General features: G+C 44.2%; 2 protein-coding genes across 6 annotated transcripts; both read left to right on the top strand.

Moving 5' to 3' along the window:
- Positions 1 to 6,044: 6,044 nt before the first annotated feature.
- PLSCR5 (phospholipid scramblase family member 5) lies at positions 6,045 to 40,285 on the top strand. 2 transcript variants are annotated; one of them, XM_038745660.1, is made up of 9 exons: positions 6,045 to 6,479; positions 6,756 to 6,807; positions 16,768 to 16,931; positions 26,053 to 26,095; positions 26,841 to 27,061; positions 30,635 to 30,796; positions 33,176 to 33,337; positions 39,401 to 39,483; positions 39,575 to 40,285. In XM_038745660.1, the coding sequence occupies exons 2-8, from the start codon at positions 6,795 to 6,797 to the stop codon at positions 39,437 to 39,439; spliced, it is 804 nt and encodes a 267-aa protein (XP_038601588.1). In that variant the 5' UTR covers positions 6,045 to 6,479; positions 6,756 to 6,794; the 3' UTR covers positions 39,440 to 39,483; positions 39,575 to 40,285. The 2 variants fall into 2 exon arrangements, with proteins under 2 accessions (XP_038601588.1, XP_038601579.1); XM_038745651.1 differs by lacking the exons at positions 39,401 to 39,483; positions 39,575 to 40,285 and having other exon boundaries at positions 33,176 to 33,877.
- A 30,662-nt stretch (positions 40,286 to 70,947) lies between these two features.
- Positions 70,948 to 140,163, top strand: PLSCR1 (phospholipid scramblase 1). 4 transcript variants are annotated; one of them, XM_038743401.1, is made up of 10 exons: positions 94,779 to 94,829; positions 108,632 to 108,727; positions 120,226 to 120,253; positions 124,640 to 124,720; positions 126,353 to 126,537; positions 129,666 to 129,708; positions 130,634 to 130,854; positions 132,287 to 132,448; positions 134,740 to 134,901; positions 139,673 to 140,163. In XM_038743401.1, the coding sequence occupies exons 3-10, from the start codon at positions 120,241 to 120,243 to the stop codon at positions 139,709 to 139,711; spliced, it is 906 nt and encodes a 301-aa protein (XP_038599329.1). In that variant the 5' UTR covers positions 94,779 to 94,829; positions 108,632 to 108,727; positions 120,226 to 120,240; the 3' UTR covers positions 139,712 to 140,163. The 4 variants fall into 4 exon arrangements, with proteins under 4 accessions (XP_038599336.1, XP_038599321.1, XP_038599329.1 ...); XM_038743408.1 differs by lacking the exons at positions 94,779 to 94,829; positions 108,632 to 108,727 and adding an exon at positions 70,948 to 70,997; XM_038743393.1 differs by lacking the exon at positions 108,632 to 108,727 and having other exon boundaries at positions 94,746 to 94,829.
- Positions 140,164 to 144,179: the final 4,016 nt, after the last annotated feature.

The following is a 144,179-nucleotide window of genomic DNA, read 5'->3' as shown; positions in this document are numbered from 1 at the left end:
AAGTACAAGTCAGCAACATATAGAGACGGTCCCTACCCAACAATGGGCTCACAGTCAGCAAGACAGAGAAAGACAACACAAAATGTGTAGACAGATGTCAAAATCGTTGGAACAAGTAGAATTAAAGCTATATGTACATCATTAACAAAGTAAATAGAATAGAAAATATGTACAAGTAAAATAAATAGAGTAATAAATCTGTACAAATATATACAAGTGCTGTGGGGAGGGGAAGGAGGTAGGGTGGGGGGATGGGAAGGGGGAGAGGAAAAAGGGGGTTCAGCCTGGGAAGGCCTCCTGGAGGAGGTGAGCTCTCGGTAGGGCTTTGAAGGGAGGAAGACAGCTAGTTTGGCGGATGTGTGGAGGGAGGGCATTCCAGGCCAGGAGAAGGATGTGGGCCAGGGGTCGATGGTGGGACAGGCGAGAACGAGGTACAGTGAGGAGGTTAGCGGCAGAGGAATGAAGGGTGCGGGCTGGGCTGTAGAAAGAGAGAAGGGAGGTGAGGTAGGAGGGGGCGAGGTGATGGACAGCCTTGAAGCCGAGAGTGAGGAGTTTTTGCTTGATTCATCGGTTGACAAGCACCCACTGGAGATTTTTGAGGAGGGGAGTAACATGCCCTGTTACTGCACAAAGATGATCCGGGCAGCAGAGTGAAGTATAGACTGAAGTGGGGAGAGACAGGAGGATGGGAGATCAGAGAGGAGGCTGAAGCAGTAATCCAGTCGGGATAGGATGAGAGATTGAACCAGCAAGGTAGCGGTTTGGATGGAGATGAAAGGGCAGATATTGGCGATGTTGTGGAGGTGAGACTAGCAGGTTTTGGTGATGGATTGGATGTGCAGAGTGAATGAGAGAGCGGAGTTGAGGATGACACCAAGGTTGCGAGCTTGTGAGACGGGAGGATGGTAGTGCCGTCCACAGTGACAGGAAAGTCAGGGAGAGGGCAGGGTTTGGGAGGGAAGATCAGGAGTTCAGTCTTGAACATATTGAGTTTTAGATGGCGGGCAGACATCCAGATGGAGATGCCCTGAAGGTAGGAAGAGATACGAGCCTGGAGGGAGGGAGAGAGAGCAGGGGCAGAGACGTAGATTTGGGTGTCATCAGCGTAGAGATGATAGTTGAAGCCACGGGAGTGAATTAGTTCACCTCCTTTCTCAAAGTGAACTTGTGTGTTTCAGGATGCAGCTTCACCAGAAAACTATGAATTGACTTGTTGCCAGTATTGGCTTTGCCCCCTACAGCTTGGGCTCACCCCTGAAGATGTCCTCTAGACTGTAAGCTCACTGTGGCCTGAGAACGTGTCCATTATATTGTTGTGCTGTACTCTCCCAAGAGCTTAGTAATAGTAATAATAATCATAATTACATTTATTAAGCACTTTACTATGTACAAATCACCGTTCTAAGTGCCAGGGAGGTTACAAGGTGATCAGGTTGTGCCACGGGAGGCTCACAGTTTTAATCCCCATTTTTAATAATAATAATAATGTTGGTATTTGTTAAGCACTTACTATGTGCAAAGCATTGTTCTAAGTGGTGGGGTAGATACAAGGGAATCAGGTTGTCCCACGTGGGGCTCACAGTCTTCATCCCCATTTTATAGATGAGGGAACTGAGGCCCAGAGAAGTTAAGTGACTTGCCCAAAGTCACACAGCTGACAACTGGCAGAGCTGGGATTGGAACCCATGACCTCTGACTCCAAAGCCCGGGTTCTTTCCACTGAGCCACACTGCTTCTCCAGTACTCTGGAGTAGTACACTAGTACAGTACTCTGCACATGGTAAGCACTCAATAAATATGATTGACTCTATATTATTTTTAAATACCACTATATCATCGACATATTAATGATAATAAAATAGTGGTATTTAAGTGCTTTTATTAAATCCAAAGCTCACGATTTACCTGCATTTATAAGCACTTGGGGGAGGTACAAGATACTCAGCTAAGATACAGTCCCTATCCCAGATGCGGCTTCCAGTCTAAGTAGGAGGGAGAACAGGTATTGAATCCCCCATTTTCTTTTTTTTTTCAAATGAGGAAATCGAGGCACAGAGAAGTTAAATGACTTGCCCAAGGTCAACCAGCAGGCAAGTGGCAGAGATAGAGTCTTGCCAGGGTTCATTTTAGACTGTGAGCCCACTGTTGGGTAGGGACTGTCTCTATATGTTGCCACCTTGTACTTCCCAAGCGCTTAGTACAGTGCTCTGCACACAGTAAGCGCTCAATAAATATGATTGATGATGATACCCAAGAGGAATCCATTCAATCAAATCTCTCTCCCCATTTTTTCTCCTCATTCTTTTCCCACTCCAACCCAGACTGCATACTCCCTCATCCCCCTCTCCATCCCCCTCATCTTACCTCCTTCCCTTCCCCACAGCACCTGTATATATGTATATATGTTTGTACATATTTATTACTCTATTTATGTATTTTACTTGTACATATCTATTTTATTTATTTTATTTTGTTAGTATGTTTGGCTTTGTTCTCTGTCTCCCCCTTTTAGACTGTGAGCCCACTGTTGGGTAGGGACTGCCTCTATATGTTGCCAACTTGTACTTCCCAAGCGCTTAGTACAGTGCTCTGCACACAGTAAGTGCTGAATAAATACGATTGATTGATTGATTGATACTTCACTCTGCTAACACCATTGTACATATGGTGCCTCGCTGGGGGCTGGCCCTACTGTTATGCCAGTTGGACTCATGTCCGGGACAGTGGGCCCTCAAAGTCCGACTCTTCTTGGAGAGGAGCTTCTCAGGGAGTTGCCACTGCAAGGGCCAGCAACAGGAGCTTAGGAGCAGTCACATGGTCCAGACATTGACACATTGGCCCCTGTGCTCTGCTCACCTTTATTAATAATACTAATAATAATAACACTGATAACAATACCTGTGGTATTTATTAAGTGCTTACTATGTGCCAGGCACTGTACTAAATGCTGGGGTGGATACAAAATAATGGGGCTGAATACAATCCCTGTCCCATGTGGGCCTCACAGTCTCAATCCCCATTTTACAGATAAGGTAACTGAAACACAGAGAAGTAAAGTGACTTCCCCAGGGTCCCACAGCAGACGAGTGATGGAACAGGATTAGAACCCAGGACCTTCTTTTCCCAGGCCCGAGCTGTATCCACTATGTAATGCCCCTTCTCCATGAAAGCTTCAGTCAATGGAGAATGCTAAGCAGATACCTGAGGTTCTAAACATTTCCACCAATTAATAGATGAGACATTTCAGAAACCGCCCCCCTCCCATCTTCCCTGCCTGAGGGGGTAGTAGTAATATCAATAGCATATGCAGACCACTGTACTAAAAGCTAGGCAAGAATACATAGATGGGTACTGAGGACCCTTGGTCCTCAAGGGTCAGAAACCAGCCTACCATTGATTACTACATAGACTATGAATGCAATGCTATGAACTGCGTTTGTAATTTAATTTTTAATTTTCTGGTATTTTTTAGGCACTTACTATGCTTCTATAGAGAAACAGTGTGGCTCAGTGGAAAGAGTTCAGGCTTTGGAGTCAGAGGTCAAAGGTTCAAATCCCAGCTCCACCAATTGTCAGCTGTGTGACTTTGGGCAAGTCACTTCTCTGTGCCTCAGTTACCTCATCTGTAAAATGGGGATTAAGACTGTGAGCCCCCCGTGGAACAACCTGATCATCTTGTAACCTCCCCAGTGCTTAGAACAGTGCATTGCACATGATAAGCGCTTAATAAATGCCATTATTATTATTATTATGTGACAGGAACTGAACTAGAGACTGAGGTAGATACAAGCTAGTCAAGTTGGACACAATCCATGTCCCATTTAGAGAAGCAGCATGGCTCAATGGAAGGAGCATGGGCTTTGGAGTCAGAGGTCATGGGTTCAAATCCCGGCTCCACCAGTTGTCAGCTGTGTGACTTTGGGCAAGTCACTTAACTTCTCTGGGCCTCAGTGACCTCAACTGTAAAATGAGGATAAAGACTGTGAGCCCCCCGTGGGACAACCTGATCACCTTGTAACCTCCCCAGCACTTAGAACATTGCTTTGCACATAGTAAGTGCTTAATAAATGCTGCTATTATGATGATGATGATGATGATGATGATGATGATGATGTGGGGCTTACAGTCCTTTCCCTATTTTACAGATGAGGTAACTGAGGCCTAGAGATGTTGAATGACTTGCCCAAGGTCACACAGGAGACAAATGACAGAGTCAGAATTAGAACCCAGGTCCTTCTGACTCCGAGGCCCATGCTCTACCCATCAGGCCATCCTGCTTCTCTCTCCTTTTTTAAGCTATTTACTTTTGCAATTTTATTTGACTAGATTCATTTATTTTTGAAATGAAAAGTTTATTACCAGTTTAGGGGCAGGTCTGTTAGAGAAACTTTTCTTCCCCTAGAGAGACCACTGGGGCCGTGGTGGTTTGCCCCATCTTGGTCTGCAGAAGAGTTTGACCAAGAGCATCACAGAGGGTGCAGGCTGTTCTCCGGGAACGCAGGCCAGCAGAGAATTGGGCTTTGAGGTACAAAAATCCTTAGTTACAGTGGGTCATTTCCAGATACTCACATTTTTAACCACCCCGTGAGACAGAGTCTAGGGACTGGGTGTGTGTCCTGGGCACGAGAAGCAGTGTGCCAAGTGGGTAGAGTATGGGCCTGGGAGAAGGAGGACCTGGGTTCTAATCATTCATTCAATCATATTTATTGAGCATTACCTGTGTGCAGAGCACTGTACTATGTGCTTCGAAAGTACAATTCAGCAAATTGAGACGGAACCTCCTTCATCATAGACAAACATAGACAACGTGTTCTTCCTCAACACATAGAACACCAAAGAGATGCCAGCAGATTCAAAAGATTTTTTAAGAAGGAAAGGAAGGGAACTGATAGTGGAAACTAAGTATCTCACTGCTTCCCGCTGCTCTCAAGTTTCTAGCTAGAATCGTTCTGGACAGATTATTGAAGAATTAGTCCACTAAATACTATCTGAATAGCAACATGGCTTCAGATCAAAATCCGGCACTTCAGGAATGATGTGTGTACTATGACACACAAGGAAATAGCAGGGGGAGCAATACCAAAACCTCAAAACTGTTTTCGTGATGTTCACAAAATAATTTGACATGATCCACCAACTTGAGCTCTGGATACTGTTAAAAAAAATGGTGCTGTTCTATCCGCTTGTCTGCTTCGTGACTTTGGTCAAGTCACTTCGCTTCTCTATGCCTCAGTTACCTTATCTCCAAAATGGGGATTAAGACTGTGAGCACTGTATGGGACAGGGAAAGTGTCCAACCCAATTATTCATTCAATCGTATTTATTGAGCACTTATTTTTGTACTGAGCACTGTATTAAGCACTTGGAAAGTACAATTTGCCAACAGAGAAAATCCCTACCCAACAACAGACTCACAGTCTAGAAACAGGCTCAAAGTCTCTACTCCAGTGCTTACTACAGTGCCTGGCAAGTAGTAAGTGCTTAACTAGTATCACCATTATTATTATCATCTTATCTACAACAGTGCTTAGCCCAGGACTTAGCATCTATCATTTACTTACTATAATACTACAATACAATACAACTTACTACAATATTGAGAATCTGTTCCCTGTGAGGTTGGGATCTTCTCTCAGTTTTATTCTTGAGGGGGAAAGGAGTGACAGATTGCAAAATCCCAAGGAATTCAGTTTAAATTTAGACTATCTGGATAGGTCAAGATATAGGAAACTTCCTATATAGGTGCTTTCAGCCTTTACATTAAAAGAAACAAAAACCTTCAGCCAACTCTTGTTCAATCACTAATTTTCCTTTTAATGTTTTAAAGCTTCATTTTTCAGGAGATGTTTTTACTCTTTCATATCTACCATGCTGGCTTCAAAATCCTTTTTTTCTGACAATAGCAGCTTGAGCAAAACACTGATAAAGTGCAAAGTCAATTTCTTTCTGAATCCAATTTTGCTGTAACTGCAGCGAGTCCCACACTGCAGCAGTTGTGAATTTTGCCTGCTGGTCCTGGAAATGCAGAGGATATCATCTCCATGGTGACTTAGCCACTAACCTAGAAATGTGAGCTGGCTAGTCCTGGCCAGTGTCCTCTCCTCTCCGTGTGTGACACGGTTAATAATTAGCCTTCCATTTTGATTGGCAGGGACCTTAGTCTGAAGGACAATATGCATTTTAAGCAAGCCACACGTTGAATAAGGCACTAAGTAGCCAAAGCCATTTTACGATATGTCCCTCGATGTAGCAATAACATCCTCGGTTCTGGCAGAGGGAGGCTAGAAAGAAAGCAAGGGAAATGCACTGTTCAATTTATAACTTCAAGAAATGCTGCTTCAGCACTGGCAATCGCATCCTCTGTTTCAGTACGCCGTCCTGAGGGAGCTATCCGGAAACCGCAGAAATTACGGACATAGCACGTTTCTGATCTTGGAATGGAGCTGTGAAAGCCAAGATCTCCCTGAGGGGCAGTTGAGGTGAGTTGGAGTCTCTGCCGTAAGTACTGTGGACTCTTCCCTCGTCTTGTTTACATTAGCTATGAACGATTCCCTAGCCACAGAGTCACTGTGCAGCGGAGTATCGTTTATCTCCTCTGGTAGCCTCATCTCCCCCTGTTGCCCATCCTCAAAGCACAGTGTACCTAACAGGAGCGAAACACTGGCATTGAGGCAGATATTTGTAAGCTAACATGAGGTAGGCAGAAACCTTCTGAAGTTGATACATGCTGTGTTTTTTCTCCTCGCTGCGACTAGAAAGCAGGCTGCCTTTGAAGAGGTGACACAGACATCTTCATGGCTTCTCCAGGTAAGGATCTGTGGAGCCTGCCAATGACTTCTCTTTAAATTCCGAATTTTGAAAACTGAAGCGTCATAAAATAAACATAGAACTACTGGGAAACAAGGCTCTTTGATCTGCTTTCATCCAGAATTGGTTTTGCCTTTTGAATGTTTTTGAAAATTTCAGATTCTCCAGAGGCCGCAGCATAAAAAATCTTATCTAATAAAATGCAAATGTTCGTAACGAACGTAGAGATAAAGGTTTCATGCTGTTAGAAGCAGACACTTTATAAAAGTATGTTTCTAAGAAATGCCACTTAATGACATTTAGGATGACAGTGTTTGAAATGACGTGCAGAGAAAGGTCAGGAAGAAATGCCAGGGTTGCAGGAATGTGTATCCAGTCCTTCCAGGTGTTGGATAAAAGATAAAAGGTAATTTTCAGTGCCTTCCAGCGTATGAGAAAAATTGTTTCTTCTTTGGTTTTGTGTTTCATGGTCCTTTGAGCAACCAGTTAGAAGTGAATTGATCATCTTTAAAACTGAGGTAGCTCATGCCATGAATTAATAACAAGTACATTTTCATTTCCTAAACAGGTAAATGCCTTCCAAGGTATGTTGTGAATAGTTTTTCACATTAATTTTAGGATACATTTTCTGGATGTGGGCAGACCAAAGAGGTCTATGCAATTTTCATTTTGTCAGTTGTTAATATTTCTTAACTATATTTTGTGGTATTTGTTAATCAATCATATTTATTGAGTGCTTACTGTGTGCAGAGCACTGTACTAAGCGCTTGGGAAGGACAAGTTGGCAACATATAGAGATGGTCCCTACTCAACAGTGGGCTCACAGTCTAGAAGGATTTGTTAAGCATTTACATTGTGCCAGGCACTAAGTGCTGAGATAGAGAAGCAGCGTGGCTCAGTGGAAAGAGTATGGGCTTTGGAGTCAGAGGTCATGGGTTCAAATCCCAGCTCTGCCACTTGTCAGCTGTGTGACTTTGGGCAAGTCACTTAACTTCTCTGGGCCTCAGTTACCTCATCTGTAAAATGGGGATTAGGACTATGAGCCCCCTGTGGGACAACCTTATCACCTTGTAACCTTCCCAGTTCTTAGAACAGTGCTTTGCACATAATAAGCACTCAATAAATTCCATTATTATTATTATTGTTATACAAGCTAATCTGGTTGGACACAGTCCCTACCCTACAATGGGCTCACAATCTGAATCCCCACTGTATAGATGAGGGAAATGAGGCACAGAGAAGTGAAGTGATTTGCCCGAGGTCACACAACAGACAAGTTGCGGACCCGGGATTAGACTCCATGACCTTCTCACTCCCAGGCCCATGCTCTATCCACTATACCATGCTGCTTTTCAGAGTTAGGGGAGGCAAGGTATATTCCTCAATCTGGGAATCTATTTCTAGCCTAGACCCAGCCCTTAAGTGCCTCAGTGACTGAATTAAGTCACTTTACCTCTCTGAGGATTCTAATTCCTGCCTCTATCTACCACACAGAGTTATTATTTAGTTAAAACGAAAGAAGCAATGTGAAAATGAAAGCACTCTCCATACTGAAAATATTAGTATAGGCCCTGAAACACTGTGGAGATAATAATAATAATAATAGTAATAATAATAATGGCATTTATTAAGCGCTTACTATGTGCAAAGCACTGTTCTAAGCACTGGGGAGGTTACAAGATGATCAGGTTGTCCCACGGGGGGCTCACAGTCTTCATCCCCATTTTACAGATGAGGTAACTGAGGCCCAGAGAAGTTAAGCAGTGTGGCTCAGTGGAAAGAGCGCGGGCTTGGGAGTCAGAGGTCATGGGTTCGAATCCCACCTCCCCCACATGTCTGCTGTGTGACCTTGGGCAAGTCACTTCACTTCTCTGTGCCTCAGTTCCCTCATCTGTAAAATGGGGATGAAGACTGTGAGCCCCCCGTGGGACAACCTGATCACCTTGTGTTCCCCCCAGTGCTTAGAACAGTGCTTTGCACATAGTAAGCGCTTAACAAATACCAACATTCTTCTTCTTCTTAAGTGACTTGCCCAAAGTCACACAGCTGACAACTGGCGGAGCCGGGATTTAAACCCATGACCTCTGACTCCAAAGCCCATGCTCTTTCCACTGAGACACACTGCTTCTTTAAGTATTTAGGTGTTTCCTGATGATGTAACAATAACAACAACAAGAATAGTATTTGTTAAGCATTTGCTATGTGCCAAGCACTGTACTATGTGCTAGAGTAGATACAAGATAACTAGGTATTGAATTCATGTTTCCCAGATGAGGAAACTGAGGCATGGTGGTTAGGTGATTTTCCTAAGGTCACATAGCAGGCAAGGGGCAGAGCTGGGATTGGAACCAATCAATAAATCAATCAATTCTATTTATCGTGCATAACTGTGTGCATAGCGCTGTACTAAGCACCTGGAAGAGTACAATGCAACAGAAGTGGTAGACATGTTTCCTGCCCACATGGAGCTTGCAGTCTAGAGCAAAGTCCTCTGGCTACCACTAGACCATGCTCCAGCATATTTTTGCAAGTACCACGTTGTACTAGTGCTCATAATTCCTATTGAAGTTGTAAGATTTCAATAATTTTCTATTCCACAGAGATAAGAACTGTTCTATTCAATCATATTTATTTATAAATACCATTGATTGATATTTATTGAGCACTTACTGTGTGCAGAGCACTGCACTAAGAGCTTGGGGGAGTACAATATTGGTGCAGCTGGTAGACACATTCTCTGCCCACATGGAGCTTATAGTCTAGAGGACAGTATTCAATGCGATCTTGCAGTATTTCAACATGAAGAGTTAGATAATTAAGTTGAAGTAGGCCAATCATTTATTCTAGACATAACAGCTACTTTTATGGAGCCCATTTTAAAAGATCTCCCTTGCTGATTTTCTTTTTTTCTAAATGTCCCTGCTTGGGCCCATAAACAATAAAGCAAAAGGAGCATTTCCTTTATCAAATCATTTTCAAACACTTATAGGTTTCGAATGTCTCATGTTACTAGTGGGGAAAGACCAAACAAAATTGAAAGGAAGGCACAAAATGGGAATCAAGTCCCTTATCATGAATATTTTACCCATTTATGATTCAGTTTTTTTTTATCTTACATCAGGAAGAAAAAAAAAAAGTAAAAAGTGATGAGGTCCTTTGCTTTGCTTTTCAAATTGACAATATAATCTGGTCCAAAACGCCTTCATCAGTTCTTGAAACCAGAGTTAAAACTATAGTCATAGCCTCTAAAGGAAAATGCTGCAGAGGGTATAAAATATTTATAAATTAGTTATACATTTTTAAAAGAGCAGATAGAAATTCAAAGTCAGGTGGAAATTCAAAGGAGCTTCCTCTTCTGGTGGTCCTAGTCTCTGAAGGAGCTTGTGACTGGAAAAGAAAGATTAAGATTAAAATAAGAAGACTCTCACCCCTCAAAAACAATGTGGTTAAAATGCTGTTAAGGATTTGATTCAGGGCTGCAAACTCAGAGGAAAAGTCCCATTCAGAAACCGACACTTGTTCTGTGAACACTCTGAAATGCTGTAGCACTTCAGTCTGATAAAATCTGGGGAAACCTCTCCTATTCTAAAATAGAGGGCAGTTCAAGATGATCTTCCCTAGTGCCTCCAGAGTTTTGGTGTTGGAGGTAGAGGTGCGATGATTGTTGTATTAGCCTTTAGGGGCAATAAATAATTTTCTTTCCAGACAGACGTCAAACAGAAAGGAATGACAAGATAATAATATTAATGATGGCATTTGATAAGTGCTTACCATGTGCCAGGCACTGTACTAAATGCTGGGGTAGTTACCAGAAAATCTGGCTGAACACAGTCCCTGTCCCACGTGGGCTTCACAGTTTCAATCTCCATTTTACAGATGAGGGAACTGAAGCCCCCGAGAAGTAAAGTGACTTGCCCAAGGTGACATAACAGATAAGTGGCAGAGACGGGATAAGATAGACTGCTAATGCAAATGGTGGAGAGCTTGCTTTTTGAGATGACAAATTTAATAGCTATAACTTTCTTGTAGAGAGATTTTAAACTTTCTGTACTGATTTAACTTTTCTTACATTTCCCTTGGACATACTTGTTAGTGAGTCAAGAGCAGTCCTAGAAATACTTTCCTCTCACACATACATGATGCCCCTTTTATCTGGCCTTATACCCCCATATCACACAGGTAAGATCATTCAGTCATCTGGTATTATCGCAGACTGTCAGATTTTCAGCTGTTCTGAAAATAGAGAAATAGGGTGGCTTAGTAAAAGAGCACGACCCTGGGAGTCAGAGGACCTGGGTTTTAATCCTGGCCCTGCCGCTTGTCTGCTGTGTGACCTTAGGCAAATCACTTAACTTCGCTGTGTCTCAGTTCCCTCAGCTGAAAAATGGGGATTCAATGCCAGTTCTCCTTCCTAGACTGTGACCCTCCAGTGGGACCTGATTATCTTGCATGTACCCTAATGCTTTAGCAGAATGCTTAATACAGAGGAAGCACCAACAAATAATAATAATAATGGTATTTGTTAAGTGCTTACTATGTGCAAAGCACTGTTCTAAGCGCTGAGGGGATCAGGTTGTCCCATGTGGGGTTTACAATCTTAATCTCCATTTTACAGATGAGGTAACTGAGGCACAGAGAAGTTAAGTGACTTGTCCAAAGTCACACAGCTGATTAGTGGCAGAGCCGGGTTTAAAACCCATGATCTCTGACTCCCAAGACCGTGCTCTTTCCACTGACCCATGCTGCTTTTCTACCAGACAGGAATACCACTCCTGTCATTATTCTACAAAATGAATACAACCCTGAATGCTTTTATGTTGTTTTTATTTTAAGCACCCACTCTTCAGTATTCTAGACTGTAAGCTTGTTGTGGGCAGTGAGCATGTCAACCAACTATGTTATATCACTGTAAGCACTCAATAAGTACGATTGATTGATTGAATTCCTTACAGTGTCCATAGTCACAGAAGCCTGAGAGAAAAGTGCGAAAGTTCTGGGAGATGTGGAGGGGTGGTCGCAGCGGGCCTCCCAGAAACACACTGTAGGTTTGGGTGTGTCTACTTCTGCAAAATGACACTTACGATGTTCCCGTCCCAGCCTCAAACATGAGACATTGCCTGCTGTGGGCAGGTATTTTCTCTATTGCTGAATGTACTTTCCAAGTGCTTAGTACAGTGCTTTGCACACAGTAAACACTCAATAAATATGACTGAATGAATGAACATTGTATGCCTCTCCCTGTCTGGTATTCCTGAGAGCCATCAGTGGTGCCACCCTCCCTGGGATGACGAGACTGACCTGGGTTGCCCTCAACCAGCAGAAACTGATACAGCCCTGGGTATCTTAGGCACTTCACATACAGGATATCAGCACAAACCAGTACAGTCAGAAGTCCCCTCTACCTAGCCCTGGGAAACCTCTTTCATTCAATAGTATTTATTGAGCACTTACTGTGCGCAGAGCACTGTACTGAACGCTTGGGAAGTACAAGTTGGCAACATATAGAGACAGTCCCTACCAAACAGCAGGCTCACAGTCTAGAAGGGGGAGACAGACAACAAAATAAAACATACTAACAAAATAAAATAAATAGAATAGTAAATATGTATAAGGACATCTGAGTAGGAATGTCCTGAAGGCAGGAGGAAAGGTGTGACTGCAGAGAAGGGGCGAGGTCAAGGCTGGGTGGTAGATTTGGGAATCATTCATGTAGAGTTGGTAGTTAAAGCCATGGGAGAGAATGAGCTCTCCAAGGGAGCGGGTGTAGAGGGAGAATAGAAGGGGACCAAGAACTGAACCTTGAGGCACACCCAGAGTTAGTCTGTGGGATGCAGAGGAGGAACCCACAAAAGAGATGCAGTATTGTGTAGTAGATAGAGCACGGGCCTGGGAATCAGAAGGTCATGGGTTCCAATCCTGGCTCTGCCATTTGTCCGCTGTGTGATCTCGGGCAAGTCACTTCACTTCTCTGGGCCCCAGCTACCTCATCTGCAAAATGGGATGGAGACCATGAGCCCCACGTGGGACAGGGACTGTGTCCAACCTGATCTGCTCGTATCCACCCCAGCACCCAGTACTGTGCCCGGCATATAGTTAAGTGCTTAACAAATACCATTATTATTATTATTGTTATTATTATTATTAAGAGACCGAACAGGAGCAGTCAGAGAGACAGGAGAGGACAGTGTCAGCAAAGCCAAGATGGGATAATGTTTCCAGAAGCGGGTGAACCACAATGTTGAAGGCAGCTGAGAGGATGAGGATTAGCAGGGAGTGTAGGTCACTGGCTTTGGAAAGGAGAGCACCGATGCCGGTTGAGAGGGCAGTTTTGGGGGGTCAAGGGGGTCAAAACCAGATTGGAGGAGGTCAAGGAGAGAATCGGAGAAAAGCAGGAAGTGGATGTATGCACCTCACTCTAGGAGTTTTGAGAGGAACAATAGGAGGGAGATGAGGTGATAACTGGAGCGAGCTATGGGGTCAAGGGAGGATTCTTTTTAGGATGGGGACATGAGCACTTTGAAAGCAGTGGGGAAGAAGCTATTGGAAAGTGAACAGTTGAAGAATGGCGGTCAGGGAGGTGAGACGGGAGGGGCAATGGATATTCAAATACCTATTTTACCATGCGTGGTCAGTTGTGGAAGGGTTCTGGGCCACTTTGTACCCCCCTAGCGCTTAGAACAGTGCTTTGCACATAGTAAGCGCTTAACAAATGTCATCATTATTATTATAATAGTTCAATGTCCTGGAACTGTATTGTTTGCACTCTCCCAAGAGCTCTGCACTCAGTACAGTGTTCTGCACACAGTAACCGGCCTTGAAGTCAGAAGGACCTGGGTTCTAATCCTAGCTCTGCCACTTATCATCTGTGTACTTTAGGCAAGCCACTTAACTTCTCTGTGTCTCAGTTACCTCATCTGCAAAGAGGGGATTAAAACTGTGAGCCCCATGTGGGACATGGATTGGATCTAACCTGATTAACTTGTATCTACCCCGGTACAGTGTCTAGCACATAATAAGCACTTAAATACCATTAAAAGAAACACTGATCGATTGATTGGGACTAAACCACTCCAACCCCTTTTCTTGATAACTAGGGTGGGCTCCGAGTGTCCTCACAGACATTGGATATGAAGATGATGCTCACTGTGGGCAGGGAATGTGTCTGCTAACTCAGTTGTACTGTACTCTCCCAAATTCTTAGTACAGTACTCTGCACATAGTAAGTGCTCAATAAATAATATTGATGATAATGATTGATGACATGCATCAGCCAAGTGCAGGGTGGAACATAATGCCCTCGTTCTTACTCGCCATCTTTTAGAAGTATGTTTGTGACCTCCCCGCAATCCAACAGAGTTGGAGGAATAGATATCCCTACCTCCTCCAAAGCCTTTAAGGTCTTCCCACCCGGGTCCCTCTGAAAATCACAGTGGCAGAATCTATGGTGGAGGGCAGTTGGGAGCTGAGAACAACGTTATCAAGTTATCGGTGTTCTATCTGTACCAGCTTGGGGAAAAAAAATCACCTGAAATCCAGACAGTCCAACTTTCAACTGGACTGGTAACCATACCACAAGCACTCAGGAAATACTCACACACACAGACCCACACACACAAACATGCTGTAACGAGTTTGCTGGAGAGGCTGAAGTTTGAAGGATCCACTTATGCTCTTGTACATATTTTCATAGGCTCCAAGAGCTTGAAAATCAAAACCAAGTGAAATTTTTCCTCACGGAAATTGTCAATTTGTGCTTGAGAAAAACTTTGGGAGTCCCTTGGGATAAATCAGTCTGAATAGTATTAATGTGCAAAAGTAGTCTTACTGGAAACTGGGAATTACTTTTTCTTCAATTTAGACTAATCCCTCAGAATGAGGGGAGGGCTATTTGTGGGGAAGAAAGGAGATAAAGCCTGGGCAGGAGCCATCAGCAAGCAGCCAAGAACTCCAAAGGATATGTTCCCACAAAGCAGTTTACAGTTGTTATGGGAATTAAACTAACATTTGGTGATTTGTGGCCAGCTGGAAAAAACATGGGCTTGGAAGTCAGAAAGACTTGGGTTCTCATCCCAGCTCTGCCACTTTCCTGAGGCACAACCTTGGGCAAGTCACTTAACTTCTCTGTGCCTTGGTTCCTCTACCGTAAAAAGGGGATTCAATACCTGTTCTCCTTCCTACTTAGACTGTGAGCCTCATGTGAGAGAGAGATTGTGTCTCCCCGAATTATCCTTGTGGATAGAGCACTGGCCTGGGAGTGAGAAGGACATTCATTCATTCATTCAATCATATTTATTAAGCGCTTACTGTGTGCAGAGCACTGTACTAAGCACTTGGGAAGTACGAGTTGGCAACATACAGAAACAGTCCCTACCCAACACCGGGCTCACAGACATAGGATCTTATCCTGACCCTGCCACGTGTCTGGTATGTGACCTTGGGCAAGTCATTTCACTTCTCTGTGCCTCAGTTTCTTCATCTGTAAAATGGGGATTGAGACTGTGAGTCCCATGTGGGACAGGGCCTGACTCCAGTAGAATTAGCATGCATTTACCACAGCAATTAGAGCAGTGCTTGACATACAGTAAGCACTTAACAACTACCATCATTATTATTATTCCATCTACCCTAGTGCGTTGTACAGTGTTTGGCATAGACTATGCACTAACAAATGCCTCAATTATAATTATGATTTGTTGGGACCTACTAATGTCAGCAATCACAGTCTTTACCCAATGCCAGAACAAGGGGTATCTTGAGCTGACATGGACAGGAACACCCTGTTTGATATCTCCTCCATGGGCACAAGCAGGGCTCTGGCTTCCTGAAATTCTCTCTTCCCCTCCTGAGGAGAAACCACATGTCTATTCCATTTCCTGCCACCTTCTGACTATTTATGCAATTAGGGGCAGAGATCCAAAATTTACCAAACCACCATCATACCTCAATATGTTGCTGACTTGTGCTTCCCAAGTGCTTAGTATAGTTCTCTGCACACAGTAAGCACTCAATAAATATAATTGAATGAATGATTGAATTAATGAATATGAACCAATAATTTCAACCCTTGGCCTGGGCCCTTCCAAACCAGGAAAAAAAACCAGTTAATTAAGATTCTTCCATTTCCCACTGATCCTGCTTTCTGTGGCACAGATTCCCACAAAATTTATATGTACATCTCTGCAATTTTGTGAGCCCGCTGTTGGGTAGGGACTGTCTCTATGTGTTGCCGACTTGTACTTCTCAAGCGCTTAGTACAGTGCTCTGCACACAGTAAGTGCTCAATAAATACGATTGATTGATTGATTGATATTAATGTCTATTATTAATGTCTATCTTCCCCTCTAGACTGTAAGCTCACTGTAGGCAGGGAATGTTTATTTATTGTTATATTATACTCTCCCAAACACTTAGTACAGTGCTCTGCACATAGTAAGTGCTCACTTGTCTGCTCTGTGACCTTGGGCAAGTCACTTAGCTTCTCTGTGCTTCAGTGACCTCATCTGTAAAATGGGGATTGAGACTGAGCGCCCCATGTGGGACAGGGACTGTGTCCAATCCAGTATGCTTGTATCCACCCCAAAGCTTAGAACAGTGCCTGGCACGTAGTAAGCCCTTACCAAATATCATCATCATAAAAATTATTACTATTATTAATAATAAATACAATTGAATGAATCATGAAGAGAAAGGGCAAAAGGCAGACAGAAAAATTGGAAGAAGAAATGCAGCGGCCCAGGACAAGAAGAATTGAGGGTGGGTAGACTGTAAGGTCATTGTGCACAGCGAACCTGTCCACCAACACTGGTGTATTGTACTGTCCCAAGCATATAATACAGCGTTCTGCACACAGTAAGCATTCAAAAACTAATGATCAATCTACCCCAGAGTCCTAGACAACAGAGAAAAGCTGGTCTGGATGTCTCAACTGTGAAGTCATGTTCAATTTCAATTTTTCTGTAGATTCTCACAATCAGATAGGCCAGGGGTCAGCTGGTTTTCTGCCTGGCTCTACAGACCCTGAACGAAGTCATCCCGCTGCAACATCCAGTTCCCAACAACAAGTACCACGGCCTCCTCCTCTGCCACCTGCCAGCCTCCCTCCTGGATTAGAACACTTAAGTCAGGTAATAATCCTTATAATAATAATAATTATGGTATTTTTAAGATCTTACTACATGCCATTCATTCATTCAGTTGTATTTATTGAGTGTTTACTGTGTGCAGAACACTGTATTAAGCACTTGGAAAGTACAATTCAGCAATAGAGACAATCCCTGCCCAGACCAGGTTTACAATCTAGGAGATGACAGACATTAGAACAAGTAAACAGGAATCAATATAAATAAATAGAATTATAGATGTGTACATATACACACAAGGGCTGTGAGGCGGTGAGAGGGGGGTAGATCAAGGGGAGTGAGTTGGGGTGACATGGAGGGGAGAGGGAGTTGAGAAAAGGGAGGCTTAGTCTGGGAAGGCCTCTTGGAGGAGGTGAGCCTTCAGTAGGGCTTTGAAGGGGGGAAGTGTGATTGCTTGGTGAATTTGAGGAGGGAGGTTGTTTCAGGCCAGAGGAAGATCGTGGGCCGGGGTCGACGGCGGGACAGGCGAGAACGAGGCACAGTGAGGTTAGCCACCAGAGGAGCGGAGTGTACGGGCTGGGAAGTAGAAGGAGAGAAGGGAGGTGAGGTAAGAAGGGGCAGGATGATGGAGAGCTTTCAAACCAAGTACTGTACTAAGCATTAGAATAGAGATTAGCTAATCAGGTCAGAAACAGTCCCTTTCCCATATTGGGCTCACAGTGTAAGTGGGAGGAAGTACAGGTATTTAATCCCCATTTTATAGATGAGGAAACTGAGGCACAAGGAAGTTAAGTGATTTGCCCAAGGTCACCCAGCAGGTAAGTAGCAGAGCCATGATCAAAACCCAGGTCCCCTGACTCTCAGGCCTGTGCTCTTTCCAAATCAGTTAATATGACTGATTTATTGATTTAGAAAGAGCACAGTGGAAAGCGCACCGACCTTGGGAGTCAGAGGACTTTGGTATTGATTGAAATACAATTGATTGATTTCCGCTAGGCTGTGCTGTTGCTGGGTTTCTCTTTCTAAAGTTTTCTTGATGGATCTTTTGTCTAATTTCTTTTTTGTGGGAGTAAATGTTAGTAATGTTAGGGCATTAAAAGGAAATTGAAATGATTTGGGGCACTTAAGATATATTTTAAAAGCTTAAGTATACTAAATACTTTAGGTACCTGATGGTTGTGAAAGTAAAATTTATCTAGGAATGTGTTCACATTTTATTTCTCTGATGAGAGGTGATCGTTGCAGAGAAAATTCTGAGTTGCATTTTCCATTCCACCAAAATAATCCTGGAAAAATCCCTAACTGCAAACTTATTTTCCACTTGGTTAACAATTTCTCTCCTTTTTTATGCTTCAGCTAAATTTGAATGCTATATTATAATGATACATTAATTATAATGATAATGAAACGCTATCATTTAACACCGGATTGTAAATTCCTTGTGAGCAGGGTCCAGAGATCATGTCCACCAATTATTCTGCAGTTTCCCAAGGGTACTCTGACCATGGCAAGCTCTCAATAAATACCACTGATGGATTCCCCTGTAAACTGCAAGCTCCCTATGGACAGGGGTCATTTCTAACCAACTCTGTTGTACTGTACTTTGCTAAGCACTTAATACAATGCTCTGCACTCAGTAAGTGCTCAAAAATACCATTGATTGTGCTTAGAAAGTAACAACATCAACTCTTCACTTTTCAACCAATCTAATTTCATTTTTTTGTTTTGGTTTACACCTCGTCCCCCTCTCCATCCCCCCATCTTACCTCCCTCCCTTCCCCACAGCACCTGTATATATGTATATGTTTGTACATATTTTTTTTACTCTATTTATTTATTTAATTTATTTGTACATATCTATTGTATTTATTTTATTTTGTTAGTATCTTTGGTTTTGTTCTCTGTCTCCCCCTTTTAGACTGTGAGCCCACTGTTGGGTAGGGACTGTCTCTATATGTTGCCAATTTGTACTTCCCAAGCGCTTAGTACAGTGCTCTGCACATAGTAAGCGCTCAATAAATACGATTGATGATGATGATGATGATGATGTATGCAAATAAAATACTGAGTATCCTGAATTAATGCTTTATAGTGACAACTAGCAGCTTCAAAATCCAATACAATTATATAGACTATTTCTCACAGATAAGGCGGTATTCTATCCCTGGTGGTCCATTAGGCTTTTGGAAAGTGGTATTGGCTAAATCTATCCATTAAGAAGCCCTTTGGTGCTTTTTTTTTAAAAAAAAAAACAACTTACCATGCATCAAGCACCGTTCTAAACACTGAGTAGATCCAGTAGATAGTAGTAATCAGGTCAAATATGGCCCCTGTCCCACATGGGACTCACAGTCTAAGAAAGAGGGGGAAACAGAATTGTATCCCCATTTCACAGTTGAGGAAACTGAGGCATAGGGAAAGTAAGTGGCTTGCCCAAGGTCACACAGCAGACAAGTGGTGGAGCTGGGACTAGAACCCAGGTCCTCTGGCTCCCAAGCCTTGATTCACCAGGCCAGAGTGTTTCCCTTCTCTTTCATTTATTCATTCAGTCATATTTACTGAGCACTCACTGTGGGTACAGTACCGTACTAAGCACTTGATAAAGTACAATACAAATAAATACAATACAAACAGACACATTCTCTGCCCAAAAAAGAGCTTATATCTAGAGATTCCAGCTCCACTTGGGGTGATCAATCTGAGCTACTTATTGAAGGTTTGCTGTGTGCAGGACATTGTACCAAGTGTTTGGGAGAGTAGAATATAACAGAGTTGGTGGGCACTTTCCTTGCCCACAAGGACTTTACAGTATAGAAGGTATGCCAAAGGATGGAGCTGGTAGAGAAGCCATTACAGTAGTGACAGCAAAAACAGCCACTTCTACTGCTGCTCTGCTTCTTGTTGCTCTTCCTGAAGAGAATGCTCAGGAGCCCAGCAAGAAACAGTAGTTTTGAGAAACTGATTCTGCTGCTGCCATCACAAAGAGCTTCTCAGAGTCGAAACCTCTCTAGGCTATAAGCTCTTTCTGGGCTGGAAATGTGTCCGTTAACTCTGTTGTATTCTTCCAAGCCCCTAGTACAGTACACTACACACAGTAAGTACCATTTTAAATAGTAGTGATAATAGTAGTAGTGGTTGTAAAAGTATTTCTTAAGCACCTTATCTGTGAAGAGCAACGTGCTAAGTGCCGGGGAAAAGTACATGAGTGAGAATTAGACATGGTTCCTCTCCCATGAGGGAGTCAAAACCTAACACTGAAAGAAGGAGTTGGGGGATTGACAGACACAAGGAACAATGAAACAATCAAAACACCCACACTTGAAAGGACTCTATCACCTTGCCCACTCCTACCCCACCTTACCACTCTCCTACTGACACCCAGCCCAAGCACTTCACTCCTCTAATGCTAACCTTCTCACTATACCTCGATCTCATCTATCTCGCTGCCGAGCTCTCGCCCATGTCCTGTCTCTGGCATGGAATGACCTCCCTCTGAATATCCGACAATCACTCTCCTCTCCTTCAAAACCTTACTGAAGGCATGTCTTCTCCAAGAGGCCTTCCCTAACTCAACCCTCCTTTCCTCTTCTCCCACTCCTTTCTGAATCACCCTGAGTTGCTCCTTTTATTCATCCCCCCATCCCCACAAATTTTATGTACATATCTGTAATTTTATTTACATTAATATCTGCCGCCTCCCCTAGCTATAAGCTCACCGTGTGTACAATATATTGTTACATTTTAGTGTCCCTAACAGTACAGTGTTCTGCACACAGTAATAATAATAATAATAATTTGTTAAGTGCTTACTATGCGCCAGGCACTGTACTAAGTACAGGGGTGGATACAAGCTAATCGGGTTGGACACAGTCCCTGTCCCACATGGGTCTCACAGTCTTAATCCCCATTTTACAGATGAGGTAACAGGCACAGAGAAGTTAAGTGACTTGCTGTAGGCCACACAGCAGACACGTGGAGGAGTCAGGATTAGAACCCAGGTCCTTCAGACTCCCAACCCCATGCTCTATCCACTACGCCAGATTGACTGACTGACACAGAGAGCTGAAAAGACAAGGACAATGATACAAGAGAGATTCATCATATTTATTGAGTGCTTACTGTATTCAAAGCACTGTACTGTGAGCCAATTGTTGGGTAGGGATTGTGTCTATCTGTTGCCAAATTTCACCCCTCACATCCAAGCCGTCACCAAAACCTGCCGGTCTCAGCTCCGCAACATTGCCAAGATCCGCCCTTTCCTCTCCATCCAAACCGCTACCCTGCTCATTCAAGCTCTCATCCTATCCCGTCTGGACTACTGCACTAGCCTTCTCTCTGATCTCCATCCTCGTGTCTCTCTCCACTTCAATCCATACTTCATGCTGCTGCCCGGATTATCTTTGTCCAGAAACGCTCTGGGCATATCACTCCCCTCCTCAAAAATCTCCAGTGGCTACCAATCAATCTGCGCATCAGGCAGAAACTCCTCACCCTGGGCTTCAAGGCTGTCCATCACCTCACCCCCTCCTACCTCACCTCCCTTCTCTCCTTCTCCAGCCCAGCCCGCACCCTCCACTCCTCCGCCGCTAATCTCCTCACCGTACCTCGTTCTCACCTGTCCCGCCATCGACCCCCGGCCCACCTCATCCCCCGGGCCTGGAATGCCCTCCCTCTGCCCATCTGCCAAGCTAGCTCTCTTCCTCCCTTCAAGGCCCTACTGAGAGCTCACCTCCTCCAGGAGGCCTTCCCAGACTGAGCCCCTTCCTTCCTCTCCCCCTCGTCCCCCTCTCCATCCCACCATCTTACCTCCTTCCCTTCCCCACAGCACCTGTATATATGTATATATGTTTGTACATATTTATTACTCTATTTATTTATTTATTTATTTATTTTACTTGTACATTTCTATCCTATTTATTTTATTTTGTTGGTATGTTTGGTTCTGTTCTCTGTCTCCCCCTTTTAGACTGTGAGCCCACTGTTGGGTAGGGACTGTCTCTATGTGTTGCCAATCTGTACTTCCCAAGCGCTTAGTACAGTGCTCTGCACATAGTAAGCTCTCAATAAATACAATTGATTGATTGATTGATTGATTGTACTTTCCAAGTGCTTAATACAGTGCTCTGCACACAGTAAGCGCTTAATACAATTGAATGAATGAATATATGTACTAACTGCTTGGGAGAGTACACTACAACAATAAACAACATATTCCCTGTCCACCACGAGCTTACAGTCTAGAGGGGTAGACAGAAAATATGACTAAATAAATTACAGCTATGTACACAAGTGCTATGGGGCTGAGAGATAGTGCATAGTGGCTACAGGAGAACACTACACTGAAACTGTAACCTTCTGATATCCTTAATGGCCATCTGTTGCAGATTCATTCATTCAATAATATTTATTGAGTGCTTACTGTGTGCAGAGCGCTGTACTAAGTGCTTGGGAAGTACAATCAATCAATCAATCAATCGTATTTATTGAGCGCTTACTGTGTGCAGAGCACCGTACTAAGCGCTTGGGAAGTACAAGTTGGCAACATATAGAGACAGTCCCTGCTCAACAGTGGGCTCACAGTCTAAAAGGGGGAGACAGAGAACAAAGCCAAACATACTAACAAAATAAAATAAAGATATGTACAAGTAAAATAAATAAATCAATAGACTAATAAATATGAACAAACATATATACAGGTGCTGTGGGGAAGAGAAGGAGGTAAGATGGGGGGATGGAGAGGGGGAGAGGAAGGAAGGGGCTCAGTCTGGGAAGGCCTCCTGGAGGAGGAGAGCTCTCAGTAGGGCCTTGAAGGGAGGAAGAGAGCTAGCTTGGCGGATGGGCAGAGGGAGGCCATTCCAGGCCCAAAGGTGATTCTATCAGAATCACCTTTGGCCACAGGACCCTAAAAGGATCTCACTGGGCATGCCAACATCAGTAATAATAACAAATTTGTTAAGGTCTGTGCACAGTAAGGGTAAGTGCTCAATAAATACAATTGAATTGAATTAAACATTTACTACATGCCAGACATTGTCCTAAGAGCTAGGGTGGATACAAGCAAATCGGTTTGGATATACGCCCTGTCCCACGTGGGGCTCACAGTCTCAATCCCAATTTTTCAGATGAGGTAACTGAGGCCCAGAGAAGTGAAGTAACTTACCCAAGATCACACAGCAGATATATGGTGGAGGCAGGATTAGAACGCATGACCTTCTGACTCCCAGATACACGCTTTCTTCACTAGGTCAGGCTGCTGCCTAACTTTGATCTGTGAACCTTTCCCATTCACAAACACAGCTCCTTGTTTCTGCTGCTGGAGGCAGCCCCTTCCTCGGTTGCTCTCTTTAGGTCATGGGTTTGAATCCTGACTCCGCAACTTATCAGCTGTGTGACTTTGGGCAAGTCACTTCACTTCTCTGTGTTTCAGTTCCCTCATCTGTAAAATGGGGGTGAAGTCTGTGAGCCCCACGTGGGGCAACCTGATTACCTTGTATCTACCCCAGCGTTTAGAACAGTGCTTGGCACATAGGAAGCACTTAACAAATGCCAACATTTATTATTGAGAAGCAGCATGGCTCAGTGGGAAAAACCAGGGCTTTGGAGTCAGCGGTCATGTGTTCAAATCCCAGCTCTGCCAATTGTCAGCTGTGTGACTTTGGACAAGTCACTTAACTTCTCTGTGCCTCTGTTACCTCATCTGTAAAATGGGGATTAAGACTGTGAACCCCCTGTGGGACAACCTGATCACCCCAGTGCTTAGAACAGTGCTTTGCACATAGTAAGCGCTTAATAAAAGCCATTATTATTATTATTTAGAATCCCCATCCTACAGGTCAGTGAAAGCAGCTGCTGATGCAGCCACCTCCTGCATCCTTAAATAATAATGTTGATATTTGTTAAGTGCTTACTATGTGCCAAGCACTGTTCTAAGCGCTGGGGTAGATACGACGTGATCATGTTGTCCCACATGGGCTCACAGCCTTCATCCCCGTTTTACAGATGAGGGAACTGGGGCCCAGAGAAGTTAAGTGACTCACCCAAAGTCACACAGCTGACAAGCGGCGGAGCCGGGATTTGAACCCATGACCTCTGACTCCAAAGCCCGGGCTCTTTCCACAGAGCCACGCTGCTTCTCTAAAGTCATGTGATGTCCTGAAATGGCAGAACCAACCTTTCCCACTCCACCTCCCATCATGTTATTGATTAGCTCATCTTGTCCTAATATTTAGCCATCAGCACTATGCTGGCTGCAATTTTCAGCCTGTTTGGCATTCTTTCAGACCATACAGTCTTTCACATCTATCAAAATCAAGCCTTAGTTCATTTCCTTAATTCGCAAATAATTTCTGTTCTGCCCAATAGGATTTGAGCTACGGGAAGCATATGTTCCTAAGAAAATGTTTATACCTGCAGAATCCTTATTCAGAATGCTTCTGGCAGAGAAGTGTTCTTCTGAGACCACCGAACACACTGAGATATGTAAAAGTACTGGGGAAGCTAGCCCACCCACCTTCCATCTGCAAAGTGGATGAGCTGTAATAGCTGACGAGTGTAGATTAACTCCTGCAAGCTGTTTAAGGATGTTGTCAGACAAAGTTTTGCCAAATGTAAGAGTGATAAACCAATGCCAGAGGGCCAAGGCTCGATGATCACAGACGGACATTACATTGTCTTCATTCCATCCATTAATGATGGCACCATATGTGCCAGATGCTGGGTAATAAACCCAATTTTTGCAGGGGGTTGGTGGGGAGAACAAAATCCAACTAGATGAAACCTCCTAAGAGATAGAGATAAATTCAATGAGCTCAATCCTAATATTAAATAAAGTGTTCAAATACAGTCCTGCTGCTTGGAAATGAAATAATAGCTTTCCCAGAGAAGATCAATCAATTGTATTTAGTAATAATAATAGTAATGATTGAGAAGCAGTGTGGCTCAGTAGAAAGTATACGGGCTTTGGAGTCAGAGGTCATGGGTTCAAATCCTGTCTCCACCACTTTGCTGTGTGATTTTGGGCAAGTCACTTAACTTCTCAGTTACCTCATCTGTAAAATGGGGATTGAGACTGTAGCCCCCTGCGGGACAACCAGATCAACTTGTAGCCTCCCCAGTGCTTAGAACAGTGCTTTGCACATAGTAAGCACCTAATAAATGTCACCATTATTATAATGCTACTTAAGTGCTACTATGTGCAAACACTGCTCTAAGGTAATCAGGTTGTCCCATGTGGGGCTCACAGTCATAATCCCCGTTTTACAGATGAGGTAACTGAAGCACAGAGAAATTAAGTGGCTTGCCCAAGATCCACAGCTGACAGGTGACGGAGCTGGGATTAGAACCCACATCCTCTGACTCCCAAGCCTAAACTCTCTCCACTTTACTGTGTGCAGAGAACTGAACTAAGCACTTGGGAGAGTACAGTATAGCAATATAGCAGACACACCCCCTGCACACAACGAGTTTATAGTCTACCCTCCAGAAATCGGTGATATTTATTGAGCACTTCATCATCATCATCATCAATCGTATTTATTGAGCGCTTACTATGTGCAGAGCACTGTACTAAGCGCTTGGGAAGTACAAATTGGCAACATATAGAGACAGTCCCTACCCAACAGTGGGCTCACAGTCTAAAAGGGGGAGACAGAGAACAAAACCAAACATACTAACAAAATAAAATAAATAGAATAGATATGTACAAATAAATTAAATAAATAAATAAACAGATAAATAAATAAATAAATTAATTAATTAATTAATATGTGCAGGGCACTAAACTAAGCACTTGAGAGTGTATAATAAAACAGAATTGGCAGATATGTTCCCTGCCCATAACAAGTTTACAGTATATAGGGATAGACAGAGGGAGAGAAAGCTTTTATGAAACAACATTTCCCTGCTTTGCTTTTTGAAAGGATTCATTTAATATGTATTCTAGTCATCGTAATTTTAGCAATCATATTTTTAGTATCCATTCATACAATTCTCTGCCTTCTTGTAGGTCCTAAATAAAACATTTTCCCCTTTCATTAATCTTTAGTAGGGAGTCAGTAGCACATACAAATTTCATAATCTCTGCGGAAAATAGTGCTATTCCTAAATATATCCTATCATTTCATCAGCATGACAGCTTGAACACATAATTTCTTATCATTTCCAACAGCTAGACCTGATCATTATACACCAGCAAGTGGAGCTCCTTGAAAGTAAGTACCCACCACGCTTCCTAACGTTTTAGAGATGGACACTGCTTAATTAGAAAACCACTCATTTGTTAATGGTGGGTAAGAGAAAAGTGGTTTATTTAGCTGTGAAGAAAACCGAAGCTTAGCAAACTTCCTGATTTTGGTGAAAGCTATGGTGGTTTGGAATAGCCCAGCATGTGTTCATTCCTTTTGTGATAGGAGCAAATTATTACTTCATAAGACTCCTAGGAAAGGGTATATTGGCAGTCTGCGGATCAGCCGGATGCGTTAATTCTAAAAGCAAAATTCGGGCCTTGGCCATTTTCCAGTGCCCACTTTTCAGGGGAAGTCAATAAACAATTAAACTGATTGGATACTGTCAAGCAACATGTAAAGGAGTCTAATAATTATGATATTTGTTAAGCCCTTACTATGTGCCAAGCACTGTTCTATGCACTGGGGTAGATAAAAAGTAATCTGGCTGGGCACAGTCCCTGTCCCACATGGGGCTCACAGTCTCAATACCAATTTGACAAATGAGGTAGATGAAGCACAGAGGAGTTAAGTGAGTTGCCCAAGGTCACACAGCAGACAAGGGGCAGAGTCAGGATTAGAATCCATGTCCTCTGACATTCAAACCTGTGCTCTTGCCAATAGGTCTCATTTCCCTAAAGTTATCAACTCCCTTAGCCGAAAGCAAGCCTGACAGTGAGTGGGCAGAGGCGGAAAGTCTGAGCAAATGACAACATTGTTTTTCCTCCGTTAGTGATACTAGGCACTGAAACCTCCAACAAATACGAGATCAAAAACGGCCTAGGACAGAGAGTTTACTTTGCAGTGGAGGAAAGCCTCTGTTTTAACCGCACCTTCTGTGCCCCACTGCGGTCCTGCACCTTAAGAATCGTCGACAACACCGGCCGTGAGGTGATTGCGGTCCATCGACCGTTACGATGCATCAGCTGTTGGTGTCCTTGCTACTTACAAGAGGTTAGTCTGGTTTGCAGTGTTCCAGGAAGAGAATGTGGACTTGTCTATGCTGAGCTCCATTGATTTATAGCTTCCTGTGGATTTGTGCAATGGCACTGGAGGGGTGGCGGGTTTCTTATGACTTGAATCAAAGGTGGGTGGATGGACCTCTTTAAATTTTCTGGGGCCCCATTCTCGGAAGCAGAGTGGCTTTGTGGATAAAGCAGGGCTTGGGAGCCAGAGTATCAGCGTTCTAATCTCAGCTGTGCCATATGTCTGCTCTGCGATCTTGGGCAAGTCACTTTACTTCTCTGTTCCTCAGTTACTTCATTTGTAAAATTGGAATTAAAATTTGATTACCATGTGGGACATGGACTGTTTCCAACCTGATTAGTTTGGATCTACCCCAGCGTTTAGTACAGTGCCTGGCACATAGGAACTGCTTAACAAATACCACATGCACACACACACATGCACAAAACAACTAATTTCCAAAGAATCTACTGGAAAATGGGGTGCTGTTGTGTAGTAAATATAGTCTTTACCCTCAGGGGATTGGAGGGAAATGATATCGTTTGGCTTTCATTTAAGGATGGTTTCAGGATGACATTTTCCAATGAGTTAGCAGCATCTATACTTCAAGTAATTTCTTTTCCAAATGACAGTCTAGATTTTCCCCAAGTGGAGTTGGCTACACTTGTTTGAACAAGCCCATATTTTAAAATAATTAGTGCATAAATACTGTTAGGTTTGCTGTAGCCCATGATCCTCTAGTTTCTACACAAGTTTTGTTTGGCAGTGTAGTATGGGAAAATTTCACCTGAGTTAATTTGAGTGGTATTCATTGAACATTTACTGAGTGTACAATACTGTACTAAATGCTTAGGAAAGTATAACATCATACTGTTGGCAGACACAATCTTTGTCCTCGAGGACCTCATATCTAATGAGGGAGACAGCCTTTAAAATAGATTATAGATAGGGGAAGTAGTAAGTAGAGCATGACAATGTGGTCTAGTGGATAGAGCATAGACCTGAGAGTCAAAAGGACCAGGTTTTAAATCCCTGCTCTGTGATCCAGGGCAAGTAACTTCACTTCTCTATGCTTCAGTTACCTCATCTGTAAAATGGGAATTAAGCCCGTAAGCCCCATGCAGCAACCCCATTTGTTTGTATCCACCCCAGTGCCTGGAACATGGTAACCACTTAAATACTATGATCATAATTATTATGCAAACATCAGTGCTGTGGTGAAGGGTGGGGTTTACTTAAGTACTCAGAGGGTAGGGCACAAGTGAGGGAAAATAGGTTGGGGAGGTGAGTGGTTAGTCAAGGATCATCATCATCAATCGTATTTATTGAGCCTTACTTATGTGCTTCAGTTCCTTCAGCTGTAAAATGGGGATTACAACTGTGAACGCCATGTGGCACATGGACTGAGTCCGACCTGATTACTTTGTATCTTTCCCAGCATTTAGAATAGTACATGGCACTTAGTAAGGGCTTAACAATTGAAAAGGTGCTCAAAAATCCCATTGAGCGGAATAGGAGCTAGGAAAAAGGAGTGAGGTTGGCAGTTCCTAGTAGGACACCAGGCTTCCTGCCCACACTGGAGTCCAAGTCACCCACCCTGAGAAACCCAGTTTTAGGGCAATAATAATAATATTAATGGTGGTACTTCTTAAGAAGTATGTGCCAGGCACTATACTAAGTGCTGGGGTATGTAAAAGATCATCAGATTGGACACAGTCTATGTCCCACATGGGACTCACAGTCTTACTCCCCATTTTACAGATGAGGTAACTGAGGACCAGAGAAATGAATCAACTTGCCCAAAGTCACACAACAGACAAGTGGCAGAGCCTGGATTAGAATCAATCAATCAATCGTATTTATTGAGCGCTTACTGTGTGCAGAGCACTGTACTAAGCGCTTGGGAAGTACAAGTTGGCAACATATAGAGACAGTCCCTACCCAACAGTGGGCTCACAGTCTAAAAGGGGGAGACAGGGAACAAAACCAAACATACTAACAAAATAAAATAAATAGAATAGATAAGTACAAGCAAAATAAATAAATAGAGTAATAAATATGTACAAACATACATACAGGTGCTGTGGGGAAGGGAAGGAAGTAAGATTGGGGGGACGGAGAGGGGGACGAGGGGGAGAGAAAGGAAGGGGCTCAGTCTGGGAAGGCCTCCTGGAGGAGGTGAGCTCTCAGTAGGGCCTTGAAGGAAGGAAGAGAGCTAGCTTGGCGGATGGGCAGAGGGAGGGCATTCCAGGCCAGGGGGATGACGTGGGCCGGGGGTCGACGGCGGGACAGGCGAGAACGAGGTACAGTGAGGAGATTAGCAGCAGAGGAGTGGAGGGTGCAGGCTGGGCTGTAGAAGGAGAGAAGGGAGGTGAGGTAGGAGGGGGCGAGGTGATGGCCAGCCTTGAAGCCCAGGGTGAGGAGTTTCTGCCTGATGCACAGATTGATTGGTAGCCACTGGAGATTTTTGAGGAGGGGAGTAACATGCCCAGAGCGTTTCTGGACAAAGACAATCCGGGCAGCAGCATGAACTATGGATTGAAGTGGGGAGAGACACGAGGATGGGAGATCAGAGAGAAGGCTGATGCAGTAGTCCAGACGGGATAGGATGAGAGCTTGAATGAGCAGGGTAGCAGTTTGGATGGAGAGGAAAGGGTGGATCTTGGCAATGTTGCAGAGCTGAGACCGGCAGGTTTTGGTGACGGCTTGGATATGAGGGGTGAATGAGAGAGCGGAGTCGAGGATGACACCAAGTTTGTCGGCTTGTGAGATGGGAAGGATGGTAGTGCCATCAACAGAGCTGCGAAAGTCAGGGAGAGGGCAAGGTTTGGGAAGGAAGACAAGGAGTTCAGTCTTGGACATGTTGAGTTTTAGGTGGCGGGCAGACATCCAGATGGAGATGTCCTGAAGGCAGGAGGAGATGCAAGCCTGGAGAGAGGGGGAGAGAGCAGGGGCAGAGATGTAGATCTGGGTGTCATCAGCATAGAGATGATAGTTGAAGCCATGGGAGCGAATGAGGTCACCAAGGGAGTGCGTGTAGATTGAGAACAGAAGGGGACCAAGCACTGAACCTTGGGGAACCCCCACAGTAAGGGGATGGGAGGGATGGGTTGGAATTAGAACCCATGAACTTCTGACTCCTGGGCCCAAGCTCTAGCCACTACACCATGCTGCTTCATGAGAATGTTTGGGATGAACTGATTATCTCATTGTTGATTTACAAAATATTCAGGATAGAGAGGCACTCTCTTGTTTTGCCTTTCCTTTCTCCAGGCACGTTCAACTCTAGAGATCAAGGTCGAGAGTTCAAAGCTTCACCGAGTCTGTTTCCCAACTATAATAATAATGTTGGTATTTGTTAAACACTTACTATGTGCCAAGCACTGTTCTAAGCACTGACCCATGGCTTGGCTTCATTCAAATTTCAAAGAGTGGGTTAAGATTCAGTAGAGATCAAAAATGATTTCCACAGGAATATAATGCATAGAGTTGAAATTTCCACGCTAGTACAAAAAGCACGATGTTATTAGAGACCACTGTTTTCTCTGCTTTTTTTAACAGTTAGAAATCCAAGCCCCTCCAGGGATTGTAGTGGGATATGTTGTTCAGAAGTGGGACCCTTTTCTGCCTAAATTCACAATTCAAAATGAGAATAAAGAAGAAGTCCTAAAAATTGTTGGCCCTTATGCAACATGTGGATTTTTTGGCGATGTGGACTTTGAGGTATGTTTACCAAGAGAAGAGCATTTTCAGTGAACTCATGATCCCCTTCTGACTCTCGCCCACAAATACTCATGCTCCAGTGTTCTATAGGCTGAAGCAGTGTGGCGTGATGGTAAGAGCACAGGGCTGAGAGTCAGAGAAACTGGTTTCTAATCCTGGCTTTACCACTTGCCTGTTGTGTTACTTTGATCCACTCACCTAACTTTTTTGTGCCTCAGCTTCTTCATCTATATAAAAGGGGATTAAAATGAAGAGGCAATATCCCTTCCTTAAACCACTAGCCCCATGTGGGATAGACACTGTGTCCATTGTGATTATCTTAATTCTACCCTAGAGTGTACAACAGTGCTTGGGATATATAAACACTTAATAAATTATATAACTATTAATCAATTAAGCAATGTTTTTGTTGAGCACTTACTATATTTAGAGCACCGTACTAAGCTCTTGGGAAAGCACATTACGACAAGGTTAGCAAACACATTCCTGCCCACAAGGAGCTCTCAGTCTAGAGCCTACAGTCTATAATCACATTACCCAATGAAAAGCCACTATGGTGTTCTGGGAATGACTCAACATTTAGATGCACAATATTTTCTGGCTCTAATTTATGGATCTAGAGAAGGAACTCTCCCAAAGGAGTACACAGGGAATTGCAATTCAAGGCATCCAATTTCAGAACTTCCTAAGTACCCGTGAGACCTTATCCAGTTTATTGTTAAGCATATTAGTCTTATAATTGGTCACTTTTTGAGCTGCCAGAGTTTAACAAAGCTCTTGAATGGCTGTCTCGAGGATGTTTGATTATGCCCGTAGTTGGCTGAGTTGGAAGAGTTTCTCAGAGGATGTAAGCAAGTTCTAACACCTGACCGGATGCACCTTTGCTTTACCATCCAGGTACAGTGAGTTGGTTGCTTGGGAGGAGTGAAGTGGGTGAGCAGGTGGTAAATCGAAGTGAGAGTAGGTTTGGGGGAGTCAGTCGATCATATTGTTACTGAATTGTACTTTCCAAGCTTAGTACAGCGCTCTGCATACTAAGTACTCAATAAATTCATTCATTCATTCAATTGTATTTATTGAATGCTTACTGTGTGCAGGGCACTGTACTAAGCACTTGGGAAGTACAAGTTGGCAACATATAGAGATGGTCCCTACCCAACAACAGGCTCACAGTCTAGAAGGGGGAGACAGACAACAAAACATGTGGGCGGGTGTCAAGTCATCAGAATAAATAGAAGTAAAGCTAGATGAACATCATTAACAAAATATAACAGAATGAATATTTGAGCACTTAGTGTGCAGAGCACTGTACTAAGTGCTTGGGAGAATACAATATAGCAATATAAACAGACACACTTCCTGCCATCAATGAGTTTGCAGTCTAGAGGGGAGAGAACTGATTAAGGACCTTAAAATCAGTGGTTTTATAAACGGTCTTGGTGATTTTGACTAACCCTGACCTATTTCTTGGTGGCTATGTGGACAAATATCCACTTATTGTTTATGTCAACTATTTGGGTTGGGGGTTCTTAATTCCAAAAGGGTTGCTGTTGTGTAAAACTGAGTTTGAATTTCTAGACTGTGAGCCCACTGTTGGGTAGGGACCATCTCTATATGTTGCCAACTTGTACTTCTCAAGCGCTTAGTACAGTGCTCTGCACACAGTAAGTGCTCAATAAATATGATTGATTGATTTGAATTAGCATAAACCTGGCACAATAGATGATGATGGCATTTGTTAAGCACTTACTATGTGCCAAACACTGTTCTAAGCGCTGGGTAGTTTGCTTCATTTCTGTCCACCACTCATCTGGGTTGTAAGCCTTTCACAGAAAAGTGCAGTGATTCCTTATGCAGTTAAAAATTAAATTTGGGCTGGGCGGGGCCAGTGTGTGCCAATCCAACCTCAACTCAGGCTCCCTGAATCCCTTTCAGAGATGTTTGGAGTGTGGATTTATTTGGTAATGAAGTTAGGTTATTTTTTTAAAAAGATTTTAAGTGTAAAGGGGAGCTTCTCATAAAGGCGATTATCGAATGGTCAAAATCATGTGCATTCCTCATGATGATGGTGGTGAAATACAAGGCAGAGCCTTCCTGACACTTTCTTGGAAAGTTCATGTGACCTTATAAAGGCACCAGGCAGTATACTCAACAGGCATATATTCACATAATACAGCCTCCTCAAAGCCCTTTGGGATCAATTACTTGGATAGTCCAGATGGATGGACTTTTTAACCTGAAACACTGGTTATTCCATCATGAATCTTTGAGACTCAGGCACGTGAATGATTTGGGAGAACAGATTCAGGCAATTTTAAAACACTCTAATTTCATTCTTACCTTTGATTTTAATATTTTCTTTTTCGTTTCTGTATCTAGGTGAAAACTATTAATGAAAAGTTGACAATTGGGAAGATTTCCAAGTACTGGTCGGGGTTTGTCAATGGTGTCTTTACAAACACAGACAACTTTGGAATTCATGTGCCAGCAGATCTAGATGTGAAAATAAAAGCGACAATGATTGGTGCCTGTTTCCTCATAGTAAGTTGCCCAAGAGAGAAAACAAATAACGTGATAAACAGAACTTATATCAAAAAGGATAAATTTAATTTTCCAATCTTCAAGGCATGGCTCATGTTAAAGCCCAACAAACCTAACCAGTTGCCTGCAACTGGTTAAAACTGGTTAAAACTGGTCAATACTAGTTAAAACCAGTTACTAAAGTAAAACTTTCCCCTTTCCCACCTCTAGGTGAAAATAATCAGATATTGTCAGTTTTCTCCTAGACTGTGTTGGAGATTTATGGAACATTCTTCCAACTGCACTCATCTGTCTGCATAGAATGGGATACAATGTTGAAAGAAATGTTTGTGCACAAATACACTGCACTGGTCAGGGCAGAAGTGTTAGAACATGGGCTTTGCTATGTGTGAGGCTCGTTGAGAACATAATCCCTGTATTTTAGGAGAAATGAGAGTAATTTAAAATTCAAGTTGAAAACACACATCATAAATACTTGTTCTTTATGTTTGTTCTGTATGTTTAATGAAGATCATTAAACACCTGAAATGGAATTACTCATCTTCTCTACTCAACCCATTCTTTCTCCTAACTTTCCCATTTTAGTTGATAATCCCACCATCCTTCCTGCGATAGACACTCACTACTTCAGTTACCCTGGACACATCACCGTCACTGTCGATTGTCACATTCAATATACTGCCACATCATTCTACCAGTTTTTCCAGTGTAATATCTCCTGGATTAGCCCTTTTCTCTCCACCCAAGCAGCTTCACCTTGTCTTGTTTTTGCCAACTTGTACTTCCCAAGCACTTAGTACAATGCTCTGCACACAGTAAGTGCCCAATAAATACAACTGAATGAATGAATGTCTAAGAATTGCTAGACTATTGTATCCTTGCTGGTCTTCATGCCTCCAACCTCTCCCCACTCCAATTATTACTGCATTCGTGGCACAGATTGTCTTTGACATCAACCAACCCCTTCTCCTTGAAATATTATCCAACCTCAGCTTCACTGAAACTGCCCTCTCCTGGTTTTCCTATCTCTCTGGCAGCCCATTCTCAGTCTTTTTCATAGAGTGCTCCCCTGCTTCTCACCCCCTAATTGTGTATGTCCCTCAAGGTTCAGTTCTGGGTCCCCTTCCATTCTCCAGCTACACCTACTCCTTTGAAGAACTCATTTGCTCCTATGGCTTCAACTACCACCTCTAAATGGATGATTCCCAAGTCTCCATCTCCAGGCCTGATCTCTCTCCCTCACTGCAGTCTCACATTTCCTCCTGCCTTCAAGACACCATGTCCTGCCATTACTTCAAACTTACCATTTCCAAAATGGAATCAATGATCTTTCCACCTAAACCCTGTCCTCCCCCTGACTTTCCCAAAACTATAGACAGAACCAACATCCTTCCCATCACACAAGCCCATAACCTTGGTGTTGTCCTTGAATCCTCTCTCATTCAACCCACATATTGAATTGCCATATCCTTGCAATTCACAACATTACTAAAATCCACTTTCTTCCCCATCCAAACAGCTACCATGTTAATCCAAGCACTTCTATCCCACCTTGATTACTCTATCAACCTTTTTGCTGACCTCCCAGCCTCCTGCCTCTCCCCACTCCAGTCCACACTTCACCCTGCTGCCCAGATCATTTTTGTACAAAAACGTTCATTCTGTATTTACCCACTCTTCAAGAGCCTCCAGTCATTGCTCATCTACCTTCACATCAAACAAAACTCCTCATCATGGCTTTAAAGCACTCAATAACCTTGAGCCCTCCTACCTCACCACTCTCTGGCAACAACCCAGCCTGCACACTGCTCTCCTCTAATGCTAACCTACTCACTGTACTTCTATCTCATCTAGCCCACCACCAACCTCTCCTTTACATCTGCCTCTAGCCTGAAACACCCTTCCTCTTCATATCCAACAGTTCATTTACTCTCCCCATCTTCAAAGCCTTACTGAAGGCATATCTACTCCAACAGGCATTCCCTGAGTAAACCTTCATTTCCTTTTCTCCCACTCTTTTGCATCACCCTTACTCCCTTTTTGTACAGTTTCCCCCATCCTTTCACCACTTACGTATATATGCAATTTATTTATTTAATGTCTCTCTCCTTCTCTAGATTGTAAGCTCACTGTGGGCGGGGAAGGTGTCTGTTATATGGTACTATCTCAAGCACTTACTGCACTGCTCTGCACACAGTTAAGTGCTCAAATATCATGGATTAATCAATTCTTAGAGTATAAATTGTACACAACTCACCATTCTTCTAAGCGCCCCCTGGATCCCTGCACGCAATAATAACTCCTCACACTCAGCTTCAAGCTCTCACCAAATTTGCCTCATCTTACATTGCTACTCTTCAGTTTGCTTTCTTCACTCCTCTCAAGTTTCCAATTCATTCATTCACTCGTGTTTATGGAGCACTTACTGTGTGCAGAGGACTGTACTAAGCGATTGGAAAGTTCAATTCGGAAACAGAGACAATCCCTACTTAACAACAGGCTCACAGTCTAGAAATTGTACCTTACTCTTGCTTTTCCCACCTCCTTCCCCTCGCCCATACCATTTCCCTGCGCATCAGGCAGAAATTCTGCGCATCAGGCAGAAACTCCGCACCCTCGGCTTCAAGGCTCTCCATCACCTCGCCCCCTCCTACCTCACCTCCCTTCTCTCCTTCTACAGCCCACCCCACACCCTCCGCTCCTCTACTGCTAATCTCCTCACCGTGCCTCGCTAATCTCCTCACCGTGCCTCATTCTTGCCTGTCCCGCCATCGACCCCCGGCTCACATCATCCCCCGGGCCTGGAATGCCCTCCCTCTGCACATCCGCCAAGCTAGCTCTCTTCCTCCCTTCAAGGCCCTACTGAGAGCTCACCTCCTCCAGGAGGCCTTCCCAGACTGAGCCCCTTCCTTCCTCTCCCCCTCGTCCCCCTCTCCATCCCCCATCTTACCTTCTTCCCTTCCCCACAGCACCTGTATATATGTTTGTACATATTTATTACTCTATTTATTTTACTTGTACATATCTATTCTATTTATTTTATTTTGTTAGTATGTTTGGTTTTGTTCTCTGTCTCCTCTTTTTAGACTGAGCCCACTGTTGGGTAGGGACTGTCTCTATATGTTGCCAACTTGTACTTCCCAAGTGCTTAGTACAGCGCTCTGCACACAGTAAGCGCTCAATAAATATGATTGATTGATTGATTCCCTGGTCTGGAATTCCCTCTCTATGCAAATCTGACAGACACTTCCAGAAGGACTCCCCAATAAGTTTACAGACCCCAAATTGTATTAACCCACCAGCCATCTTCTGCATTTTTCCACTCATTTATACTCTTCTTGAGAATGTTTACATGTAACTCCAATTTATAGTCCATTACCCTTCCCTAGATTATTATGTCTGTCTCCCCTATTAGAGTGCATGATCCTTGTGGTCCCAGAATGTGCTGCTTGTTTTGTGCTTCCCAGTGCTTAGCACGAGTGGTGTTCTGTATGTATATAAGACTGATAAACCAGCTTATTTCCCAGATGTTACAAATAATAATAATAATAATAATGAGACTCCTTCTGGTCCCTTACCAACTGGTGTGAGCCGTGAATTCTTAAATAAGCTGCTCAGGCACTAGGGTGTTGCCAGAAGCTGCTGCTGCTGCTGTCTGTGCCTATGACTGAGAGATCAACGCTGGCTGTCCACTAAGGCATGCTGCTTCTCTACCAGTAGATAGAGCTCAGGCCTGGGAGTCAGAAGGACCTGGGTTCTAATCCTGACTCCACCATTTGTCTGCCGTGTGACCTTGGGCAGGTCACTTCACTTCTATTTACTTCAGTTCCCTCATCTTTATAATGGGGATTAAGACTGTGAGCCCCACATAGGACAGGGACTGTGTTCAACCCAATTTGCTTGTATCCACCCCCAGCTCTTGGTACAGTACCTGGCATATAGTAAGTGCTAAACAAATACCAAATTATCATTATTATTATCATCATTTCTGGTATTAGGTAACCAGTGAGAAGCACTGTGCCTAGTGGAAAGAGTACAGGCCTGGGAATCAGAGGACCTGGATTGTAATCCCACTCTTACACTTACCTGCTGTATGACCTTGGGAAAGTCACACCACTTCTCTATGCCTCAGTTCCCTCATGTGCCAAATAGGGATTTAGTACCTCTTCTCCCTCCTACTCAGACTATGAGCCCCAATATGGGACCTGATTATTTTTTATCTACCCCAGCACTTGGAACAAAGCAAGCAGGAGAAGCAGTGTGGCTTAGTGGAAAGAGCCCAGGCTTGGGACTCAGAGGTCGTGGGTTCTAATCCCCGCTCTGCCACTTGTCAGCTGTGTGATCTTGGGCAAGTCACTTCACTTCTCTGTGCCTCAGTTCCCTCATCTAGAAAATGGGGCTGAAGACAGTAAGCCCTTCGTGGGACAACCTGATCACCTTGTATCCTCCCCAGTACTTAGAACAGTGCTTTGCACATAGTAAGCGCTTAATAAATGCCATTATTATTATTATTATATCACAATTGTTATTATCATCATTATTACTGTTTTTATTATTTGACAAGTTCCAGACTGGGAGCGTTTCATATCCTGGATCTTTTCAGTCCTTGATCTTTCTCAGCATTCCTGTCCCAGTGCCATGAGACACAGAGTGAGGGAAAAAAAAGTCAGTCAATCTATGACATTTATTGAGCCCCTATTAAGAGATAAGCACTGTACTAAGCATATGGGAGAGAGCAACAGTAGGAAAGCACACGTTTCCAGCTCTTAAAATTTTTACAAGGCAATGGGAGAGCCAGCAAAAATAATTTACAAATAATGATGAATGAGGAAGGTAGAAAGATGGCAATTAACCATTATGCATTTAACAGGGAAGTGAAAGCATTTAGCAAGGAGTAATACTACTACTATGAGGAATAATGATAATTTTAGTATTCCTTAAGGGCTTACTTTGAGCCAAATACTGTACTAAGGACTGGAGTAGATATAAATTAATCCAGTCAGTCACAGTCCCTGTCCAACATGAGGCTCAAATCCCCAAGTTACAGATGAGGAAACAGGCACAGAACAACAAACAGTAAGGTGACTTGACCAATTCACACATCAATGAAGTAGGTGTATCAGGATTGGAACACTGGTCCCCTGAGTCAAAGACTCATGTTCTTTCCACTAGGCCACAGGCAAGAGAAAATCTTCTAAGTGAATGGGAAACCTGTCACTCTTCTTGTTTAGAAGGATCCTCTCCCCTGCCTTCCATGCAGTCCTCATCTTGATATTCTGTGTCTCAGCATTTAAATGCCCTGCTCTGGTTATCAGTCCTCAGTTGTAGAACTGCAGTGACAAAAGGTGTAATCTGAATGTTGAAATAAACAAAATGAAGATACTCTGTTTGCTACATGTATTTCCATCTTTGATAGGGGAAGTTAGGCCTGGAAGAAGCAGATAGGATGTGGTGGTCAAGTCTAGCCAGACACCTCAAACAGTCTTCAACTGATTGATCTATATAATGTGCTACCAAATACCCAGCTGGTTTCATAGAGAGTAATTCCCATTCACATTCCACATCTCCAAACAGAAATGGCTATTGTCACATATTCACAGGAATATTCACATATTCCTATCCATTGGCTTACAATTTCACTTGTCCTTTTTCTAAATCAGACATGTGATAGCCTCACGTTGTGTGACTCAACAGACCTTTTACCTTAATGTGAATCATTGGTGAGACACTGGAGCATATAAAATGAGGAACAATGCAAAAGTATGACGCTTGTGAATGATTTGTGATTAGAGGGGGCAGAGAGAGAAAAAGAAAATATTTAAAAGCCCTCCTAAAATCCCCTACAGAAATCCAGGTCTCAGATATTTTCAATCTGTAGACTATACTTATAATTCTCATGATTTGTAAAGGGTTCTCATTTCATCATAGCAACCTTTCCTTCATTCCCAGTATCACCGAGCAGTATCATTACCTTACGTAGTCAAAGTTTACCAGTCAGTCTTTTTTATCTAAACTCTAGCCTGTTTGTATCTTCCCAACTATTCACAGTTTATTTATTTATAGGATTTGATGTATTTTGAACACTCCCTGGCAGGACTCTAACAAGGAAGCTGATGGAAGCAATTAAATATTCAGGACAAATTTGGGTAAGAAGGAACTTCAAATCATCTTTTCTTTTCAAAAACCAGCCACCTGGGGCACTCCCTAATTTTTTTTTCCCCCTCCACTTTCCTCCAGGAATCCCCCAGGCTCTGGATTTCTGGTATGAATGGCCTGAAGAGTTTCATCATAGAATTATTAAAATATAACCTAATGGAGCCATTTATTCAGTCATGTGGGTATGTGCGGGCACTAAACATCCAGTTTCTAGGCTGAAGCCTAGTTGGCTTTGCACACTGCCTTGCTTTTTTTTCTTTTGTCTTCCCTTCTTTTCACAGTTGAAGAGACCAGAAAGGGCAAATGGCTTGCTGCATCACATGGAAATGCATTATAACAAGACAACACGGAGGCTTTTACAATATTGGGACTAATTACTAATCCAAACTTCTGGGCTTTTTATTGATTTTCCAGGAGATTTTTCTCCTTGTTTTGCAGCACCTTTGGTTGCAAGATACTTGGAGCAGGGCAGGAACTATCCATGCATACCAATGCTTAACTCCAGAGTATTTCCACACATCACCACTTAATAATGATATTAATAATAATAATCATTAATGATTAATGATTAATGATATTAATAATAATAATCATTAAGCACTTACTATGTATCAGGCACTGTTCTAAGCCCTGGAGGCACCTACAGGCAATATGCACTAACACGTACTTCCAGATGTAATGAGACACAATTGTGATCTTTGTTGTTTTTTTGGTTTGCTTTTCACCCACTGTTCACCAAAAAATAAATAGTGTTATTTGTTAAGCACCTACTGCGTGCACAGTACTGTACTATGCACTTGGGAGAGTACAGTTCAACAGAATTGGCAGACACATTCCCTGTCCACAAGGAATTTACAATTTAGAGGTACTGTAGAGGAAAGTCCCTCCACCAACTCACCATTTCTCTGAATATCTTACTTAGTGATGGTTTACTAAATGGGTAAGGTTGCAGTAATGTCTGCTGTTATTGAGGTCTCAGAGTTAATCTGTCCTGTAAACATGCTCTGCCCTATTTGCCTTACCAGCCATCACTCAATGAATGTTGCTGGGATAGAGTCTGAGCAAGGGAGTGTGGATGGTTCAAAATAAGCCATCACCATGTCTGGAAAAAACAGCTCCAGGACATGTCCTGCTGGGAGTAGGACCTATGTTTTCCTTCTTAACTATTCATCTTTGAACAATGCTCATCTGAATGGCAAGACCTCAGAAAAGGTGCTCTACAGTATTTTCATTTACAAAATGTGCAAGGGATTCTCTCTCAAAGACATTCACAGTCACAGATGCAGTCTCGCTGTCAGCAACACCATTTTCAGATAAAAGAACAACTCTATTATTGTGTCATTTCAAAAAAAAAAGTTACAAGACTCCTCTGTCTTTTCCCCAAGATTCATTCCTTCAATCACATTTATTGAGCATTTACTGTGTGCAGAGCACTGTAGGGGCCAGCTAACTGCCCGAGAAAGTTAATTGACTGATCTGGGCAGCAATTTCTCTAATTTTTCATTTAGAAAAACAAAAAGGTTTGTTTAGGAAATCTCTGATGCAAGGCCAGCTATAGTAGCAAGTGTTCCTCTACTATTTCTAGGTAACTGTGACCTTATTGCTTTTTTTCCAATCAGTGAACTGATGATATTTTATAAGTGCTTTTTGGGTACAGAGCACTGTACTAAACACTTGGGAGAGTACAGTCCAGAGTCGAGAAATGTTTTCCCTTCCCACAAGGAGCTTCATTAAATAAATTATCTATATGTACATGTCCTTTTTGATTTGGATATTTGAAGATCATTTAAAAAAGGATTTATCTCATTTTATTTTATGTTTTAGCCCCAAGTGAATTTATCCATTCACCATAGGACTTTTCCTCACCACTGAAAGTATAAAAGTGATTAGTTTCAGCTACATAAATGTCAAGTCTATTTTTGCCCAGTTCCATAAATATTCTCTAAAAAGCAGTGCTAATTTTTGAAGCAAACAAGTAGAAATAAAATAAAGAAAATGACAAAAGATTTACAGATAAACAGGGGAATCCAATTACAAAAGCATCTTAAAACTTCACAGATTTTATCAGCCCACTAAAATGTGGGTTTTTTGAATAGCCAAGAGGAGAGATTTAGCAATTACGTCCAAAATGCGTTTCTCTATATGACTCACTTTTCCCATCCAACTGTTTGGCTCTTGAAGAAGTTATCAATACCTGTGCTCCATTTTCATCAAAACGTTTGCTTTACCTTTTTGAGTAGTCTTCCAAAAATATGAAATTCATATCACAAACTTGGAAAAAAAGTTTGGTCTTGCCCAAGGATTCTAAGCCTTAAACTGATGGAGAAAACTTTCTTTTTAGCTCAGCCAGGTCTATTTGATCTAGAAATATAAATGGTCTCCTTTACCACTAGCTCATCTGGCTTCCCTCAGCCTTCCAAGTCTAAATTTTGTATTTAATGTTTGGGAAGAATACAGCCAAAACAAGGAATAGCTTCTTTGCCTTTCAGAAGTAGGGCCAATGTCAGAACTTAATCGAGGTAATAGTAACTAAGGCACTTATTAAGCTCTTCCTCTGTGCCAAAGCATTATGCTAAATAAATATAAGACAAACCAACTAAAAAGAAATTCACTTCCCTCGGCACATAAGACAGAAAACTGAACTCCCTCACACAGGCCATCCTAATCAGCCTAAGTAGTAGGTACTTAGTTATTTGCTCCACCTGGAACACAGCCAATCACAGGGAAGGACTGGGCTAATTAACTGCAGGTAAGAAGCCCCTCTGTCAATTTAATTATAATTGAGGCTGAGTGAGCATTAGGTTAGGATGTTGGAGAAGTTGTTTCCATGTTGGGGTCCAGAGATGAGGATCTCTGGGGAGTGAAAGCAAAGCAATCATGTGAATCAGCAGTTGTTTTGCCTTAGGACCCAAAAAATCTTGCAGGAAGAATCCGGAGGGGGTGAAATTGAATCCTGGGATGCTCTGAGAGGGGCTGAGAGGAGTGGACTGAACTCCTTTCAGGTAGGGAGAAAAAGGCTGGTGGGGGGAGGGACTGGTCAAGTTAGCCCTTATCTTTGTTATCATATTTGCAAGCCGTTTACTATATGCCACATTTGTTCTGGGCACAAAGTACATGCAGTGTAATACTAATTCAGCCCCCGTTCCACAAGGGGCTCACAGTCTAAATAGCAAAGAGGACAGGGAGAGGTTTGAGGAATGTATGTTAGATTAAAAAGCATAGGTGATTTGGATTTAACTTAGTTATCTGTATTTGTAAATTTTTCTATTAAAAAACAGAGCTCTAACTCCCGAGTTTAGATTTGGTCTCTGGCTTGGTGGTTTCAAGTTGTCAGAGAGAGGTATTTTCACAGAAACCAGGGAAAAGAGAGGAAAATATGACTTATTTGTGCCTCCTGCAGCCAGCCTTAGGAGATAGGATAGTTTCCTGGGCCTCAGACAATCTTTTTACTCAGGGTATTGACCTGAGACTCAAAACATAATAGTAGCAGCCTCGGTGGTTGCTCTTTTGGGGGTGTTCCATGAGGAGGTCTCTAATTCTTTCCTGCTTTAGGAAGAGATTATGTTGGGGGTTCTAAGACCCTGCAAACTGGCCCCCAAGCTCTACAGTAGGGGCCTCCATGGGGGTGCATTTGCATAAAAGGTTTTTGTTTGGGTTACAAATGTGTCTAGGCATCCTAACCAATCTATCAATCTCTTCCCTGTGATTTAACATCTGCCAGTCATATGCAATCAAAACAATCAATGATATTGAGTGTCTACTATGTTCAGATCACTCTACTGTTTAGGAGAATACAATAGAATTAGCAGATGTGTTCTGGCCCATAACAAGCTTACACTCCACAGGGGGAAACAGACATTAATAGTACAGTGCCTGGCACACAGTAAGTGCTTAACAAATGCCACAATTATTAAATCATTTATCATATATATTTAAATGGTGAAGATGGTGGCATTTATTAAGCACTTACTATGTGCAGAGCACTGTTCTAAACGCTGGGGAGGACACAAGGTGATCAGGTTGTCCTACAGGGAGCTTACAGTATTAATCCCCATTTTACAGATGAGGTAATTGAGGCACAGAGAAGTTGTGACTTGCCCAAAGTCACACAGCTGACAAGGGGCAGAACCTGAATTTGAACCCATGACCTCTGACTCCAAAACCTGTGCTCTTTCCACCGAGCCACGCTTGTTCTCAAAGATATGTACATAAGTGATGCGGGGTTGGGGGTGGGTTAAACATCAAATGCCCAAAGGTCACAGATCCAAATGCATAGATGATGCAGAGCAGGCTGGGGAAAAGAGGGCTTTAATTGAGGAAGGCCTCTTGGAGGAGATGTGACCTTAATAATGCTTTGAAAATGGGGTAGTGTTTTGAAGTTGGGGGACTGGTGCCCGCAAATGTCCATACAGCCATGATAGAGACTCGGGTATTGTCCTGGTGCAGATAGGGTGGGTACTGGTGCCACTGAGCCTCAAGGAATGGACCAGCCTAAAGCAGGGTCACTCTGGCTGGTCAGGGGGTCAGCCGGCCTTCCCCCACAAAGCCAGGCAGTGGCCGCTGCGCTCCCCAGCCTGGACCACTGCTGGCCCCAGGGACCATATGACTCAGGAGGGAACCTCACCTCTCCAGGGCCTGAGCTTCCCCACAGACGTGTTTGGGAAAAGAAAAGTCAAACCAGGATTTAGTTTAAATCAGTTTTTTTAAGTAGAAAACAAACACTCGATTTGTTGTGGAACTCTCCAATGATCACTTAAAAGATTAAAAGGATCTCAGGCCCCCAAAATCCCCAAGGAAAGAGAACAGAGGTCTGCATCTTCCCAAAGATGATAGTGGATTGGAAGTGATTCATTCATTCATTCATTCAATCATATTTATTGAGGGCTTATTGTGTGCAGAGCACTGCACTAAGCTCTTGGAAAGTACAATTTGGCAACAGATAGACAATCCCTACCCAACAATGGGCTCATAGTCTTGAAGTGGGGAGACAGACAACAAAACAAGTAGACAGGCATCAATAGCATAAAAATAGATACATAGAATTATAGATATATGCACATCATTAATAAAATAAATACAATAATAAATATGTACAAATATACACACATGCTGTGGGGCAAGGAAGGGGGTAAAGCAGAGGGAGGGAGTAGGGGCGATGGGGGGGAGGGGAAGAGGAGCAGAGGAAAAGGGGGGTGCAGTCTGGGAAGGCCTCCTGGAGGAAGTGAGCTCTCAGTAGGGCCTTGAAAGGGGGGAAGAGAGCTAGTTTGGTGGATATGAGTAGGGAGGGCATTCCAGACCAGAGGCAGGACTTGGGCTAGGGGTCAACGGCGGGACAGGCAAGAATTAGGCACAGAGAGGAGGTTCGTGGCAGAGGAGCAGAATGTGCAGGCTGGGCTGTAGGAGGGGGCAAGGTGATGGAGAGCTTTAAAGCCAATAGTGAGGAGTTTTCTGCTTGCACAGTGTAAATTGGGTCTCAGGGTAGTGTGGGAAGCAGAAAAAAGCTCTTTTACAAAATGTTGGGTATTATGGCATAATGCTATGTTGCATGTACCTGCAGCATAACATCAAATAGAGTAGGACACTGCTGAATGGCTAAATCCAGTGTTGTCAAGAAGCTTGAAATCTAATGGTGGAGACAGAAATGAAAGGTTCATTAGTGGTGGGAGCAGAAGTAATAAAAAGGATATAATAATAATGGTATTAAGTGTTTTATTTGCCATGTACTGTTCTAAACACTGAGGTAGATACAAGGTAATCAGGTTGTCCCACATGGGGCTCACAGTCTTAATCTTCATTTTACAGATGAGGTAACTGAAGCACAGAGAAGTTAAGTGATTTGCCGAAGGGCACACAAGTGGCAGAGCAGGGATTAGAACCCATGTCCTCTGACTCCCAAGCCCAGGCTCTTTCCACTAAGCACACTGTTTTTCATGTAGGCAGAAGAATAAAATAGCTGAATAGACTGATTTTATATGTATATAAGTACCGATGTTAGAAATAAGCACATCTTCCTACTCAAGAACATCCAGTGGTTTTCCATCCACCTCTACATCAAACAGAAACTCCTCAACATTGGCTTTACAGAACTCAATCAGTTCACCCCATCCAACCTTCTTAATTCACTGATCTACTACAAGCTAGTATACACACGTGTTTCTCTAGCTCCAGCTTGCTCATTATGCCTGGTCTTATTTATCCACCACTGACCCCTTCCCCTTGCCCCCCCTGGCCTGAAACTCCCTCTGTTTCCATATAGCCCAGACTACCACTCTGCCCATCTTCAAAACATTTTTAAAACCACATCTCCTCCATGAGGCCTTTTCCAATTTAGCTCTATTTCCCAGACTTCCTCTTCCTTCTGCATTGTCTACGCACTTTGATCTGTACCTTTTGGACACTTGGTATTCACTCAATCCTCAGCCTCATGGTTGTTACATGTCTATCTGTAATTTATATTAGTCTGTCTCCCCTTCTATACTGTTAATGTGTTGTGGGTAGGGAATGTTTATACCAGCTCTGTTGTACTGTACTCTCCCAAGTGCCTACTGTTGTATTCTGCAAGCAGTAAGCACTCAAATATAACTAATTGATTGACGTGTTTTAAGGATGGCTGTTGGGTTGATAGGACTCAGGATGTTATGAGTTTTTCAGGGAAGGCTCCCAGGAGGAGGTGATATTTTAGCAGGTGTTTGAAGGTGGGGAGAGACTGTTAGATTGGGGAAACAGCATGAGCAAACTGGAGAGTTGAGAGGGATGAATAATTAGAAAGTGAGTTTGGAAGGACTGAGGAGAACAGAAGTAGTGGGGAAAAAAAAAATAAGATGGAGTCATTAAGAGTCTTGAAAATTTTGTTTGATAAACTAGTGCACTGGGTTTGGCAGTGGTGGGGATCAGACAAGAAAATGATCATTTGGATGGAGATAGTTGTTCCTGTTGAATCTAAGTAGAAGCATAATTTTCATGACAGTTCCCTGAATAGAACCAACAGGTCATCACTGCCCTCCCTACCATTCACAGACCCTGAATCTAAGTCTCCTTCCATGAGTCTCTTCCTGTTAATGGGGTCGGACCCAGGGGAAGGGTACTAGGCCTTAACCCATTAGGCAAAAGGAAAAAGCTGGCTATATAAATGAGTAAGTGCTTAGAGTGTGGAAATTGAAATGCATAGCAGTTCAATGGTTAGTTGTGAGTCAAGTTGTGGCACCAACTTGTTGAGGTGTTAATTGGAAGGATATAACCTGGAGAGAAGAAAAATAAATCAGGGAAAGCATCCAGGAAGAGGTGGGATTTCAGAAGGGTTTTGAAGATGGAGAGAGCCAGGAAATGGTAAATTTGAAAGGGGAGTGAATTTCAGGCAGGAGTAAGGAAGAGACCAAAGGGTTGGAAGTCACTCCATCAGTACTATTTACTGAGCACTTACTGTGTGCAGAGCACTCTACTAAGTTCTTGGGAGAGTACCATGTGATAGACACATTCTGTGCCCACAAGGAGCTTATAGTCTAGAGGGGAGATGGACATTAATATAAATAAATTACAGATATGTACATAAGTGCTGTGGGGCTGGGAGTGGCAAGGTGAATAAAGGAAGCAAGTCAGAACAACACAGAAGGGAGTGGGAGAAGAAGGGAAGGCCTCTTGGAGGAGTTGTGCCTTCAATAAGGCTTTGGAAGAGGGGGAGAGTAATAGCTATGAGGAGGGGGGGTGTTACTATTCCAGAAAAGAGGTAGGATGTGGGAAAGAGGTTGGTAGCAAGGTAGACAAGATCAAGGTACAGTGATGAGGTTAGCATTAGAGGAGTGAAGTGTGAGAGCTAGGTTATAGTTAGAGTAGCGAGGTGAGGTAGAAGGGGACAAGGTGAAAACAAGAGAGACAAGGATGTGACACAGTGTGGACATTAGCTTGAGAATGAAGTGTGAGCCAGGGTGTGCTGGGCAAAGAGTGGATGAGTAGAGGGGAGACTGCTGATGAAGAGCCTTTAAGACAATCATCAGGTGTTAATGCAGAGAGAAACCAACAGCCATTTACAGTTTATGAGGATTGGGTGAGGTTTGCAGAATTAAATTTTAGAAAAATGATCTGGGCAGCAAAGTGAAGTATGGATGGGAGATAAAAGAGGCAGGGCAGCCAATAAGGAGGCTTCTATATCACACTCAGGGAAGATGAATTGCTCCAATTCCTTTGGTCTGTGCTTGACTGGATTTCAACTGACCTGATCACCCAAGATGTACTGGGTGTAGCCAGAACCCTGGCAAGTTGGAGATACAAGCAAAACAAAGGTTAAACAGTCTTGTGTTTACCTAGGGAGAAATCCCTCAGGGCAAAGTCTTGCTGGTTAAAGATACACACACTTCTAATGGTATTTAAGCCAGTCACTCTACTAATCACTGGGATAGATATAAGAGAATCAGGTTGGACACAGTCCATGTCCCAAATGGGCTCACAGCTTTAATCCCAATTTTACAGATGAGGTAACCTGAGGTGCAGAGAAGTGAAGTGACTTGCCCAAGGTCACACAGCAGACAAGTGGTGGAGCTGGGATTAGATCCCAGATCCTCGACCTCCCAGGCTTCTGCTCTATGATAATAATAATAATGATGGCATTTATTAAGTGCTTACTATGTGCAAAGCACTGTTCTAAGCGCTGAGGAGATTACAAAGTGACAAGGTTGTCCTACGTGGGGCTCACAGTCTTAATCCCCATTTTACAGATGAGGTAACTGAGGCACAGAGAAGTTAAGTGACTTGCCCAAAGTCACACAGCTGACAATTGGCAGAGCCGGGTTTCGAACCCATGACCTCTGACTCCAAAGCCCGTGCTCTTCTCCACTGAGCCACGCTGCTTCTCCTTCATTTCATTTCACACATGTGCAGACACAGGCACCAAACCCTTTTTGAATGGGGGTTTCCCATGTTAGTGTTGCTCCCTGTTACCCTGTATGCAGCTGGAAAAGTGGGTTTTGTTCTCTGTCCGGGATCGGTTTAAGAGATTGAAGTACGAACAATGTGACCTGCAGTCTGAAACTTGTCTTATGCCGTCGAGTCATTTCCGAACCTTAGTGACACCAAGGACACATCTCTACCAGAATACTTCTCTCTCCATCTGCAATCATTCCGGTGGTGTATCCAGAGAGTTTTCTTGGTAAAAATATGGAAGCGATTTACAATTGCCTTCTTCCACACAGTAAACTCGAGTTTCCGCCCTCGTCTCTCTCCCTTGCTGCTGCTGCCCAGCATGGGTGAGTTTTGACTTGTAGCAGATTGCTTCCCACTAGGTAGCCACTGGTCAAGCTAGGAGTGGAATGGGTAGGCCTCTACTTGACTCTCCCTCCTGTAGCTGAGATTGGTAGAGTACAGGAAACTCTCCAGGTGTGACCCTGAGAGGGTGCAGTGTGAAACAGATTAGAGCAAATTAGATTGGGTTGGGCCACAAGCAGCTCAAAAGGATGTACCTGAAAATGGGGTCCTATCCCCGTGGTGGGAAGGGGGATTCCCACAACCATATCTCTGGGTTGGCGAGCAATGTGGTGTGCAGTTTGACAACAGTGAAGTGGTTCTTTTCCCAGATGGCCAGAGTTGATTTAGTTTTCACCTGTTGCACTAAATTTGTGTTCTTTCCCCAACAATTTCCATTTCATGTTCATTCAATCATATTTATTAAATGCTTACTCTGTGCAGAGCACTGTTCTAAGCACTTGGGAAAGAACAATACAACAGTAAACAGTGACAATCCCTGCCCATAATGAGCTCACAATTTAGAGCTGGGGAGAGACAGACATCAATACAAATAAATAAAATTATAGATATAAACAGGTGCCATTCATTCATTCAATCATTTACTGCACTTACTGTGTGCAGAGCACTGTACTAAGCACTTAAATGGGACTGGAGGTGGGGGGAAGAGCAAAGGTAGCACATCAGGGTGATGCCCAAATGGAGTGGGAGATGAGAAAAAGTGGGGCTTAGTTTGGGAAGGCTCTTGGAGATGTGACTTCAATAAGGCTTCATTAGGGCAGATTACCCCGTGGTGATTACTAGGCATTAGGCTAGAACACATGGGGTGGGATAGGAGGAAGAGACAAAGAAAAATCAGATAGCTTTACACCCTGCAGAAAGGAACTTCTGCTCAGGCCTACTTGAGTTTTTCATTCATTCTGCTGATTATAAGTAAACCTTATTTGTACACTTATATTGGATTGTATTCCTCCTGCGCTGAGATGTTTTTATTTGGGGAATTTTATTATCAATCAATCGTATTTATTGAGCACTTACTGTGTGCAGAGCACTGTACTAAGTGCTTGGGAAGTACAAGTTGGCAACATATAGAGACAGTCCATACCCAACAGTGGGCTTACAGTCTAGAAGGGGAAGACAGAGAACAAAACCAAACATATTAATAAAATTAATAGAATAGATATGGATAAGTAAAATAAATGGAGTAATAAATATGTACAGACATATATACTTATATACAGGTGCTGTGGGGAAGGGAAGGAGGTAAGATGCAGGGGGATGGAGAGGGGGACGAGGGGGAGAGGAAGGAGGGGGCTCAGTAGACTATAAGGCCTCCTGGAGGAGGTGAGCTCTCAGTAGGGCCTTGAAGGGAGGAAGAGAGCTAGCTTGGCGGATGGGCAAGGGGAGGGCATTCCAGGCCCGGGGGATGACGTGGACTGGGGGTCGATGGCGGGACAGGCGAGAATGAGGCACGGTGAGGAGATTAGGGGCAGAGGAGCGGAGGGTGTGGGCTGGGCTGTAGAAGGAGAGAAGGGAGGTGAGGTAGGAGGGGGTGAGGTGATGGAGAGCCTTGAAGCCGAGGGAGAGGAGTTTCTGCCTGATGTGCACATTGATTTGTAGCCACTGGAGATTTTTGAGGAGGGGAGTAACATGCCCAGAATGTTTCTGGACAAAGACAATCCGGGCAGTGGCATGAAGTATGGATTGAAGTGGGGAGAGACATGAGGATGGGAGATCAGAGAGGAGGCTGATGCAGTAGTCCAGACGGAATAGGATGAGAGCTTGAACAAGCAGGGTAGCGGTTTGGATGGAGAGGAAAGTGTGGATCTTGGCAATGTTGTGGAGCAGGGACCGGCAGGTTTTGGTGACTGCTTGGATGTGAGGGGTGAATGAGAGAGCGGAGTCGAGGATGACACCAAGTTTGCGGGCTTGTGAGATGGGAAGGATGGTAGTGCCATCAACAGTGATGGGAAAGTCAGGGAGAGGGCAGGGTTTGGGAGAGAAGACAAAGAGTTCAGTCTTGAACATGTTGAGTTTTAGGTGGCGGGCAGACATCCAGATGGAGAGGTCCTGAAGGCAGGAGGAGATGCGAGCCTGGAGAGAGGGGGAGAGATCAGGGCAGAGATGTAGATTTGGGTGTCATCAGCGTAGAGATGATAGTTGAAGCCGTGGGAGCAAATAAGGTCACCAAGGGAGTGAGTGTAGATCGAGAACAGAAGGGGACCAAGAACTGAACCTTGAGGAACCCCCACCGTAAGGGGATGGGAGAGGGAGGAGGAGCCTGCAAAAGAGACTGAGAATGAACGACTGGAGAGATAAGAGGAGAACCAGGAGAGGACGGAGTCTGTAAAGCCAAGGTCGGATAGCGTGTTGAGGATGTTGGGTAGGGACTGTCTCTATATGTTGCCAACTTGTACTTCCCAAGCGCTTAGTACAGTGCTCTGCACACAGTAAGCACTCAATAAATACGATTGAATGAATGAATGAATAAGGAGGTGGTCCACAGTGTCAAAGGCAGCTGAGAGGTCGAGGAGGATTAGGATAGAGTATGAGCCATTGGATTTGGAAAGCAGGAGGTCATTGGTGACCTTTGAGGGGGCAGTTTCCATGGAATGTAGGGGATGGAAGCCAGACTGCAGGGGGTCGAGGAGAGAGTTGGTGTTGAGGAATTCGAGGCAGCACGTGTAGATGACTCGTTCAAGGAGTTTGGAAAGGAATGGTAGGAGGGAGATGGGGCGATAACTAGAAGGTGAGGTGGGGTCAAGAGAGGGTTTTTTTAGGATGGGAGAGACATGGGCATGTTTGAAGGCAGAGGGGAAGGAATTATGGCATTGGGGATTATGGCATTGGGGATGAGGACAAGGGATGAGGACAAGTGAGCGAGAGGCAGGGCGGGGAAGTCATGGGGAGGTTTTGTGTTTCCATCTAACCAAGAAGATGGTACCTGAGCACCCATTCTGGACTCCTGAGTTTGCCCTCTCTATGAGGGGTTGTGGGAGGCTGGGAAGCCTGACACTTCCGGGGTGAGGAGTAAGTGTGCTCCCCAGAGATCCATTGCACTGCCAGAGATTCCTAACTTTGAAACCCAGTTGGCTTCTCCAAATCCCTCCAGCTGCCATCTCTATTGTCATTTTATCATTTATTCATCCAAGTTCCACACCTGGAAGAGGGAGGTTGGGTAACTGAGTTCAGGCAGAGACCTGGGTGATGAGTTGAGGCATTTAACAAGCTGTTAACAACCAACCCCAGGTTTATTGGCAGTGTGGGGAGTAGGGCAAAAGGATGACACAAACCATGGACAATCAAGTCTACAGGCAAATGAGGAAATGTTATAGTAGAGAAGCAATGTGGCCTGGTGGAAACAGCAAGGACTGGGGGGATCAGGAAACCTGGATTCTACTCTTAGCTCAGCTACTTGCCTGCTGAGGGATCTTGAGCAAGTCACTTAACTTCTCTGCATTTCAGTTTCTTGTCGGTAAAATGGGAACTCCATTCTTGTTCTCTCTCTGTCGCCCTTCAACTGTGAGCCCTATGTGTGTCTGATCTGATTTCATTGTGTCTAGCCCACTGTTTAGTACAGGGTACATAAAGATGAATTAGGCAATAATAATTGGGATATATAAGTGCTCGCTATGTGCTAAACCCTATAGTAAGCATAGTGAATATTAGATTATCAGTTGAAACATATTCCCTGTACCACATTGGGTTTATAGTCTAAGGTGATGGGAGAACAGGTGTTTGTTCTCCACTTTACAGATGATCAAAATAAGGCACTGAGAAAAAGTGATTTGCCCAAGATGCTCTTTCCACTAGTATATGCTGCTTCTCCAGCAGAGAAACATTGAGCAGATGATCTCAGATTTTGAGAGTAAAGTATGATAGGAAAAAATCACAGGTCAATCAGTAGGGTTCCACTTCAATGGGACAGAAATCAACTTTTTCCCAAATTGCTATCAGGTTAAGTGTCTGTTTTAGTAAATTCCTTAGGAATATAATACCCCCTCTAGGTTCTTCCTAGCCCATACCTCCCCATTGCCATGGGATATTTTGGCCTCACCCCAAATATCATGAATCTGCTTCCACTGCCATGCACATGCACACGCATCTCTATTCACACCACAGTTTACAAAGCTGGACAAAAGATATCTTTTTTTTCTTCCATTAATTTTGCTTCAGCTCCAATGGGATGTACTTCGGTGCTGCTGCATCTACCAACCTGGCTGCACCCCACTGTTGAAGCAAGCATAATCTTTACTCCACCCCACTTATGATGAGCTTCTAAGGGAGTCTCCAACCCAACCCAAAGCAGATGAGGAGAGTTGATAGAGGTTGAATGATTCTTTTTATATTATGGTATTTGTTTAGTACTTACTATGTGCCAGGCACTGTACTAAACGCTGAGATAGACACATGCTAATCAGGTTGGACACAGTCTGTCCCACATGGGGCTCACAGTCTTAATCCCCATTTTATAGGCAAGGTAACTGATGCATAAGGATGTTAAGTGACTAGCCCAAGGTCATACAGCAGTCAAGTGGCGGATCTGGAATTAGAACCCAGATCTTTCCAATTCCCAGACCATGCTGTTTCTCATCCCATTATTTATAGCCTGAAGGGTGGTAAGGCAGCTCCCCTGACCCCTTCACCTCCCCTCCCCCCAAAATTTTCCTTCTCCTCCATGTGGGACCCTGTCACCTGGTACCAACTGGTTTCAGCTTAGAAGTTTGCAACTCATGCCTCCTAACTTGGCATCTTTTCTTTGGGTGACCAGTATCCTTTCCTTAACAGCTGGTCTCCTCCCCATTTTGCACACCTGGGCTTTCATCTTACATCCTGCCTTCCCTATTACATTTTCTCTGTATTCCTGCCCTCTCATATTCACAGCATGGCTTAGTGGAAAGAGCTTGGGCTTGGGAGTCAGAGGCCCTGGGTTCTAATCCCGGCTCCACCAAGAATCAGCTATGTGACTTTGGGCAAGTCACTTTTCTGTGATTCAGTTACTTCATCTGTAAAATGGGGATTAAGACTGTAAGCCCCACATGGCACAACCTGATTACCTTGTATCTACCCCAGTGCTTAGAACAGTGTCTGGCACATAGTAAGCACTTAACAAATACCATCATTATTATTATTAATGTTATTTACAACCTGGCCTTCCTTCTTACATTCTATAGCCCTATTTAGATAGTGCAGGCCCTGGTGACTATAGCTTTCTTCCCCTCTCTCCCCACCCCCCCCAACCCAGTTATCCCACCCCAATTTTTTTGAACTTAACTCCCCTTGTCCACAGAAGTCATTACCCACACCCCCACCTGTCCAGTAACAATGGGGATCAGGACACTGTGGAGGGCAGCTTCGGTCATGAAGAAAGAGGCCAGGGAAGGGGGAAAGCTGTAGAGCCCCAGAGAGTGAAGGAAGAGAGCAGGACTAGTGATGCAAATAGGTTGGGACAGAGTAACATTATGTACTGTATCAGAAGGCAGGTCAAAATCAATACCTTCTGAGAGTACTGTTGCTGTTGTCTTAGGCTGTCGAGTAGTGTCTGACCCATAGTGACGTCACAGACACGTCTCTCCTAGAATCCCCCACTTCCATCTGCAATTGTTCTGGTAGTGTATCCATAGAGCTTTCTTGGTAAAAATATGGAAGTGGTTTATCATTGCCTCCTTCCGCACAGTAAGGAGCCTCTCTCCCATTCCGCTGCTGCCCAGCACAGGTGAGTACTAGAGAAGCAAAATTTGCTCCTCAATTGGTTGACACCTACCATATACGTTTTAGCACTGGGACCAAGAGGCAACTTGGCTGCTGTGACACTGGGGCATTGATGGGGCTTCTGAGTTCACCTGAAGGAGGCCATATTTTCAAATATTTTCATTAAATGATCTTCTTAGATGCTAGAGATAAATGTAGCTGGGTTTAATGGAAGATGAAGAAATGATCAGTACTGAAAGTGCCAACATTTATGCAAGACTGGCTTTAGGTGGTAAGCAAAGGGAGCTGTCACCTCAGGATGCCGTATTCCAAAGATAACCCCAATGGGACCCTCCCAAAGATAGTGGTCACATGGACTCTTCTGAAGAGTGCCACCATGCACCTCCTTTTAAGGATGGCCATGCCACTGTCCTTCTCAAAGAGAGAGGAAGGGTTAGTAGGATATAATTGTGGGGCATAAATTGGAATCTTAAGGTGCCCAGAGTTAGGTGTTGTTCTCTCTCAAGTGCTTAGAACAGTGCTCTACAAAGAGTAAGTACTCAGTGAATACAATTAACTGACTGAGTGCTTGGACGAGAGGTAGCTTGGGAACACTTTATCAAGTGTCGTCAAGTCATTTCCAATTCATAACAACTTTATGGATATATTTTCTTCAGAACATCCTGTCTTCTGCCATAATCCGTAATCTTTCAAATGGTTCCATTATCATTGTTATGGTCTCTATCCATCTAGCTGCTGGTCTGCCTCTTCCACGTTTTTCCTGGACTTTTCCTAGCATCACTGTCTTCTCCAGAGAATTAGTCCTGATTATGTGCCCAAAATATGATCATCTAAGTTGTCATTTGGCCTTCCAAAGACCACTTTGGCTTAATTTGCTCCAAAATCCGTTTATCTGTTTTTCAGGCAGTCCATGGTTTTCACAAAAGCCTTCTCCAACACCACATTTCAAAAGAATAGATGCTCTTTCTATTCTGTATTTTCAATGTCCAACTTTAGAAAAGTTCTTCCTCACAACGTTATGTCCAACATCAGTATGCTGTGTGGGGCGTGTGGGCAGAAGGATGTGATGGATTCACGGGCTGTAGCCGATTAGCCCCATGTCAGGATGGATGAATATTTAAAGCTGACATTGCCTGAATATGTTCTTCATTGCTACCTGTTCAGAATCAGACCTAAGGAAGTGCATTTTAAGGCCACCTGTATATTTACTGTAGGCAGTAGAGGGCAGCAATCATTCATTATTGTGTCTCCACTATTCTTGGTAATTTCTCCAACAGAATACTGAAAAATACCCAAAAAAGTGCTAAATCCACTTTTGAATCACTTATCTAATTTGGATAGGAAATGTTTGGTGTTAAACTGAATATTTAGAGTTGTTTTGCTCGTATATTTACTTACCAGCTGCACCACTTGTCAGCTGTGGGACCTTGGGCAAGTCACTTAACTTCTCTGTGCCTCAGTTACCTCATCTGTAAAATGGGGATTAAGACTGTGAGCCCCACGTGGGACAACCTGATCACCTTGTATGCCCCAGCCCTTAGAACAGTGCTTTGCACATAGTAAGTGCTTAACAAATGCCTTCATTATTATTGTTATTATTCCCAAACTTGAGACACTAAAGATATTTTGGAACAGTTTGGAGACTAGAATGCTCATATTTTTCCAGAACAATGCAGTAGATCCAGTTTTTCAATACATGTGCACATTTCCTTGGCAGTTTCTATCTTAACATTGTTTGCAGCTTGTTGCTCCCAACAATGATATCTATAACAGTGCAACTGTGCTGGAAAAGACTTCTGTGAGGATAACATACCCTTTTGCACTTTGTGCACTAAAGGATAGAAATGTATTGCTTTATAAGAGGTTTGCCTCATATTGGGCCTGCTTGTTTCTGAGCCTGCCCCTGCATCTTGATCTGCTTGTAGCCTTTGCTTTATGGGATCAACCTCCCCCCTGACTGCTGAAGGTCAGGGTACATTGTCCACCGTAGTGGACGCCCAACAGTCTGCTGCATTCTCATATTGTTTGAGACTGAACTTTTTTATGCTATTCGTAAGCACTTAGTACGTGCCTATTCTTACCACTGGGGTCGAAAAAAGGTAATAATAACAATAATGATGGCATTTGTTAAGCACTTACTATGCGCAAAGCACTGTTCTAAGTGCTGGGGAGGATACAAGGTGATCAGGTTGTCCCACGTGGAGCTCACAGTCTCAGCCCCCATTTTACAGATGAGGTAAGTGAGGCCCAGAGAAGTTAAGCGACTCGCCCAAAGTCACACAGCTGACAATCGGTGGAGCCGGGATTTGAACCCATGACCTCTGACTCCAAAACCCGTGCTCTTTCCACTGAGCCATGCTGCTTCTCAATCAGGTTGGACACATCCCCTGACCCATATGGGGCTCCCAGTCTTAATCCTCACTTTACTGATGAAGTAACTGAAGCACAGAGAAGTGAAGTGACTTGTCCAAGGTCACACAGCAGGCAAGAGATGGAGTTAGGATTAGAACTCAGGTCCTTCTGACTCCCAGGCCCTTACTCTATCCACTGGGTCTTGGTGCTTCTCCATTCAGTGACCTTACTGTTGTTTCACCATAGAGTCGGGACAATCAGAATAATTAGAGAAGCTGCGTGGTTCAGTGGAAAGAGCCCAGGCTTAGGAGTCAGAGGTCATGGATTCTAATCCCGGCCTCACCAATTGTCAGCTGTGTGACTTCGGGCAAGTCACTTAACTTCTCTGGGCCTCAGTTACCTCATCTGTAAAGTGGAGATGAAGACTGTGAGCCCCATGTGGGACAACCCGATGATCTTGTTACCCCCCCATAGTGCTTAGAACAGTGCTTGGTACATAGTGAGTGCTTAACAAATGCCCTTATTATTTATTTATTATTTATCTGGGTCAGGCATTGACACAATTTCTTCAGCAGAGTGCCATCATGAAGAGTCTTACCTTTAAGCTGGTAGGAGATATTTGTGGATGACAAAGCCAGGGTTAGCCCTAGTGCCAGACATTGCAAGCCTGCAGACAAGGGGTAGTAACCGAGAGAGCAAAGACATGAATGCTGCTTGGCTCCTTCCCTGTGGCTTTCAAAGATGGCTACATAGCCCCTATCATTCATTCATATTTATTGAGTGCTTACTGTGTGCAAGGCACTGTACTAAGTGCTTGGGAGAGTACAACATAACAACAAACAGACATATTCCTGCCCACAACAAGCTCAGTGTAAAACCCTCCCATGACACTATTCAGTTGTCACTCCATCTCCCTTCTTTCATGCCTTTCCAAACTCCTTGAGTTTTTTATACCTTCTCCCTCTACTTCCTCTCCTCGATCCCCTACAATCTGGCTTCTACCCCTTCACTCCACATAAATTGCCCTCTCTAGACTCACCAATTACTCCTCCTTGCCAAACCAATGACCTCTACTCCATCTTCTCTGAACTTGGTTTCACTCAAACTGTCCTCTTTTGGTTCTCCTCTAATCTCTCTGACTGTTCTTTCATAGGCCACTCTGCCTTCCAGTATCTAATGTTGGGGACAATAATGTTGGCATTTTGTTAAGCGCTTACTATGTTCAAAGCACTGTTCTAAGCGCTGGGGAGGATGCAAAGTGATCAGGTTGTCCCATGTGGGGCTCACAGTCTTAATCCCCATTTTACAGATGAGGTAACTGAGGCTCAGAGAAGTGAAGTGACTTGCCCAAGGTCACACAGCAGATAGGTGGCAGAGCCGGGATTCGAACCCACGACCTCTGACTCCAAAGCCCGTGCTCTTTCCACTGAGCCATGCTGATGCCTCAAGGTTCAGTTCTGGATCCCTTTCTATCACTACTTTTTTTTATGATACTTGTTAATTGCTTACTACGTGCCAGGCACGTCACTAAGCACTGGAGAAGATACAAGTTTATCAGTTTGGACACAGTCCATGTAATAATAATAATAATAATAATGGCATTTATTAAGAGCTTACTATGTGCAAAGCACTGTTCTTAGTGCTGGGGAGGTTACAAGGTGATCAGGTTGTCCCACAGGGGGCTCACAGTCTTAATCCCCATTTTATAGATGAGGTACCTGAGGCACAGAGAAGTGAAGTGACTTGACCAAAGTCACAGAGCTGACAATTGGCAGGGCCGGGATTTGAACCCATGACCTCTGACTCCAAAGCCCGGGCTTTTTCCGCTGAACCATGCTGCTTCTCTATCACACAGGCCTCAAATTCTTAATCCCTATTTTACAGATGAGGTAATGGAGGCACAGAGAAGTTAAGTGACTTGCCCAAAGTCACACAGCAGACAAGTGGCAGAACTGGTTAGAACCCAGGCCCTTCTGATTCCCAGCCCCATGCTCTGTCTACTAAGCATGTTGCTTCTCAATTACATCTGTAATTACTTCCATCTTACTGTACGCTTCTTGAGGTTAGGGAACATGTACCCTGATTTCTTTGTACTCTCCCAAATGCTTGAACAGAGATTTGGTCTCGATGGCCCTCTGGTAAATAGTGTTGATTGAGGGTTTGGCCTCAATCTACTCTTTACTTTATAATCCAGAGCTGCCTGCTAGTGTAAGTGAAGAATTAAAAAGGAAAAAGGCTCAAACTGAGAGGCAATGTGAGTTAGAGGAAAAACCTGGCTGCTGGGAACCAGGAAACTCAGATTCTAGCCCCACCCCAACATTTTTGCCTGCTGGGTGACATTGGATAAGTCACTGGACCTTTCTGTACCTTGGTTTTCCCCACCTATAAAATGATGCTAATAAACCCATCTCTCCCTACCTCTCAAGAAGGAAATGTGACCTTAAAGGAAGACCATAGAACTAGGAGTCAGGTGACCCAGGTTTTAATCTCAGTTCTGTAGTGGACCTGCTGTACAATCTCAGCAAGTCCTTTAACCCCTCTGGGCCTCAATTTCAATCAATCAATCAATCGTATTTATTGAGCGCTTACTGTGTGCAGAGCATTGTACTAAGCACTTGGGAAGTACAAGTTGGCAGCATATAGAGACAGTCCCTACCCAACAGTGGGCTCGCAGTCTAAAAGACTGTTCCTCATCTGTGCAATGGGAATATGATACCAGCTCTCTTATGTTGTGATCCCTATGACTGATCAGATTAACTCATCTCTACCCCAGCATTTTGTGGGAGAGGGAGGAAAGTATCATACTGCAATTTCACAGATTATAATAATAAAAATAATGGCATTTAAGTGTTTACTATGTGCAAAACATTGTTCTAAGTGCTGGGGCAGATACAAGGTGATCAGATTGTCTCAGGTGGGGCTCACAGTCTTCATCCCCATTTTACAGATGGAGTAACAGAGGCACAGAGAAGTTAAGTGACTTGCCCAAAGTCACACAGCTGACAACTGTCAGAGCTGAGATTTGAACCCATGACCTCTGACTCCCAAGCCCCTGATGAGGACACTGAAGTTGAGTGGTTAAGTGACTTGCACAAGGTCACACAGTAGGCAAATGGAGGAACAGGAACTAACCCAGGTCATCTGAATCATAATAATAATAATAATAATGGCATTTGTTAAACACTTACTATGTGCGAGGCACTGTTCTAAGCACTGAGGGAATACAAGGTGATCAGGTTGTCCCATGTGGGGCTCACAGTCTTAATCCCCATTTTATAGAAGAGGTAACAGGCTCAGAGAAGTTAAGTGACTTAACCAAGATCACACAGCAGACATATGGCTGAGCTGGGATTAGAACCCATGACCTCTGACTCCAAAGCCCATGCTCTTTCCACTGAGCCATGCTGCTGCTCATTCAATAAGACCATGCAATCTCCCAATAAAAGAACTTTAAAAATACAAGGTACTATTATTATTCAAGTATTCAGTCAGTGTTCACTGTGGCAAGCATTGAACTAATTGCCTTCAAGGAGCTTACTATCTCATCATGGTTATGATCATCAGCATGATTACTAGTGTTGTTTTATGGAAGCTATCCACTACCAGTAGGTAATTATTAGAATTGTGCTATAATAGCTAAGAGCTAGCAAAATCAAACTAAACTGTTCTTTGTGATTCCCAGTGTTGCCTCAGTACCTCGGGGTTGAATTCATTCATTCATTCAATCCTATTTATTGAGCGCTTACTGTGTGCAAAGCACTGTACTAAGGGCTTGGGAAGTGCAAATTGGCAACATATAGAGATGGTCCCTACCCAACAACGGGCTCACAGTGTTTGGCTTGACTGCTTCACTGTTTATGGCAGGTCCATTACACTGGGAGAAGCAGCATGGCTCAGTGGAAAGAGTCCGGGCTTTGGAGTCAGAGATCATGGGTTCAAATCCCGGCTCCACTAGTCAGCTGTGTGACTTTGGGCAAGTCACTTAACTTCTCTGTGCCTGGTACCTCATCTGTAAAATGGGAATGAAGACTGTGAGCCCCCCGTGGGACAAGCTGATCACCTTTTAACCTCCCCAGTTTTTAGAACAGTGGTTTGCACATAGTAAGTGCTTAATAAATGCCATCATTATTATTATAATTATTATTACCTAGGAGCCGAGTGAGGTGAGCCTGCTCCACAGCTTCAAGGGTTTGAGGCAGCATGACAAGTGAAGCATTCACTTTCAGCGTCTGAGGCCCAAGCCATTCAGTTGAGGCATCCTAAGGAAGAAAGGGTTACAGAGTAAGGTAAAATTGGATCAGTAATTGATGACTAATCAATTAATATCATTTATTGAGCACTTCATGCACATTGCTCTGTACACATTATGTAGTGGCTAGAGCATGAACCTAGAAGTCAGAAGGTCATGGGTTCTAATCTTGACCCTGCCACCTGCCTGCTGTGTGATCTTGGGCAAGTCACATTGCTTCCCTGTGCCTCGGTTCCCTCATCTGTAAAATGGGGATTGAGACTGTGAACCCTATGTGGGACAGAGACTTGCTTGTATCCACCCTAGTTATGATTATGGTTCTCTAGACTGTAAGCTTGTTGTGTGTAGGGAGGCTGTCTGCCAACTCTGTTTATATTGTACTCTCCCAAGTGCTTAATACAGTGTTCTGCACACAGTAAGCACTCAATAAATACTACTGATTTTCTTGGAAAAGTACAATAGAGTGGAAGCAGTTTGGATTAAGGGAGAGAACTCGGGCCTGGGAGTCAAAAGACCGGGGTTCTAGTCCCAACTCTGCAACTTGTCTGCTGTGTGACCTTGGATGAGTCACTTCTCTGTGCTTCAGTTACTTCATCTGTAAAATGGGGATTAAGACTGTGAGCCCTGTGTAGGACAAGAACATGATTATCTTGTATCTACCCCAATTTTTAGTACTGTGCCTGGCACATAGTAAGTGCTTAACAAATACCATTCAAAAGGACATAAAAACTCTTCACTATTGGCTTCAAAGCTCTCCATCCCCTTGCCCTTTCTTACCTCACCTCCCTTCTCTTCTTCTACATCCCAGCATGCACCCTCCGCTCCTCTGCCGCTAACCTCCTCACTGTGCCTCGTTCTCGCCTGTCCTGCCGTCGGCCCCTGGCCCACGTCCTACCTCTGGCCTGGAATGCCCTCCCTCCTCACATCCAGCAAACTAGCACACTTCCCCCCCTTCAAAACCCTACTGAAATCTCACCTCCTCCAGGAGGCCTTCCCAGACTTAACCCCCCTTTTCCTCGGCTCTTCCTCCCCTCCCCATTGCCTCTACTCCTTCCCTCTGCTCTACCCTCCTCCCCGCCCCACAGCACTTGTGTATATATGTACACATTTGTTATTCTTTTCATTTTATTAATACTGTGTACATAGCTATAATTCTATTTATATTGATGCTATTGATGCCTGTTTACTTGTTTTATTGTCTGTCTCCCCTTTTCTAGACTGTGAGCTTCCTGTGGACAGGGACTGTCTCTGTTAGTGAATTGTACTTTCCAAGTGCTTAGTACAGTGCTCTGCACATAGTAAGCTCTCAATATGAATGAACAAATGAATGAGTGAAAGACATGATTCCTGCCCTTAAGGGACTTAGAATACAGCATTTTCCATATCTTAAGCTCCCTGAGTGCAAGGGCAGTGTTTTATTTAGTACACACAGAAAGCACAAATCCTTACCATTGATTAGACTGACCTCCTAGAGTTGTAGCAAACCAGAGCAAAGCCCCTAATCAAATGTGTCTAGGATTGAGTCCTTCTGGGGAGCCAGGGGAAGAAGGAAATCTAATTCTGACTCCCCACAATAATCATGTTAGGATTTAACTAGACTCTGTGATGACTGAGAGACCAAGGGTTGGATCAGATAAGGAAAGAATGCATAAAATGGGTTTATGAATGTGTTTACGGTTAAATGAGACTCTGTCACTTAGGGTTCATTCTAGGCAGTGAAGGAGATACAATAACATTTCCCTAGGGTTAATGGCTTTACTGGGATGTTTAAATGGGGAAAAATTACGGCTTTCCAGTTACTCATCTAACTTCTAGAGAGTCTAGTAAACAGTGAGCTTCCGATTCCAACAAATATTACTCAGGTGTCTTTTTTATCTCTCTCTCTCTCTCTCTCTCTCTCTCTTTCTCTCCTTCTCCCTCTCTCTCTCTCCCCTTTCCCCTGCCAAATCAGTACTTTCTTCTATCATGTTTATACATTTGTCTGTTTCAAAAACTGATGTAAGATTTCTTAATCTGATTTGATTTTAGCTGGTGATAGAGAAGTTACCTTCTTCATGAATTTCTGCAACTGGACATGGTGCTTTGGATTTTCTAAGCTTAATGAGGTCCTCCTGGCATGAGTCCTTGAGAGGAGATGCAGATCACATCCATGTCTGATTTATGCTGCCTCCTCATTTCAACAGCATCTTTCATTATCTGTTCAAGGGGTCTCTTCTATTCCTTGAAAATCTAACACAAACTGAGGGTACAGCTTCATTCCTGCTTATTCAAATCATGAGGCTCGGTCTTATTCCCCATTTTGTAAAGTGATTTGCCCAAGGCCACACAGCAACTTGCCTGTTGTGTGAACTTGGGCAAGTCATTTCCCTGTGTCCGAATGTCCTCATGGCTTAATGGAAAGACAGGTTTGGGAGTCAGAAGGCATGGGTTCTAATTCCAGCTTCACCCCTTGTCAGCTGCGTGACTTTGGGCAAGTCACTTAACTTCTCTGTGCCCCAGTTACCTCATCTGTAAAATGGGGATTAAGACTGTGAGCCCAGGTGGGACAACCTGATTACTTTGTATCTACCCCAGCACTTAGAACAGTGTTTAGAACATAGTGAGCACTTAACAAATAGCATCATTATTATTATAAAAAGGGGATTCAATGCCTATTCTCTTTTCTACTTACATTGTGAGCCCCATGTTAGTCATGTCTATGTCTGACCTGCTTATCTTCTGTCTACTTTAATCCTTGGCACACAAGAAGCACTTAACCAATACCCAGTTCTTCTTATCTTAGTTCTAAGAGAGAGATATGCTATTCCTATCAGTTCAGTGGTATTTACTGAGCATTTACTTCATGCAGAGGTCAGCTCTGCATTCCCTCATGGGTGGCTTAGAGCAGAATAATCCCTCAGGGCTCACAGCCAGGCCCCTCTTGAAATCAGGAACCAGATATTGGCCCTTACTCTAGTTTTACAAACTTTTCTTGGAACTGACCACATTTTTTGTTGTTTTATTCATTTTTTAATGGTATTCATTAGGCATTTACTATGTGCAAGACACTATACTAAGTGTTGAGATAGACATGAGCTAATAAGGTTGGACATAGTCCATGTCCCACTTGGGGTTTACAAGACTAATCCCCATTTTACAGATAAGGTAACTGAGGTCCAGAGAAGTGAAGTCAGTTAATCGTATTTAAGTGCTTATTGGGTGCATTAAAGGCCTGGGAGAGTACAATACAACAATAAACAGACACATCTCTGCCCACAACAAGCTTACAGTCTAGAGGAGGAGACAGACATTAATATAAATAAATAAATTACAGAGGTTCTTACCAATAGAAGCCAAAGACTTCTCTACTGAGGTATGCCTCGATTTTCTCACACCCTTAAAAAAGGTCACAGGTACATCCATGGATGGCATCTTTCTAGGATACAGGTTGAATCTCGAACAGAAGGGCAGGCCTGGTGGTTGCCCAAATACTGACTGTTGGTGATAGATTTGCCCTCCAAACCGTACCTCCATTAGCTCATCAGCAGCAACAAGCAGGAGGAAATTCCTCAGGTGTTTAAGCTAATTTTGGATGCCATTGAGGGAAATAATAAGTGAAACCGAGACTAGAGATTATGGCACCTATTTTAAGCCACTCTGTAACCCTGACTCTCCATCTGGACAATCCAGAGATCTTTAAGATTCTTGTACGTAAACATTCACCAATTACAACATCCAAGCCTCGTTTCCCAAGAACCACAGCCAAGTCTAGGAATTCCACCAGGCCATGGGCGGAGGACTGACAACCTTGTTTTACACTTCTGTTTGGTATTTTGGCTGTCATAGTTTTCCCATCTTTGTTGAATGTTCCTCATCTAATTCCCCCACATATATTTTTAGGGTAATTGTTAAATGCTTACTATATGCCAGGCACTGTACTAAGTGTTGGAGTAGATACAAGATAATCGAGTCTCTGTTCTACATAGAGCTCACAGTCTTTATAGATGAGTAACTGAGGCATGGACAAGTTAAATGACTTGCCCAAAGTCATACAGTAGACAAGTGGCTGAGGTGGGATTAGAACCCAGGTCTTCTGACCTTCCAGGCCCATGCTCTTTCCACTAGGCTACACTCTTCCCTGTTTGGTATTCATTTATTCATTTAATCATATTTATTATGTGCTTAGTGTGTGCAGAGCACTGTACGAAGCGCTTGGAAAATACAATTCAGCAACAGATAGGGACAGTCCCTACCCAACAACAGGCTCACAGTCTAGAAGTGGGGAGACAGACAACAAAACAGGAAAAAGTAGACAGGCATCAATAGGATCAATATAAATAAATAGAATTAAAAATATATACACATAAAATCAACAGACTATTAAATATGTGCATATATACACAAGTACTGTGGGGCAGGGAGGGGGTAGAGCAGAGGGAGGGAGTTGGGATGATGGGGAGGGGTGGAGGAGCAGAGGAAAAGGGGGGCTCAATCTGGAAATGCCTCCTGGAGGAGGTGAGCTCCCAGTAGGGCTTTGAAGCGGGGGGAAGTGAGTTAATTTGGTGGATGTGAAGAGGGAGGGCATTCCAGGCCAGAGATAAGATGTGGGCCAGGGGTCGGCGGCAGGACAGGCAAGAATGAGGCACAGTGAGTAGGTTAGCACCAGATGAATGGAGCGTGAGGGCTGGGCTGTAGGAGAGAAGGGAGGTGAGGTAGGAAGGGCAAGGTGGGGAGAGACAGGAGGTTGGGAGATGAGAAAAGAGGCCGATGCAGTAATCCAGTCTGGATATGATGAGTGATTGTACTAACAAGGTAACGGTTTGGTTCTTTCCCAGTCCTTAATACTTTGCACAGCACACAGTAGGCACTTAATACATACTATCACAGCTACTACTACTAGTGCTTTTGGCGAAAGCTGGGGTACTGTTCATCTCAGGCTTCATTTGTGGAATGCTGATCTAGGCTGCCTGGATGTGTGGAAATGGGGCTGGAAGGAAGAAGGTGAAAGAAAGAGGGATTTTTCCAGGTTGTCTTCCCTAGGGTATGTGTCACCTGGGAGTGTCATTATCATTACCTCCTTCCCTTCCCCACAGCACCTGTATATATGTATATATGTTTGTACATATTTATTACTCTATTTTACTTGTACATAGCTATTCTATTTATTTTATTTTGTTAGTATGTTTGGTTTTGTTCTCTGTCTCCCCCTTTTAGACTGTGAGCCCACTGTTGGGTAGGGACTGTCTCTATATGTTGCCAATTTGTACTTCCCAAGCACTTAGTACAGTGCTCTGCACATAGTAAGTGCTCAATAAATACGATTGATGATGATGATTACCTAAACTTCAGTTTACTACGGAGTTAGGAAGTGGGGTCAGTCTCTGCTACAAAAGCTGGTGCCAGCAGCAGAAACCACTGCCAATTCACTAGCAATTATTACCGTCTCTAGGTCATCTGATTTCCTCTAAGCTGCAGGAATGTAGAGTCAATTCCCAAACTTTCACAGGGTTTTCCCCATATGAAAGCGTAATTTCTGTGCTAACTTCATGACCCCAACATGATCTCAGGGTGAGAGAATGCAACTTGGCAGTGTTTCTTGGTCCTCTGCCTGCAGATGACTGAGCTCTTGAGCAACAAGCACAAAATGACATGAAATTGTTTTGAATCACTTTTTGCAAACTTGGCACAGTGCTTTGCTTTGACAATTTTAAAAGGAATAAAACTGAAGCTATAAACCAGTGTAGTCTTGGGAAACGTTCTACAGCACCAAAATTTGCAGCAACCATCATTTAATGCAGTCAGTAAATTCTGCCATTTATGCATTATCTTGTGGTTCAGAAACAGGCAAAGTAAAAACACAAAATCCACAAGATCAGCAGTTTGAGGGGGGACTGAAGTACAGTTGATGTGGTTTCCTATACAATAGTGTATAGGAATACACTATTCAATATTCACTATATAATAGTGAGTGCTGGACACATTACTGAAGACACTTTTGGTTTTATTGTTGTATGGTTATTTATTCAGCACTATGTGCCAGGCACTGTACAAAGTACTGGAGTAGATAGAAGCTAAGAAGCAGCATGGTGTAGTGCCTGTCCACTTGTTTTGTTTTGTTGTCTGTCTCCTCCTTCTAGACTGTGAGCCCATTGTTGGGTAGGGATTGTCTCTAACTGATGCCAAATTGAACTTTCCAAGTGCTTAGTACATTGCTCTGCACACAGTAAGTGCTCAATAAATACAACTGAATGAATGATAGAGCAAGATCCCGGGAGTCAGAAGGTCATGGGTTCTAATCCTAACCCCGCCACTTGTCAGCTTTGGGAAAGTCATTTTACATTCTTGTGCCTCAGTTATTTCATCTGCAAAATGGGGATTAAGACTGTGAGCTTTATGTGGGACAGGGATTGTGTTCAACCCAATTTGCTTGCAGTAATAATAATAATAATGATGGCATTTATTAAGCACTTACTATGTGCAAAGCACTGTTCTAAGTGCTGGGGAGGTTACAAGGTGATCGGGTTGTACCACGTGGAGCTCACAGTTTTCATCCCCATTTTACAGATGAGGTAACTGAGGCACAGAGAAGTGACTTGCCCAAAGTTACACAGCTGACAATAGGCAGAGTTGGGATTTGAACCCTTGACCTCTGACTCCAAAGCCCGGGCTCTTTCCACTGAGCCACGCTGCCTCTCTACCACCCTATCACTTAATGTATCCAACCTAGCACTTAGTACAGTGCCTGGCACTGCTGGAAAATATTCCAAGTAATGAGTCAGGTTAGACCAGCCTTTTATTCATTTTGTTGCAACATAAGGTCAGTGGCTGTTTGGTAGCCAAAGACAAAGAACTGAGGATGAGACCATCCTTATATTTCCCGCTGCTCCCACTTCCTGGGTGACACAGTACCAAGTCCCTCAAGTCCTATTTGTTCGTGCGTTGGATTGGCACATCACGTGCCGCTCCGCCCGTTTGTTGTTGTCTTAATTAGCCTCTCATTATACACCAAGCTCCTTCATTATCGGCTTTGGGTCATCTAGCAGACACTCTATGGCTGAAGAAGTCTTCAGCAAGAAGTCTTCAGCAAGCATAAGTGTTGGGCTTCAAGGCTATGGGGTGCAGCCAGTAATTTATTGCTGTTAGGGTTTGCTGGTAATATGAGGCCCCAGGACTACAGTGGCATTGGTTGTTGATGAGGATGCTGATAAGTTAGATTATGGCCTTGCCAGCCACTGATTTCCTGGGTGGAACTCAGCACAACTAATCAGTATACATATTCAGTGACAGTAATACTACTTCTACTAATAATGATAATGATGGTATTTGCTAAGCACTTATATACGAGCAGGGTTAAGGCTTGACCACAGCACATAGCTCTTAATCAATCAATCAATCAATCAATCATATTTATTGAGCACTTACTGTGTGCAGAGCACTGTACTAAGCGCTTGGGAAGTACAAGCTGGCAGCATACAGAGACAGTCCCTACCCAACAGTGGGCTCACAGTCTAAAAACCATAATTATTATTATACGGTCCATGTCCTACATGGACCTCAGTCTTAATCCCCACTTTACAGATGAGGGAACTGAGGCACAGAGAAGCTAAGTGACTTGCCAAAGGTCACCGACTATTGGCAGAAGGGAGATCAGAACCCATATCCTTCTGATTACAAGACCCATGCTCTATCCACTAGGCCATGCTGCTTCTCAGGTTTTTGAACATTTTTACCAGTGCCATTTGTGAGCCATATGCTAAATCAATTGGAAGGACAAGAGAGCCACCAAGCAGATCTCGCAATAGCATCAGGTAACCAACATTTAAGGCAACACTCATAGAAGGGAAGGCACCTCCACTGCGAGAGACAGAAGAGGAGAACAACAGCAGAGTATCCAAACAGCTTCATTCATTCAATCGTATTTGAGTGCTTTCTGTGTATGGAGCACAGTATTAAGTGCTTGGGAGAGTACAATATTACAATAAACAGACACATTCTCTGTCCACAACAAGCTTACTATAAGCTGAACTGAAATGGGACACCCACAAGCCACAGTTGGCAGAATAAATGCTTTAAAGACATGGTGTAGCATAGTCTCAAACAATGTGATGACAGAGTACTCCTGGCGAAACGCTGCAGTGGACAGACCAGTCGGGAAGACAGCAATCAAAAACTGAGCAGGGACTGTAAGCTCTTTGTGGGCAGGGAACATGCCTACCAACTCTGTTATATTACAGTCTCCAGAGCGCTTAGCATAGTATGAGAAGCAGCATGGCTTAGTGGCCAGTGGCTACCAATCAACCTGCGCATCAGGCAGAAACTCCTCAGCTTCAAGGCTCTCCATCACCTCGCCCTCTCCTACCTCACCTCCCTTCTCTCCTTCTATAGCCCAGCCTGCACCCTCCGCTCCTCTGCCACTAATCTCCTCACCGTGCCTCGTTCTCGCCTGTCCCACCGTCGGCCCCCGGCCCATGTCATCCCCCTGGCCTGTAATGCCCTCCCTCCCAACATCCACCAAGCTAGCTCTCTTCCTCCCTTCAAGGCCCTACTGAGAGCTCACCTCCTCCAGGAGGCCTTCCCAGACTGAGCCCCCTCCTTCCTCTCCCCCTCCTCCCCCCTCCACCCCCCGCCTTACCTCTTTCCCTTCCCCACAGCACCTGTATGTATGTATATATGTTTGTACATATTTATTACTCTATTTTACTTGTACATATCTATTCTATTTATTTTATTTTGTTAATATGTTTTGTTTTGTTCTCTGTCTCCCCCTTCTAGACTGTGAGCCCACTGTTGGGTAGGGACCGTCTCTATATGTTGCCAACTTGTACTTCCCAAGTGCTTAGTACAGTGCTCTGCACACAGTAAGCGCTCAATAAATACGATTGATTAGTGGAAAGAGCACAGGCTTGGGAGTCAGAGGTCGTGGGTTCTAATCCCAGCTCCGCCACTTGTCAGTTTGTGACTTTGGGCAAGTCGTTTCACTTTTCTGTGCCTCAGTTATCTCATCTGCAAAATGGAGATTAAGACTGTGAGCCCCACATGGGACAAACTGATTACCTTCTATCTACCCCAGTACTTAGAACAGTGCTTAGCACATAGTGTTTAACAAATGCTATTATTCTGGTGCTCTGCACACAGTAAATGCTCAATAAACACTAATGAATGAATGCTCTGCTCAGCAAGTGCTCAATAAGTGCAGTTGATTAATTGATGGGTTGCTCTCTTTGGAGTCCAAGAGTCAGGTTCAAAAATAGGAACATGCTCTGACAATGGGTCAAAACACAATAAGGCAGTAAGGGTCATTCCTTATGTGTAAACAATGCTTTAAGGAGAGTTAGGTATTAATCTTCCTCTAGGCTGTAAGATCAATCAATCAATCGTATTTATTGAGCGCTTACTATGTGCAGAGCACTGTACTAAGCGCTTGGGAAGTACAAGTTGGCAACATATAGAGACAGTCCCTACCCAACAGTGGGCTCACAGTCTAAAAGGGGGAGACAGAGAACAAAACCAAACATACTAACAAAATAAAATAAATAGAATAGATATGTACAATTAAAATAAATAAATAAATAGAGTAATAAATATGTACAAACATATATACATGATCCTTTGGGAAAGGGACAGTATCTATCAACTCTATTGTATTGTTCTGTCCTAAGTGTTTTACACAAGGTAAGCACTCAATGGAAAGGACTGATTGGCCTTTTCAGTCCAATTTGCATCATCAACCTATGGGACCTCATTAACAATTCCATCACCTTTGAAAATGAAGGGCAGTTGGCTATATGGAGGTGTGTGTGCCAGCTGCGTCTGTGAACCTGAAGTGTTAATAATTGTCTATAGCAAAGAATAAACACCAGCCTGAAAGTAATCTGGTGGAGAAGCTAGATTGTCATGAATGCTCGGTTCCCATTTCCGCTTTCTTTATCTTACAATTCTGCCACGATTCTGATCCTGAAAGTAAACTGACTGGCATGAGTGGTGAGTGCTCTCTGGTGCAATGATTTCTTCTGTTCTTGGAATGTATTTTTAGAATGTCCTGATCTGCTTTGGTAAAGCCAGCTATGACAAGAAAAGGACATGAGAAACGAAGGACTCCTTAAAACAACATGTTTAGGTCTCTTTTCTGGAAATTATCCGTTCCCAGTAGCTGAATGCTCATTGAAAACATTTGTCACTGGGTTGATGCCATGTGCTCTTGAAAACAGTGTTAGAATGAGTTATAATATTTCTTTTTTTTCCATTACAGATTAATTTGTTTAATCCATCTTTGAGGATGCAGAATTCGCTCAGAATTCTGTAGGAAAGCCGTTGCTTTAAGCAGTCATTTCCTTTAAAAGAGTTGTTTTGTCTGAATGCCTTCTCTCTTCTCTTCAATGAATACTAAGCACAGGTTTAACAGCACAGCCAATTTCCACTGGCCATATAATTGAGTCTCCCCCAGTGTTTGAAGTTTCTTTGAATGTTCAAAGTGCATTTTAAAAAGCAATGATTCGTTTTGAGCATGAATTGTGTCTGCACTGGGGTAATAATAATAACAACAGTTGTGGTATTTGCTATGCACTTACTGTGTGCCACAGACTGTACTAAGCGCTGGGGGAGTTACAAGCAAATCAGGTTGGACACAGTCCCTGTTCCACATGGGGCTCACAGTCTTAATCCCCATTTTGCAGATGAGGTAACTGAGGTAAAAAGAAGTGAAGTGACTTGCCCAAGGTCACACAGCAGTCAAATGGTGAAGCTGGGTTTAGAACCTAAATCCTTCCAAGTCCCAGGCCTGTGGTCTATCCACTAGGCCACACTGCACTAGCCAGGAGTATTTAGAGCACACACAGTCTGAATGTCGTTGACCTCAGAGGTTGCTGATTGTGATAGTAATAATGGTTCTTAATTGAGCCCCTACTGAGTGAGGTGCACTGTACTAAGCACTTGGGAGATAGAAAGAAGCACAAGGCACATTCCCACCTTGTGGGCAAGGATTGAGTCCTCCAACTCTATTGCATTGTACTCTCCCAAATACACTAAAATCAGTAAGCACTCAAATACAGCTGACTGATTGACAAGGGGCTTATACGTTAACTGAGGAGACAGCTATAGAGGTATTCATTCAATCGTATTTATTGAGTGCTTACTGTATGCAGAGCACTGTACTAAGCTCTTGTGAAGTGCAAGTCAGCAACATATAGAGACAGTCCCTACCCAATAGTGGGCTCACAGCCTAGAAGGGGGAGACAGACAACAAAGTAAAACATGTAGACAGGTGTCAAAATTGTCAGAACAAATAGAATTAAAGCTATATGCACATCATTAACAAAATAGAATAGTAAATAAGTACAAGTTAAATAGAGTAATAAATCTGTACAAATAAATATACAAGTGCTGTGGGGAGGGGAAGGAAAGGAGGTAGGTTGGGGGGATGGGGAGGAGAAGAGGAAAAAGGGGGCTCAGTCTGGGAAGGCCTGCTGGAGGAGGTGAGCTCTCAGTAGGGCTTTGAAGGGAGGAAGAGAGCTAGCTTGGATGAGTGGAGGGAGGGCATTCCAGGCCAGGGGAAGGACATGGTCCCGGGGACAACGGCGGGATAGGCGAGAACGAGGTACAGTGAGGAGGTTAGCAGCAGAGGAGCGGAGAGTCCGGGCTGGGCTGTAGAAGGAGAGAAGGGAGGTGAGGTAGGAGGGGGCAGGGTGATAGAGAGCCTTGAAGCCAAGGGTGAGGAGCTTCTGCCTGATGCACAGGTTGATTGGTAGCCACTGGAGGTTTTTGAGGGGGGGAGTAACATGCCCAGAGCGTTTCTGGACAAAGACAATCCGGGCAGCGGCATGAAGTATGGATTGAAGTGGGGAGAGGCAAGAGGATGGGAGATCGGAGAGAAGGCTGATACAGTAGTCCAGAAGGGATAGGACGAGAGCTTGAATGAGCAGGGTAGTGGTTTGGATGGAGAGGAAAGGGCAGATCTTGGCAATGTTGTGGAGCTGAGACCGGCAGCTTTTGGTGATGGAACGGATGTGTGGGGTGAACGAGAGAGCGAAGTCAAGGACGACACCAAGGTTGCGGGCTTGTGAGATGGGAGGGATGGTAGTGCCATCTACAGTGACGGGGAAGTCAGGGAGAGGGCAGGGTTTGGGAGGGAAGATAAGGAGTTCAGTCTTGGACTTATTGAGTTTTAGATGGTGGCCAGGTATTGAATTTGCACATATACAAAAGTTCTCAGTATGGAGTTAATACATCTCTAAAAGCTGGGGCTGAAGTGTTGATAAGCATCAGGGAGTGATAATTAGTTGGTAAGGTGTTACTGGAGGAGGTGGGATTTTAGGAGAGCATTTTAAATTGTAAGCCCCTTGAGAGCTGGGGATTATGTCTAATTCCCACCGCCAGTATTCCTTTGCAGTAGTTAGTACTGTGCTCTGGGAAGCAGCTTGGTGTAGTGGATAAAGCATGGGGTTGGGAATCCGTAGATCATGGATTCTAATCTCTGCTCCACTAATTGTTGTCTGCTATATGGCCTTGGGCAAGTCACTTCAATTCTTCATGCCTCAATTACCTAATCTGTAAAATGGAGATTAAGACTGTAAACCCTATGTGGAACATGGACTGCTCCCAACCCTATTTGTTTGTATCCACCTCATCACCTAGTACCATGCCTGGCACATAGCAAGCGCTTAACAAATACCATAAGTATTATCGTTACATTAATGATTTAAATGTAATTCAAGACTCTAGACTGAAGTTCCCTCTAGACTGTAAGCTCCTTGTGGGCAGGGAATGTGACTTCCAACTCTGTTCTATTGTATTCTCCCAAGGGTTTAGTACAGTGTTCTACACACAGTAGGCCCTCAATGAATATGATTGATCAATTACTACTATGACGTTGAAGGTGGGGAGTGTTGCTGAAAGCTCTTCCCCGTTAACAGTGTACCAGAGTTCCTGAAGGAGAACTCCCCACTCACTAGAAGCCACGACCCGTTCTATCATAGTATCCCAGCGGAGTTGTCCAAAGAATGAGATGTAAGCTCTTTGTGGACAGAGAATGTGTCTATTATATTGTAGACAGTCTGTCAATTGAATTTTTGAGCCCTAACGGTGTGCAGAGTACTGTATTAAGTGCTTAGGAGAGTACAATAGAACAATAAACAGATGTATTCCCTGCCCACAACAAGCTTACTGTCAAGCACTTAATACAATGCTTTGCATGCAGTGAGTGCTCAGCAAATATGATTGACTGACTGAGCAGCATGGTTTACTGGACAGGTATTGGAGAGATGCCATTCCCCACTAGTGCCCCGGCCCATGCTCTCTTCAACCTGAGGGGTCAAGCAAAACCACCACTATCCTCCCACCAAGTCACCTTTTAACCTTCCACTGTGCTGTGCCCGTCCAAGATACTGCTCTGGAGGCAAGTTTCCTCTTTTCCTCTTAGGGTTGGTATAAAGTATTCCTGAGGTATGATCTTCAGGAGAGGTGGATCAGTCATCTTATCACTTCACACCACCCCACATACTTCCTTTGTTCTTTAGTGTCCGTGGTTCTGACACTCTTTCTGGAGATAATGGTTCATTCATTCAACTGTATTTATTGAGCATTTACTGTGCGCAGAGCAATTTACTAAGCACATGAGAGTACAATATGACAATAAACAGACACATTCCCTGCCCACAATAAGCTTACATTTAAGAGGGGGAGAAGTGGATATTAATAAAAATAAATTACAGATATGTAAGTGCTGTGTTCTTGTTGCAGTGCCATTGTCCTTCTCTGTTGCCACTAACTGCTCTGATTTTATCCCCTTGCCTTGGGGACTCTGTCAGTCAATCACATTTATTGAGCAATTACTGTGTGAAGAGCACTGTACTGTTTGGGAGAGTACAATGCAACAATAGACACATTTCCTGCCCACAATTTCACTCTTGTACCACTGCCCATAATCAATCAATTAGTTGGCTTTATTGAGCACTTACTGTGTGCACAGCACTACATTAAGCCCTTGGGAGCTTACAATATAACAGAGTTGGTAGACATGATCACTGCCCACAAGGAGTTTACAGTCTCTGACCTCTTACTTCTTCCAGTTTCCTCCTCCTACACCCCACCCCTACAGTTTAAATACATGTCTGACGCATACCCCTCAATTTCAATTTCAGCCACCCTAACAGGGAGAGCTGAGGCCTGACAGGAAGAAAAGGGAGGAAAGAAGTGGTTGGATTGTCTAGTCCCCTGTTGTCAACATCTTGAGAGAAGAAGGACTTTTTGTCTAATCCTAGATCACAAAGAGTCCCACATGAGACGACCTCTCACAACCTCTACCACAAACAGACACACGCACACTGCCATTTATCTGATTTTATACACTCCCTCAACCTGCACATCTGAACCCATCCCTTCCAACCATAACAAAGCACTTGCCCCCTCCTTTCTTCCATCCAAGACCTCCATATTCAACTGTTAACTCTCCAGTGGCTTTTTCCCCACTGCTTTCAAACATGCACATGTCTCCCCAATCCTAAAAAACTCTCCCTTGATCCCATGGCTCCCTCCAATTATTGCCCTATCTCCCTCCTACCATTCCTTTCCAAAATCCCTGAGAAATTTGCCTATACCTGCTATCTCCGGTTCCACTTCTCAAAATCTGTCACTGACTCCCTCCAATCTGGCTTCTGCCCCCTTCACTCCAAGGAAACTGACATCTCAAAGGTCACAGATGATCTCTTTATTACCAAATCCAACGACCTCCATTCTATGCTAATCTTCCTTGACCTTTCAGTGGCCTTCGGCATTGTCAACCATCCCTTTCTCCAACATTAAAAAACCTTGGCTTCACTGACACTATCCTTTCCTGTTTTTTTTTTTCCTTAATGGAATTTGTTAAGCACTTACTATGTACCAGGAATTGTTCTAAGCACTGGGATAGATACAAGCTTTTAGGTTGGACACAGTCCATCTCCCAAATGAGACTACAGTCTTAATCCCCATTTAACAGATGAGGTAACTGAGGAACAGAGAAGTGACTTGCCCAAGGTCACACAGCAGACAAGTGGTAGAGTTGGGATTAGAATTCAGGTCCTTCTGACTATTAGGCCCATGCTCTACTAAACCATGCTGTTTCTGGTGGTTCTCCTCCTATCTCTCTGGCTGCTCATTCTCTGCCTCCTAACCCCTCATTGTAAGAGTTCCTCAAGATTCAATTCAGGGTTAGAGAACTCATTTGCTCCCATGGCTTCAACTACCCTCTCCCCTCTAGACTGTGAGCTCGCTGTGGGCAGGGAATGCACCTGCCAAGCAGTTAGTATAGTGCTCTGCACACAGTAGGTGCTCAATAAATACAATTGATCAATTGATCTATGCGGTTGACTCCCAAATCAACATCTCCAGCCCTGATCTCTCTCCTCTGCAGTCTCACATTTCCTCCTGGCTTTTGGATGTCTCATTGACAATTCAAATTTAACATGTCCAAAACAGAACTCCTTATCTCCCCACCCAAACCCTGTTTTCCCCTGACTTTCCCATCACTGTAGACAGCACCACCATTTTTCCTGTCTCACCAGTCCATAGCCTTGGCATTATCGTGGACTCATCGCTCTCATTCAACCCATATATTCAATCTGACACTAAATCCTGTCAGTTGAACCTTCACAACATCATTAAAATCTACCCAATCCTACCCATCCAATCTGCTACCATGTTTATCCAAGCACTTACCGTATCTATCCTTGATTTCTGTATTAGCCTCCTTGCTGTCTCTCCTGCCTTCTGTCTCTTCCCCACTCTAGTCCATACTTCTCTCTGCTACCGGATCGTTTTTTTACAAAAACACTCAGTCCATGTTTCCTGACTCCTCAAGAACCTCCAGTGGTTACTCATCCATCTCCACATCAAACAGGAACTCCTTTCCATTGGTTTTAAAGTACTCAATCACCTTGCCTCTCCTACCTTTCCTTGCTGCTTTCTTACTACGAGCCAGCCCACTCTCTTTGCTCGTCTTATGCCAACCTACTCACTGTATCTTGAGCCCATCTATCTCTCCTCTGGTGTCTTGCCCACATCCTGCCTCTGGACTGGAAATCCCTCCCTCCTCATATCTGACAGACGATCACTCTCCCCTCCTTCAAAGCCTTATTAAAGGTACATCTCCTCCAAGAAGCCTTCCCTGACTAATTCCTCATTTCCTCTTCTCCCACTCTCTTCTGCATCACCCGTACACTTGGATTTTTCCCTTTATTCACCCCTCCCTCAGCCCCACAGAATTTATGTAAATATCTGTAATTTATTCATTAATATTAAAGACTGTTTCCCCCTCTAGACTGAAGGTTTGTTGGGGGCATGTAACATGTTTACCAACTCTGTTATATTGTAGTCTCCCAAGCACTTTAGTACAATGCTCTGCACAAAGTAAACACTCAAAAAATGATTGATTGGACAGTCTGGCATTCAAATGGCCTATGCCTAGTCTCAAAATAAGGCACCAAGTGTCTTTATCTCTAATATTTTTATTTTTTAAATACTCAACACATATATAAGGTCTATGAATTCTTGCAAAGAGCATTTTTCCATGTATTACCTTATCACTTGTTGCCCGGGGACGGGTTCAGAAATCGGCACAGCGAGAGAAAGAGGCTAGAGTCAAAGGTTCCCATTGTCTACACTGTGAGCCCGTTGTTGGGTAGGGATTGTTTCTATCTGTTGCTGAATTGCACTTTCCAAGCGCTTAGTACAGTGCTCTGCACACAGTAAGTGCTCAATAAATACTTTTGAATGAATGGAATGAATGAATACAAAATTTTTCTGTGCACTGAATTGAACTTCCCTTTCCGGATAGACATAATTTTTCAATTATTTTGGAAGTGGCAAATTGAACTTCATTTTTAATAATAATAATAATGATGGCATTTGTTAGGCACTTACTATGTGCAAAACAGTGGCAAATTGAACTTAATTTTTAATAATAATAATGATGGCATTTGTTAAGCACTTATTATGTGCAAAGCACTGTTCTAAGTGCTGGAGAGGATAAAAGGTGATCAGGTTGTCCCACGTGGGGCTCACAGTCTTAGTCCCCATTTTGCAGATGGGGTAACTGAGGCACAGAGAAGTTAAGTGACTTGCCCAAAGTCACACAGCTGACACTTGGCGGAGTGGGGATTTGAACCCATGACCTCTGCCTCCCAAGCCCGTGCTCTTTCCACTGAGCCACAGGAGAAATAAATTTATGCATTACTTGCCTGTGGCGAAACGCCTAGCTGCCACCCCCAAACGCTTCCCACCCTAGAGGAATCCACTTATGCATTACTTGCACGTGGTAAAGCACCTAGCTCCCACTCAGGAATGCTTCCCACTAGGAAGGAATTCACTTATGCTTTATTCACATTTGGTGAAGCACCTAGCTCCCACTCATGTACATTTCCCACTCGGGGGGAATATATTTAAGAATTACATACGCATGGCAAAGCACCCTAGCTTCCAGCCCCATGAGCATTCAGCTGGACACTCACCATTCTTCACTTGGTTCCGGCAGAGTGGGCAGCCCACGCTCTGGGCCAAGGTGGCACACAGCTGACTTGCTGCATGGCTTGATCCACTGCCCGGAAGGTCAGAGGCTGCAGGTATTTATACCTGCACTCTCAGGCTGTTTCAACTTCCAGTTTCGGCTCATCCAGTGTACACCCCTCCTCCTCCCCGGCCTCACCCTCTCGCTTGGCATGGGAGCGAGGGATACCTTCTGTATTCCTGGCTTGGGATGCTAGTGGTTTTGGTTGCAGGAGCAGCATTCCATCTTTGCATGCTTCCAAGTTCCACTTTACCAGCTCCAGCAGTTGTCATGAGCCCATCTCCACCGTCAGGTGCTCAGTCTTTGAGTCAGTCCCTGGTCCTGCCAGACACCTCTTGTACAGGACTGTCCCCATCTCACCCCATCAGGTACTTATTCTGTAAGTCCATCTCTGGTCCCGTCAGGCACCTGTCCTATAGGTTTGACCCTGTCTCACCCAGTCGGGCACTCAATGACAAGTCAAATCACAATGAAACCAAAGCACTACGGTATTCAATTCTCAGTCTGATTGAAGAGGTAAATTCACACACACACATGCACACACGTGCGCACACACACACACACACACACACACACACAAACACAGAGCTACCCTGTCCAACTGTTTTCCCCAAGTTTGTGCAGATGGTCCTATGTCGGAGTCCGAGGAGTCTGGTTCCAAACAGCACATCATCTTGAGTCGAGTCTTTAGGTGGTTCTTTGTGGCTGTGCTGTAGGCATCTTGGCTCAGGTGTTTTTTGCCACTGCCTGGGGTTGGATTCTTTAGTTCTTGGTGACCACCTGCTTCAGTTGTTTGGCCTTCCTGGTTGGTGCACATTTGTTCTCCTCACTCTCTTTTTTTCTCTTCGGTTGCCCACCCCCTTCCACTTTAATCCACTCATGCTGGTTGTTTCAGAGGGGTGGCAGTGGGTCCTGATTCACTGCTTTGACTTGCCTGCTGTCTATAGCTTGTTACTGGGTAAAGCGGGGAGACAGCTCCTCCTCCCCTTGAGTCTGCACCACAGGCTGTTTTTGCAATGTAGTTTATCTTGTGTATCTCTGGCAGTGCTCCTCCTCCCCTTGGCAAGATGGTTCATGCTTCCTCAAGGTCCTCCTTCTATGTTATTGGTTCCTCCCTAAATTCCTCTTCTTATGTTGTTGTTCATGGCGTCAAATGATGGTTGCTCGTAAAATGATTTCCGTGTTACAAAACGGAGTCACTCGTGCTCACCACAGCAATCACAAGATAGCATTTGACCTTAAGATGATGGGTACCCTAGTTCACCTTGGGAGAGCCTTTATGACACCCTTACTCATGTTCGGAGAATGAGAAAAGGGGTATCTAGAATTCTAGAGGGCTGTTATTGGTGACCCTAAGGTTTATCTGCACATGTGAGCTCTCTCTCTCTCTCTCTCCCTCCCTCCCTCTCTCTCTCTCTCTCTCTCTCTCTCCTTCCCCCCCCCACCTCTCTCCCTCTCCCCCCCTCCCCTTAGTCAAGAAAGGCCTCTTGGAGGAGATGTGCCGTTGATGAGGCATTGAAAATGTTATGGGAGTAATTATTTGACTTGATCCTTGCCTTCCAGGATAGAGGCAGGATGTGGGTGATCCTTGCCTTCCAGGATAGAGGCAGGATGTGGGTGATGGGTCAGTGGTGAGATCGAGGCATAGTGAGAAGGTTAACATTAGAGGAGCAAAGTGTGTGGGCTGGGTTGTACTAGGAGGGTAGTGAGGTAGGAGGAGGAAAGGTGGTGGAATGCTTAGAAGTCACGAAATAGAGGAGTTTTCTGGGTTTTTTTGGATAGAGAGGTTGATGGGCAACCAGTGCTCTGCACACAGTAAGCACTCAATAAATACAATTGAATGAATGCATGAACCACCAAAGTGGTTTTTGAGGAGTGGGTACTGTCCTGTCAGGTCAACTCCTGAGTATTTTTGCAGGAAAATGATAGGGGTAGCAGTGTGAAGTATGGACTGGAGTGGGGAGAGTCAGGAGGCTTGGAGGTCAACAAGGAGGCTGATGCAGTAATCCAGGTGAGATAGGATGAGGGATTGTATTACCGTGATAGTAGTTTGGATGGAGAGGAAAGGGTGGATTTTAACAATGTTGTGAAGGTGAGACTGGTTGGGTAGGGACAGTCTCTATATGTTGCCAGCTTGTACTTCCCAAGCACTTAGTACAGTGTTCTGCACACAGTAAGTGCTCAATAAATATGATTTGAATGAATTGAATTGAATATTTGGGTTAAGTGAAAGAGGGGAGTCAAGGATAATGCCAAGGTTAGAGACTTGTGAGACAGGAAGGATGGTGGTGCCATCTACAGAGATGGGAAAGCCAGAGGGAGGACAGAGTTTAGGTGGGAAGATAGGAGTTCTTTTTTGGACTTAGGTATGAGATGATTGGAGGACATCCAAGAGGAAGGCAAGAGGAAATGTGAGACTGCAAAGAGGAAGCAAGAACAGGGCTGGAGATGTAGATTTGGGTATCATTGGCATAGAGGTGGTAGTTGAAGCTATGGAGTGAATGAGTTCTCCAAGGGAGTGGGCAGGTGGAGTATAGAAGGGGACCCAGAACTGAACCTTGAGGAACCCCCACAGTTAGGGGGTGGGAGGCAGAGGAGGAGCCTGAAAAGGAGACTGAGAAGGAACAGCCAGAGAGTTAATCAGGAGAGGATAAAATCAGTGAAGCCAAGGTTGGAAAACTTTTCCAGGAGGTGGTGGTGGTCACAGTGTTAAAGGCAGATAAAAGGTCAAAGAGGATTAAGATGGAGTAGAGGCCATTTGATTTGGCAAGAAGGAGATCACTGGTGACCTTTGAGAGGACTGTTTCTGTGGAGTGAAGGGGACAGAAGCCAGATTAGAGGGGGTCAAGGAGAGAATTGGAGGAGAGGAATTTGAGATAGCGAGTGTAGACAACTCACTCGAGGAGTTTGGAGAAGTGTGGTGGGAGAGAGATAGGGTGAAAACTGGAGGGAGCTGTGGGGTCAAGGGAGGGTTTTTTTAGGACAGAGGAGATGTGGGCATGTTTGAAAGCAGTGGGGAACAGTTGAAGATGGCTGTTAGGGAGGGAAGAAGAGAGGGTAACCTCTTCACTTCCTTTCTCAGAGAACACAAAGGATCCAGGATTTTGAAAACTTTCATTCAATAAAGTTTTTGAGCATTTACTATGCACAGAGCACTGTACTAAGCTCTTGGGAGAGTATAATACAACAATAAACAGACACATTCAAATTCCCAGCACACAGTGAGCTTATATAAATATATAAATATAAATGAATAAATTACAGATATGTATGTTTTCCAATGGATTCTTCCCCTCTGCTTTCAAACATGCTTATGTATACCCTAACCTAAAGAAACCCTTCCTTGACCCCATGGCTCCTTCCAATAATTGTCCCACGTCCCTCCTACCATTCCTCTCCAACCACCTCGAGTGAGTTTCCGACACCTACTGCCTGAACTTCCTTGCCTCCAATTCTCTCTTTGACCCCATCCAATCTGCCTTCCATCCCATTTACTCCATGGAAATGACCCTCTCAAAGGTCTATGGCCTCCTTTTTGCCAAATCCAATGGCCTCTTCTCCATACTAATCCTCCTCTACCTCTCAGCTACCTTCAACACTGTTGACCAACCCCTTCTCATTCATTCATTCAATCATATTTATTGAGTGCTCACTGTGTGCAGAGCACTGTACTAAGCCCTTGGGAAGTACAAGTTTGCAACATATAGAGATGGTCCCTACCCAACAGCGGGCTCACAGTCTAGAACAGGGAGGCAGACAACAAAACACAACATATAAACCAAATAAAATAAGTAGAATAAATATGTCCAACCTTGATGACACTGACATTCTCCTCTCCTGGTTCTCCTCCCATCTCTCTGGCCGCTAATTCTCCGTCTCTTTCGTGGGCTCCTCTGCCTCCCACCACCTAAACGATGGAAGTCCTTCAATGCACAGCTCTGAATCTCCCTCCTTGTGGTTAAGCAAATTGCTTTTTGCCCGACAAACGATCCTTTGGACAACTAAGGTATATAAGGTGGATCACAGGGGACTTTTCTTGTCAGCTGTGTGACTTTGGGCAAGTCACTTAACTTCTTTGCGCCTCAGTTACCTCATATGTAAAATGGGGATTAAGACTGTAAACCCCCTTTGGGACAACCTGATCACCTTGTAACTTCCCCAGCGCTTAGAACAGTGCTTTGCACATAGTAAATGCTTAATAAATGCCATTATTATTATTATTATTTTCTTCCTTTTTGTATTCTGGACCCACTTCTGGGTTGGTCCTGGGGCAATCTCTCCAGTCCCCCATTTCTTCTATTCTCTGTCTACACCCACTTCCTTGGAGAACTCAATGGCTCCTATGGCTATAATTATCATCTCTACAGGGATAATTTCAAAATCTACATCTCCGGTTCCAAACTCTCTCCTTCTCTGCAGTCTCACATTTCTGTCTGCCTTTAGGACATCTCTATTGGATGCCCCACTGACACCTCAAACTTAAAATGTCTGAAACAGAACTCCTCCTAATTCCACCAAACCCTGTCCTCCCCTTGCAGTTCCCATCACTCTAGAGAAAACCATTCAGTGGTATTTACTGAGTACTTATTGTATGTAGAGCACTGTACTTCACTCTGCTTCTGGTGTCATTTTTTCTAAAAAAAAAAAAAAAGAAGTTCAGTCCATGATACTCCCCTCCTCAAGAAACCTCCAGTGATTACCATCCACCTCCTTATCATTCAGTCAATCTTATTTATTGAGTGCTTACTGTGTGCACAGCACTGTACTAAGCGCTTGGGAAGTAGAAATCGGCAACGTGTAGAGACGGCCCCTACGCAACAATGGGCTCACAGTCTAGAAGGGGGAGACAGACAACAAAACAACGGGATCTTAACCAATCAATCAATCAATCGTATTTATTGAGTGCTTACTGTGTGCAGAGCACTGTACTAAATGCTTGGGAAGTACAAGTTGGCAACATCTAGAGACAGTCCCTACCCAACAGTGGGCTCACAGTCTAAAAGGGGGAGACAGAGAACAAAACCAAACATACTAACAAGATAAAATAGAATAGATATGTACAAGTAAGATAGAGTAATAAATATGTACAAACATATATGCATATATACAGGTGCTGTATACATATATACCTGTATACATATACATATCCTGTACCTGTATAAATATATACAGGTACAGGATAAGTTCTGTTCCTTATCCTTGAGATCCTTATCTGTTATCCTTATCTGCTCCTTATCTAACAGAAACTCCTTACCATTGTCTTTAAAACACTCAATTAGCAATTCCACTTCTACTTCACCTAGCTGATTTCCTACTACAACCCACCTTAGGCATTTAGCTCCTCTTAACACCGGCTTGGAATATTTTGATCTTGTCCATCTTGCTGCCAACTCCTTACCCACATCCTCAGCCTGGCCTAGTGGAGCACGGCCCTGGAAGTCAGAACATCATGGGTTCTAATCCCGGCTCTGCCATTTGTCTACTCTGTGACCATGGGCAAGTCACTTCTCTGTGCCTCAGTTACCTCATCTGTAAAGTGGGGATTAAGACTGTGAGCCCTATGAGGGACATGGAGTGTGTCCAACTTGATTATCTTGTATCTACCCCAGCGCTTAGAACAGTGTCTGGCACTTAATAAGCACTTAACAAATACCATATTTATTATTATCCTCCCTCTGCCCTGGAACTTCCTCCCTCCCCTTCATACATGACAGACCACTACTCTTCCCCCTAGGTAAAATCAGATCTCCTGCAAGAGGCCTTCCCCAACTAAATCCTCATCTCCCCATCTCCGTCTCCCTTCTGCATCACATACCCATTAGAGAAGCAGCGTGGCTCTGTGAAAAGAGCCCGGGCTTAGGAGTCAGAGATCATGGGTTCTAATCCCTGCTCCTCCACTCGTCAGCTGTGTGACTTTGGGCAAGTCACTTCTCTGAGCCTCATCTGTGAGATGGGGATGAAGACGGTGAGCTGCACGTGGGACAACCTGATCACCTTGTATCCCCCCAGTGCTTAGAACAGTGCTTCGCACATAGTAAGCACTTAACAAATGCCATCATTATTATTATTTGACTATTTATCATTTAATTACTTGATATTCACCCCCCACCCCCACCCCCTCAGGTTCATGGCACTGATGTGTATGGGCACATAGTGCTTAACAAATAACATCCTTATTATTATTATTTTTATGCAATTTACTTTAATGTCCATCTCCCCATCTAGATTACAGGGTGCTTGTGGGCAGGGTCCATGTATTTCACTCAAGTGCTTAGCACAGTGTTCTGCACACAATAAGCACTCCATAAATACCATTGATATTGATATTAATATCAACTGATATTAAGTGTTTATTTTGTGCCAGGCACCATGCTAAGCCCTGGAGTAGATACAATATAATCACAGCAGACACAGTTCCTGTCTTATATGGGGATCACAGCATAAGGGAGAGCAGGAACAGGTATTTAATTCCCATTTTACAGGTAGATTCTTGACTATGAGCCCTTTGTTGGGTAGGGATTGTCTCTGTTGCCAAATTGTACTTTCCAAGTGCCTAGAACAATGCTCTGCACGCAATAAGCACTCACCAAATACCATTGAATGAATGAACAAGGTAATCAGGTCATCCCACATGAGGCTCACAGTCTTATTCCCCTTTTCCAGATGAGGTAACTGAGGCACAGAGACTTGCCTAAGGTCACACAACTGATAAGTGGCAGAGCAGGGATTAGAACCCAGGTCCTCTGACTCCCAAGCCTGTGCTCTGGCCACTAGGCCATGCTGCCTCTCACTAAGCCATGCTGTCTCTATAATAATAATAATAATAATGATAGCATTTATTAAGCTTGTTAAGCGCTTACTATGCGCAAAGCACTGTTCTGAGTGCTGGGGAGGTTACAAGGTGATCAGGTTATCCCGGGGGGGCTCATAGTCTTCACCCCCATTTTACAGATGAGGGAACTGAGGCACAGAGAAGTTAAGTGACTTGCCCAAAGTCACACAGCTGGCAATTGGCGGAGCCGGGATTTGAACCCATGACCTCTGACTCCGAAGCCTGGGCTCTTTCCACTGAGCCACGCTATTTCTTTCTAGGCAGGCTAGTGGCAGAGTCAGGATTAGAACCCAGGTCTCACAATACTGAGTCCTGTATTATTTCCACTAGGCCACACTACTACTCAGACCTCTTAGTTCCCAAACTTCCAGGTCTTTGGACATAGTAACCTCTAGATCTGAGATTGCCCTCACCCTTGGCCAAGCCATTCCATATTCCTCCTTTGTGCTCTCTTTGAGTACTCATTCATCCAATTGTATTTATTGAGTGCTTACTGTGTGCAGAGCACTGTATTAAGGGGTTGGAAAATACAACACAGCAATAAAGACAATCCCTGCACACAATGGGTTCACCATCTACAGGATGGGAGATGTACATCAATACAAGTAAACAGGCATCAATGTAAATAAATAAAAGTATAGATATATACATATATATCCAAGCCAAAGGTAGGACGTGAGCCAGGGCTCGGCAGCGAGACAGGTGAGATGGAGGCCCCTTGCCCCAACTAGCTCAGCACACTTATCCCCCATGGAATTTCACCAGGCTGAAAAATAAAAATAAACAGGGACCCAACCCAAAGAAAATCAGGTATACTCTAACTTCTAGTGGCTGAGGCAATCTGCTTTGTACCTTATGTATGATCCATTATGAATCTAGTTATAAAAGCTGGCTCACAGTGGACCTGTCTTCCTTTTCACATTCTGCACCCACTTTTGGGTTGGGCCTGGGGCAGGTTTCCCACACTTCCTTATTTTGGTTCCCTTTTTGTCTGGTTTCTGCTCGTCTCCTCCATTACACTTTAAACTCTTTGAGGGCAGGGAGTGTGCATCATGCTTGGATTTACTCTTTCCCTGCAGTTAGTATAATGTTTAAATTCTTTGCAGAAACTCCCTGAATGCCATTGCTTACTGTATTGAATCTGCATTTTGGGGAAACTTTAAATGCACTGGGGGAAGTGGGGTGCTCAGGCTGTGAACTGTTAATGGGCATATGGGCATTGCAGGGGGAAAGTCTGGGGAGAGCAGAACAGGGCACTGCAGACAGACCTGGGTTGAGGGTTTTTTGTTTTGTTTTATTTCTACTTAGAGTGTTTTGAGCAATAGTCTGTGCCCCGGGTGCATCTTCAATTGAGACTTGATTAAGGGAACTAAATGAAAAGGAGAATGGAGAATCTGGCTCCAGGACGATTCAGGTAATGTAGGAGGGACCCTGATTTTGTTGCGTTTTTCTGTGTGCTATTCAAGTAATTTGAACCTCCTTTACTGCTTTGCTAGATCCCTAATTGCAGCAGTGAAGGAAAATTATATGTCATCAAGCACTTAGTACAGTGCTCTGCACACAGTAAGTGCTCAATAAATATGATTGAATGAATGACTCTGCGGTAGGGCATAAAGAGTGTTTTACAACAGCTTTGTTTCAGTCAGTGAAAGAAATTAACTGGATATTTTAGTAATGTTGGTTTCTGTGGTTATGATCATCCAATGCCCATAACTCTTACTAGTGTGTAAACTCCCCCCAGTAGCTTGTACACTCCCCCCACTATCTTGTACACCCCCCCCCACTAGATTGTATACTCTCCACTAGCTTGTACACTCCCCAATTAGCTTGCAAACTCCCACAGTGGTTTGCAAGCTCCCCCAACTTGCAACTCATAATAGTGTCCATTCATTCATTCATTCAATCATATTCATTGAGTGCTTACTGTGCGCAGAGCACTGTACTAAGCACTTGGAAAGTACTATTCAGCAATAGAGACAATCCCTGTCCACACTGGACCTACACTTTAGAAGGGGGGAGACAATCAAAACAAGTTAACGGGCATCAATGTAAATAAATAGAATTATAGAGATATACATATTTACATAAGTGCTTTGGGGCAGGGAGAGGGGGTAGAGCAAAAGGAGTGAGTTGAGGTGACGTGGAGGGGAAGCTGAGGAAAAGGGGGGGCTAGATTGGAAAGGCCTCCTGGAGGAGGTGAACCTTCAGTGAGTCTTTGAAGGGGGGAAGACTGATTGTGTGGCAGATTTGAGAAGGGAGGGTGTTCCAGGCCAGAGGATGGGCCAGGCGTCGGTGGCAGGATAGGCAAGAATGAGACACAGGGAGAAGGTTAGCAGCAGAGGAGTGGAGGGTGCGGGCTGGGCTGTAGAAGGAGAGAAGGGAGGTGAGGTAGGAGAGGATGAGGTGATGGACAGCCTTGAAGCCAATAGTGAAGAGTTTTGGCTTGATATAGAGGTTGATAGACAACCATTGGAGATTTTTGAGGAATGGGGGTGACATGCCCAGAACGTTTCTGTAGAAAAATAATCCAGGCAGCAGAGTGAAGTATGGACTGAAATGGGGAGAGGCAGGAGGTTGGGAGATCAGAAAGGAGACTGATGCAGTAATAATAATAATAATAATGTTGGTATTTATTAAGCACTTACTATGTGCAAAGCACTGTTCTAAGTGCTGGGGAGGTTACAAGGTGATCAGGTTGTCCCATGGGGGGCTCACAGTCTTAATCCCCATTTTACAGATGAGGTAACTGAGGCCCAGAGAAGTGAAGTGACTTGCCCAAAGTCACACAGCTGACAATTGGTGGAGCCGGGACTTGAACCCATGACATCTGACTCCAAAGCCCGTGCTCTTTCCACTAAGCCACACTGCTTCTCTGAATCCAGTAATCCAGTCAGGATAGGATGAGTGATTGTACTAATGTGGTAGCGGTTTGGAAGGAGAGGAAAGGGCAGATCTTGGCGATGTTGTGAAGATGAGGCCAGCAGGCTTTGGTGACAGATTGGATATGTGGGGTGAATGAGAGAGTGAGTCAAGGATGACACTAAGGTTGTAGGCTCGTGAGACGGGAAGGATGGTAGTGCTGTCCACAGTGACAGGAAATTCTGAGAGAGGACAGGGTTTGGGAGGGAAGAAAAGGAGCTCAATCTTGGACATGTTGAGTTTTTAGTGGCTGGAGGACACCAAGTAGAGATGTCCTGAAGGCAGGAGATGTGAACCTGGAGGGAGGGAGAGAGAACGGGGCGGGGGGGGGGGGGGAGATGTAGATTTGGGTGTCATCTGCATAGAGATGATAGCTGAAGCCATGGGACCGAATGAGTTCTACAAGGGAGTGAGTGTAGATGGAGAATAAATGGGAGAGCCAGAACTGAACCTTAAGGGACCCCCTACAGTTGGGGGGTGAGAATGGGAGGAAGATCCTGCAAAGGAGATTGAAAATGAATGGCCAGAGAGATAAGAGGAGAACCAGTAGAGGATGGAATCAGTGAAGCCAAGGTTGGGGGTTGGGTAATGTATTGAGGAGAAGGGGATAATCCAGAGAGTCAAAGGCAGCTGAAAGGTCGAGGAAGATTATGATGGAGTAGGAGCCGTTGAATTTGGCAAGAAGGAAGTCACTGATGACCTTTGAGTGGGCGGTTTCAGTGGAGTGGAGGGGGTGGAAGCCACATTGAAGGGGGGCCAGGAGAGAATTGGAGGAGAGGAATTCAAAGCAGGAAGTGTAGATGACTCGCTCCAGGAGTTTGGAAAGGAAGGGTAAGAGGGAGATGGGGTAATACCTGGAGGGGGCTGTGGGGTCAAGGGAGGGGTTTATTAGGATGGGGGAGTCATGGGCATGTTTGAAGGGTGTGGAGAAGAAGCCATTGGAGAGTGAGCAGTGGAAGATAGTAGTTAAGGAGGGAAGGGGTGAGAGATTTTATAAGGTCCAAGGGAATGGGGTCCAATGTCATATTGAGGGGGTGGCACTTGATAGGAGGCAGTAGTAACAATGATAAGAATAATAATATTTGTTAATAATAATAATAATAATTGTGGTGTTAAGCATTTACTATGTGCTAGGCACTCTACTAAGTACAGGGGTAGGTACAAGCAAATTGGGTTGGACCCTGTCCCACATAGGGCACACGGCCTTAGTCCCCATTTTACAGATGAGGTCACTGAGTCACAGAGAAGTGAAGTGACTTGCCCAAGGTCTCACAGTAGACAAGTGACAGAGCAAGTGCTTATTTTATGCCAAGCACTGAACTGTTCTGGGATAGTAAGCTTTTTGTGGGCAGGGAATGTGTCTACCAGCTGTTATATTTTACTCTCCCATACCCCTAGCTCAGTGCTCTGCACATAGTAAGTAAGTAATAATAATAATAATGGCATTTGTTAAGCACTTACTATGTGCAGAGCACTGTTCTAAGCGCTGGGGGTGGATACAAGGTGATCAAGTTGTCCCACATGGGGTTCTCAGTCTTAATCCCCATTTTACAGATGAGGGAACTGAGCCTCAGAGAAGTTAAGTGACTTGACCAAGGTCACACAGCAGACATGTGGCGGAGCTGGGACTCGAACCCATGACCTCTGACTCCAAAGCCCTGCTCTTTTCCACTGAGCCACGCTGCTCTCATAAGTGCTCAATGAATACAATTGCTCAGCCACCCTCTCCAGTGGTGGCTTTTCACTTCAATTCTTTTTGTTTCAATTCTCTTTCTCAAACAGGGTTCAAGGAATGGGCAACCCTGAGTCGGCTACTACAGGAAAGGTCACTAGGGAAATGGCAAAAACAACCTCTAGCCCCAGGTTCTGTTTGAAAGCCCACTCCCCTTCCCCGGACCAGGGGTCTCCCTCAGCAGTTCTGTTTTCACAAGCCCCAGAGACCCCTCTCTGCCTCCTTCCCTGGGGGGTAGGAAGCCCCCTCCCCACCGCCCCCCCCCCCCCCCCCGGGCAGGATCCGAGTCTTAAAAGACTGCAGATAATAATAATAATAATAATAATAATAATAATAATAATAATAATAATAATAATGGCATTGAAGTGCTTACAATGTTTCAAGTACAGTTTTAAGCACTGGAGTAGATACAAGGTAATCAGGTTGCCCCACATGGAGTGCTCAGTCTTAATCCCCATTTTACAGATGAGGTAACAGGCACAGAGAAGTTACGTGGCTTGCCCAAGGTCACACAGCCGACAAGTGGCAGAGCTGGGATTAGAACCTACATCCTCTGATTCCCAAGCCTGGATAATAATAATAATAATAATAATAATAATAATAATAATAATAATAATAATAATAATTGTGGTATTTAAGTCCTTACTGTGTGCCAGGCACTGTACTAAACACTGGGGTGGGTACAAGCAAATCAGGTTGGACACAGTCACTGTCACACGTGGGGTGCACAGTCTCAATCTCCATTTTACAGATGAGAGAACTGTAGCCCAGAGAAGTGAAATGGCTTGCCCAAAGCCATACAGCAGACAACTGGTGTAGGTGGAATTGGAACTCAAGTCCTTCTGACTCCCAGGCTCATGAGCCCCTTCCCTCTCAACCCCTACCCCAATCCAACTCCGCTGCAACCCTGGCCACATTTCTGCTGTGTGACCTTAGACTAGTCACTTCACTTCCCTGTGCCTCAGTTCCCTCACCCATAAAATGGGGATTAAATCTGTGAGCTCTACAAGGGACAAAGAGACTGTGTCCAGCCCAATCTGCGTGCATCCACTCCAGTGCTTAGGAAATGAATAAATAATAAATAACTATGGTAAACCTGTTGTGGGCAGGGATTGTCTCTCTTTAATTCTGTATTGTACTTTCCAAGCATTTAGTACAGTGTTCTGCATGCAGTTAAGTGCTCAATAAATTCGATTGAATGAATGAATGAATTTAAGCACTTACAAATAATAATAATAATTAATAGTTATGGCATTTGTTAAGCACTTACTATATGCCAAGCACTATTCTAAGTGCTGGGGTAGTTACAAGGTAGTCATAGTCTCAATCCCCATTTTCCAGATGCTGTAACTGAGGCCCAGAGAAGTGAAGTGACTCATCCAAGGTCACACAGCAGACAAGTGGCAGAGGCGGAATTAGAACCCACGTCTCGTGACTCCCAAGCCATTAGGACATGCTGCTGCTTCTAAGCAGTGTGTGAGCCTGGCACATAGTAAGCACTCAACAAGTCCCCCAATAGCACGAGCCGTCCAGCCTGGGCCCACAGTGGCAGCCCCCCACCCCAGGCCTCGATGCCTCCGCTGGGGATGAGAGTGTGGGGGTCTGGCTGGGTCCCAGAGGAGACCCTGGCCTGGTGGGGGGAGGATGGGGAGGATGAGCTGGGGGGGAGGAGGGGGGAGGAAGGGAAGGGTGAATGAAGAGGGGAGGAAGAGGGAAGAAAAGGGAGACGAGGAGGGGAGGAAGGGAAGGAGGGGGGAAGGAAGGGAAAGAAGGGGGGAGGAGGAAGGGACAGAATGAGGGAGGAGGAGGAAGGGAAAGAAGGGGGAGGAGGAGGACGGGAAGGGGGAGGAGGAGGAAGGGAAGGAGGGAAGAAGGAAGAGGAGGAGGGGAGGAGGAAAGGGAGGAGGAGGGGAAGAAGGGAAGGAGGGAGGGGAGGAAGGGGAAGAGGAAAGGGAGGAGGAGGGGAAAGAAGGGAAGGAGGGAGGGGAGGAAGAGGAGGAGGGGAGGAAGGGGAGGAAAGGGGGCAGGCTCCTGCTGCCCCTCCCATCCCTTTACTGTAGGGGTTTCTCAAGGGTCAGTTCTTGGTCCCCTTCTGTTCTCTACCTACACTTACTCCCTTGGTGAACTCATTCACTCCCACGGCTTCAACTACCGTCTCTACGCTGATGACACCCAAATCTGCCTCTCTGCCCCTGCTCTCTCTCCCTCCCTTCAGGCTCAGGTCTCCTTCTGCCTTCAGGACATCTCCATCTGGATGTCTGCCTGCCATCATCTAAAACTCAATATGTCCAAAACTGAACTCCTTATCTTCCCTCCCAAAACCTGCCCTCTCCCGGACTTTCCCGTCACTGTAAACAACACTACCATCCTTCCGGTCTCACAAGCCCGCAACCTTGGTGTCATCCTCGACTCCACTCTCTCATTCACCCCTCACATCCAATCCATCACCAAAACCTGCCAGTCTCACCTCCGCAACATTGCTAAGGTCTGCCCTTTCCTCTCCATCCAAACTGCTACCTTGCTGGTTCAGTCTCTCATCCTATCCCGACTGGATTACTGCATCAGCCCTCTCTCTGATCTCCCATCCTCCTGTCTCTCCCCATTTCAGTCTATACTTCACGCTGCTGCCCGGATCATCTTTGTGCAGAAACGCTCTGGGCATGTTACTCCCCTTCTCAATAATCTCCAGTGGCTACCAATCAACCTACGCATCAGGTAGAAACTCCTCACCCTCGGCTTCAAGGCTGTCCATCACCTCACCCACTCCTACCTCACCTCCCTTCTCTCCTCCAACCCAGCCCACACCCTCCACTCCTCTGCCACTAACCTCCTCACTGTGCCTCGTTCTCGCCTGTCCCACCATCGACCCCCGGCCCACATCCAAACCCCTGGCCTGGAACGCCCTCCCTCCACCCGTCCACCAAGCTAGCTCTCTTCCTCCCTTCAAAGCCCTACTGAGATCTCACCTCCTACAGGAGGCCTTCCCAGACAGAGCCCCCTTTTTCCTCTCCTCCTCTCCATCCCCCCTGCCCTACCTCTTTCCCCTCCCCACAGCACCTTTATATATGTTTGCACCGATTTATTACTCTATTTTACTTGTACATATTTACTATTCTATTTATTTGTGTTAATGATGTGCATCCAGCTTTATTTCTATTTATTCTGATGACTTGACACCTGTCCACCTGTTTTGTTCTGTCTGTCTCCCCCTTCTATCAATCAATCAATCGTATTTATTGAGCGCTTACTGTGTGCAGAGCACTGTACTAAGCGCTTGGGAAGTACAAGTTGGCAACATATAGAGACAGTCCCTACCCAACCGTGGGCTCACAGTCTAGAAGGGGGAGACAGAGAACAAAACCAAACATATTAACAAAATAAAATCAATCAATCAATTGTATTTATTGAGCACTTGCTATGTGCAGAGCACTGTACTAAGCGCTTGGGAAGTACAAATTGGCAACATATAGAGACAGTCCCTACCCAACAGTGGGTTCACAGTCTAAAAGGGGGAGACAGAGAACAAAACCAAACATACTAACAAAATAAATAGAATAGATATGTACAAGTAAAATAAATAAATAAATAGAGTGATAACTATGTACAAACATATATACATATATACGGGTGCTGTGGGGAAGGGAAGGAGGTAAGATGGGGGGATGGAGAGGGGGACGAGGGAGAGAGGAAGGAAGGGGCTCAGTCTGGGAAGGCCTCCTGGAGGAGGTGAGCTCTCAGCAGGGCCTTGAAGGGAGGAAGAGAGCTAGCTTGGCGGATGGGCAGAGGGAGGGCATTCCAGGCCCGGGGTAGGACGTGGGCCGGGGGTCGATGGCGGGACAGGCGAGAACGAGGTACGGTGAGGAGATTAGCGGCGGAGGAGCGGAGGGTAAATAGAATAGATATGTACAAGTAAAATAAATAAATAAATAAATAGAGTAATAAATATGTACAAACATATATACATATATACAGGTGCTGTGGGGAAGGGAAGGAGGTAAGATGTGGGGGGATGGAGGTGGGGGGGCGAGGGGGAGAGGAAGGAGGGGGTTCCCATTGTTGGGTAGGGACCGTCTCTATACGTTGCCAACTTGTACTTCCCAAGCACTTAGTACAGTGCTCTGCGCACAGTAAGTGCTCAATAAATACAATTGAATGAATGAAGGAGGAGGAGGAAGAATGAGAGGAGAAGGAGGAGGGGGAAGAGGAGGAGGAAGGGAGAGGGGGAGGAGAAAGGGGGAGGAAGCGGGGAGGAGGGGGAGAAGGAAGGGGGGAGGAGGGGGAGAAGGAAGGGGGGAGGAGGGGGAGAAGGAAAGGGGGGAGGAGGGGGAGAAGGAAAGGGGGAGGAGGGAGAAAGGAAGGGGGGAGGAGGGGGAGAAGGAAAGGGGGAGGAGGGAGAAAGGAAGGGGGGAGGAGGGGGAGAAGGAAAGGGGGGAGGAGGGGGAGAAGGAAAGGGAAGAGGAGGGGGAGAAGGAAAGGGGGGAGGAGGAGGAGGAGGAGGTGGTCCCTCGGGGGGAGGCGGGCCCCGAGCTCTGCCGTCCCTAAAGCTTTAAAGGAGGAAAAGAAAGCGAAAGGTCTCTCGGTGCGGAGGCTCACTTGGTTAGGGCAGGTCAGGGCGGGCATCTGTTCTCAGAGCTAGACTATATCCCGGGCTGCTGTCCGGTCCTCCTGTCTGTCCGTCCACCTGCCCCTGGGGCCAGGTACCTCCCCCGTGAACGCGGGACACCAACTGTCCGGAGCCCACTTGTCCAGGGGACCCCTGGATCCAGCCGACAGCTCTGTCCCTGCATCGTCAAGGTAAAGGAGCAAGGAAGAAGAGGGGAGACCCGCACTCAGCCCCTTCTGGGCTGAGCCTCGGTTTCCTCCCTTTCTCTGTCGGGTTTCCTGACCTCGTGGAACTTGGGAAGGCAGGAGCTTTCTGATAATAATAATAATAAATAATAATCTGTGGTATTTTTTAAAGCGCCCAATTGGTGCCAAGCACTGAATTAAGCCCCGGGATAGATTCAAAATCATCATATAGGATCCCAGTCGTTGGTATGTATTGAACGCTTATTGTGTGCAGAGCAGGTGAAGGGCTAGGGGGATTTCGAAACTATCTTGCCGGCCTCCAATTAATGATGTTTAGTGGGTACTTATTGTGTGCACAGCAGGTGTTAAGTGGGGGTGGGAGGTGGGGAATAATTATGTCGGATCCCAACCGATGGTAATTATTGAGCACTATCTTAAGCACTGGAGCTAGATTCAAAGTAATCAGGCCTGATCCCCACCAGTGGTATTTGTTATTGATTGTGTACTACTGTTCTAAGTATTTGGGAAAACACAATACAATGGAGTTAAACGTAATTCTTCCTTACGAGGAGCTTGCAGTCTACCGGGGCAGAAGGACATTACTGATAGAGGAAATAGAGTATAGGATATTTGCACAAGGTCTGAGGGGCTGGGTGAGTATCAAAGGGCTCCCGGAGTTCAGGTGCAAAGTTGAGGCAGAAAGGACGGAAGATTGGGGAAATCAGGGGAAGAGAGGACACCTATTTCATTTCCCATTTTACAGATGAGGAAAGTGAGGCACAGATAAGTTGACTTGCCCATGGTCACTTAAAAGGCAAGTGAAGGAGCCCAGATTAGAACCCAGTTGACCTGATCTTGTCTGCCCTTGTGGTCTTTGGGCATGGGATGGCTGGCATTCAGACTGTCCTTTCCAGTATCCCAATCCCACCTGCATCTAGGGATGCCCTGCCTGAACCCTGTGCCTGCTCATCAACAGGGAGTCTTGGGGGATGGGTCAGTTTGTTTTTTGTTTGTTTGTTTTTTGATTACTATGTGCCAATCACTATTCTAAGCACTGGGGTAATAATCATAACAATAATGTAATGTTGATATTGTTAAGCGCTTACTATGTGCAAAGCACTGTTCTAAGCGCTGAAACAAGGTAATCAGGCCCGTTCTCTATTCACTAGGCCAGGCTGCTTTTTTGTAGCCTGAAACCTCTGGGAGACACTACCCACTCACTCCGAGAACAGGAGTCTGGACCCCCAGGATACCCCGTTGGGCAGCTGCAGGGTGGGGTGGTCTGAGAATGAGCTCACTTCCTCCAGGAGGCCTTCCCAGACTGAGCCCCCTCTTTCCTCTCCCTCTCCTCCCTCCCACCCCCCGCCTTACCTCCTTCCCCTCCCCACAGCACCTGTATATATATATATATATATATATATATATGTTTGTACATATTTATTACTCTATTTTACTTGTACATATTTATTCTATTTATTTTATTTTGTTAATATGTTTTGTTTTGTTGTCTGTCTCCTCCTTCTAGACTGTGAGCCCGCTGTTGGGTAGGGACCATCTCTATATGTTGCCAACTTGTACTTCCCAAGCGCTTAGTACAGTGCTCTGCACACAGTAGGCGCTCAATAAATATGATTGAATGAATGAATGCAGGAGAACAACTTTGGGAAATGGCAGGCTACTCTGAGAAGCCCGTTGGATTGGGTTTGGGAAATGCCCCAGGGATCAGGCCTGAAGAAGGTTGAATTAAATTGAGGAAATAGAGTATAGGATATTTATATATATATATACAGGATAATTAAAGAAGGTGGAGCAGGAAATTGGCCCCAGCTCTTGGAGCCTCTGAGTCTCCTTTTTTTCCTAGCAACAGTACTGCTTCCGCTTGCTCCCCTACAGCTGGCAGTTATGCAATCTGAAGGGCTTGGCCCTTCAATCGGGTTATCCATCTCTGATCACTCCGAGGAATGACTTGTGGCTTCAAACCGTTTCTCCTTGACTTTTTGGATTTAGTGAAGATTGGAGTGTGACTCAAGATTCCCCGAAAAGAGGTCTGACGTTGGGCAAGGTGTAGAGGCCCCTGAAAGATGTGATAGAGATTGGATATTCAGCTAAGGGCTCTGAGCAGGTGAGAAATATGCCAACCTGCTGCTGTCTTCGGTGTAGTTAGCAAAACAGGGTGGTAGGATGAATTTGTTACAATCTGGTTAATGAATTGCTTTCCTTTTGGAAGTCTGTGGCAGCGTGGCTTAGTGGCTAGAGCCCGGGCTTGGGAGTCAGAGGACATGGGTTCTAATCCTGGCTCTGCCACTTGTCTGTGTGACCTTGGGCAAGACACTTAACTGCTCTGTGCCTGTTACCTCATCTGTAAAATGGGGATTGACTGTGAGCTCCACGTGGGACAACCTGCTCACCTTGTATCTACACCAGTGCTCAGAACAGGGCTTGGCACATAATAAGCGCTTAACAAATGTCATAATTATTACCACAATTATTATTCATGCAAAAAGATACCTGCTCTTTCAAACTGCAGGCACCCTGTCAGTATCCTTGTAATATTAGGGGTTGATCTCTGGGGAATACCGAGCTCTCCCCCCCACCCCCCGCCCGACCTCTTCCTCCCAACATTGAACACATGGGCCCCCAAGAGACAGGAAAGGGATCTAATTTCTTAGTATGTAGTATCTTCCAGTGCTTAGCACAGTGCTTGACACACACCCTCCTTCCTCTCCCCCTCCTCTCCATCTCCATCCCCCCTGCCTTACCTCCTTCCCCTCCCCACAGCACCTGTATATATGTAAATATGTTTGTACATATTTATTACTCTATTTATTCATTTTATTTGTACATATTTATTCTATTTTATTTTGTTGATATGTTTGGTTTTGTTCTCTGTCTCCCCCTTCTAGACTGTGAGCCCACAGTTGGGTAGGGACCATCTCTATATGTTGCCAACTTGTACTTCCCAAGCTCTTAGTACAGTGCTCTGCACACAGTAAGCACTCAATAAATACGAATGAATGAATGCTTAATACATGCTATTACTATTGCAACTACTACCTCTTCGACAAGATGGCCCCTTCTAAAACACAGCCCTTAGGAAAACCTTCATGCCTGGGCGGGCATAACAGACTCCGTGATGGATTCCCTTTGTCCTCATTTTTACCCTCTCCAAAATAACCCCAAAGCAGGGTCAAAAAAAAATTCACCAGTACTGATTTGGTCACATCACTTTCTTCACAACTCTATGGTCATGGGTTTAAATCCCCACTCTGCCAATTGTCAGCTGTGTGACCTTGGGCAAGCCACTTAACTGCTCTGTGCCTGTTACCTTATCCATAAAATGGGGATTAAGACAGTGAGCCCCACGTGGGACAACCTGATCACCTTGTATCCTCCCCAACACTTAGAATAGTGCTTTGCACATAGTAAGTGCTTAACAAAGCCATTATTATTATTATTATTATTATTATTATTATTATTATTATTATTGTGGTGGTGGTGCCCTGTGGCTACTCTCATTAAATTGAAACTCTTGGCCTTGGCTTAAGGGATCTCCACTGACCAGTTATCTTCCACCTTATTGCCTGGGTCTCCTGCTGCAGTCCTGCTCTGCTCTTGAGTAGGTCCAAGCTATCAAGTTCATTGTTTCTGGGTAATAATTGGGATGTTCATTAAAAAGCTACTTAGGTTCCAGCAACTGTACTACGTGCTTGGGTAGGTACAAGGCAATTAGGTTGGACACAGTCAATGTCCCAAATGGGCTTTTGTCACCCGTTGCCTGGGGATGGTTTGGGGAATTGGCACAGCGAGAGAAAGAGACCAAAGTCGAGGACTGGGCCATACAAAATTTATTCCATGCGGCGAATTGAACTTCCCTTTTGGGAAGGAATATAATTATTTAATTGTTTGGATGCGGCAAATTGAATTTCCCTTCCGGGAGGAATTCACCTAAGTGTCACCTGCCCATAGTGGAGCATCTAGCTCCCTCCCACGAACTCTTCCCACTTGGGAGGAATTCGCTTACACGTTGTCCGGCCGTAGCGAAGCACCAAGTTTCCACCCGTGAGGGCTTAGGAAGACATTCATCAGTCCCGTGGTCCCTCACTTCAGTGCTCTGTTTACAGAGACAGAGTGGGTGCCCAATGCTCTGGGCAGGGGTGACACATGAGCATGTGTTGCAAGTCTTGATCCCCCATGCAAAATGTCGGAGAAGCTGTGCTTGCTCTCAGGCCATTCCAGCTTCTCGCCTTCTACTTTTCCAATCTCTGCCCTCCCCTCCTCCACACCTCATTTGACTGGCACATGGGTGAGGGAAATCCACTCCAGACCTGGGATGTCTAGCAGTCGCAGTTGCTTGGATCCACCCATGCTTCTGACTTCCTCCTTGCTAGTTCAGGAGGTCATGGATAGCGTTTTGACCTTGAGATGGCCTCAAATCCAGCACCCTTTCTACCAGGCCTGGGAGTCAGAGGACCAGGATTCTAATTCTGTTCCATCGCTTGCCTGCTGGGTGACCTTGGCAACTCACTTGACTTCTCTGTGTCTTAGTTTCTTCATCTGAAAAATTGGGATTCAAAACCCATTCTGGCAAATGGGACTGTCAGTCCCATGTGGGACCTAATTATCTTATACAGTGCTTGACACAAAGTACTTAGCAAATGCCACAATTTTTATTATTCTCACTGACAAGGTTATGTTGAAAGGATGGATTTTGGATACTTTAAAAATGTACATACAGTCTGGGGCAAATGCTTACCAAGTGTTAATATTATCATTCTAAAATTGAGATTAAAATCATTGAAATTGTGGACTTTACTTTAGCTTTCAGTTTTGTGATGACAAGTTCTTTGTAGTGAGGATGTCCACAAGTGTTTCCAAATGATTCATATGGCCAAACGGGCACTAGACTGATATATCTGTTTCTGACCACCTTTCCCCTGACTTATATTCATAGATTGTGAGCCCCCCAAGGGACAGGGACAGTGTATAATTCCTAAATGGGCATTATTTCCCAGCGCTTATACAGTGCTCTGCACACAGTAAGTACTGTTACTACTACTACTAGATTTCCCCTCCCTGCCCACCCCATTGGCACACCCACCAATGTGAAGGAGCTCTGATCAATTTAATGTATTGGAGTCCTGAGTCACTTCAAACTACAATGTATAATGTCCGATCTGGGTTTGGGGTGAGAACCACGTATGGAGATGAGAAGCAGCATGGCTTAATGGATAGAGCATGGGCTTGGAAGATAGAAGGATCTGGGTTCCATTCCCAGCTCTTCCACATGTCTGCTGTGTGACCTTGGGCAAGTCACTCAATTTCTCTGTGCCTGCTACCTCATCTACAAAATGGGGATTTAGACTGTGAGCCCCATGTGGGACAGGGACTGTGTCCAACCTGATTATCTCATATCTACCCCAGTGCTTAGAACAGTTCTTGGTGTATAATAAGTGCTTAACAAGTACTATATTTGTATTTATTATTATTATTATTAGTAGTATTAATAAGAATGATGGCACTTGTGCAAGAAAAAGCAGAAAATGACCCCCCAGGCTCCTGCTGTCTGAAGAAACACCAGGCTTTACAGAGTTCAAGGAGAAATCTACCAGGAAACAAAATTAAATTTTTCCAGGTTTACTCAATCAAATTTTTCCAGAGTTATGCAGATTTAACCTTCAATTTTTTTTTATGAATCATGAGACAGAAACTCCTCCAAGTCCGTGCCATGGGTATGGCTTTTTAGGTCCGAGGGAATGCACATAACCCTGATTTGGTCTCAAAATGGCCACTTTATGCAAGTACAGCTGCTGCTCCTTCCCTTTTTGCCTTTTGTAACCCTGGGAACCCTGGCAAACTGCCAGGGAGCAGAACCGTGTGCCTCCCTGCTTAACATCCCAGCTAAACATCTTCAAGACTGAACCCATCTACCTTCAACCACTCTGATTACTGCCGCCACAGTCATGCTGAGGGTGTGACCCTATTGAAAGTGTTTACTGTGTGGAGAGCACTGGACTAGGCGCTTGGGAGAGTACAATACAACAGGGTTGGTAGACACAAGCCTAGAGTCTAACTCTGTCAGGGGGCCAAGAATTAATTCATTCATTCAATCGTATTTACTGAGCGCTTACAGTGTGCAGAGCACTGTACTAGTAATAATAATAATAATAATAATAATAATAATAATAATTGTATTTAAGTGCTTTCTATGTGTCAAGCACTGTTCTAAGTGCTGGGGGAACACAAGGTGATCAGGTTGTCCCACGTGGGACTCACAATCTTAATCTCCATTTTACAGATGAGGTAACTGAGGCACAGTGAAGTGCCTTCCCAAAGTCACACACCTGACAATTGGTGGAGCTGGGATTTCAACCCATGACCTCTGACTCCAAAGCCCGGGCTCTTTCCACAGAGCCACGCTGCTTCTACTAAGTGCTTGGGAAGTACAAATCGGCAACATATAGAGACGGTCCCTACCCAACAACGGGCTCACAGTCTAGAAGGGTACAGTGCTAAGCGCTTAGTACAGTGCTCTGCACATAGTAAGCGCTCAATAAATACGATTGATTGATTAGAAGGGGGAGACAGACAACAAACAAAACAAGAGTCAGCAGTTGCTGCTACCATCAATAAACCTGCCTCAACAGCAGCACTAACAGGCACCTGCTGAGTAGGGGATACCAAACTGGAGGCCTGCAGTTTGCCGAGCACTGTACTGGACACTGGGAAGAAAGCAGAAAAAAGAAAATCAGCCCCTATTCTTGATGATCTTAGAATGTAATGGAGGAGGCAGGTAGACATAAGTGCCAAAAGTGCAACAGATAAGAGTAAGACCCTCGATAGAAATGGTAGAAACAAAAGTACATAAGCAGAGCTCACTTGAATGTCAAAAGCACTTGATGAAATCACCAGAATTTTGGGAACTATCAATTCATCAACAGGGAATTAAACTGGGAATGCCTCCTGGAAGAGGAGGCTCTTCAAGGCAATTCGAAGATGGGGAGGGCAGATTTGCAGATTTGTGGTGGGGGGATGTCCATGAAAAAAGAAGAGCACATTTGATGGGTTGGAGACAGGAGAGATGAGAGCGAGGTTCAGCTAAGGGTGAGTTTTAGGGGGTTGAAATTAATGAGTTAGTAGTGAACCTTGCAGCCAAAGGCCGGATGTTTTAATTTTATATTGCTCTCCCATTCGATCCTCTAGACTGTAGGCTGCCCTTGGGCAGAGTACATTTCTACCAACTCTGTTGTACTGTTTTCTACCAAGTGCTTTAAGGACATCATTCTGCACACAGCAAGTGCTTGATAAGTAGCGTTGATTGATTCCCAGCTCTATTCAAGGACAGCAGCTGTAATGAGATGCCTATTCAGAAGGGAGACCGTGATATCATTAGCACTTGCTCTGACTCAACAGAGGGGCCAGTGGTGGCATAGAGACTGGAGACAGAGGGTACCAAACCACAGCAAAGGTTTCATCCTAGCTTCCTGTGCTTCCCTTTTCATTCATTCATTCAATCGTATTTATTGAGTACTCACTGTGTGCAGAGCACTGTACTAAGCACTTGGGAAGTACAAGTTGGCAACATATAGAGACGGTCCCTACCCAACAGCTGGATCTGGTGGTGAACTCTGGCCCCCATAGTTGATGATGGAATGATGTGTTTATATTAATTTTGTGCAGTTTGCTCAGAAATCTCCTTCAAGCTCCTGTCCGACTATAAATTGCTCAGAGGCCAAGCACTGTGTCTCCTTTTTAAATGTTTAAGATCTTGTAGTCCCTCAGACAGTGCACTCAGTAGGCGATCAATAAATGCTATTGAAGATAATTATTCATTCAGTTGCATTTATAGAGAGGTTACTGTGTGCAAGGCACTGTACTTAATGTTTGGGAGAGTGCACTATAGCAATAAACAGATTATGGTGGTGCTTTATACATAGCCACTCTTTCTGCTGTCATTGCCACCACCGTTACTTGGCTGTGAAGGGATATTTCCATTGTTTGAACCTGTTGCTGTCATTCTCTGTTTTTCCCTTTTGGGCTTGTCATCTCCTTTGCCCCCCAATAAGTCCTTTAGGGGAGTTGACCTTTAGTTTCTTCTCCATAAATTTTTCCCTCTCTTTGACTATAAATCAACAATTAATAATAATAATAATAATAATGGTATTTGTTAAGTGCTTACTATGTGCAAAGCACTACTGTAAGCACTTGGGGGGGGATACAAGGTGATCAGGTTGTCCCATGTGGGGCTCACAGTCTTAATCCCCATTTTACAGATGAGGTAACTGAGGCTTAGAGAAGTAAGTGACTTGCCTAAGGTCACACAGCAGACTTGTGGAGGATCCGGGATTAGAACCCATGACCTCTGACTCCCAAGCCTGGGCTCTTTCCACTGTCACATATTTATTATTGAGCACTTACATTTTGCAGAGCACTGTGCTTAAAACTTAGAAAAGTATAGTAGAGTTAGAAGACAGGGTCCCTACAGTCAAGAAACTTAAAATCTAAGGGGAGGCAGACACTAGAATAAATTACAGGTAGGGAGAAGCAACAGGGTTTGAAGTGTAATTGTCTGAGGCGTGTGAGTGTTCCAGGGCTTAAGTAATGCTAAGTGGAACTGCAGAAGTGGTAGTTGTTTGGGAAACTGGGGACAAGCAGGAAAGGCCCTTGGGTAGATGTGTGATTTTGGTAGGGCTTTGAAGTGGTGATGAGCAGTGGTATATGAGGTATGAAGGAGTTCGAAGTAGAATAATGTGAGCAAGAATTCAGTGGTGACTGAGATGAGAAGCAGCATGGCCTGGTGAATAGAGCACAGGCCTGAAGGCCAAAAGGACATGAGCTCTAACCCCTCCTCTGCCACTAGCATACCGCATAACCTTTGGCAAAACACTTAACTTCTCTGTGCCTCAGCTATTTTGTCTGTAAAATAGGGATTAAGACTGTGAGCCCCTTGTGGGATATGGACTGTGTTCAACCTGATTTTCTTATACCCACTCCAGCTCTCAGTACAGTGCCTGGCACATAGTAAGCACTTAACAAACACCACTATTATTATTGTCATTATTATTATTATGAGAGATAAACTGGGTTGGCTTGAGTGGAGCAAAGAGTGTGAGCTGTAGTGTAGTGGGAGATGAGGGAGAATAAGTGTGGGGGGCAGCACCCCTGGCCAACCTCAATTTATTCATTCAGTTGTATTTATTGAGTGCTTACCGGGTGCAGAGCACTGTACTAAGTGCTTGGGAGAGTACATTAGAACAATAAACAGACACATTTCCTGCCCACTAGGACCCTCCTTTGGTTTCAAGAACCTAAAACATGGTAGAGCTCTTTATTTATTCCTCATTTTTGGTGTGTCTCCTTTCAGAGCACATCCAAACAGTGGTATTTTATTGCCTGTTCTGGACAGAACACTGTATTAATTGTATTAAGTGAATTAATCTATTTTTTAGAGTACAATTCAATTACCAGTAGCTGCCTACCATTAGTGCACTGTGCCTCAGCTGTCCACTGGAAAGCCTATAGCCTGCACAAAGCCCAGCAAATTCAAGGCCTAGGGGAAAGAACAAGGGCCTGGGAATGGGAGGACCTGGGTCCTAATCCCAGCTCTGGCACTTTCCTGCTGTTTGACCTTGGAAAAATCACTTCTCTTCTCTATTTCCTCATCTGTAAACTGGGGATCAAATGCTTTTTCTCCTTTTTACCTAGACTGAGCCCCCACGTGGGCCAAGGTCAGTGTCCGATCTTGTGTCTTGTACCCATTGAAAATGCATGGGTCTTTGGAGTTAGATGACTTGGGTTCTAATCCCAGCACTGCCAATTGCCTGCTGTGCAAACCCTGGGTAAGGTACTTAACTCCTTTGTGCTTTAGTTTCCACATATCTAAAGTGTACATTCAGTACTTGTCCTCACTCCTACTTAGTCGGTGAGAGTGAGCTCCATTTGGGGCAGGAATTTTGACCATTGTGATTAACTTGTCTCTACCTGGCTCTGCCGCTTGTCAGCTGTGTGACCTTCAGCAAGTCACTTAACTTCTCTGTGCCTCAATTACCTCATCTGTAAAATGGGGATTAAGACTGTGAGCCCCACGTGGGACAACCTGATTACCTTGTATTTACTTCAGTGCTTAGAACAGTGCTTGACACAGAGTAAGCGCTTAACAAATACCAACATATTGTCAGTAGTATTATTAGTATTACCCCAATGCTTAGAACATTGCTTGAAACACATTAAGCACTTAACAAATATCATCATTATTGTTGTGATACCTTAATAATGTGATTACAACACCTACCACTGTGTTTGGTACATAGTGAGCACTTGGCAAATACCATTAACAAACAAAAAGGCAGGCAACTCCAAGGCCTAACCAAGGGTTACAGGTACCCAGCTATAATATGGCTTTCCTGCCATGCTGATTTTTACAGAACTGTCCCAAAATTTCAAAGTCTGTCTGCCACCTGTTGTAAGTTCTTAGAGGCCCATTTCTGTTTCTCTACAAATCTAGTTCTTTCCTGGGGGTTTGGTTACTCTGGCTGGCTCAAATGTGGGGACATTACTGTCAGTGGGAGGGGTGGCTTTTGGGATGGAGAGGGGAGATGCAGGTTGCTATCTGCCTGTCTCTCGTCCGTCTTATGTCATTGAGTCATCTCCGACCCATAGTGACACCATAGACACACCTCTTCCAGAATGCCCCACCTCCATCTCAATAGTTCTGGTAGTGAATCCATAGAGTTTTCCTGGTAAAAATACAGAATTGGATTACCATTGCCTCCTTCCACCAGTCAGTCATATTATTGAGAACTTACTGTGTGCAGAGCACTGTACTAAGCATCCAGAGAGAACAAAATAGTACTATACAAACACATTCCCTGTCCACGGTGATCCATAGAGTTTTCTCGGTAAAATGACAGAAGTGGTTTACCATTGCCTCCTTCCACCAGTCAGTCATATTTATTGAGAACTTCCCGTGTGCAGAGCGCTGTACTAAGCATCCAGAGAGAACAAAATAGTACTATACAAACACTTTCCCTGTCCACGGTGATCCATAGAGTTTTCTTGGTAAAAATACAGAAGTGGTTTACCATTGCCTCCTTCCACCAGTCAGTCATATTTATTGAGAACTTCCCGTGTGCAGAGCACTATACTAAGCATCCAGAGAGAACAAAATAGTACTATACAAACACATTCCCTGTCCATGGTGAACTTGTGGGGGGACAGACATTAATATGAATAAAAAATTACAGATAAATACATAAGTGCTGTGGGGCTGGGAGGGGGGTGATAAATAAAGGGAGCAAGTTGAGGTGATACTGAAGGGAGTGGGAGAAGAGGAAAGGAGGGCTTAGTATTGTTCCCTATGCGAGATGGATGGCTGGGCACAGGGGAGAGAGGAAAGACTGTTGTGGCAGCCAAAGCAGTTCAGTCAGGGGTCGGACATTTGAGCCTGGGCCACTGCTGTTGTCACCTCTGCCCTAGTAGAAGCAACGGTGGAAAGCAGCATGGCGTAGCGGATGGAGCATGGGCTTGGGACTCAGAAGGCCTTAGGTACTAATTCTGGCTTTGCCACTTGTCTTCTGTGTGACCTTGGGCAAGTTCACTTTACTTCTCTGTGCCTCAGTTACCTCAACTGTAAAATGGGGAATGAGACTATGAGCCCCGTGTGGGGCAATGACTGTGTCCAACCTGATTTGCTTATATCAATCCACCCCAGCGCTTAGTACAGTGCCTGCCACATAGAGAAGCAGCGTGGATCAGTGGAAAGACCCCGGGCTTGGAAGTCAGAGGTAATGGGTTCTAATCCTGGCTCTGCCGCATCAATCAATCAATCAATCGTATTTATTGAGTGCTTACTGTGTGCACAGCACTGTACTAAGCGCTTGGGAAGTACAAGTTGGCAACATATAGAGACGGTCCCTACCCAACAGTGGGCTCACAGTCTAGAAGGGGGAGACAGAGAACAAAACATATTAACAAAATAAAATAAATAGAATAGATAAGTACAAGTAAAATAAATAGAGTAATAAATACGTACAAACATATATACAGGTGCTGTGGGGAAGGGAAGGAGGTAAGGCGGGGGGGATGGAGAGGGGGAGGAGGGGGAGAGGAAGGAGGATGGGACCCAGGGGTAGAGTGGAGAGATTCCCCTGACCAGACCCACCAGCACACGTCTGCTGTGTGACCTTGGGCAAGTCACTTCACTTCTCTGCGCCCCAGTTACCTCATCTGTAAAATGGGGATTAAGACTGTGAGCCCCACATGGGACAACCTGATCACCTTGTATCCCCCCCAGCGCTTGGAACAGTGCTTCACACGTGTCAAGCGCTTAACAAATGCCATCATTATTATTATAGTAAGCGCTTAACAAATACCATCATCATCATCTTGGGCCAGGCCACCAAAGCCATGGTCATTTGTGTGGTTGTTGCAGCAACAGAAGGCTGCAGCAGATCAGTCCTAATCATTGAGCACTTAGAGTGTGCAGAGCACTGTACTAAGCACTTGGGAGAGTCCAGTATAACTGAGTCGGTAGATACGCTTCCTGCCCACAACGAGTTTAAAGTCTAGAGGGCATTGGCAGAGGAGAATAATAATAATAACAATAATAATAATAATACTTATTATTATTATTATTATTAATGGCATTTATTAAGCGCTTACTATGTGCAAAGCACTGTTCTAAGCGCTGGGAAGGTTACATGCTGATCAGGTTGTCCCACGAGGGGCTCACAGTTTTAATCCCCATTTTACAGATGAAGTAACTGAGGCCCAGAGAAGTGAAGTGACTTGCCCAAAGTTACACAGCTGATAATTGGCAGAGCCGGGATTTGAACCCATGACCTCTGACTCTAAAGCCCAGGCTCTTTTCCACCGAGACACACTGAGTGTGTTCTCTCCCTCTACCCTTCTCCTTCCTCCATTTCTCCCCCTCTTTCTTTTTTCTTTACATCTACCCCTTCCCTTCTTCCCCTCCCTCTGCCCCATCCCACTTTCAGACCATATCCCTTTTAGGTGTAACATCCATTCCACACACTAGGACCAGATTTCTGGACTTCCCAAGCGCTTAGTACAGTGCTCTGCACACAGTAAGCGCTCAATAAATACAGTTGAATGAATGAATGGTCATCTCTCTGCACTCCTTAATCTGCTTTCAGCAGCTACTTGGAGAGAGTGTTCACCACTATTTTTATTGAAATTTCAGCTATGTGGGCAAGGTGACTCAATAGTGTACTTCTAATGACAAAGCCTATGGTGAGATCAAGGAAGTTGAACTCCTGCCCCCATGCTGGGCCCAGAGGCTTTGTTGTGGGGAAAGTTTGATAAATCACTTATCTGTTCTGTCACTGTTGCCTTACTGCTAAGGGAATATAAAAACCACTTCTGACATTAAGAAAGGTGGGGATTTGGTGACTTAACTGTAGTATAATTAGTAATGAAATGCTGATTAGTCAGAGGCTGATGTAAGTTTACCGATGGTCACTTTAAGCTTTCTTTTCTTTTAGGTGGAGTACAACTTTAATTTTTCTATGTGACTAATTTGGATGGCATTTTTGGTTTTGTCCTAGGTCACCCCAAATGTAAAGGAGACAACTCCTAAAATGATTTCTTTAGTTGTTATGACCCGAGATTCATTTGGCCAAAGAGGGACAGTAAAAAATTCTAAAATTAATTTTCTTTCTAAGTTTCCTTGAATCCCAGAAATCTCAGAAAGCCTTTTAAGGAAGCCCAGAAAGAATGCATTTCTTGTTACACCCATGAAACCCCAATTAAACCCTTAATTAATTCTTAATTAACCCTTTCTTAATTCTTAGGACAGTGCATCTGAGCTTACTCCACTTCCTGTTTACAGTAAGTTGAAGCCTTTGGAGGGGGAGGCCACTTGCAAACCTTCAGCTGTGACTTTTGAGGTTAGTTTTTTTCTGAGGGAATGGAGAGCATGTATTTCAACTACAACTCGAGTTAGTAGCAGCTTCCTTCCAGAGGTTAGATTCTGCTCGGTTAACATCATCTCAAAGCTGCTCACTGTCCCGACTCTCTGCACCAAGAGCTGAGGGGAGAGTTTGGTGAACTGTATCCCCCAGACAGCCTCTTGGCCGGTGTAAAACTGTGCTTTGCCCTTTAAAGCTTTCCAAAACTCTCTGGGCTGGGCAAGCCCCGCCTTTGCTATGGAACAGTAGGCCAGAGGAATGTACCACCAGAAAAGAAGGCAGATCCTGTCTCCACCAAATTCTATAACTTCCCTTTTCCTGCAGGGACTTTATTCAATTAAGAAAGTGATTGTTACACTCTTGTTAACCACTGACTCTTTAAAACTGAGTTCAGAGAAAAGAAAACTGGAACTCAAAATGAATGAAAGTAGTAAATTCATAATAATTATGGTATTTAAGTACTTACTATGTGCCAGGCACCTGTACTAAGGACTGAGGTAGATACAAACAAATCAGGTTGGATTCAGTCCCTGTCCCACGTGAGGCTCACATTCTTAATCCTCATTTTACATATGAGGTAACTGAGGCACAGAGAAATGAAGTGACTTACCTAAAGTCACTTAAGTGATTAGTACAGTGCTCTGCACACAGTAAGCGCTTAATAAATACGAATGAATGAATAAAGTCACAAAGCAGGCAAGTGGCAGAGCCAGGATTATAAACCATTACCTTCTGACTCCCAAGCCTGAGCTCTAATCACCGTGCATACTGCTTCCTATGAAGCATGTGAACTCATACTACTACTACTACTAATAATAATTATGGTATTTGTTAACTGCTTACTATGTTCCAAGCACTGTTCTAAGCGCTGGGGTAGAGACAAGGTAATCAGGTTGTCCCACATGGGGCACACAGTCTTAATCCCCAATTTATAGATGAGGTAACTGAGGCACAGGGAAGTTAAGTGGCTTGCCCAAGGTCACACAGCAGACAAGTGGTGGAGCCAGGATTAGAACCCATGTCCTCTGACTCCCAAGCCCATGCTCTTTCCACTAAGCCATGCTGCTTCTCTTTGTTATCTCATCTGAATCATCCACAGGGTAGTTGGGCCCAGGATCGCCAGGGAGCTCTGCAGGGGCTCAGAGAGTGATCCCTGAGAGAGAGAAGCAGCTTGGCCTAAATGATAGAGTTACAGGGCCTAGTAGTCAAGAAGGACCTGAGTTCTAATCCCAGCTCTGCTATTTCTCAGCTGTGTGACCTTGGGAAAGTTACTTTGGTTCTCTCTGCCTCAGTTACCTCATCTGTGAAGTGGGGATTGAGACTGTGACTCCCATGTGGGAAAGGGACTGAGTCCAACCTGATTAGCTTACATCTATGCCAGCGCTTAGTATAGTGCTCTGTACACAGTAAGTGCTCAATAAATGTGATTGAATAAATGAACTTCTCTCCAAGCTGAATCATCCCTTACGACGTAGTAGTAGTAGTACTTAGGGAAGCAGCATGGCTCAGTGGAAAGAGCACGGGCTTTGGAGTCAGAGGTCATGGGTCCAAATCCTGGCTCTGCCACATGTCTGCTGTGTGACCTCGGGCAAGTCACTTAACTTCTCTGAGTCTGTTACCTCATCTGTAAAATGGGGATTAACACTGTGAGCCCCCTGTGGAACAACCCGATCACCTTGTAACCTCCCCAGCGCTTAGAACAGTGCTTTGCACATAGTAAGTGCTTAATAAACCCCATCGTCATTATTATTAGTAGTAGTAGTAACATTTACTGAGTGTACGCATTTCCCACCTCCCTCCACAGCGTATTAGTAATATTTCCTGGGTGTAGTAGTAGTATTAACTGCTTACTGTGTGCAGAGCATGGTACTAAATGATGGGAAAGAATACATAGATATGCATTAGACATAGTCTCTGTCCCTTGGGGGACTCACAGTCTAAAAATAAGTGAAAAGAGGACTGGTGACAGACATGAGAAACAGCAAGAGAAGCCCAGGCCTGGAAGTCAGAAGGACCTGGGTTCTAATCCCAGCTCTGCCACTTGTCTGCTGTGTGATCTTGGCAAGTCACTTAACTTCTCTGTGCCTCAGTTTCCTCATCTCTAAAATGGGGATTACTACTGTGAGCCCCATGAGGGACATGGAATGTGTCCAACCTGACTACTTTGTATCTGCCTTAGCACTTAGAACAGTGCCTGGCACATAGTAAGTGCTTAACAAATACCTGAAAAAAGGGAGAGATGAAGCAAAATACTCAGACAATGTGAAGACAAATCAAAATCAGTAGAGTACTATTACTAGAGAGCAAATTGCCAGTGCAGTGTGGTCCTCTAGTGTTTGAGAATTACAGAACAATGAAGTACTCCTTGCAATACTAATAATTATATTTGTTAAACTCTTACAGTGCTGGGCACTGTATTAAATGCTGGGGTGGATACAAGATCATCAATCCCTGTCTCTCATTCATTCAATTGTATTTATTGAGTGCTTATTGTGTGCAGAGCCCTGTACTAACCACCTGAGGCTCTCTGTCTAAAGGATAGGAAGAACAGGTATTTAGTCACCATTTTATAGATGGTGAAACTGAGGCATCTGCTCACATAACTTCTGCTAGTACCTCTGTAGATGACTCCCAAATCTTATCTCTCTACTTGTTCCCTCTCATCTACCTTCACTTCCCTATGCTTCAGTTTCACTTATTGTGTGCAAAGCACTATACTAAGCACTTGGAAGGGTATGTCTACCAACTTTATTGTTTCATACCCTTCCAAGTGCTTAGCAGTGTAGCCTAGTGGATAGAGCATCCCTGGGAGTCAGAAGGCCCTGGGTTCTAATTCATTCAATCGTATTTATTGAGCACTTACTGTGTGCAAAGCACTGTACTAAGCGCTTGGGAAGTACAAGTCGGCAACATATAGAGACGGTCCCTACCCAACATCCCAGCTCTGTCACTTGTCTGTCCCGCAACCTTGGTGTCATCCTCGACTCCGCTCTCTCATTCACCCCTCACATCCAAGCCGTCACCAAAACCTGCCGGTCTCAGCTCCACAACATTGCCAAGATCCGCCCTTTCCTCTCCATCCATACCGCTACCGTGCTCATTCAAGCTCTCATCCTATCCTGTCTGGACTACTGCATCAACCTTCTCTCTGATCTCCCATCCTCGTGTCTCTCCCCACTTCAATCCATACTTCATGCTGCTGCCCGGATTATCTTTGTCCAGAAACGCTCTGGGCATATTACTCCCCTCCTCAAAAATCTCCAGTGGCTACCAATCAATCTGCACATCAGGCAGAAGCTCCTCACCTTCAGCTTCAAGGCTGTCCATCACCTCGCCCCCTCCTACCTCACCTCCCTTCTCTCCTTCTACTGCCCAGCCCGCACCCTCCGCTCCTCTGCTGCTAATCTCCTCACTGTATCTCGTTCTCGCCTGTCCCGCCATCGACCCCTGGCCCACGTCATCCCCCAGGCCTGGAATGCCCTCCCTCTGCCCATCCGCCAAGCTAGCTCTCTTCCTCCCTTCAAGGCCCTGCTGAGAGCTCACCTCCTCCAGGAGGCCTTCCCAGACTGAGCCCCTTCCTTCCTCCCCCCCTCGTCCCTCTCTCCATCTCCCCCATCTTACCTCCTTCCTTTCCCCACAGCACCTGTATATATGTATATATGTTTGTACATATTTATTACTCTATTTATTTATTTTACTTGTACATATCTATTCTATTTTATTTTGTTAGTATGTTTGGTTTTGTCTCCCCCTTTTAGACTGTGAGCCCACTGTTGGGTAGGGACTGTCTCTATGTGTTGCCAATTTGTACTTCCCAAGCGCTTAGTACAGTGCTCTGCACACAGTAAGCGCTCAGTAAATACAATTGATTGATTGATTGATTAAATACTTCTCTGTGCTTCAGTTACCTCATCTGTAAAATGGGGATTAATGCTCCAAACCCCATGTGAGACATAAACTGTGTCCATCCTGATTAGATTGAATCTACCTCAGTGCATGTAGTAAGCACTTAAATTCTATTTTAAAAAAAGAGGAAGTACAGCCCTTTGGACTTTCCTCTCCAGGAGGTCACTTAAAGACCTTAGAAAGTGTAGCCTCTTGAGAGCAAAGCGATCAAAAGCTAGGTTGCATGGGATCAAGAAGAAAAGTAGTGGACAGGAAATCAGGAAGAGGGTCTTCACAGCCAGTTCTAGGAGTTTGGTTCAGAATGGAAGCAGGGAGATAGGTATTATTTGGAAGGGACTGTGGGGTGAAAAATGCCTTTAGGGGGTACTGTGAGGGAGTTGGCAGCATATAACATGAAGGGTGAAAGGATGGAAATGGTTTTTTTAGGCAGTATTTGTTAAGTGTGCTGGGCACTGTACTAAACACTGGGGTAGATAGAAGCTAATCAGTTGGACACAGTCCCTGCCCCAAATGGGGATCACCATCTTAATCCCCATTTTACAGAAGAGGTAACTGAGGCACAGAGAAGTGAGGTGATTTGCCTAAGGTCACACAGCAGACGAGTGGCAGAGCCAGGATTAGAACCCAGGTTTTGTACTCTTCTGTCTAGAAAGGGGACAAGATTGAAGTTTATAGAATCATGAGGGGGATGGGCAGGCAACCTAATATCACGGTATTGAGTTCTTCAACATGCACGTGTACACTCACCGACTCATACGTGCACAAGTAGTGCAAATATACATGCAAAAGTATCTAAACACACATGCAAAAACCCACAAATGCAAGTACACTCAAGATCATACATTAGTACACACGTTAACTGAGACATGAACACATAGGTCGCTGCAAGCAGGGATCGTATCTAGTTATTGTATTGTACTCTCCCAAGGACTTGGTACAGTGATCTGGGCAGAGCAAATGCTCAGTAAATACCACTGATTGATGGACTGAATCATTTTCACGGGGGTGCAGACCCCACACAGATACTAAGACACATAAACCCACACGAGAACACACCCACAAGTGGTTAACAGAGATAGTCTTGGTAGAGACGGGGGTATCCTACCCCCTCTGGAAGCCTTGTGAACAGAAAGATGCAAATAAATGGCTTTTGAACCACCCTGATAGCTAATGCCCAGGCTGGCCTTCTGTGATCTGTTTCTTAGCAACAGTTCCTCAAACAAACTCAGGGAGGAAGAAATGTGCTTATGTTTGTTCACCTTCCCTGTTGGGCTAAATAAACTCCAACAGGAGCGGCAGGACCTAAAGCAAAGCACTGCCTTTAGAGAAAAGTATAATGATTGATTCTTTTTTCCACATTGAAAGAGAGGGGTTATTCTTACTTATGTTCAATGTTGTGAGCAGGGAACATGCGTAGACTTTTTGGTATTGTACTCTCCCAAGCGCTTAGTACAATGCTCTCCACACACTAAGCATTCAGTAAATACTACTGATTAATCTGATGGAGTGTGGAGCTTGGACTGGACTATCGATCAGTCTCATGACCATCTTCAGAGAATGATTCTCCATCAGCAGTGTCAAGGATAAATAATGAATATGTTCACATAGTACACAAATAGAAACAACATGACCTAATGGAAAGAGCAAGAGCCCAGAAGTCAGAGGACCTGAGTTCTATTCCTGGCTCTGCCATTTGCCTGCTTTGTGAATCTGGGTTAGTAGCTTAACTTCTCTATGCCTCAGTTCTCACATCTGCAAAATGGGATTTCAGTACCTATTCTCCCTCCTATTTGGAATGTGAGCCTCATGAGGGACCTGATGATCTCGTATCTACTGCAGCGCTTAGTCCAGTATTTGCCACATAGTAAGTGCTAAACAAATACCACAGTTACTACACATCCTTACATGCATGAATACAATGGCAAGGAGTGCAGAAGCTAGTTGAATTTGGTGAAGTTTGGGCATTTTCTACCTGGAATGGGTTCACTGTCATCTAGTGGATCAGGATTTTTAGAGTAATATGGATTTAGGGAAGAAATCATAACCGTTGCTACAAACTTCTCCCCCTTTACATCAGTCACACCAAAGTTCTGTGAATCTTAATTTGGACCTCCCTTGAAGAAAGGTGAAAGATTTGGAGTTCTTAAAATAAAAATGACATTTGTCAAGTGCTCAGAGGGTACGGGGCCCTGAACTCAGAGCAGGAGAAATAAACAAGGACATTGAATCAGACTCAGACCATGGCTCATTAGGACCTTATAAACTAAGTGGGGCAGGACAGTACGCACTGGGAGAGGAAGTTCATAGAGGACAGGAATTATGACTCTCAACTCTATTGTATTGTATTCCCCCAAGCACTACTTAATGCTCTGCACTTAGTAAACGTGCAATGTCATGGATTGATCAATTGATTGAGAGAGATAAAAGGGCAATATCTACAAAAACCACTATAACTCACCCACACCAAGAAGAACCACAATGCAATACCTCTGGGCATGGGCACAGCAAAATTATGCATGTTCTAAATTATGTCCAGGCCTTTGCCCATACCACACTCCTGTTAATATCATGGATAATAGTGATAATGGCAATAATAATATTAGTGGCTATTATTATGATATTTAAGGACTTACTATGTGCCAAAGACTGTACTAGGCACTGGGGTAAAGACAATCAATCATTCAACTGTATTTATTGAACCCATACTGTTTGCAGAACACTCTATTAAGCACTTAGGAGAGTACAGTATAACAGAGTTGGTGCACACTTTCCCTGCCTACAAAAAGAGTTCACAGTTTAGACAGAGAGACAGACATTAAAAATAAATTACAGATATGTACAAATGTGCTGTGGGACTGAGGGTGCGGTGAATAAAGTATACAAATCCAAGTGCAAGGGTGATGCAGAAGGGAGGTAGAGTAGGGGAATTCAGGGCTTAGTTGGGAGAGGCCTCTTAGATGCTTGGAGAAGCAGCGTGGCTCAGGGGAAAGAGCACGGGCTTTGGAGTCAGAGGTCAGGGGCTCAAATCCTGGCTCCACCAGCTGTCAGCTATGTGACTTTGGGCAAGTCACTTAACTTCTCTGTGCCTCAGTTACCTCTTCTGTAAAATGGGGATTGAGACTGTGAGCCCCCCATGGGACAACCTGATCACCTTGTAACCTCCCCAGCGCTTAGAACAGTGCTTTGCACATAGTAAGAACTTACTAAATGCCATTATTATTATTATTATTATTATTATTATTATTATTATTATTATCATGTCATTTTAATCAGCCTTTGGTGGTGGGGAAAGTAATGGTCTGTCACATATGAAGTGGGAGGGGGAGTTCCAGGCCAGAGGCCTCCACACATCCACCAAACTAACTCTCTTTCTCCCTTTGTAATAATGATGGTATTTAAGTGCTTACTGTGTGCAAAGCACTGTTCTAAGCGCTGGGGGGATACAAGGTGATCAGGTTGTCCCATGTAAGGCTCACAGTCTTAATCCCCATTTTACGGATGAGGTAACTGAGGCACAGAGAAGTTAAGTGACTTGCCCAAAGTCACACAGCTGACAAGTGGTGGAGCTGGGATTAGAACCCATGACCTCTGACTCCCAAGCCTGGGCTCTTTCCACTGAGCCACAAGCTCCACTGAGAGCTTACCTTCTCCAGAACGCCTTCCCAGACTGAGCCCTGCTTTTCCTCTGCTCTTCCTCCCTCTGCCCTCCTTCTTCCCCTCCCCACAGCACTTGTGTATATTTGTACATATTTATTAGTCTATTTTATCAGTGATGTGTAAATAGCTATAATTCTATTTATCTATTCTGAGGGTATTGAAACCTATCTACTTGTTTTGTTGTCTGTCTCCCTCTTCTAGACTGTGAGCCCGTTGTTGGGTAGGGACCGTCTCTATATATTGCCGAATTGTACTTTCCAAGTGCTCAGTACAATGCTCTGCGCACAGTAAGCATTCAATAAATGAATGAATGAGGAGTCAACGGCAAAGTGGATGAGCTTGAGGTACGGTGTTAGACGAGCAGCGTGTTGTGGGTTATAGCAGGAGTCAGAAGGACCTGGGCTCTACATCCGACTCCGCCACTTGTCAGCTGTGACCTTGGGCAAGTCACTTCACTTCTCTGTGCCTCAGTTATCTCTTCTGCAAAATGGGGATTGAGACTGTGAGCCCCATGTGGGACAGGGACTGTGTCCACCCCCATTTGCTTGTATCCACCTCAGTGCTTAGTACAGTACCTGGCTCATAGTAAGCACTTAACAAATACCATCATCATTATTATTATTTGAAAAACAATCAGGTGATCAAGATCATCAGGTCAGACCTAGTCCTGGTCCCACACAGTGCTCACAATCTTAGCAGGAGGGAGGACAAGTATTTAATCCTGCAGTTTACAAATGAGGAAATTAAGGCACAGTGAAATTATGTGACTTGCCCAAGATCACACGCAGACAAGTGGCAGAGCTGAGATTTATACCCAGGTTCACTGACTTCCAGCTCCACGTTCTTTCCAAGAAGTCCTGCTGCTTCTTGGTTGAGTTGTCTCTCTGATCTGGACTTAAATAAGGCATTAAACAGTAATATGTTGCTGCTCTCCCAGGACTGTCTTTAAAGATTGATTATCCAGTAAAGTTTGTAAACAGTTTAGGATCACTACAGAGGAAGTTTCTGGATAAATTTTAATCCAGGACTTTCCCCCCTATTCAACCTAGGGCCAGAGTTGCCCCTGCTGTCAGACAATGGGGAGCAGCAGGCAGATCTGGAGAAGGAAATGGCTTTGATCAATGCCTTTGAGCCTTTCAGTATTTGGCCAGTTACTCTGGCAGGCCCTGGGAAACTGCAAGGATTCCAAGGATATCTAAAATGGGGATAGTCCATTTTCTTCCAATCACAATAAGATGTCCTTAGCTAGCATTGCTCATAGCCAGGGATTGGGTAAGATAGTCCTCTCTCTGGATTGATAGGAGGATAATAAAAAATTAAATGTGAAGTGGGGTGGGCTGCCCTGAGCTCAGGATGGGACCCAGACCCCTCCTCAAATCTGAAAGACAATTACTCTTCCTCCATTCAAAGTCTTTTTGAAGGCAGATTTCCTCCAAGAGACCTTCCCTGACTAAGCTCACCTTTCCTCTTTTCTCACTCCCTTCTGCCTCCTTCTGACTTGCTCCCTTTAACCATCCCCCCTCCCAGCCCCACAGCACTTAGTTACTTACCTGTAATTTATTTATATTAATGCCTATCTCCCCCTCTAGATGACCTTGTGGGAAAGGAATGTGTGTGTTTATTGTTGTATTATAGTCTCCCAAGCATTTAGTGCAGCACTCTGCACACATAGGTGTTCAGTAAATATGATTGCCCCTCTCAGGGTCACACATGCAGAGTTTCCACTTCCCTACCAGTCTCAACTATGGGAGTAAGAGTCAAGCAAAGGCATTTCCATTCCTAGCTTGGGCAGTGGCTAACGAGTGGAAGGCAATCTGCTACAAGTCAAAACTCACCCATGCTGGGTAGCAACAGCATTGGAGAGAGTCGAGGGTGGAGACTAAAAATTTACTGCATGGAAGGGGACAATGGTAAACCACTTCCATATTTTTACCAAGAAAGCTCTATGGATACATTGCCAGAAGGATTGCAGAGGGAGGTGGGATGTTCTGGGAGAGATGTGTCCATGGCATCGCTATGGATCGGAGACGACTCGGTCGCATAAGACAAGTATGATTGACTGAGTGACTATCTCTCTTCATTGGATGAAATGGCAGGCTGTTAAAGGGCTTGGCAAATGGGGTTAAGCCACTTTGTTTATAGGGTTCTTCTTGGCTCTGTGTTTGGGTCTTATCTTGAAGAGACTATTCTTGGTGATTATTTTCTATTAGATTTCCCTTCCCAAGAGTCTGTTCCCCCTTTTCTTTTAGACCCATTGACTAAGCAGCTTTCAAAGCTGGTCCAAAATTTACCTTAATCATATGGATTTCTCTGGCTCTTCTCTGGAATTTTGCTTCTTAAAAAGAAGTTCTGATTAAACTAGCAGAACGCAAAGTTAGTTTTGCATTGAAAGATGGGGATTATTTTAATCCATTCACACTAGGCACTTTCTGAACTATTGCTAAAAACGGGAAACAACCATTGCCACATGACTTGCTGGGTCTATGTGTGATGTTAACACTTTTGTCTCACTTCGACAGAATACTCCAAAGGTGCTTTTAAGCCACCAACTGTTGAAATTATTTTATCAAAGAAAAGACGAAACCTTCCTAACTTTCCCAACCAATTTAGAAAAACCATGTTCAGCTTTCTGTAGACCACAGCATAATTTTGAATAAAACTTTCTCCTGTCATGGAGAGCACCATCTGCCAATGCAGTTAGCTACCCTGACACTTGACCTCCCTGACATCAGGATCACCTTGTTCAGAAAAAAAAGTAATAATGATGGCATTTATTAAGTGCTTACTATGTGCAAATCACTGGGGCGGGGGGTACAAGGTGATCAGGTTGTCCCACGTGGTACTCACAGTCTTAATCACCATTTTAAAGATGTAAAATAGGGACTGTCTCTATATGTTGCCAATTTGTACTTCCCAAGCGCTTAGTACAGTGCTCTGCACACAGTAAGCGCTCAGTAAATACGATTGATGATGATGATGTAAATGTAAATGTACATTGTACAGAGGTAACTGAGGCACAGAGAAGTTATGTGACTTGCCCAAAGTCACACAGCTGACAAGTGGCCCAGTCATACTTCACAGGAAAAGGGGAGAGTGATATTTGAATCTCACTGTTATCATCAACAGGGAAACAATGATAGCATTCTGTTTTGTAAATTGTAATCAAATTCAAGTTTTCTAGCAATAGTAGCAAGCCATGCATTCATTCATTCAATCATATTTATTGAGCACTTACTGTGTGCAGTACTGTGTACAGGACTGAAGTGATTCCAAGCTTACCTAAGTAACCTTGCTCTCCTCTCACTATAATTCATCATCGTGATCATGTTATTTATTGAATGCCTACTGCTTTCAGATATGGTCATAATTTCTGTGGGGCTGGAAAGCAGGAATAACAAAGGGAACAAGTCAGCATGATGCAGAAGGGAATGAGAGAAGAGAAAAGGGAGAAAGTGGGGGCCTAGTCAGTAAGCACTCAGTAAATACAATTGCAAGAGCAGGTAAGGATGTAGCAGCATTCTCCTCTTATGATTTTCCCCTTGCTAGGTTTCTTGTGCTTGTGTTTGAGAGTTACTCCAGTAGACCTGTTTAGAGAAGCAGCGTGGCTCAGTGGAAAGAGCACGGGCTTTGGAGTCAGAGGTCATGGGTTCAAATCCCGGCTCTGCCAATTTCAGCTGTGTGACTTTGGCCAAGTCACTTAACTTCTCTGTGCCTCAGTTACCTCATCTGTAAAATGGGGATTAAGACTGTGAGCCCCCCGTGGGACAACCTGATCACCTTGTAAGCTCCCCAGTGCTTAGAACAGTGCTTTGCATATAGTAAGCGCTTAATAAATGCCATCATCATTATTATTACCTGTACTGATACAGAAATAAAGTTTACAGATAATTAACTGTCAATGTTTTGTTTTTCAGAACCAGTTATAATCCATGGATGTGAACTGTAAGTACTGACCATCGTTTCCCCATAGCTCAATTTCCATTGTAACATCTGGTTGGGGCGGATGTGAGGGTCTGCGCATTCACTATCTGTTGAGGGGGTTGAGGCCCTCGTGGGAGTGGAAGGCAGCAACCGGGGGTGAGATTCATTCATTCAATCGTATTTATTGAGCGCTTACTGTGTGCAGAGCACTGTACTAAGCGCTTATGACATAAAGCATCTGTGCCCACCACTTCCTTCTATTGCTATCCACATCCTGCCACAGCTAGATGGGTTGTTTCAGCACTGAGCCACTGGCCAGTCTTGAGGACAGAAAATGCATGCCAATTTTCTCCCCGCAGAGGTGAACCAAGGTTTCATCAGCCTATGTCTCCACAGGCCTTATGAAGCAAATAGTTAAGCAATTGCTCAGTAAACATGGAGCCGACAACTAGAGGTGATTCAGGCTCAAGACGGTCTTTGTGCTCCTTTCCTATCTTCTGCTTTTTCCTCAAAAGGAGAAGGTTCGTTTGATTTTGAACTTGAATTACAGGATAAATAAAGAAGCAGCATGGATTATTGGATAGAGCCAGGCCTGGGAGTCAGAAGAACCTGAGTTTTAACCCCAGCTCTAACCCCAGCTCGGCCACTTGTCTGCTATGTGACCTTAGGCAAGTCACTTAACTTCTCTGTGACTCAGTTAACTCATCTGTCAAATGGGGATTAAGGCTGTGAGCCCCAGGTTGGACATGGACAGTTTCCAACCTAGACTGTGAGCCTGCTGTTGGGTAGGGACTGTCTCTATATGTTGCCAACTTGTACTTCCCAAGCGCTTAGTACAGTGCTCTGCACACAGTAAGCGCTCAATAAATATGATTGATTGATTAGCTAAGTACGGTGCTTGGCACATAGTGAGCACTTAATAAATACCGTAAAAAAAACCCTCTTAACCTCACTTTGCCTGGGTAGATATTGTCTAGACAGCTTTCTTCTACCCCACTCCTTCTAGAACACTTCCCACACCCTTTCATGATAATTTCCTCCATGAATAACAATGGTATTAATCAAGCTTTTTCTCTATGGCTAGCACTGTGACAAGAATTAGAAAGCAGAGTAATCTAGTGGAAAGATCATGTGCCTGGAAGTCAGAGGAACTGAGTTTTTTTTCCTGGTTCTGCTGTGTGACCTTGGGCAAGTCTTTTAACTTCTCTGTGCCTCAACGTCCTCATCTGTAAGATGGTGATGAAGTACTTTGTTCTCCCTCCAACTTAGACTGTGTGCCTATGTGAGACAGGGACTCCGTCCAACCTGCTTATCTTGTATCTACCCCAGTGCTTAGCTTAGTACAGTGCTTGGTATATAGCAAGAGCTTAACAAATATCACTATTCAGTCAATTAATTCTATTTACTGAACACTTACTGTGTGCAGAGCACTGTACTAAGCACTTGGGAGAGTACAATGTAAGAGAGTTTGTAGACATATTCACTGGAAACGATTATTAGATACAAGATAATCAGATCGGACACAGCCCCTTTCCCACACTAGGCTCACAGTCTGTATTAGTATTTGTTTTCTGCTGATTATTAGAGAGCCACAATCCTTCTACTGGGTTCAAGAGGAATTAGACATCTTTCTTTGGTGCTTCCCTCAGCAGAATCTTGAAGGAAATAGCTCCCCATAAGTTCTTTAGCATTCCTTTGTTCCAGAAGTTCTAGAATATCAGCTCCCTGGAAGATACAGCAGTCTCTTTGCCATTGGGACTGAAGAGTTCAGGTACTTTTTCTGGGGACATAGCAGGTCTGTTTCTACCTTGGATTTACATCCTGGTTCCCAATCTTCCATTGCCTTAATATTGAGACCTTAGCAGTGCTAGAAGTCTCTACTGAGAAGGCAGGTAGGAGGAAAACAAAATTAACCGTTCAACTGCAGTTTTCTCTTTTTTTTTAAGGGTATTTGTTAAGCACTTAATATGTACCAGGCATTGCTCTAAGCACAGAGGTAGATACAAGGTAATCAGGTCAGACACAGCCCCTCTGTCCCTGTCCCACATCAGGCTTACAGTCTTAATTCTCGTTTTACAGATGAGGTAACTGAGGCATAGACTTGCCTAAGGTCTCACAGCAGGCAAATGGCAGAGCTGAGATTTAGAACCCAGGTCCTTCTGATTCCCAGGCCCGGGTTCTACCCACTAGACCATGCTGCTTCTCCAGTTCCAGTTCCTGGCTCAAAAGCCACAATTCTGGATGAAGATTTATACAGATGCCTGTTTACTTGTATTGATCTCTGCGTCCCCCACCTCTAGACTGTGAGCCCACTGTGGGCAGGGATTGCCTCTCTTTATTTGCTGTATTGTACTCTAAGCGTTTAGTATAGTGCTCTGCACACAGTGCTCAATAAATAAGATTGAATTGAATGGTTTTATATGTAAGTCTCACACACTTGTCTCTCAAGCTGTTGCTTCAAGGATGTAAAGTGGAAGCTGATGAAATTGGTTTACCTAGGCAGCCAATCTCCCTGCCTGCCCCGCCCCACAAAATACCACAGCAAAATCTTTCTCCTAGAGTAGGATTTTGGGCCTGAATTAAATAGATAACTATCATAATTTTCCAATTGTTTAGATTCAGCCTGAGTTTATTGTGCGAGTAGACTATCAAGAATTTATTTTTAATGTTATTAAGTGCTTCCTGTTTGTCAGGAATTGTTCTAAGGGCAGGGGTAGATACAAGTTGGGCCAGACACAATCTCTGTCCGACTTGGGGCTCACAGTCTAAGTAGGAGACAGAACAGATATTGAATCCTCATTTTGCAGTTGAGGAAACTGAGGCACAGAGAAGTTAAGAAATGACTTGTCCATGGTCACAAAGCAGGCAAGGTGCAGAGCTGGGACTGCACCCCAACTCCTCTTGCTCCCAGGCCCAAGCTTTACCCACTAGGCCATGCTGCTTCCCTATTATACATACTATATATTTCTAAGCAATGGCTGTGCCTCTGGGGCTGAGAAACCTGAAAATAACTTTGTAGAGGAACATACATTTTTTGCCCAGAATTGCCCAGAAGCCACGTGGCCTAGTGGGTAGAGCATGGGCCTGGGAGTTAGAAAGACTTTGATTCTAATCCAGGCTCTGTCACTTGTCTGCTGTGTGACTTTGGGGAAGTCACTTAACTTCTCTGAGCCTCAGTTCCCTCACCTGTAGAATGGGGATTAAGACAGTGATCCCAATGTGGGACAACCTGATAACCTTGAATGTAACCCAGTGCTTAGAACAGTGCTTGGCACATAGTAAACACTTAAGAAATATCACTATTATTATTTATTTATATTGATGTCTCTCTCCCCTCTTCTTGACCGTGAGCTCACTGTGGGCTGGGAATGTCTCTGTTGCTCTACTGTACTTTTCCAAGCACTTAGTACAGTGCACTGCACATTGTACGTGCTTAATAAATATGATTAAGTGGATGAATATTATTATTATTTCCCAGGAACAGTAGAGACTGTTTCCATGATGAGCTGATACTAGTGGGGATTGGCATAGAGCAAGAGGGGCCATTTACTCTGTCTTCAAATCTCACTGAAGAATGTCGGCGTCTGTTCAGGCACCCGATGGACTCCTCTCCTCTGGCCGCTCTGAATCCTCCAGCCTCCCCCATCCTAGATGCAGCCTGGTGGTATCAGCAGCAGTCTCTAGAAGCCTGCTGGTGTGGGAGGGTGAGAATGAAGGTGTCAGCACCTCAGGAGAAGAACTGCCAATCAGACAGAGTCCTGATCCTATCAGGCGACATATGCTGAGGATGAAATCCCCCAGAAAAATCATCGTATCTGTAAAGGCAGCACCTCACCTGAACTCCTTAAGTCAAGACAAAACACCCTGCTAACAGATTTCTTTAGCATCCCTGGCTTTTATCTCAGAGGACCACAGTGCAATTGCAACCCTAGAATAATAATAATAATAATAAATAAGATAATAATATTTCCTCCTGACCAGTTTAGACTCATCCAGGAGGCCTTCCCAGACTGAGTCCCCTCCTTCCTCTCCCCGCCACCTTACCTCCTTCCCTTCCCCACAGCACCTGTATATATGTATATATGTTTGTACGTATTTATTACTCTATTTATTTTACTTGTACATATCTATTCTATTTATTTTATTTTGTTAATATGTTTTGTTTTGTTCTCTGTCTCCCCCTTCTAGATTGTGAGCCCACTGTTGGGTAGGGACCGTCTCTATATGTTGCCAACTTGTACTTCCCAAGCGCTTACTACAGTGCTCTGCACACAGTGAGCGCTCAATAAATACGATTGATCCAGAAAAGAATTGTGGGTGCGTTTTTTTAGTAGAAAACACAATTGTACTTAATTTGTAAACACATCCATAACAAAGAATAACCCTCTGGATTTGGGCTTTATTTAGATGGGCATACGAGTCCAGATCACTTGAGAAAAGATTTCCCTCCTGGTTATCCACCTCAGAATGCACCAGGAGGGTTTCAAGGTAAGTTTGTGTCTCAAAGCAAAAATTCAATTTCCTGAGTCCTCCCTGCCTTTCTCTTCCTCCCCCATGCCCCAAAGAGTGAGTGCTGGAAGGAGATTTATCTGTGTCCCTCTGTTGCATACTAATTGCAGGCCCCTTGTCTTCTCTGAGGATTTTTTCAACTTGTCACAAAGGCATTGACCTTTTGGGGGATGCAAAAAGTTGATCTGGAAGTGGTTTCCCTTTGGAGTGGCTGACTTCCCCTTAGGGGAAACTTCCAGTAAGGGCAAATATGTGCTCATAACCAGAAAGACTGTTTTCCTGTGCCAGTTATTCTCTCTGCAAGTCAAACCCTTAGGGAGACAAATGAAGGTGACTCATCCTCATGGGACCCAAGAACTAGAGCCTGGAATGGCAAGTGAGGGCAAGGCCAAATGAACCGCCCCAAATTGCATGGTGCTCAAAATTAGAGGCCATCCTACAAAGGGATGAGAATGAGGCCCCACATCTGACTAACAGGAAACGTTATACAATTGATGGGAAAAAAGTTTTATAATCTATGACCCGAAAGCTGTTCTTTCCTCATTGTTTTATGAAATACCAGCCTTGACCTTTTCTTTCCTCACTTGGATTTCTTGTGTAACAGGTTCAGGGCCACCCATTTAAGACCTTCCTAGGAGGATGATTTTTCTCTCTAAAATTATTCAGGTATTTGATAGATCCATAATCTATGGGCCAGAAGGCCCAAATCCTCAACAGCTCTTCCCTCCACAACACCAGTTTCCACACTTCATTCCGTGGTATTTATTGAGCACTGACTGTTTGCAGAGCACTGTAATAAGTCCTTGAGAGAGTATAATACAACAGAATTGGGAGACACGATCCCTGACCACAAAGAATGTAGAGTCTGGATGGGGAGGGGAAATTGAAATAAAGATAAGACAGACTATAAGATGTGGTCCTGTCCTGTGACTGTAATCCAGAAACATCATAGCCTAGTGGCTAGAGCATAGATCTAGAAGTCAGAGGGACCTTGGTTTTAATTCTGGCTCTGCCCCTTCTCTGGCGTTTGACCTCGAGAAAGTCACAACTTCTCTGTGATTGTTACCTCATCTGTAAAATGGGGATTCATTCTCTCAGCCCCATGTGGGACAGGGACTGTGTCCAACCTGATGAGCTTGTATCTACCGCAGCGCTTAGTACAGTGCCTGGCACATAGTAAGCACTTAAATGCCATGGAAAAAAAACAGAGGGGGAGTTTTGAATAATGGCTCCTACGCCCTTCCTCCACCTCCCAGATAAAGCAGAAGAAAAGCAGGAAAAGCTTACCCTCCCTTCCCACTCCTCCCTTTCCCTCTCTTCCCACTCCTCCCTTCCTATGAGGGTTCCCTATGAGCACCACCCAAGCTACCTCCAGAGGCCCTTGGTCTTGGTGGGCAGTTCTAGTCTTGGAGGCCTGTCTCTTTCATCCTTCCAGCCTGGACCCTCAGCCCCACTTGCACCCCCAAGCCAGCCCAGCATCCTGGGGAGGGGGACGGGCAGTTTAGGCTTAACCTTCTATTTTCCTGGAGAAGCTTTGTCCTCATTTTGCTCAGGACCAATATGTTTCCACAAGTTGATGTTGTCTCAAACTCTTCCTCCCCCTCAAACAAGGTCCTGTCGGCTATCCAGTCCCTTATGGAGGCTATCCCGCTCCTGCGCCCGGCGGGATTCCCGCACAAATGCATCCCACTGGATTTGCCATCCAATCGCAGCCCGGGGGTCCCATCGGAACACCGTGGATGGTTCCCCCGCCTCCACCACCAAACTGTCCTCCTGGATTGGAGTATTTGTCTCAGGTATCTCCTAGCATCTTGTCCACTGAATCCTTAAGGCTTTTAGAAAGGGAAATGAAATCAGATGGTAAAAAATCTTACTGGGTGGGACACTATGGGTTGGAGCTTGAAGTCCCCTGCAGATCACGCAGAAGGATGTTGCTACTTGTGTGTGTGTGTGTGTGTGTGTGTGTGTGTGTGTGTGTGTGTGTGTGTGTGTGTGTGTTTATATAGTATTTGTTAAGCAGGTACTATACGTCAAACACTGGTCTAAGCTCAGGTAGATACAAGCTAATTAAGTTGGACACAGTCCCTGTCACATGTGAGGCTCACAGTATAATTAGGAGGGAGAACAGGGAAACTGAGGCACAGAGCCCTTAAGTGATTTGTCTAAGGTCACACAGCAAGCAATTGACAGAGCTGGGATTAGAATCCAGGTTCTCTGCCTCTCAAACCTGGATTCTTTCCACTAGGCCGTACTGCTCCTTTGTGTTGAGAGAATTCTGTTGCAGTGACCAATTGGTTCTCTCTTTTGTTGGGTCCTCAAATGGGCCAGTGTGGCAATGCCTTTGAACCAAAATATCTCTTTTAAGACCATTGATTGATTGATGGCCTGAATCCATATAAAGAAAATCTTCTGCGAGTGGACCAGTGTAACCCACTTTGCTGATAAGTAGCTCTCCTCACCTCTGCACATAGTCTAGGTAATTGAGTGTCTTATGTGACTGAGAAGTGAGCAATTGGGCTCAATTTAGAATCAATCAGTCAATCAATTAATGTCTGTCTCCCGCTCTAGAATTAAAGCTGGGGTGTGTATCTGTTACATTGTTATATTGTACTCTCCCAAGCACTTAGTACAATGCTCTGCTGACATTTGCACTCAATACAATTGACTGACTGAAACCAGGGGTAGGTATTGAGTTTCTATTAAGTGCTAAGCATGGTACTACCAAAACAAGACACATGTTCTAAAGGGGCATATAATATGATAGAGTGAAATCACACACACACACACATAAACACACACATGAAAAGATTTTAAAATAGTGTGAATACGAGGAAGAATAGGAATATAAAAGAACATAGTACAAATATAATTTTGACAAGCAGTGACCCTAACCTGAAGATGATTTTGTTAGGAGCACCTGAACTGCTTAGTTTCAGGACTGACTCTTCTGAAACTAGGCTTTCCGGGGGCTATTATTATTTCAGCCACTGTTTCCTCATCCAAATAATGAAGAAGATTACATAGGTGTCCCCTGAGGAGGACATCAGACTTGCTCCAGGAATATTTACAGAATGAATAAAAGCGTAGATGGAAGAGCAAAAATTACCTCCATTAATTATTATTATAATTATTCATTATTATGGTACTTGTTAAGTGCTTTCTATGTGCCAAGCACTATTCTAAGCACTGGGGTACATACAAGTTTATCAGGTTGGACACAGTCTCTGCCCCAAATTCATTCAGTCGTATTTATTGAGCGCTTACTGTGTGCTTCTAGACTGTGAGCCCACTGTTGGGTAGGGACCGTCTCTATATGTTACCAACTTGTACTTCCCAAGTGCTTAGTACAGTGCTCTGCACACAGTAAGCGCTCAATAAATACGATTGAATGAATGCAGAGCACTGTACTAAGCACTTGGGAAGTACAAGTCGGCAACATATAGAGATGGTCCCTACCCAAATAGGGCTCACACTCTTATCCCCATTTTACCGATGAGCTAACTGAAGCACAGAGAAGTGAAGTGACTTGCCCCAGGTCACACAGCATTCATTCATTCACTCATTCAATCATATTTATCATCATCATCATCAATCGCATTTATTGAGCGCTTACTGTGTGCAGAGCACTGTACTAAGCACTTGGGAAGTACAAGTTGGCAACATATAGAGACAGTCCCTACCCAACAGTGGGCTCTTATTGAGCGCTTACCTTGTGCAGAACACTGTACTAGACATTTGGGAAGTACGTCAGCAACGTGTAGAGACAGCCCCTACCCATATGGCAAAACTGGGATTAGAACTCAAGTCCTTCTTACTCCCAGGCCCGTGCTCCATCTACTAAACCAAGCTGAATTTATCTTTTGGGTTATGGATTATTTCCAATTGGGTGGAAAAGGATTATCAGAGGAAGCCACTTCGATGATTTAATGATTTATAATCTGAGATGGCACTAGCAAGAAGCAGAGCCTGCCTGCTGTCAGTGCACAGACAAATAGTAATGCTCAGATTTCAACATTCATTCAATGGTATTTATTGAGGGCTTATGTGCAGAACACCATTCTAAGTGCTTGGAAAGTACAATTTGGCAACAGATAGAGACAATACCTACCCAACAACTGGCACATAGTAAAGGCTTGACGCATGCCATAAAAAAAAACAAACCCTGACTTGAAAGTTGCCAGCATTTTCTCTACAATGGACTGGCTTCCAATAACACCGTACGATAAACAGCAGAATCCCATCATCATCCTGAGCTTCCCTCCACTCTAGCGGTGGGTGAGGGGGGCTGACTGATCCTGATCATTTATCATAATAATAATAATAATGATGGCATTTGTTAAGCACTTACTATGTGCAAAGCACTGTTCTAAGCACTGGGGGGATGCAAGGTGATCAGGTTGTCCCACGTGGGGCTCACAGTCTTCATCCCCATTTTACAGATGAGGGAACTGAGGCTCAGAGAAGTTAAGTGACTTGCCCAAGGTCACACAGCTGACAAGTGGTGGAGCCGGGATTAGAACCCATGACCTCTGACTCCCAAACCCATGTTCTTTCCACTGAGCTACGCTGCTGCTTCCCAATGATCATCATCATCAATGGTACTTATTGAGCACTTACTATGTGCAGAGCACTGTTCTAAGCACTTGAGAGACTACAACGGAGTTGGTAGATATGTACACATTGCCTGACCACAGAGAGTTTACAATATAGAGGGGGATACAGGCATTAATATGAATAAATAATTCTCTGGAATTGTTTTAATGGGTTTAGCCTGGTGCAGCATAGAGGCTGGTGTTTTCATAGAAGAATGATCTGGTTTGGGAATGATGGAAATCATTTGTGAGAATTTATCTCAATGCTTTTCTTTCTTAATTCTGGCAGGTTGTAATTCAGCTCACCTCATGTTGTTTTTCCACCATCCTAGGTAGATCAGGTGTTGATTCACCAGCAAATTGAACTTCTGGAAGGTATGATGTACTCAATCGTTTGTATTTACTGAATACTTACTGTGCGCAGAGCACTGTAGTAAGCACTTGAGACATGTTTCCTGTCTACCTCCAGACTGTAACCTCACTGTGGGCAGGGAATTTCACTGTTTATTGGTGTGTTGTATTTTCCCAAGCGCTTAATACAGTACTCTGCACACAGTAAGCGCTCAATAAATATGACTGAATGAATGACTGTACCATCTTCCTCCTATATTATGCCCCAAGTGCTGTACCCTGCTTGGCAATGAAGGTTAGTAAAGTACCACTCCGATTCTTGATGTCTAGCTACTCCTTTCAGCTTCTACTCCTTTCTGTGGTTAAGGCTCATGATGTGGGTAAGCTTCAGGCAGCAGGTTTCCAAAATGGAACTATAGAAATAAAATACAAATTGAACTCATGGTTAAGTACATCAGAGAGCTCTCATTATCTCTGATAAATTTGCCAGTAATGAATTTATGCTGGTTTAGATACCTGACTTCTCTCCTTCCCCCACACTTAACTGGGGGGATAGTATGGAAGAGGGGGATTTAGGTAATTGTAAGCTCATATTTTAATTTCTTGCCAAGGCCAGAGTTTGTTTTCTTAATTATTCATTTTGTTTTATCTCTAGTTTTTAAGTGAGGATCTGATCCTTTTTTTGGTTTTTAAGGGTATCCAATCCTGGATTAGTGATCCTCTATATTCCTTCTCTTTTGTCGGATGAAGTGCTATTACTAATTTTCATTAGGTAGTTCCAACCAAGATAGAAGGGTTGTCACGTTCCCAAGATGTATAAAACCCTGCTTAGACCTACAGTGTCTTTGTGAAAGAAGATTGTAAATCTTTTAGCTTGCTTTTTCTACAGTACACTGCCTAATATTTCCTTTTTCCCCTCTTCTAACTGTGCTGTGTTTTGTCTCATTAGTTTTGATAGGTTTTGAAACCAACAACAAATATGAAATTAAGAATAGTCTGGGGCAGAGAGTTTACTTCGCGGTGGAGGAAAATGACTGCTGTACGCGGAACTGTTGTGGAGCCGCAAGACCATTTGTCCTGAAGATCCTCGATAATTTGGGGAGAGAAGTAATCTCCTTGCAGAGACCTTTGAGATGTTCCTCCTGCTGGTTTCCTTGCTGCTTGCAAGAGGTTAGTAAGGGTCTGTTTTATGGGACCTATGTTAGGCCCCACACAGGTACCTTGCTCTTTCAGAGCTCTTGCTCTATTAGTTGGAGCTTTTGGAGATTCCATACAATTCTGTTTTGTTCGCACAAATCTGAGAAGCCTGAAGGGGAGATGACTGTTCTAAAATAACAACAAAACAAAAAATACCCTTTGAAAACATTTTAGCTGATTCAACACATAGTAACAGAAATTGGATGGCACCCTAATAATAATAATAATAATAATAATAATAATAATAATATTTGCTAAGTGCTTTCTGCGTGCCAGACATTGTACTAAGTGCTGGGTGGATATGAGCAAATGAAGTTGGACAAAGTCCCTGTCCTACATGGGGCTCACAGTCTCAATCCCCATTTTACAGATGAGGGAACTGAGGCCCAGAGAAGTGAAGGAACTTGCCCAAGATCACAAAGTAGACACATGGCAGAGCTGGGATTAAAACCCATGACCTTCTGACTCTCAGGCCTGTGATTTATCCGTTATGCCATGCTGCTTTCCATCTTTCCAAAGGGCTTTTATTGATCTTACTTTCTCCTCAAAACTGTGTGGTTTATTCCCATTTGACAGAGGAGGAATCTGAGACACGAATAGTGTAAGTGATTGGCCTGAGGTCACACAGCAGCTCAGTTGGAGCTGGGCATCTAGCACTCCTGGCTCTCAGATCCAACATTTTTCTGTTAGACCAATCAATCAATCAATGGTGATTGATTTGAGCCCTCAATGGTATTTGAGCTCTTACTGTGTGTGGATCACTGTACTAAGCACTTTCATTCATTCATTCAATCATATTTATTGAGCACTTACTGTGTGCAGAGCACTGTACTAAGCGCTTGGGAAGTAAAAGTTGGAACTGTGTAATGGAACAGAGTTGGTAGACACATTTCTTCCTCACTGGGAGCTTCCACTCCAGAGGAGGAGCATCCGATCTATAAGAAGATCATAGAGTCTAGAGGGATTTTTAGGGACCCATGAATGTTTCTAAAGGGGATTTTTTTCAATGGCTTTTTAAGCGCTTATTACGTGTCAAGCCCTGTTCTAAGTGTTGGGATGGATTCAGGGAAATCAGATTGAACTCAGTCCATGTCCCACATGGGGCTCACACTCTCAGCCACCATTTTGCCGATGAGGTAATTGAGGCACAGAGAAGCTAAGTGATTTACCCGAGGTTACATGCAGCAGACAAGTGGCAGACCTGGGATTAGAACCCAGGTCAAATGACTCCCTGGAATGTGCTCTTTCCATGCTGCTTCCCTAAAATTCCAGAATGTCAATCTTTTCCACAACTTCAATTGATTTATCTTCCCAAATGATTTGTCTGTAGCTAAGAATTATCTGAAAGTGTATGTCACAATTCTTTCTCAACAACTCAGCTTTTATTTCTGCTTTCTTCCTGAAGCTTGAAGTTCAGTCTCCTCCAGGGGTTACGATTGGATTCGTCGTCCAGAACTGGCATCTGTGTCTGCCCAAATTTACCATTCAGAATGAGCACAGACAAGATGTACTGAAAATCACTGGCCCCTGTGTGGTCTGTAGCTGTTGCTCTGATGTTGACTTTCAGGTAAGCAAGTTGTGTTGCTTTTCTTCCAGGATTTCCATCTCAATTCAAGAACAACCCCATAGGACTACTTGCCAGGTTTCCAGAAAGAAATCAAAATTGAACATTTATAGTCTAATGGAATAGCTAGACTTATTTTGATAATATAGGAAAAGTCAGTCAGGCTCCTTGGAAAACAAACGTTTAACAGTTATGTGATTTCTGATTACCACGGCAGAGAGTTGTTAACGAAGAGAAGGGGCTTAGGTTAGCATCCACAGCAGATAGTTTTTAGGTTTAACCTTACCACCCCTCCAAATGAACTGGATATGTCCTAGGGTCAGACTCTTCCCAAAGATCTTTTCACCTTAGCAAACTGAATTTTGATCACAGATCTGTCTCACCGGAGGTCACTTGTTGATCTGAATGCAATCGAATTGAGCAAAGTGAGGTTTGTTATGTTGTATTTCAGTACATTTACAGACTAAATTTAAACAAATCTGCAAAGTCTTAATCCTTTAGAATACATCCATCCCTTATTGAGATACTCATTACTTCCTTCCTTCATCCATTCTGCCATCTGATAGCTGAGAAGTTGCTATTGTGTTGCAGGAGATTCCTCCTCCTGTCTCACAGTCAAGCTAGCCAAACCAGGTTGGGGCTGGACAGTCCAGGTTCCCTCTCTGAAGATTTGAGTTACAAAACTGGGCACTCCCCCGTGCCCTCTAGACTGTAAGCTGGTTGTGGGCAGGGAAAGTGTCTACCAACTGTGTTGTATTGTACTCTCCCAAATGCTTAGTACACTGCCGTGTACTCAGGAAGTGCTCAATAAATACGATTGATTGATTGCCCCAACCCAGTCTCCTCTGCCACAAGGCTTAGGTCTTTTAGGGGAAGCACCCCTGCAAGACAGAGTCTCTGCCCTCAAAGAGCTTGTACTCTGACAAGGCATAGCAGAACCACCAAAAGAAACGGGAAATGAAGAACCCAGGGAAGGTGTCGGACAAGAAATAAAATTCTTGCTTTCTCTCTTTAGTGCTGGTCTTCATCACCACGATCCTAGAACCCGATTGTTCTAGAGTTGCCTCTGGAAAAGAGTGGTTTGAGAAAAGTCACCTTCTGCTAGAGAAGCATCCAACCAATCAATTGTATTTATTGAGTGCTTACTATGTGCAGAGCATTATACTAACTGCTTGGCAGAGTAGAATATTACAGAATATAATACATTCCCTTCCCACATTGGGATTACAGTCTAGAGACTGGGGCTAATTGAAAAAAAAAAAGGGCCTGGTGTCAGAGGAACTGGGTTCTAAGCCCAGCTCTGCAATTTACCTGCTGCATGACCTTGGGCAAGTCACTTCACTTCTCTGTGCCTCAGTTACCTCATCTATAGAATAGGGAACAGATCTTACTCTCTCCTACTTAGATTGTGATTCCCAAGAGGGAAAGGGACTGTGTCCAACTTGATTAACTTGTGTCTACCCCAGTGCTTACGGGGCTAGGAGTCAGAAGGTCATGGGTTCTGATCCCAGCTCCACCATTTGTCTGCTGTGTGACCTTGGGCAAGTCACTGTATTTTTATGTGCCTCAGTTACCTCATCCGTAAAATGCGAATTGAGACCGTGAGCCTTACATGGAACAGGTACTGTGTCCAACCCGATTTGCTTCTATCTACCCCAGCACTTAGTGTAGTGCCTCGCACATAGTAAGCACTTAACAAATACCATTATAATTATTATTATTACAGTGCCTGGCACATAGTAAGCACATGAAAATACTATAAAAAATACTTGACATATAGTACACGTTTAATCAATGCAATAGTAATAATAATAATGATAGGTAACAAGCTATAATTTTACTTTGGAGGATAATTGAGAAAAAATGTGTTTTCCTATTCTTGTTTCTATCAACACAGAATCATTCATTCAATCGTATTTATTGACCACTTACTGTATGTAGAGCACTGTACTAAGCACTTGGGAAGTACAAGTTGACAACATATAGAGATGGTCCCTACCCAACAGCAGGCTCACAGTCTAGAAGGGGGAGACAGACAACAAAACAAAACATATTAACAAAGTAAAATAAATAGAATAAATATGTACAAATAAAATAAATAGAGTAATAAATATGTACAAACATATATACACATATACAGCTGCTGTGGGGAGGGGAAAGAGGTAAGGTTGGGGGAATGGGGAGGGGGTTCAGCACAATAGTAGTTTTCCTGTTGGGGTAATTCCTGCTTTATGGAAAATCATTTTTCATCTGCTTTGAAGCCTCTTACAAACTTGTGTTTGGTTCCTTTCCAGGTGAAGGGCCTGGATGAGCAATCTGTGGTGGGAAAGATTTCCAAGCAGTGGAGCGGCTTGGTGAGAGAAGCATTTACAGACTCCGATAACTTTGGGATCCAGTTCCCATTAGATCTGGATGTGAAAATGAAAGCTGTGATGCTGGGAGCCTGTTTCCTCATTGTAAGTCTTCAACTTTTGACCTTCATCGAACATGGCTTTGTGAATTTCTTGTTTTAACACCTGAAATATAACATCAGTGACTTATTCCTTTTAAATATCCCCCCGAGGCTGCTTTCCTGGTGGGAGTTAGCCCCTGGAGAAAGAGGAGGAATCTAGACCTAGGGCCCATGCTGTTCCTGGCTTATCCCAGGGTAAACTTGGGACTATGTACAACCTGATAAACTCATATCTATCCTACCACTTAGAACTGTGCTTGACACATAGGAAGCACTTAGATGATTAACTTAATAATGATTAGAACAAATGCTCAAGTTAATATTAATAATTATAACACATGCGTAACAATAATAATGATGATGATGGCATTTGTTAAGCACTTAATATGTACCAAACACTGTTCTAAGTGCTGGGGGCGGGGGATACAAGGTAATGAGGTTGTCCCACATGGGACTCAAAGTCTTAATCCCCGTTTTACAGATGAGGTAATTGAGGCCCAGAGGAGTTAAGTGATTTGCCCGAAGTCACACAGCAGACAAGTGGAAGAGTCAGGATTAGAACCCATGACTTCTGACTCCCAAGCCCGTGCTCTGTCCACTAAGCTACACTGCTTCTCTAAAAATAATAATAATTATAACAAAATGCTTAACTTAATAAATAATGATTAATAAATAATTTCCTATCTACTTGTTTGGATGCCTGTTTCTCCCCTTCTAGACTGTGATCCTGTTGTGGGCAGGGATTGTCTCTATTTGATGCTGAATTGTACTTTCCAAGTGCTTAGTACAGTGCTCTGCACACAGTAAGCACTCAATAAATACGAGTGAATGAATGAATGAATGAATAATTATAACAAATGAATAATGATAGTAGTAATAATGATAATTACATAAGATTCTGAGAAAGCCTAATCAATCCCATCCTCCTTTGAGCCTATCTACTTGACTGGGGCCCTAGTGACCTAGTCCCAGGAACTGTGGCTAACCTGATTAGCTTGTATCTACTCCAGCACTTAGTACAGAACCTGCACATAGTAGCATTTAACAAACACCATTTTTTTAAAAAAAAGTGGGACCATGTAAGGGGTGAACAAAGGTTTGGGGGGCTTAGCGTTTCCAACTATCTTGCTGAGGACAGCTAGTGACAGCTTTGAAAGTAAAAGACCCTTTTTGGGTCTTTCCTGAATAATAATAATAATAATAATAATGGCATTTATTAAGCACTTACTCTGTACAAAGCACTGTTCTAAGCACTGCGGAGGTTACAAGGTGATCAGTTTGTCCCACGGGGGGCTCAGAGTCTTCATCCCCATTTTACAGATGAGGGAACTGAGGTCCAGAGAAGTTAAGTGACTTGTCCAAAGTCACACAGCTGACAATTGGCAGAGCTGGGATTTGAACCCATGGCCTCTGACTCCAAAGCCCATGCTCTTTCCACCGAGCCACACTGCTTCTCCCATGTGAACCCATTTCCTTCTGGCACCAGCAGGAAGGAAATGAGGTAGAGTAACATAATCAGTTTCTTCTTTCGGTGGTGGCTAGTGAGAGTTCAGATAGAGGCTGCAGAGTCTGTACCAGTCTGTAGCCAGACCGCAAGCTCCTCAGAACCCAGACATCAGGCCCCAGAGCCATAAGGAGGCCTTCCCAGACTGAGCCCCTTCCTTCCTCTCCCCCTCGTCCCCCTCTCCATCCCCCCCATCTTACCTCCTTCCCTTCCCCACAGCACCTGTATCTATGTTTGTACATATATATGTTTGTTTGTACATATGTATGTTTATATATATATATATATATGTTTGTGCATATTTATTACTCTATTCATTTATTTATTTATTTTACTTGTACATATCTATTCTATTTTATTTTGTTAGTATGTTTGGTTTTGTTCTCCGTCTCCCCCTTTTAGACTGTGAGCCCACTGTTGGGTAGGGCCTGTCTCTATATGTTGCCAATTTGTACTTCCCAAGCGCTTAGTACAGTGCTCTGCACATAGTAAGCGCTCAATAAATACGATTGATGATGATGATGATGATGATAAGGAGGAATTGGGACAGGAAGTGAGGTCCACTGGCCGAGCTTGCTAAAGAGCAAGGGGATAGATTGTTTAACTGCTCCTTCAGAATTTCAGGGGCTGGTCGAGGCAAACTCCACTGTGGGTTGTAAGAAGCCCAGCTGCCTTTGTGGAGAGCGGGGAGGGAAGGGAGGCTCAAGAACATGGGAGAGAGGGTCGGAGGTCTTTCCATTTCCTCATTCTCGCCCTCTTTCTCCCGAAAGGCCCAGTGTTACTTCCCCAACCCCGTGTTACTTCCCCAACCCCTCTTCCTGCTCCTACAGTGCATTGAGGATGCCTCATCTCCCAGCAGCCCTGTAAAAATATCTCCTCAGCTCAAAACAGCTCCTAGGTTTCTCTAAGAACTCCAACTTGCTGGCTGATCTCAAGGATTTCTGAAGAAGAAATTGTGTTTCAACCAAAATAATAAAAATGATAATAATAATAATAAAAAGAGTATTTGTTAAGCACTTACTGGGTGCCAACCCCTATTCTAAGGACTGGGGTAGATATAAGGGAATCAGGTTATCACACGTGGGGCTCACTGTAGTAATCGCCATTTTCTAGATGAGGTAACTGAGCCACAAAGAAGTTAAGTGACTTACCTAAGGTCACACAGCAGACCAGTGGTGGAGCTGGGATCAGAACCCATGTCCTGACTCCCAAGCCTGTGCTCTTTCCACTGAGCCACACTGTTTCTCTTAATCCCAGAAAAAGGGGAAATACTAGTTTCCCACAAATCCCAAAGCACTTAAAACCATACCTTTGAACCCCCTTTGAACCCCATGGCTTCCCACTACCTATCATTCATTTTAGCATTTGTCTCCTCCTCTAGATTGTAAACACCTTGAAGGCAGAGATCACAGCTACTAACTCCGCTGTACTATCTCAAATGATTAGTACAGTGCTTTGCACAATATAAGTGCTCAATAAATGTCGCTGATTGAAGCAGCATGTCCTAATGGATAGAGCTTGTGCCTGGGAGTCGGAAGGCCCAGTTCCTCTCCTCCACTTGTCTACTTTCACTACCTCATTGGTAAAATGGGGATTCATTCAATAGTATTTATTGAGAGCTTACTCTGTGCGGAACAGTGTACTAAGTGTTTAGTTAAAACTGTGAGCCCTTTGTGGGACAGGAACTGTGTCCAATCTGATTATGTTGTATATACCCCAGCACTTAGTACAGTGTTTGGAACATAGTAATTTCTTAAATACCATTTTTATTATTATTATTATTATTATTATTATTATTATTATTATTATTATTATTATTATTATTATTCCTCCATGGTTGGGGATGGGGAAGGTCCGGTAGTGAGGCTGCACAAACCTGGGCCTTGAGTAGAAAGCGGGAGCCAGGAACCCAATGGCTGCCCTGGGGTGGCAGCGGAATGAGGTGGGTAGGACAAGCTGTGAAGAGGCCTTCTCCATGGGAGATCAGTGTCATTGTTTCTCTCAGTAAGGCCACATCGGATTGCTCCGGGAACGATCTGCAGTCAGTGCCAGAAGTTAATAATACTAACTGTGGTATTTGTTAAGTACTAACTATGTGCCAGGCACTGTATTAAGCACTGTGTGGATACAAGCAAAATGGGTTGGACCCAGTTCCCATCCCTTCAGCGTCAGCATCCCTCAGTGATCCCTCAGAGAAGCAGCGTGGCTCAGTGGAAAGAGCACGGGCTTTGGAGTCCGAGGTCAGGGGTTCATATCCCGGCCCTGCCAATTGCCAGCTGTGTGACTTTGGGCAAGTCACTTCACTTCTCTGGGCCTCAGTTCCCTCATCTGTAAAATGGGGATGAAGACTGTGAGCCCCCTGTGGGACAACCTGATCACCTTGTAACCTCCCCAGCGCTTAGAACGGTGCTTTGCACATAGTAAGCACTTAATAAATGCTATCATTATTATTATTATTATGGCATGGGACAGTGTTCCAACCTGAATGGCGGGTTTGGCTCCCCCAGCCTCACAGCCGACTAGGAAACTTTCCCAATAGTTCGGTGCAGAGATATTACGGATGGGCAGAGAAGAGAAGCAGCATGGCCGAGTGGAAAGAACAAAGGCTTGGGAGACAGAGGACCTGGGTTCTCATCCCAGCTCTGCAATTTTCCTAAGTAGAGGAAAGGGTTTAGGATACTAATATACCAGTTGCAAAAGATACAGTCCCTAGTCTAATAGTTTAAATGACTATTGATCCCACCACACCTACTCAGAAATTTACCTCTGTGCCTCAGTTTCCTCATCTGTAAAATGGGGATTAAGATGGTGAGCTCTAGGTGGGACAAGGACTCATATTTACTGAGCACTTACTGTGCTATTCATATTTACTGAGCACTTACTGTGTAGACAGCACTGTACTAAGCACTTAGGTGAGTACAGTACAACAATAAACACACATATTCCCTGTCCCTAACAAGCTTACAGTCTAGATTTTGTCCACCCTGATTATCTTATATATACTACAGTACCGTGGCACATAGTAAATGCTTTATAAATACCATTAGAAAATTGTCCAGTACCTTAGTGGCCATATGGGATCCACAATCCTAACAAACCCAGTCCCCATGATGAGGGACAGAGACCCCAACTCAGTAGATAATCTGAGTACACTGAGTGCTGGAGCCAATGTTCAATATACACCCTTGGTTGATTGGTTGAATGATTGATCTGGTGGCTGGAGGGTCTGGGGTCAAAAGATCTAATTGCCTGAACATTTGATTTCCCCTAGGACTTCATGTATTTTGAAAACGCTGGAAATCAATCCTAACCTGCAGACCAAGTCCATGGACCACTGGAATAGTCTTCCAGCCATTATCATGAAAAGAATAGGAGAATAATAGAATTTCACAGCCCGTCTCCAAACTGTGAAGACATTCTGGGTTTCCCCCTTTTTTATTCATATCTATTTTTAAAATGTTATTTGATCGTACAAGGCTTCATTTTCTGCAAGGAGATAACTGCAAGTGCACATTAAAGTTTAAATGACTGTTGATTCCACCACACCTACTCAGAAATACAGTTTCTGGCTCAAGATTGGAAGTCCCATAGATATTTATCTTTCTCTATGAAGAAACATTTTTATCTTTGGTTTTTGAGCTATTTTGTAATGTAAAAATTGTACTTTGTAATGTCAATTTATAATTAAAATACGTTTTGTGAGTTTTAATTACTGCACATAATTTATAAATGTATCAAAAGAAATAAATGAACAGAGCAGCACCAGTGATTGAACTGTGATTTTATAGCTGTAATTCAACAACAAAAATCCAGTAATAAGTCACAAAATCTCTAGATCTTGTGGTCTATCTGAGCGACTGTGATGATTTACTTTTCAAAGGTACTCTTTCGAAAGTTGGAAATAAGTTTTCTGTACTTCAGAGACTCGTTCTCCTCCTCGATGGTGAGAGGTTTGTTCAGGAGTTTATTGAACTGGTCTTTCCCTCCTTTTAGGCAGCCCTCTTATGTGAGATCAGGATGGTTCCATACACACCTCAGTGGTGCTGTAGTAGCCTGTAAGGATCACAGAGCTTCTTTAATGACAAACAGAAGATGAGAAGCAGTGTAGCTTAGTGGATGGAGTGTGGGATTGGGAGTCAGAAGAATCTGGGTTTTAATCTCAACTCCACCACCTGTCTGGTATGTGACCTTGGGCAAGTCACTTAACTTTTCTGTCCCTCAGTTACCACATCTGTAAAATGGGGATTAAGACTGTGAGCCCCATGTGGGACATTGTGTCCAATGTGATTGGCTTGTATCTACCCAGTGCTTAGTACAGTGCCTGTCGCACAGTAAATGCTTAACAAATACCATAAAAAAGAAAGTTTGGAGATGGAGGCATTCATTCATTCAATTGCATTTATTGAGTGCTTACTGTGTGCAGAGCACTGTACTAAACACTTATGGAAAGTACAATAGAGCAATAGAGACAATCCCTGCCCATAACGAGCTCACAGACTGGGTACGGGGATGAGGACAGGGATCAATACAAATAGACATCAATATAAATAAGTAAAATTACAGTCGTATACCTAAGTGCTGTGGGGCAGGGAGGTGGGAGAAGAGCAAAGCAGGGCAATGCAGAAGGGAGTGGGAGATGAGAAAAAGTGGGGCTTAGTCTGGTAGGGCTTCTTGGAGGAGATGTGCCTTTAGTAAGGCTTTTGGGGGGTTGGTGGGGGGGGGGGTAATTGTGGTGAATTTGAGGAGGAAGGGCATCCCAGGCCAGCGGTAGGATGTAGGCCAAGGGTCAGTGGCAAGACAGGCGAGATTGAGGCAAAGTGCTAACCCAAGGAGAGAAGTGTGCAGGCCGGGTTGTAGAAGGAGAGAAGTGAGGTGAGATAGGAGGGGGAGAGATGATGGAAAGCTTTAAACCCAATGGTGAGGAGTTTTTGTTTGATATGGAGGTGGATAGGCAATCACTAGAGATTTTTGAGGAGGGTGTGACATGTCCTTAACATTTCTGTAGAAAAATCATCCAGGCAACCGAGTGAAGTATGGACTGGAGTGGGGAGAGGCAGGAGGTTGGGAGATCAACAAGGTGGTTGATGCAGTAGTCTAGGCAGGATAGGATGAATGATTGTGTTACCGTGTAGCAGTTTGGATGGAGAGGAAAGGGCGGCTTTTAGCGATGTTGTGAAGGTGGGGCTGACAGATTTTGGTGATGGATTGGATATGTGGGTTGAATGAGAGCAGAGTCAAAGATAACTCCAAGGTTATGGGCTTGTGAGATGGGAAGGATGGTGGTGCCATCAACAGTGATGGGAAAGTCTGGGAGAGGATAGGCTTTGGATGGGAAGATAAGGAGCTCTGTTTTGGACATGTTAAGGTTGAGGTGACGGGAGAACATCCAAGTAGAGATGTCTTGAAGGCAGGAGGAGGTGCAAGATGGCAGGGAGAGAGAGAGATTGGGGGGAAGATTTAGGTTTGGTTATCATCCTCATAGAAATGGTAGGATGATCCACATAGTGGCAGTACAGTCTAGTGGGAAGAACACAGGATTCCCGATCTAGGTTCTAGTCCTGGCTCTGCCCTTGCTGCTGTGTGACCTTGGGCCAGTCTCTCAACTTCTAAGGTTTATTTTCCTTATCTGTAAAATGGGAATAAAATACCTGTTCACCCTCTTATACTGCGAATCTCATGGGATAGGGAGAGGGACGGTGTACAATCTGATAATCTTAAATCTACCTCAGGTTTTTGCACAGTGCTTAATAAATACCATCACCCTTATTATTATCTGGTAGGCTGTTGTCATCCTGACTCCTTGGGTGGTGGTGTGGGAAGAATCTTGTGGTAGAGACCTGTGGAATCAAAAACATCCCCTTCATCTCTGTCTCTCTCTTTTCTTCTCTGCCCTTTTCCCTCTACCTCCTCTTCTTTCTCCCTTTTAACCTCCCTTTCTCCAACCCCTTCATTACACCTCATTCTCCCATCATTCATTTCAAGCATTTTGCTGACTCTGGTCTGAGGGCATTGAAGTGCTTGTTAGTCTTCATCTTAGGCGAGCTAGTGATGAGATAAGGGGTGGTACATCTGAGGAGCCTTTAACCCACCAATGGGTTTGTCCCTCTTCTCTGCTCACCAGAATCCATCTGCTCTGTAAACAGGCTTAACGAGAATTACAGACTGCCAACATAGTACCTAAGGGGTGGGGGGCATAAGTAGGGAATGAATATTCTTTTAAAATAAAAAAAAGAGTGCACAGTGGAACCAGAAATCAAACCAAACCACATGGTCTTTAAGCTAATCATGTATGAGAAAGAAGCAGACTACTCAGTGTCCAATCCACTGTTCAGATCCCTGATCCACACTCCGGCCTATCTTCAGAATGTCTTTTGCCCTCCACTATGTCATGATATGTGAAGTAATATTTCCAAAACGGTAGTTACTCATGCACTTGGCCCACCTGAACTTGGAGTCACTGCCGAGTGGAAGGATTGAGGGTGGATGGACACTCAATTGGGGGTGGCAATGGTATGGTGCAGGGTTGCTGCGGGGCATCCCATTGCCAGACGTGTTTTTAAAATTAATGAAAAAGAAGTTTACATTTCAGGAGGCAGTAGAAAGGATGTTAGGGGAGGTACATGCACAAGCTAAAATGGGGATTGAGAGTGTGCGCTCAATGTGGGACAGAGATTGAGTCCAACCTGATGAACTTGTATCTACCCCATGGTTTAGAAAAGGCTTGGCACATAGTAAACGCTTAGCAAGTACCATTATTAAGCTTGTTGTGAGCAGGGAATATGTCTATTTATTGTTATACCGTACTCTCCCAAGTATTTAGTACAGTGCTTTGCACACAGTAAGTGTTCAATAAACACAATCGCATGAATATTATCATTATTGTTAGTTATTAAGCTGTTGTGGGTTTACAGCAGCCATTGCTTTGGTCTGATCTTTGGGTAGGGAGCGGCATAGCAGATCCCTGCTGGGGTTGCCCATTCTCCAGGTAGGAAGGAGGTGGTGGCCAGATGAAAGGCGTAGAGAGCCTGGCAGCAAAAAGGGAGTGGCTGGCTAGCACACAGGAGGGGGCTTGCCTGAAGGGAGGGAAGGGCTGAAAAGTTGCCGCGGGCAGTCATCTGCAGGGTCCCAACAACAACTTGGGGCAAGACCGGTGGACTTCTCCTTGGAAAGGGTGGGGGCTCTGCCAGGCTGGCAGCTCTGAATCAGCACAGCAGGGGCAGAGGCAGGGAGAGACTGCTTCAGGTCTGTTTTCTGCTTTCATAGCAGAGACACTTCAAGATGGCCAAAACCTGGGTCATTCTGACCCCGCAGCGTTGAAAGCTAGGTAAGAGGCAGTGGATCCTGCTGTGACATCACATCATTGGAACACTTGGGCCCCCAGTCCCTTCCCAATATTCTTCCCTGGCATGGGGAGAGTTGAGCCCAGACCCATGGGACACCCCCCGCCGCCCAATCAAGTGGTCCCTGAAAACTCAGCACCTGGATCCAGCAGTGCTTGGCCACTTACAGCCCTAGGCTACTACAATCAAGCAACTCCCACTGACCTGCTGCTCCCAGTAAGTGCTTAAATAATAGTTTATTTTGGAGGGCTCTTGGGGTGCAGAAGTTGCTGGGGTTGAGGGGAAGCAGATAACCCGGTAATAGAGAACGTGAAAGATGGCTACCACATTTGCAGCAGAGGGAAGGCGAACAATGGGGACTCATAGGCATGTACTTCAGTCATCCTGACGAGGCTCTGGTACAGGTGCTTATCTTGAATGACTCAGGTTTTAGCCATA

This window comes from Tachyglossus aculeatus, chromosome 1 (genome assembly GCF_015852505.1).
Source record: "Tachyglossus aculeatus isolate mTacAcu1 chromosome 1, mTacAcu1.pri, whole genome shotgun sequence".
NCBI classification, from domain to species: Eukaryota; Metazoa; Chordata; class Mammalia; order Monotremata; family Tachyglossidae; genus Tachyglossus; species Tachyglossus aculeatus.
Note: the sequence above shows the minus strand (reverse complement) of the source record. Positions and strands in the feature narration are given on the sequence as shown.

Bases quoted from the DNA above. Each gene is read 5' to 3' on its own strand.
- PLSCR1 (XM_038743408.1), top strand. The intron at 124,721-126,352 runs GTAAGTTTGTGT...CCCTCAAACAAG, and splicing joins TGCACCAGGAGGGTTTCAAG to GTCCTGTCGGCTATCCAGTC. The intron at 129,709-130,633 runs GTATGATGTACT...TTGTCTCATTAG, and splicing joins GCAAATTGAACTTCTGGAAG to TTTTGATAGGTTTTGAAACC.
- PLSCR5 (XM_038745651.1), top strand. The intron at 26,096-26,840 runs GTAAGTACCCAC...TTCCTCCGTTAG, and splicing joins GCAAGTGGAGCTCCTTGAAA to TGATACTAGGCACTGAAACC. The intron at 27,062-30,634 runs GTTAGTCTGGTT...TTTTTTTAACAG, and splicing joins GTCCTTGCTACTTACAAGAG to TTAGAAATCCAAGCCCCTCC.